This window comes from Syngnathoides biaculeatus, chromosome 6 (assembly GCF_019802595.1).
Source record: "Syngnathoides biaculeatus isolate LvHL_M chromosome 6, ASM1980259v1, whole genome shotgun sequence".
NCBI lineage: Eukaryota > Metazoa > Chordata > Actinopteri > Syngnathiformes > Syngnathidae > Syngnathoides > Syngnathoides biaculeatus.
In genome coordinates, this window is record NC_084645.1 from 10,255,902 (window position 1) to 10,400,080 (window position 144,179).

A 144,179-nucleotide genomic window follows, 5' to 3' on the forward strand; every position below is an offset into this window, starting at 1 on the left:
TAGCTGTTGTGTTTGGCTGCACAAAGTTTAAAGGCTATGTGTATGGAAAGTCGGTTGTCGTGGAAACCGACCACCAGCCCTTAGTGACAATACTAAAAAAGCCCCCTCACACTGTCCCTGCCTGTCTTTAGCAGATGCTGCTTCGCCTGCAAAGCTACGACATCAGCCTAGTGTACAAAAAGGGCAAGCACATGTACGTAGCTGACACACTCTCCAGAGCTCTATGCGCTCAAGCTTCTCACAGCCATCCATAAGAGGAGGCTTATGAAGTCATGTCAGGGAGTTACATCTCCACAGCCCGCCTGGAAGGGATCAGGCAACACACCGCAGAGGATGAGGAATTGCAAACCCTCTGCGCAGTCATCAAGAGTGGTTGGCCCACCAAAGAGAGTCATGTCAAACCAGCAGTCCTTCCCTTCTTTCCCTTCGGGGACAAACTCAGTGTGGATGATGGTGTTGTTATGAAACAGGTGTTGAAGTAACCAAGCGCAGAGCCAGAGGCATCATATTCTGGCCTGCAATGTCAAAAGATATTTCTGAAGAGGTGCTCACCTGCTCAGTGTGTAATAGCACTAAGTCGCACCAACAAAAAAGAGCCTCTACAACTACATTCAGTCTCAGATCTCCCGCGGTCCACAGTAGCCACAGACATGTTTGAATGGCACAGCAATCACTATCAGGTATTAGTGGATTCATACTCTGGCTGGTTTGAAATTGACCTTTTCCACCAGCAAACATCAGCTGTTGTGATAACCAAACTTTTCTGTCCATGGCACGCCACACATCCTCATCTCCAATAATGACAAGACAGTACACCAGTCAGCGCTTCAAAGATTTTGCCAAACAATGGGATTTCATCCAGCAGTCCTGAATTCCCACAATCCAACGACCTTGCAGAGAGAGCAGTCCGCAGCGCCAAAGCCGTGATGGAGAAGTTTCACAGGGACGGATCAGATGTCTTCCTCAACATCTTTAATCTCAGGAACATCCCATGAGATCCAACATTAGGTTCACCTGCAGAACGCCCCATGTCGCGTCAAACATGAACAGCCGTCCCTGTCTGCACCATACTGCTAGAACCAACACCTAAGTGCAACCAGAAGGTCAGTACACAGCTCCTCAACAAAGGGCTCACTTTGAAACACTAGCATGACAAGTTAGTCAAGTCATCCACTGCAGCCTTTAACAGAAGGACAGGTGGTTCGCATGCAAACACCCAAGGAATTCTATCAGCTGGGGGTTGTCAAGGAGAAAAGCAAGGAGCCCATTCCTACATCATCCAGTAAAATGGGACAACTTACAGGAGGAACCGCCGACACATTCTACCTGTGGCGGAGCAACCACCACAGCTCCAAACAGACAATCAGGACTTACACAACAGTCACCAGTCTGTCAATTGCCCCACATTTACACCACTCACACCATGCATGCCCAATCTCACCTCCATGCAACCACAACAGACACCTGCCTCCAGTCAGCATACACTGCACACTCACCTAAAAAGAACAGCAGCAGTGCACACTGCATAACACGTTCAGGTCGCATCTGCAGATCGAATTGTAAAAAGGTCTGGGCAGCCCTGGTCTAGAGCTTCCTAACATGGAAGCTTCCAGTGCTCAGTTTTTTTTTTTTTTTTTTTTAGAAGAGGCTGTACGGCAGCCACTTTAAGAGCTTTAGGATACTCATTCAACTTTATTTAGAGGTCTAGAGATTTAGAGGTCTAGAGATTTAGAGGTCTTTTCCATTATTGTACTCCTCCACAGTGTTCTAGGTCAGCTCAAGACTGTCTTCCTTTTAATCAGAGCGACAGCATTCATGGTATTTGAGCTTTTCCGGGTGAAATTGTCCAAGACGTCATCAACATTCACAGTTTGTGGCACAGCTACAGTCTCTAGAAACTTAGTGGCAGTACTGTAATTTCTTAATAGACATAGAGGCTGTCTGACCTTGTAGAATAATCTGTTGTTAAAATCCTTCACAAAATGGTCAGAAATAGCCAGGTCCCTAATGTCAATTGATAGAATTTCAAGATGCTTAGAGATGACCAGGTCTAAGATGTGACTTTGAGTGTGAGTCTGACTCTTAATATGTTGGGAGAAGTCAAATGTGTCTAGTATAGCAGAGAGTTCTTTAGATTTTTTTCCCCATATTATTGTCAAAATCAATGTTAAATTCTCCCACTACGACAAAATAACCATGAGCAGTCTTGAAAAATCCTCCATAAATGTTTCTATTGTATCTTATAGGTCTAGTAATTCTTAAAATTTTATTTATTTATTTAAATTTAAATTGGATGGTGATGGTGATGATGTAAATGATATTACAGTTACCTTCTGTTAACCATCCATCCATTTTCTGAGCCGCTTATCCTCACATGGGTCACTGAAATCCTGGAGCCAATCCCAACAGTCATCGGGCAGGAGGCACATTACACCCTGAGCTGGTTGCTAGCCATCACAGGGCACATGTTGACAGACAACAGTCACACTCACAATCACACCTAAGGGAAATTTATTGTCTCCAATTAATGCTCGTTTTTTTTTATGTGGGAGGCAACCGGACAACCCGGAGAAATCTTACGTAGGCATGGCATGGGGGGAACATGCCAACGCCACACAGGCGGTGCAAGGATTTGAACCCTGGTCCTCAAAACTGTGGCCAATGCTCTACAGCTGCGTCACCGTGCTGGACACCATGTTTCATTTAATAACAAAAAGTCCAGATCATAGAATGATGTCATTACAGAAGGAGCTACATTGTATCTTTGTAGACCTAGAGAAAGCCGTTGGTAGAAAGGTGCTGAGGATGGAGCTGCCAGGCAAAAGAGTGAGGGGAAGACCAAAGAAAAGGTTGATGGATGATGTGAGGGAGGACAGTGGGTGTTAGAGAGGAGGATGCATGAGATAGGCTTAGATGGAATAAGATGACACACTGTGGCAACCCCGAACTGGACAAGCCAAAAGAAGAAGAAGTATGTGTCAAGTAGACCAGGAAAAACTCATCCATGGTTTTATCTCAAATAGACTTGACTACTGTAATGGTCTTCTGACTGGACTTCCCCAAAAAATGTATTAAACAGTTGCAGCTCGTTCAGAATGCTGCAGCTTGGATTCTGACCAGAACAAAGCGGTCAGAGCATATAACTCAAATCCTAAAGTCCTTGCACAGGTTTCCAGTCAGCTTTAGACTACATTCTGCTACTGGTCTATAAATCACTACATGATTTACGTCCTGAATGCATGAAAGAAATGCTTATGGAATACAAACCCATTAGAGCGCTGAGAGTGACTGACTCGGGTCAAATAGTGGAGTGCAGGGTTCAAAGCACACATGGTGACTCAGCATTTAGCTATTACACTGCATGCAAATGGAATACATTGCCAAGAGAGGTGAGGTCACCGCCAAGTGTGACTGTTTTTAAATCCAGGTTGAAAACTTTTCTTTTTTTCCTCATTCATTCTAGAGTATTTCCACTTTTTAATTATATTTCTTGCGCTGTACGTGGTTTTAATTGTACTTTTTAAATACATATATATTTTGTTGTCATTTTTGTTTTCATCCCATTTTAAATGTTTCTTTTAAATGTCCTTGTTTTCAAATACTTTTAATTGTATAAAGCAAATTGAGTTACCTCGTGTATGAAATGCGTTATACAAATAAATTTCCCATGCTTTGTTTTATTAACTAGTAACCTAATAGTGTAAAGAAAGTGTAAAAAATAGAGTCTCAGAGATATAACTGGAGATCATGATTTGATGGATTCACATTTGAGCCTCACTAAGTTTGTATTTCTACTTTTTTATGCCATATTTATTTGTTTCTGTCTTTTTTAATTACAGGGATAAAAAAAATGCCGGCTCTCCATAGGTGGCCTGCAGATATCAGTCAGATTTGGATATAAGATTCGTCATGGGCGGAGGAGGGGCCCAGGGGATCTGAGAGGACATTGGTTTCAGGCGAGAGGGTATGGGAGGAAGATCTTGACATGGTGTGGGCTGGACTTCAATATTGACAATAGCCTTTACCCGATCAATCACGCACGCACACACACGATTGTAGCATGATGCGGCAAGCATGCGTGTATGTGTGTGTGTGTGAGTGCGAGGCCAACGGAGGCAACACGACTTGTACGTTTGCTGTTCTCATTCCTGTTTTTTTATACATTTGCATTTTTATGGCTGAGTTCTTTGATTTGTTGGCCGTGTGAGTGTGCGAGGAGGTCCACCCTCTGCGTTAAAGGAGAGAGAGAGAGAGAGAGAGAGAGAGAGAGAGAGAGAGAGAGAGAGAGGAGAGAGAGAGAGAGAGAGAGAGAGAGAGAGAGAGAGAACATTTCAGGCTCCAGTATTGAATGTTAATGCGGCTCATAGTTGGTGAGACGCTCAAATGTCTCTCACTCGAGCACAACAGACATCGAACATGAATACAGTTGCGGAAACTTTGGCTGCTGGAGTGACCGCTGCCATTAGAGAATTAGAAGGCAGATTGGAAAAAGTTGGCAACTTGAGAGCTGACTCATTCACACATTTGACTCAGCTAGGACTGTACAAGGCAGAATTAAACAGACACCAAGAGGTTCCACAAAATACCCCAAATCAACTTAAGAGAACCGGGAGTGAACATGAAGATAGAGTGAACACTGAAGAGGAAGCGCAGGACCGCACCCTTCGCACTGAACAAGAAACAGCCAACTGAAAAGAGAACAGGAAGTTGCTGTCAACGCTGTGGAACACGACGCTAGAGGCTCTTTGAATGGGAAGCAGAAAACAGGTTGTATGTTGCTCAGTTACAGGATCAATTAGCAGAATTAATGTCTCATGTCCAGAATCTTTCAGGTGCCCACGTTGACTCCGTTCTTGAACGAAACACAGGTCCTGAAGACCCAGAGGAATCTTCAGAAGGTCCAGCTTTTCCTCCCCATCGGCCTGTGACTCATTCCTAAATCTTGGAGGCACCCATGTAAGCCAAAGTTGACCCGGCTACTGGTAATTCTGCTATGTTTTACAAATCTTTCTCTCCCACTGATGTGAGTGTGTTGATGCAGAAACCTCCGCCAATTGGCTTCAAGCAGTGGAGAGAGTGGTTACGGGACAAATGTTAACAGCAGGTTACATCCGCGTTGTCCTTGCACAATCATGTCCGTTTTCTCAGTTGAATACTCTGATGCAAAGTTCATGTTTTTCTTCTCTCCCCGATAATCAGGCTCTTACACAAGAAAATTACTTAACCCTTTCTACAACTTTGTTTACCCTCCCTGAGTGTGTCATTTCAGATCTGGTGTTTGCTCCCAACACAGATGAGGAGGCCGTGGCTTTTGTTGACCGGGCCCTCACTGATTACACTTTGAAAACAGGACACGCCCCTACGGCCTCCGCTTTGCATTTACAAGTGTTCCAAGCAGCCATTTTGAAGGGCCAATATGGACCTTTCCGGTGCTGAGGTTGACCGGTGGTTGTCACATCTTAAACATCATTTGAGGAGACATGCTAAAGAAAAAAAGTCTCAGGTTGAGAAACACAAAACTACAGTAACACAACTTGCCATGTTGCAAGCAGATGAAGCCACTCTTGCTCTGATCTCATTACCCTCTGTCGGTTCTGGGTGCATGATGTCTCAAGCAGGTTCATTCATGGGTTGAGCTGCGCCCCCTGGTGGCTGTAACGTATATGCTTCAATTGTGGACAGCCTGGTCATTGGGCCCGCAAGTGCAGACAGCGACCACAAGTGTCTGGTTGGAGAGGCAGAGCATGTGGCTACAATTGAGGAGGTTACAACCCACCCCAAGAGAGCCAAACCAAAAGTCACAGACTCTTTTGCATTCTTTTGTTTGCACCTAAATGTCCAGTCAATCATTTGGGCAGAGATCTCCTCATTGCCACATACCCTCTCATCAAATGCAGCCTTGATGGACTCATCCTGGAATTTCCGGATGGAAACACCAACTGCTACTCTGCCTCCGGTGCCACCTCCCAGTTCCCGCTTGTTCAACAATGCTCTGTGGCATGCACTACTTTACTGGCCAAGAACACTTTTGGACTCTCTGGTCACCTTGGGTTTATTACCTCAGACTTTATGATATGATAACTGATTGTATGCATTGAACTCTGTACTATGACAGATCAAGGGATGAGATTTATAGCAAGGCATTTTAATAAATTGAAAACAACATATGGGAACTGAATATGGGTGATTTGTGTGCAGGCAAACCAGGTGTCACCTTTTTGGTGTTCCTGACTCCTGAACAACTACATGATGGTGGATCCCCGGATGCTTCTATGCCTCCTTGTCACCCACATGTCTCGTTGATGGTCTCGCTTCAGCACACACCAAAGGATCTCGGTCTGTTTGTCCTGGCATGCACACAGGCCACTAATTGGCAAAAATTAATTTCACTCTATTGCTCTATCCCCCATCACTTGATGCTTATTGAATTCAGTCCAACCCATTTTTACCCACTTCTGTTTTGGGGCACCAGCTTCTGGATAGGCGCCATGGAGGTGAAACAACCAACAGCAATTTTGCTGGTCCACTTCTTGATTCCCTTCCCACATCGCTGTGGTTCATGGATCCCACTGATGTTGGCCTCTGCAACGAATCACCTGTTGTGTTTCAGATGAAACCAGGACAAATATATGTTCCCTAATACTCTGTAAAAGAGGCTGGGATGATTGCCATTTCGGAAACAATTGATATCTTTCTCAAAGCAGGAGTGTTGTGTGAAATTCGTGGCTCTGATTTAACACGCCCCTCTTACCTGTTGAAAAGCCCACTTTGCCCGTCCTGAACCCGCACTTGGCATTGTCTCAAATTACATCAGCCCACACTGCTTTCACTTGCATTGATTTGGCTAATGCTTTCTTTTGCATTCTGCTTCATCCTTCAATTAAGCAATTTTTTGCTTTCAATTGGAATGGTGTTTGCTACTCCTACAATCGCCCTTCTCAAGGTTTTGTCCTTTCACCTGGACTCTTCAATGACTGTCTTCGTCAGTTGCTGTCTCTGCTTGAATTGCCTCATGGGGTTCTCTCGGTGCAGTATGTGGATGACCTCTTGCTGGCGGCTCCATCTGAAACTTCTTGTCTTGAAGCCACTAGGTCTTCCTCTGTCGGGCTGAAGTGTTCCAAGTCCTAACTCCAGATTGCCCGACCACAGGTTTCCTTTCTTGGATGTCGGATCTCACCACATGGCACAGGAATGTCTCCCTCTCACAAAGACGATATCCTCCATCACCCAAAATCAACAAATGTCAAAACCATGCTGGCTTTTCTCGGTCTTTCCAACTACTCCAGGCATTATGTTCCAAACTTTGTTGAACTCTCTCACCCACTCCGACGGAGGGTCAATGAACAAGGTATGCGCAATCTTTCCAACACTCTTTGTTGGACCACAGAAGCAGACACTTCCTCCATCACCTTGAAACATCTTTCCACAGCTGCAGCTCTTGCGATTCCTGATGACAGTCGCATGTTCTATCTTGACGTGTCTGAAAAGGTCAGCAGTGTTTCTGTTTCTGGTGGACAGGACGACCCGCTGGCCCGAAGCCGTTCCCCTCTCCTCGACAACGTCCTCTGACGTGGCCCGGGCATTCATCGGCACGTGGGTTGCGTGCTTCGGGACCCTGTTCGACCTCTCATCAGACCGTGGCCCTCAGTTTCTCTCTGAACTCTGGAACCCAGTCGCTAGGAGTTTGGGGGTCAAGCTGTACCGCACTACCGCCTATCACCCCCAGACGAACGGTTTTTGCGAGCGGTTCCACCGCTCCATGAAAGCAGCCCTGAGTGCCGGCTTGACGGACGGGAACTGGTTGGATAAGCTCCCGTGGGTCATGCTCGGCCTCAGGTGCGCCCCCAAGGAGGACCTGTTGTCCTCGTCCGCCGAGCACGTCTACAGCCAGCCACTGCGGGTCCCCGGCGAATTCATACCGGACGCCACGGCGCCTTGGTCTGCAGCCAGGCAATGGTCCTCCCTGCTGGAGGTTGCCAAAGGGTTCGCGCCGGTTCCCACGTCGCAGCATGGCACCCCAGCTGCCCGACTGCCCCGTGACCTACGCTCTGCGGATTTTGTGTTCATTCAACATGACGCCCAACGTGGACCCCTGCGCCCACCATACGATGGCCTGTTCAGGGTCCTGGAGAGCCTGCTCATGGACATTGGCGGTAGACCCGAGACTATTTCCGTGGACAGGGTCAAACCCGCGCACCTGGACATTGCCCAGCCTTTGGGGTTGGCCCTCCCCCTGTGCCGGGGTGGTCCCCCTTTGCCCTTGCCCTTTGCCCCTGCACCTGCCGGGGTGCCCTCGACCCCGCCTGGGCCCTTGTCCCTTGACTCAATAGACAGTGCGGCCCCGCCCCCCTCAGCCCTTGCAGTGCGCACCCGCCGGGGTCGGGTCGTCATTCCTTCATGGTACGGGGATTTTGTCTATGGGTGAATTCTGGGGGGGCCTGTGTGGTATTTACATAATTCACCCGCGGGACCTCAAGTTGGGTTGCGGGGTTCTGCATGGACTGTTTTTGTTGTTGCTCTTCCGGAGCGAGAGTTCAGCGAGATCCCGCCGTTATGCGAGTAGTCGGTTGATGTCTGTGAATAAAACAAAGTTTGTTCCTGTGTTCGACACTCCGCCTCCGACTCCGTTTCTCCGGCCCTACACCCTAATACTCTGTATTGTTGTGTACAAAAAACTATGGAAGAAAACTCACTTTGCACTGAACTTTACGAGTCACCTTTTGACAACCTGACTTGATTCTTTTCACAGAGGGATGTTGCTCCAAAGGCAACGATGGCCTACAATCTGGATTTGCAGTGACTCAACCCACAGAAACAGGTTTTGAAGAAGTGCAAACAAAAAGAATTCCAGGGTCCCAGTCAGCACAAACAGCAGAAATTTTGTCATTAACAGCAGCTCTCAAGTTGTCAAAAAAATCAGTCGGTTAACATTTACACATATTCGTGGTATGCACAGATGACAGTTCATGTTGTATAAAAAGGAATGGCACCGATTTCCAAACTGCAACTGGTACACCCATTAAACATCAGTACGACATTCTTGAACCGCAAGATGCTTTAATGCTCCCAACAACGGTGGCAGTAATTAAATGCAAAGGTCACTCTCGACTAATGATTTTGTATCAGCAGGAAACGAATCAGCAGATTGAGCAGCAAAAAAGGTTGCGGGGTACTGACCAAAACTCCAGCTAACTGTAAGTGAGTGTGAATGTGACAATCAACAGGAGGGGACCGTAGAAACAGTTAAGTTGTGGCAGGAAAAAGCAAGTCCAGAAGAAAAGAGTGTATGGAAGTCAAAAGGAGGTGTCAAAACTGAGGCAATATGGCAAAAAGAGGGTTAAGTGCATTCCATCTCAGACACAATTGAAAAATCAAATTTCTGAAGCCCATGGAACATGCCATGTAGGTGTGGATGAAACACTGAGACGACTCCACTCCTGGTGGCATCCTTTTATGAGACAAATTGTTCAAGGTGAACTGCAGGACTACAGCATTTGCAGTAGGTAAAACAGTATGCCTACAACGAAAACACCACAGGGGGTACACGATCCGGACGTGGACTCCCCTGATCAGGTGATTTCAATAGGATTTCACTGATATGATTAAAACAGTGTCAAGTTATCGGTATTTGCTAGTCATAGTAGATTCCTTTTTACGATGGCCAGTGGCATATCCCTGCAAATCTGAAACAGCAAGCATAGTAATAATACATTTGGTTAATCACTACACTCACAATCAGATGCTCCCCTCGAAATGAATACTTGTGAATCTGTGTGGTTAAAAGTAATTAAACAAAAATGGTCTGAACCTAGGTGTACAGGTCCTTTCCAGGTCACGGAGCGGATGGCCACAGCAGTACATCCTGCAGGAAAGGGGGGCACGCGATTCATCTCGTCTACACGACCCGCCAGATCCACCTCAGGCTCAGCGTTCCCTCCCTGATAACAACCAAAAAAACACGTCTTTTCCAGTGCAGGCTGGCACCCTTTAATGACATCATTCGACAAGGAAGCCGACTGTGCCCCAGCTCGACTCGTCCCAGAGGAAAAGGCCCCAAGCCCGATGGATCACCCACTCTGGATGATGACGCTGCTGACACCTTTCTTTAATTTTGTTCATTTCAGGTGTTGGACTCTTTCGAGTCCATAAGGGGGATTGAAGTATGTCTTATGCCCATATTTAGTCATGACTGCATACTTTCCTCATGTCCTCAGTGTGGCTCTGCTCTGTAGCCACATGTGTCCTTGAGTGATATCTGCATTTCTACACATAGGATTACCTTACTGAACTGTAGACAGGACACTTTGTAAAAATCCATCGCCAGCTAGAACCAGTTAAGACAGAAAGCCTTTGTATAAGTGGAAATCCACAATGTCATTTCACAGATTTGATACCGCTCATGGTGCGCCCTTCTAACAAGCTAAAGGATGTGTGCTTTCTCTGTACCTTCGCACTTATGAGCTGCTCTCTACAGCCATTGTCGGTAACTCATAAGTGCCCGGAATATTCTGTAAGTAAAAAAACTTCATCTCCAGCCTTTACTTGAACAACCAACATTCTCACTACCCAAATTAAATGAAAACGCGGAGGAAAAAAGCGTTCTTCAATAGCACCAATTGCAAGACTTCAAAATGTGACATTTGACTCCACTAGATGCAGAAATGTTCCTGTAAATGCATAATAGATAGATAGAAGAAAATTTTGCGTAACTTCCACTTTGACATCCATGTGAAAATGTGTGTTTTAAAGGAACCAAAAGGCCACTTATACTCTGTGTGACTGGGGATTTTGTAATCCTTTTTCATATAAATGGCCTCATAGTCATCTAACCCAACAGACAAACCAACTAGTTAACATGAACAAATGTAATCAAACCATAACCTCCTACCAGGTGATGTTTGACTGTACTATTTCAAAGAATACTATCTTCTACTCACAAAACAAAGTTACTGATGAATGATTCTGACTTTTTCTTACATTTTTTTCCTGTAGGGAAAAGTGAGGTGTAAGTGAATAAATAAGTCTACTTCAGCAGATCCACGACACACGACAGCAAAAACTGCTACCACTGGCAATGGATTTTCAAACCGCCTTGTAATGAAACAATTCACATGTTGCTCACAGCTCACATACAATGATATATACTTCAAGCATACAAGATTTATCATTAATTGACAAACAAACCTCAATAATTCTGTTCACTAGTCAAGTCCTAAAAATGCAATGAAATTACAGTGAAGAAAATAAGTATTTTAACACCCTGCTGTATTGCAAGTTCTCCCACTTAGAAATCATGGAGGGGTCTGAAATTTTCATCGTAGGTGCATGACCACTGTGAAAGAGATAATCTAAAAAGAAAACTCCAGAAATCACATTGTTTGATTTTTTTAATGCTTTATTTGTTTGATACAGCTGCAAATAAGTATTTGAACACCTGTCGATCAGTGAGAAGTCTGACCCTCACCGACTTGCTAGTCCGCCTTTAAGAGTCTACTGCCACTCCATGTATTATACTGAATCAGATGCACCTGTGTGAGGTCGTTAGCTGCATAGAGACACCTCTCCACCCCATACAATCAGAGTCAAACTTGTGACATAGCCTAGACCAGTAATTCCCAAACAGTGTTAATGTGCCATGAGCGCTCTTCAGGTGTGCGGTGGGAAGTTATCCAATTTAATGTAATTGCTAAAAAAAACATTTATTTCCAGGAAATAATGTATCTCTATTTATGCCATTGAGGCACAATGACAGAGAGAACAAAAAATCCTCTTCCATTCGTTGGCAGGAAGTCTATACATTAATTAATCTATCCATTTTTGATGACATTTACTTTTGTTGGTTTGCCGCGGGATTTTTCGATCGTAAAATATGTGCCTTGGCTCTATAAAGGTTGGAAATCACTGGCCTAGACCAAAGAGCTTTCCAAAGACACCAGAGACAAAATTGCACAACTCCACACGGCTGGAAAGCGCTACGGAGAACTTGCCAAGCAGCTTGGTGAAAAAAGGTCCATTGTTGGAGGAATCATTAGAAAATGGAAGAAGCTAAACATGACAGTCAATCTCAATCGGAGTGGAATCCCATGCAAGATATCACCTTGTGGGGTCTCAGTGATCCTTAGAAAGGTGAAGAATCAGGCCAGGACTACATAAGAGGACTTGGTCAGTGACCTGAAAATAGCTTGGATGACCGTTTCCAAGGTGACTGTTGGTAATACACTAAGACGTCGTGGTTTGAAATCATGCATGGCAAGAAAGGTTCCCCTGCTTAAACCAGCACATGTCAAGGCTCGTCTTAAGTTTGCCATTGACCATTTGGATGATACAGAGGAGTCATGGGAGAAAGTTTTGTGGTCAGATGAGGCCAAAGTAGAAGTTTTTGGTCACAATTCCACTAACCATGTTTGGAGGAAGACGAATGATGAGTTCCATCCCAAGAACACCATCCCTACTGTGAACTATGGTAGTGGCAGCATCATGGTTTGGGGGTGTTTTTCCTGCACATGGGACAGGACCACTGCACTGTATTAATGAAAGGATGACCATGACCATGTATTGTGAGATTTTGGGGATCAAACTCTTTCCCTTAGTCAGAGGATTGAAGATGGGTCATGGCTGGGTCTTTCAACATGGCAATGACCCGAAACACACGGCCAAGAAAACCAAGGAGTGGCTCCATAAGAAGCTTATCAAGGTTCTGGCGTGGCCTTGCCAGTCTCCAGACCTAAACCCAATAGAAAATCTTTGGAGGGAGCTGAAACTTCATGTTTCTCAGCGACAGCCCAGAAACCTGTCTAATCTAGAGGAGATCTGTGTGGAGGAGTGAGCCAAAATCCCTCCTGCAGTGTGTGGAAACCTGGTGAATAACAGGAAACATCTGACCTCTGTAATTGCAAACAAAGGCTACTCTACCAAATATTAATATTGGTTTTCTCAGGTGTTCAAATACTTATTTGCAGCTGTATCACACAAATTAAAAAAAAATCATACATTGTGAATTCTGGATCTTTCTTTTTAGATTATCTCTCTCACAATGGACATGCGCCTATGATGAAAATTTCAGACCCCTCCATGATTTCTAAGTGGGAGAACTTGCAATATAGCAGGGTGTTCAAATACTTATTTTCTTCACTGTATATATTGCCACGCTTAATGGTCATGTTCGACAATGTAATAGTCAATATCACTGTATTTGTACTATAAAAATGCTTATCTCAGGATGCAACCTTCCTCAATATGTATAAATATTCAATAGAATGTTTGTTGCTTGAAAGTGTCCCTCCTTTCCTTCCACATTGAGCTACAGCTGGACACAAAACTATCATAGCCCTCAAACTATACAGCCTGTTAATTAAAAATCATACACAATATGTCGATAACGCCGCAGTATAGTAGTAGTAGAAGATGTGTGCCATGTGTAGGAAAATGAATTCCTCAAGTATTAAGCAATCTTAGCAACCATGGCATAGAATCACCAAAGTGAACAGCTGTCCAACACTATTTCAAGTACTAATTAACACTACACTGAAAATGTCATCTTATCGTGTATCATTTATTTCCTTGATGTCCTTGTGTTCAATTAAATAATGATTGGAGACCTTTTGTACACAGAGACGGTTTGTTTGGATAATGTGAATCATGATTTTCTCATCGTTCATAATATCCTTCGAAACATTTCTGGTAGGCAAGACCTGAGAAATTCTGCACGGGGACGAAGCGGCTTGTTTTGTGGTTATTTCGTTAGTGCTGGAAAATAAGATTAGACAACAAATGTTCACTTGAGACACGTGGAAATAGATTTGAAGGTCCAGTGTGGAGTTAAAGTCCATAACATTCATAACAGCTCAAAGGGATTAACTTCACTGTCCTTAAAAGCCCTGGATGCTTCTTAACATTAAATTAGTATACAGTATACCCAACTTGATTACCCTTAAACCTCTTTTCACAGTATGCTGTGTAGACAACAGTGCGAGTTGCAATGTGTAAATCTTGTTGTGGTTAACTGAAGCCAGAAGAAAATAAGAACGGCTCCTCAGCTTGTGAAGGAGATAAAAATACACTATATGTTCACTTTTAACTAGGCATACTGTCCTCCATTAGGTCATCATTTTAGCCCAGAAACAATCAGAACAGCATAGTAAAAACAGGAAGTGAATCGATATTCAACACAGCTGTAATACCTTGGCAAAATGGAAACTGAGGTTATTAAGAAATTAAATGACAATGGCCGTTTTCAGATGGTTTACAAAACCTAACTCTACCTCAGAGAGACGATACTCTGCTCTGACCTTCCTGCTGACTTTCCTCCTGACCTATCCTCTTCTCTGATTGGACCACTGCTTTGTGCTTGCTTCAGAGCATTGCTGCCTTCCTTTTCGGGAGGACAGTCAAACATGTCACACAGTGAGGCTCAACTTACTGGAAACAGATTGTACTGCTTATGTTGCAAGTTTATTCCTGGAGGACCGTGACTTTACATGGTAAAAGTCTTCAACAGCTCTTAAACACTTTCTGCTGTGAGAGGTGAAGAAATTAATTCACCACCCAGTTTCATGAATGCAGAAGAGGTTTTTTTCAGTTTGATTGAGAGAAACTCAAATACACAAATGACACAAAAATGCGACCAGTGTTAATAGTTTAAATGCAAAGATGATTTGAACCACCAAGTTTGTCCCATGTTGCTGTTCCACACTTTGTGAAGTCACAATTTACTGAGTGCTACAAAGAGGCAGCTTTTACAATGGTCTAAATAGTTTGTTGCCTCAGTCGGCATTCTTATGGGTAAATGGGCCATACCTTTTACACACAGTTGTATTATACGCTTACATAAAGCACTGAAACAGACGCACTACTGAAATGTATTTCTTTAATAAGTTCATTTCAGGATGATGTGGGAAGGACTTTCTAAACGAATGGCTGGCCAACAGTCTGCACATTGTGTCGCAAGATACTAGAGAAACTAAGAACATTGACCAAGAAATAGAATATGAGCAATTATGTTGAATCTTTACTTGAATATAGAAGTCAGATTTATTTTTATTAGCTGATCACAGTTTGACTTACATTGTCTGTGCTGTTTTTAACAGTGACATTGGAAGAGACTTCCATCTATTCATCCATCCATCCATCCATCCATCCATCCATCCATCCATCCATCCATCCATCCATCCATCCATCCATCCATCCATCCATCCATCCATCCATCCATCCATTTTTCTTTGCCGCTTATCCTCACCTGTGTCACAGGAGTGCCAGAGTCTATCCCAGCTGTCAACAGGCAGGAGATGGGGTACACAGTCACATTTACAATCACACCTGAGGCAATTTAGAGTGTCCATTTAATGTTGCATGCTTTTGGGATGTGGGCGGAAACATGAGTGCCCGGAGAAAGCCCATGCAGGCATGGGGAGAACACAGAAACTCCACACAGGTGGGTCTGGGATTGAACCCGGGACCTCAGGACTGTGAGTCCAACGCTTTCCAGCTGATCCACCATAACACCTGGTAGAGATTGTAAATTTAAAATAAATACATTAATAAAAGCCAGTAAGTAATTTAGTTGTTTTCCTGGTATGTTGTCAATATGTAATTTGTGCCCTAAAAAATTTTCATGTAATAATGATGTTTTACTTAATCTAAAATGTAGTAAAGTTCAATGGTAACCTGGTAATATGAAACCCAGTGTGTAAAACGCTTGTTTTTTTTTTTATATGAGCAGGAAACACTAAACTGGAATGAATACCTTTTATTCTTTGTGACTGCCTATGCAAATACAATTTGTTATATGGTGACACGAATATGTTGACAGCACAGTTACTGGTAGTTTTCATGTCTCTGAAATATGATTGGGGCATTGGATTTAAACTAGGCCACGATTGGTTTCCAACCAGTGGCACAACTGGTTAGAGCGTTCACCTCACAGTTTCATGGACCGAGGTTCAAATTACGGTCTTGCCTGTGTGGAGTTTGCATGTTCTCACCTTGTCTGTCATGGGTTTTTTCTCCGGGCACTTCAGTTTCATCCCACATCCCAAAAACATGCATTAATTGGAGATTCTAAATTGCCCCTAGGTATGATTGTGAGTGCATCTCGATGTGCCTTGTGATTGGCTGGCAACCAGTTCAGGGTGTACAGCTGCCTCCTGCCCATTGACAGGAGGGATAAGCTCCAACACTCCCGCGACTCTTATGAGGATAAGTGGCTAGGACAATTGATGGATGGATGGTTTCCAACCAATAAGACAGGCCGTAGTATACATATCTTTCTTTGTTTGAGAAAGAGGCCTTGTGAGGACTGCTCTGGAAAGCTCCCAGCTGCCATCCTCAATGCAAGGAGTGGAGTACTTTATAAGACAAAGCATGTTCAGTTCAATTCACCTACTGAGCAAGCTGAATATTTTCCTCATGATGTATAATGATAGCAATGTCTAAAAATATGTGAAGGTTAAACAAATTGAAGTGAGTGAGGAGTACCTTTTTAGAGAATTACAATAAATACTGGATCTGACCAGAGAGCCTTGATTGACCTAAAACAAATGATTAAAAAAATAAACATTTCAAGATTTTTACTGCCCATTCAAATATTAGAGTATGATTAGTAATTGTCTAATGAAGCCCTTAATTTGTCTGAATGAGGACATTGCAACTCCTGCTATCACAGCAGAGCGACTAATATTGTAAAGGACTCTTCACATCTTGGTCATCACCGGTTTAACCTGCTGCCCTTGGGCAGGCGGTACAGGTCCCAGAAAACACGGACAACCAGATTGAAGGACATTTTTTTCCCCAGAGCCATCAAACTCCTTGAACTCAAAACCACTGAACATAGTATTATGTAATGGCACTTTTGTGCATTTATTTCTTTATTTTAGTAATAACTCTGCCTTGATGTTTTATCTATTGGTTTTACCTAAGATGATCTTCTATTTTTATTCTATTTTATTGCACCTTGCACCTTGTGGAGAAGCACTCATCATTTTGTTTGTCAATGACATTAAAGGCTGTGATTAATCTGATTTTATGTTATTATTTATTATTATAATGTTTAAAATAATTGCGATGTTCAATTTATCCAACTTTATGACTGTTACTGTACATTGTACATCACAGTATGAAAGGCTAGTGGATAGTTTTTTTGAGTAATGCACGTGCAGTAGATGGGGTCTACAAAATACTATGCATCCATCTATTCTCTGAGCTACTTTTTCTCACGAGGGTGGTGGGAGTGCTGTAACCTGTCCCAGCTGTCATCAGGCAGGAGGCTGGGTACACCATGAACTGGTTGCCATCCAATCGCAGGGCACACTGAGACAAACAACAATCACACTTAGGGGCAATCAAGAGTCTTCAATTAATGCATGTTTTTTGGATGTAAGAGGAAACTGGAGTGCCCAGAGAAAACCCACGCAGGCATGGGGAGAACATGCAAACTCTCCACAAAGGCAGGGCCAGGATTTGAACCACAGTCCTCACTAAAGTGAGGCCAACGCTCGACAGCTGCTGCACCATGCCACCATACAATACACTTTTTCATCTTATTAAGTCAAGTCCTGGCTCTCTTTCTCCAGAAACTACCAGAACTTTTCCAGAGCCAAATAACTTTCACCCCTCCAAGCTGTCAACTGACCTGCAACAGCTTAACTCCTAATTCTGAGATCCCTGGTTCTCACCACATTGAACTAATCTCAACAGGCTGTTCCTGCTTCGTGTAACCTATTTTGCTTTAAAATACCATTATTTATTTATGTATGTATTTATTCACTTACTTATTTATTTTATTTTTAAACTCCAAAGGCTTCTACAGAGTAGTTTAATGTTTGGTGTTTGGGCTCCATGTGCTGAAGGATTTCTGGAGGCTTCTTTCCCTCATTGGAAAGCCCATTATGCCATAGTACCCAGGGTGGATTTGGTGAAATGTGTGTGCAACTCATCTAGCAACTCTTGGCATCGGTCAGTCTTGGAAGACTATGCATCTTAAACTAGGAGGACGAGATTACGGCAGCACTGTGAATGGCTTTGTAGCCTGATAGGAGAGTGACAGATATGGTTGCAGCTGTTGTAGATGTAGGTGTAGTGTCTCTTTTCATAATTTTTTTCGAGATGATTGCTTTTTGGCAGCAGACTGACAGTGGCACTTCTCTCCCCTTCGGAGTCCATTATTCAGCTCGTCTCCAGCGGTTTCGGTCATGTGCAATTTCCTCCCAGTTGATCTCATCCGAACCCAGTGCTTTCATGTCTCTTTTGCATCGATCTTTGGAAAGGTGATTGGGCTGACCTCAAACTTGTTTTCTGGATGCAATATCTCCATAGGGAATATCTTTCAGTATTCTTCCATCCGGCATCCAATGAAGCCAGCGGAGATTACGCTCACGGAGCAGAGTGCATAAAATTGGTAAATTTGCACGGGAGAATATCTCATTGTTCGTGATACGGTCACTCCATTCAACATTGCGAGTACTCCTCAGCAGGCAGAGATAAAAGGTGTTGAGTCATTGCTCTTGCAAGGCATATTTCATGTTCTTCTATTTTCCAAAATATAAGGAAAACCTTGAAAAGATGTGCCATACTCTTGAGGACCAAGTGAGTGAACTGAAGAGTAAGAATGATGAGAATCCCTGTCAGCTCAATGACCTGGGCGCACAGAAAGCCTGTCTTCTGACAGGAAATGGTATGCATGAAACAGTCAAACTGGTAGTTAATTTTGAAAAACTAAACATACACAAACGCTACATAATGTTCAAACAAGGTGAATTTGGCCGTCAAATTGAAGAAAAGGAATCCATTGTCTCATAGATGACCAGAGGTAAACAGGCTTTTACACAGCAAATTGAGGAACAGAAGAAATAGATTGAAGAGGAAGTGAAGGTAAGAAACATCACTCCCAACTACAATTTTATTTTAAGGTACACATGTGCTTGGAAAATATGTTCGGTTAACATATTTTTTTCTTGGACTTCTTGGAAGGATGTAATAATCTTTTATATCAAAAACCATCTTTGGGAGTATAATTATTTTTGTGGAATGCAGTTATATGCAGTAATACAATAAAAGTCACTATACTATGTAACTTCATGTTGCTGTATGGAGTAATTATCTTAAAATAAATTTTTGACATTGAGCATTTTTCACTCACTAACATTTTTAAAGCGTAGCACAGTAGAGCAGCTGTAGAGCGTTGGCCTCACAGTTCAGAGGACCGGTGTTAACATCCCGGCTCCACCAGTGTGAAGTTTGCATATTCTCCCCCTGCCTGTGTGGGTTTCCTCTGGAGACTCTGGTTTACTCCCAGATCCCAAAAACATGCATTAATTGGGGACTCTAAATTGATTGTGAGTGCAACTGTTGTTTGTCTCGATATGCCCCTCGATTGCCTGGCAACCAGTTCAGGTTGTACCCAGCCTCCAGCCCATTGACAGCGGGGATTGGCTCCAACACTCCCGTGACTCCTGTGAGGATAAGCAACTCAGAAAATGGATTTATGGAACATTTTTAAATAGAAAAAATGTTACCATACTGCCTGCAGGAGACATGAAGCATTAAAACAAGAGTTGTGAATGTGGGTTTGTCGGAGAATTTGGCAACTCAATTCATGTTCATTTTCCATACAAATAATGCGATGGAAGAAATCATTTTAAAATGAAAACCCACTTCATTTCATTGCAGAGGTGATTGCCAATCTGAATGAAGAGATTGGAGTGACCGGAACGAGTGTGCATGAGTTTGAGAAGGCCAAGAAACAGGTGGAGACAGAGAGGTCTGAAATCCAAACTGTTCTTGAAGGGGCCGAGGTGAGCAAATTTAATATTACCAGCCTGAGTGCAGAGATTAATAGTTCATCCTCAATTACAAAGGGAACACTGGAACATGAAGAGTCTCAGATCCTGCATGTCCAGTTAGAGCTCAACCTAATTAAAGGAGAAGTGGACAGGAAGCTTCCAGGGAAAGATGAGGAAATGGAGCAGATTAAAAGGAACACCCAGAGGGTGTAGATCACTTTGGATTCTGAGGTCAGGAGCAGGAATGATGATTGAGAATCAAAATGAAGATGGAGGGAGACTTGAATGAGATGGAGATTGTGCTTAGGCACGCCAATCGGCAAGCTGCTGAATCAGAAGCAGCTGAGAATTGTGGAGGCACAGCTGAAGGTATTGCAGTCTGATGGGTTAGGACATGCGTTGTGATCACTGTTCCCTCCTTTAGCCATTCAGTCACTTGATCCCTTGATTTTCACCAGGATGGACAGCTGCACCTTGATGACGCTGTCCGAGCGTAGGGTGACCTCAAGGAATAAGCCACTATGGTACTTCATATAAATTATTCATTCTTCTCTGCTACACATTTTGTTTTAGAAGAAACATAGACAGCAATTTTGCCTTTTTTAAGGCTGCAATGATGGTCTGAGGAACTGAGAAAGAAACAGGTTACTCGTGCTTATCTGGAGAGGATGACAACGAACCTGGATGTTGCTGTCCAGGACCTGCAGAACTGTCTGGATGAGGCTGAGAACCGGGCCATGAAAGGTGGAAAGAATCAGCTTCAGGAACTTGAGACTATGATAAGATGGTTGTGTTAAAAAAAATAAAAACAAGTTATTAAAAACAATATGAATGAGCAAAAAAACATTCCTTTCTCCAAGTACATGTGCTTTGGTTGAAACAGAGCAGAGTTATGGAGCTGACTTTCAAGATAAAATGTATTATTACACAAACAATAGGGGAAAAAAAGACTGCACAAGATGCATTCAAAGCTGTACTGTAATGTATCCTGTATTCAAACTTGTAAATCTGTTTTTTTTTCCATCCAAGACTGAAGAGGACCAAAAAAAAAAAAAAAAAAAACGTGACCAGAATGCAGGACCCTGTTGATAAGTAAAAAAATACAAAATAGCAAAATGGTATTTTGAGAGTCAGCATGGTGGCTCAGCTGGTAAAGCGTTGGCCTCACAGTTTTGAGGTCCCGGTTTCAATCCCAGACTCGGCTGTCTTGAGTTTGCATGTTCTCCCCGTGCATGGGTGGGTTTTCTCCGGGCTCTCCGATTTCCTCTCACATCCCAAAAACATGCAACATTAATTGAACATTGGACAAATTGTCTCTAGGTGAGATTGTGAGTGTGCCTGTTTGTCCCTATGTGCCCTGCGATTGGCTGGCAAGCAGCTCAGGGTGTACCCTGCCTCCTGCCCGTTGACAGCTGGGACTCCCTGCGACTCTTGTGAGGATAAGTGGCAAAGAAAATGGATGGATGGAATGGTATTTTGACATTTAAAAATATAATTCTGTGTGGTACTAGAGGAAGAGCAACACCAATTAACGTTCACCTATCTAAGTGCAGAAAGGTTCAACATGAGCTGGAGGAGGCTGAGGAGCGTGCTGACTTTGCAAAGTCCCAGGTCAAAAAACAGAGCCAAAAGGTGTGTCTCTGGCAATGTACAGTAATTATGTAACAGCTTGTTGAGTTCACAGAAAATCATTTCAAACCTGTGTCAAACTACTATGTGGCATATTATTCATTTATGTCACACTGAAATGACTTAATGATATTGAAAGTATTTTGATTTCATGTAAAACAATTCATGTACTAAAAACCTAACTGCTTACAGGTTAAAGAAGTAGCTGAATAAAGCACACTGTGTTTCATCATTAGGAAGAAGAGCAAAGAAGAAGGAAATCACACTCTGTGATGGAAAAAATACAAGTATGTTTCTGCTCTTAACTTGCTTTTTGTGTCGCTTTAATATTGATTCAAACATGTAATGACACAAATCAGTGGTCCATCCATCCATTTTCTGAGCCACTTATCCTCACAAGAGTCGCAGGAGTGCTGGAGCCCATCCCAGCCATTGTTGGGCAGGAGGCGGGGTACACCCTGAACTGTTTGCCAGCCATTCACGGGCTCGTAGAAATGAACAACCATTCACACTCACAATCACACCTAAGGGCAATTTAGTCTCCAATTAATACATGTTTTTGGGGATGTGGGAGGACACCTGAGGGCCCAGAGAAAACCAACACAGGCACGGAGAGAACATACAAACTCCACACAGGCGGGGCCGGGATTTGAACCGCTGTCCTCAGAACGCTGAGGCCAATGCTCGAACCAGACTCATTACTTTAATATTTTAACTTTAATTTCTAATCATTTTAATTTGATTTCCCAGTGTATTTCCATATTGGCTTCGCATTGTGAACTATATGATATGAGACAACGCAATACAGTTTATCTGATTGTGATATCCTATAATCTTTGCTTATGTACTTTATAATAATTTTTCATTTTGTGCGCATAACTAATTGAAAGCCCTCCCAAGTCTGTCTGAAAAAAAACCCCAATATAATTATTGGGAAATGGACTACAGATAAATATTATGGGTGATTAACTTGATTATAATTTATTATTTTAAGGTAAGAGACCAATTAAAAGATACATTTTGTGTTAACCGTTTTCTGACTCATTGAGACAAAAACAGTCAAGCCTTCTAAACATTATTGATTTCTGCTTACTCTATATATTATCAATTTATCACTTCTATAAGAAGATTCTTAACAAGCGCCCCAAAAGGCGACTTCACTGAGTGATAATATGATGTTAAAACATTTAATGTTTTTCAGCGAACAAAATCATCCCAGTTGCCTGTGACATTTCAAAAGGCCATAGATCAACAACTGTTACGAGTAGTGTTGTGTGTGGAGCCCAAAATGGACATGCAGCTATGTCTGCACATTTAAGTGTTAATCGCATGATATGTGTGAATAGCAAAGACATATCTATTTCATATAATTACAAATACAAGTAATTCCATTTGGTGAGTAATAAACTTACAACATAATTCAACACACAACTTTTCATGCTTCTACCTTGCAGTCATATGAAAGTTATGAACATTTACATGAGAAGAGTAAGAATCCTTTATTTGGTTTATACATGATTCATTTAATTAAAGCGCTGTGAAATAAATGAATCCAAAGGAACAGTTCTGTTTCCCTGAAATTAAATGTTAAAATTAAGTTAAAATAGCGTGTAACCGCAATCCACAATTTTTGTTGATGGAAATGTGATACAGAATGTGTTTGATCTTGTGACAAATGTTTCAAGTCATATAAGCATCAGCTGCCCTCTGTATTTGACAAGTTTTCCAAATTTAACAACTGCTTTGAAAGCAAAGCATGTTCACACAAAGGAAGACAAATGTTAGTGTGAAGGAACCCTGCATAAACACTACAACTGTTCCTTCACGCTAATATGTTGAGCATTGCACCACCATTGCCTATACGTACAATAAGTTTTGTTTGTTGTACAACTCTTCATAAGTACATGCCATGTTTTACAAATTAAGTTAAAATGTAAAATATTTAATAATCTTTTTCCATGATCTTTAACAACTGTTTGCTTAAAAAATATTTGACAAAAATTTATTAATAACAGAAAAATACTTCATTTCCTTTTGGAAATATTCTGGTGGAACTACTGTATATCTATTTCATAGAATTATAGAACTACTGCAAGTTGGAGCTCTAATATGTCCTTAGAACTTCAGAAGTCTTATTATGAATTGAAAGATTTTTATTCCAAGTGTCAAGTTTTTGGAATGAGTATGTATTATCTGCCTACATGCATCCAATTTTCCAGCATGTGATTATTGAAATGGGAAGTCAGGAGTTTTAGGTCATCCATAATGTTGGTAAACAAAAGTAAATGTTTAAAATAATAATATAATTAAAATATTGTCCCCAAAAATGAAAACCTTTATATGATCTGTTGCCAATGAAAACTTCAGATTTGAATAAATGGAGACGTAAAAAAACTTGACACGAACATGAAAAAACTTTAATGAGCCATGATCTGCCACAGCTGTCTTGATGAAAAAAAAAAAAAAAAAAAAACTCTGTGCCGATGACACATTAAAATGTGGTTGTGGTTGTACAATCATGATTAACAAGGAAAAAGTCAATTTATTTTCTGATGATGAACGATGACAAAAAAAAAAGAATTAAGAAATTGATAACAAAACAATGACCCTAAACAATAACCCAAATAACCCCCCCCCCCCCAAATGAAATTTGCCTTGATATGTTTCCCTGGATGTTAGCTTTCAAAGTTATCCATGCCACATTTGGCTCGAGCGCCCTATTTAACTCTTGCCATACAAGCAAATGACAGTTGTTATAAAAGGAAATCATGGGGGCTCAGTCAGTGTGTGGTGGAGGACCCAGAAGACCCCAGTACGGTATCTGGTAAGTAAAACCTCTTTGCTAATGGCCAATTTAACATATTGCTCTTTTAACACATTTTAAGCCAATCACTTCTGGATGGAATCTGCAATCAAACAAAAATGTAATTTGCTTTTAACAGGATTGTGACATTAAATTATTTAAAAGATACACAGTCAGGTATGAAAACCTTTCATCTACTTTGCATGTATGTAAAATCTTAACGATAACTTCCTTAAATTCGTGGAAGCCTGGTCTGCTGTTTAGCACTTATGCTTCACAATTCAGAAGTTGTGGGTTTCTCTCTGGACTTCCGTGTTCCTGTGTAAAGTTTAAATGTTCTGCTCATGCTTGCATGGGTTTTCTCAGGTGCCACACTCCAGTATCCTACCACATTCCAAAGTCATACGTTTGATTAATTGAAGGCTCTAAATTCTCCTTAGGTGTGAGTGTGAATTGTTGTGACATTGTTAATATGTGCCTTGGAATTGGCTGGTGACCAGCTCAGGGCATACCTCGCCTCTCCCCCAAAGTCAACTAGGATATTCTCCAGCACACCAACAACTCTAATGAAGAGTTATGAGTTATATAAGTTGGACAGTGTGCTGAGCTAATATCAAATTGGTGGTAAACATAACTCAATGTAGTAAAGAATCCCAATACCCAATTCAAGCAATGTATTATTTGGGTTTGAAGCCATCCATCCATCGGTTTTCTGAGCCAATTATCCTCACAAGGGTTGCGGGAGTGCCGAAGCCTATCCTAGCTGTCTTTGGGCAGAAGGCGGGGTACACCCTGAACTGGTTGCCAGCCAATTGCAGCGCACTTAGAAACTAACAACCATCCACGCTCACATTCACACCAATGGACAATTTAGAGTCTTCAATTAATCTACCATGCAGGTTTTGGGGATTTGGTAGGAAACTGGTGTACTAGAGAAAAGCCACACAGGCACGGGGAGAACATGCAAACTCTTCACAGGCGGGGCCGGGATATGAACCTCAGTCCTCAGAACTGTGAGGCAGACGCCCTAACCAGTGGTTAACCATGCTGCCCAGGTTTAAACCATCCGGGGAGAATTTTGACACAGTGTATGGAATTGATTAATTAGTCTTCCAATTTCCACACAGACATAAACTGCCATCATGAGTACCGACGCAGAAATGGCCGTTTATGGCAAAGCTGCCATCTACCTCCGTAAACCAGAGAAGGAACGAATTGAGGCTCAGAGCAAACCATTCGATGCCAAGTCAGCCTGCTATGTGGCTGACGCTAAGGAGCTGTACTTAAAGGGAACAATCGTCAAGAAAGATGGTGGCAAAGTCACCGTCAAAGTTCTGGACACTGAGGAGGTTGGAATCTTCTCTTGTTGAGATAAACTCATGTGCTAAAAGCATGTGATCAGTTTTCAACAGTTCTCAGTTCTCTTCTTTTAGGAGAGGACAGTTAAAGAAGATGACGTCACTCCAATGAACCCTCCCAAGTTTGATAAAATTGAGGACATGGCCATGATGACCCATCTCAATGAAGCTTCGGTCCTCTATAACCTCAAAGAGCGTTATGCAGCATGGATGATCTACGTAAGACAATCTGGCAAATGAAAAGCAAAATAGCATATACAGGACAAAGTTGATTAATGTACTGCCCAGTATATTTTACGACGTACTGTCGGCCAATAGTTAATGGCTTCACAAATGTGATTGCTCAGACCTACTCTGGACTGTTCTGCGCCACTGTGAACCCCTACAAGTGGCTCCCAGTGTACGATTCTGAAGTTGTGAGTGCTTACCGAGGCAAAAAGCGCATGGAGGCTCCACCCCACATCTTTTCCGTCTCTGACAACGCTTATCAATTCATGCTTACTGGTAAATGATGTGCTGAACATGTACAGTACAAATTCAAAACTATTTGAGATATAAGCAACAGACATACATTATTGAGTTCATGCTTTTGTTTTGACAGACAGGGAAAACCAGTCTGTATTGATCACGTGAGTTATATTTGCATTTGTAAACAAATAAACACTTGTAAAAATATTTTAATAAATATTTTTTGGATTCCCCAGCGGAGAATCTGGTGCTGGAAAGACTGTGAACACCAAGCGTGTCATTCAGTACTTCGCCACAATCTCAGTTGGTGGTGATAAGAAAAAAGAACAGGGAAAATATCAGGTATGTTCATCAAGAAAATAATAGGATTTGTTTGGAGAACTTAAAATTAGTTTATTTTCTGATGTTAATTCTAAATTGCTGAAAGGGGTCACTTGAAGATCAGATTATTGCTGCTAATCCTCTTCTGGAAGCCTACGGTAATGCCAAAACTGTGAGGAATGACAATTCTTCTCGTTTTGTAAGTACTGTGCAATTGGCCGTCGATATTTATTTATGCATTTCATAAATGAATGCATCTAATAAAAATCGGTCTTAATCGGCAACAGGGTAAATTCATCCGAATCCATTTTGGCACAACTGGAAAACTGGCTAGTGCTGATATTGAAACATGTAAGTTTGCAATCCACACAGTGAAAATTCTTAGACGGTAACGGAAGTGGGTGAGATGAATCAAATTTTTTCCAGATCTGCTGGAGAAGTCCAGAGTGACATTCCAGCTTCCTGATGAACGAGGCTACCACATCTTCTACCAGATGATGACCAACCACAAGCCAGAGCTGATTGGTATGGATTAGTGTTGTCATTTTAATATATGAGTCACATACTGTTTGTTCAATGAAAACGTTGCTAAATATTAACACCCCCCCCCCCCCCTCCACGCACACACACACAGAAATGTCCCTTATCACAACCAACCCCTACGACTTCCCAATGTGCAGTCAGGGTCAGATCACTGTGGCCAGCATTGACGACAAACTGGAGCTGGAAGCAACGGATGTAAGTGATTATTTTTCAAATATTGTCAGTAATGTCAATAATTACCTACCAAATCCAACATTATAAAGCATAATTTGGTTGTTTCAAACCTCAGCCTTTGCATGACTACTTTATTTACATGCAGAACGCCATTGATATCCTGGGCTTCACTAATGAAGAGAAGATGAGCATCTACAAAATGACTGGTGCTGTCCTCCACCATGGTAACATGAAGTTCAAGCAGAAGCAACGTGAGGAGCAAGCAGAGCCTGATGGCACGGAGGGTATCTGAGAGCCACCGGAACCTGTTGAAAATGTCACTGCAGTCAGCAACGTACACATTCATTGTACTGTACATTTCAGATGCTGACAAGGTTGCCTACTTGTTGGGTTTGAACTCTGCGGACATGCTGAAGGCTCTTTGCTATCCAAGAGTAAAAGTGGGAAATGAGTTTGTCACCAAGGGACAGACTGTACCGCAGGTAATATTAATCAAAATAATTTTAAAAATTATAACAGTCATTTAAGGTACCACTTAGAGGTTCCCAACATCCTAACGTTTGTGAAATATACTGAGTTCATGAATGGCCATCTTGTAGCACAGTTCTCTCAGTGGTATTCATGTCCCAGGAAAACATACAGTATACATAGCATACAGTAGCGCAGAAGGCAGAGGGAATTGTATTTCAAAAATTGTTTGAAATTTTACTGTAATCCACTGTAAAATTATGCCTAGGTTAACATTGTGCTTGAACATAGGATAAAAATACTTTAGCTAATTCGAATTTTAATAAAAAAAAGAGCAGTTTGTAAAATTGGAATAAATGTTTGAAAACAAAGTGTTATAAAATACATTATATCCAAATGTACTTAACTTCAGAGTTAAACAGAACTAAAATCTAGTTATGAAGTGAACGATACTGGATTAAATAAAATGTCCAAGTCACTGTACCATTAGTCACAATTTGCACATTTAATTCAGTGATTCATTTGTGTACCACGAGAGGGAGGCCATGTATCACCATTGGTACTTGTACCACACTTTGAGGACCATTACATTAGATAATTGCCTACTGAATGACTTAATTAATATTGCTTTTTAGGTGCTGAACTCTGTGACAGCCCTTGCCAAGTCCATCTATGAGAGGATGTTTTTGTGGATGGTCATTCGAATCAACCAGATGTTGGACACCAAGCAGTCGAGGCAGTTCTTCATTGGTGTCCTCGACATTGCCGGCTTTGAAATCTTTGATGTAAACTTCATTTGAGTGCAAAAACACATTTGGACAATGATCCTTGGAGATATGATTGAAGTAATTTGCTGTCCTCTCACAGTTCAACAGCATGGAACAGTTGTGCATTAACTTCACCAATGAAAAGTTGCAACAGTTCTTCAACCACCACATGTTTGTTCTGGAACAAGAGGAGTACAAGAAGGAGGGCATCATCTGGGAGTTCATTGACTTTGGTATGGATCTAGCTGCCTGCATCGAACTGATTGAAAAGGTATGGATTTGACTCAAAGGCTGACTTGGTTATTGACATGAACTAAATGAGGTCACTTAAAATGCACTTCATCCTATTCTTTCAGCCCATGGGTATCTTCTCGATCCTTGAAGAGGAGTGCATGTTCCCCAAGGCCACAGATACATCCTTCAAGAACAAGCTTTATGATCAGCATCTTGGCAAATGCAAAGCCTTTGAGAAACCAAAGCCAACAAAGGGCAAGGCTGAGGCCCACTTCTCCCTAGTGCACTATGCTGGTACAGTGGACTACAACATCAGTGGATGGCTTGACAAGAACAAGGACCCACTGAATGAGTCTGTTGTGCAGCTGTATCAGAAATCTTCTGTTAAACTCTTGGCTTTCCTTTATCCTCCTGCTGCAGCTGAGGGTATGCTGATAAAACAGATGTTCAATATGTTAAATAATGTGCATATTAAATACTGTTCTAATGCTTCATTCCCCCCCAAATGGTAAACAGAAGCTGGTGGCAAAAAGGGAGGCAAGAAGAAGGGTGGTTCCATGCAGACTGTATCTTCTCAGTTTAGAGTAAGGTTTTGTTTGCAAAAACAAAAGAGATTTCCATCTCATATATCTTGTTGACAAGTTACATTAACATTCACTTTTAGGAGAACTTGGGAAAACTGATGACTAACTTGAGGAGCACCCATCCTCACTTTGTGCGTTGCCTGATTCCTAATGAGTCAAAGACTCCAGGTATTGTATCTTTTAAAATTCTTAGTTGATGGTAATTTATAATTCTTGAGACTTGTATGCATAATACCTTATCTCACCTGATTTCTCGTTGTAGTATTCCACGGTCAAAATAACTGCTATGTTCCCCTTTCCACAGGTCTGATGGAGAATTTCCTGGTCATCCACCAGCTTAGGTGTAACGGTGTACTAGAGGGTATCAGAATCTGCAGGAAAGGTTTCCCGAGCAGAATCCTTTATGGTGACTTCAAGCAGAGGTATCATTATCACTTTTTTTATCACTAAAAATTAATCATGAATAGTGATAGTATCATTTGACTCTCATAATAAAAAGGTACAAGGTGCTGAATGCTAGTGTCATCCCTGAGGGCCAATTTATTGACAACAAGAAGGCTGCTGAGAAGCTGCTTGGATCAATCGATATAGACCATGACCAATACAGATTTGGTCACACCAAGGTAAACAGCTTCTCCCTGAACAGACTTGGTAAAAACATTTCATTAATTGCTATTTTAATGTATCAGGTTTTATCGAATATTTAATATATATATCCAGCCATTTATGTCTTTAGGTTACAGCAAGTTTGTAACATTCTGTTCAATCTGGTTAGGTGTTCTTCAAAGCAGGTCTTCTGGGTACGCTTGAAGAAATGAGAGATGAGAAGTTGGCAGCTCTTGTCACCATGACTCAAGCTCTCTGCCGTGGTTTCCTCATGAGAAAGGAGTTTGTAAAGATGATGGAGAGAAGGCATGTTGTGAATTCTAAAAACACACTCAGCATTATCAAAAAAAAACCTTGCACATAAATGAAAATGTCTATACACAGGGAGGCCATTTTTACCATTCAGTACAATGTGCGCTCATTCATGAATGTCAAACATTGGCCATGGATGAAGGTGTACTACAAGATTAAGCCTCTGCTGAAGAGTGCTGAAACAGAGAAAGAGCTGGCCCAGATGAAGGAAAACTATGAAAAGATGACGAGTGACTTGGCTGCTGCTCTTGCAAAAAAGAAGGAACTTGAGGAGAAGATGGTGTCTCTTCTGCAGGAGAAGAATGATTTGCAGCTACAAGTTGCATCTGTGAGTAATAAGCCACTGACAAATTTTATTTGTGATCATTGATTTGGGCGGCATGGTGGTGGAACTGGTTACCTCGTTGGCCTCACAGTTCTGTGGCCCAGGGTTTGAATCCCGGCCCCGCCTTTGTGGAGTTTACATATTCTCCCCATACCTGCATGACTTTTCTCCAGGTACTCTGTTTTCCCTGCACATCCCAAAAACATGTGTTAATTGGAGACTCTAAATTGCCCTTAGGTGTGATTGCTGCTGTTTGTCTCTATGTGGCCTGCGATTGGCGGTCAACCAGTTCAGTGTGTACCCCGCCTCCTGCCCAAAGATACCTGGGATAGGCTCCACCACTCCCACAACCCTTGAGAGGATAAGAGGCTCAGAAAATGGATGAATGGACCATTGATTTGTGTCATTACATGTTTGTTCAATATGAAACAGGAATCAGAGAATCTCTCTGATGCTGAGGAGAGATGCGAGGGTCTGATCAAGAGTAAGATACAACTGGAAGCCAAACTCAAGGAAACAACTGAGAGGTTGGAGGATGAAGAAGAAATCAATGCTGAGCTTACTGCAAAGAAGAGAAAACTGGAGGATGAATGCTCTGAGCTCAAGAAGGATATTGATGATCTGGAGCTTACCTTGGCCAAGGTGGAGAAGGAGAAACACGCCACTGAGAACAAGGTGTGCAAATTTTTTTTTTATATATATTTATGCAGAGACCTAGATTATACAGCACAATATGTGTACCGTGTAATAATACTCAAGTTATTTTCTTTCTTTATATTTGTAGGTGAAGAACCTGACTGAGGAGATGGCTTCTCAGGATGAGAGCATTGCAAAGCTGACCAAGGAGAAGAAGGCTCTTCAGGAGGCCCATCAGCAGACTCTTGATGACCTACAGGCTGAGGAAGACAAAGTGAACACTCTGACCAAAGCCAAGACCAAGCTTGAGCAGCAAGTGGATGATGTAAGTTTTGACAGGACATTTGTACTACGATAAAACAAGGTGTGACTTGAATGCCATAATGACTAAATAAATATAAATAAATGACTGCAGCTTGAGGGTTCTCTGGAACAAGAGAAGAAATTGCGCATGGACCTGGAGAGGGCCAAGAGGAAGCTTGAGGGTGACCTGAAACTGGCTCAGGAATCAATCATGGACCTTGAGAATGACAAACAGCAGTCTGATGAGAAACTAAAAAAGTAAAAATATAATTTTTCATCTGGTTGAATGTCATTATCAATCCTTTACAAAGCGGTGACATGGTGAACGGCTGCTAAATGCGTCTGCCCAACAGTTGTGAGGCCCTGGGTTCAAATCTACCTTCACCTGTGTGGAGTGTGCATGTTCTGGGTTTTCTCCCCAAAACATATATGCTAGGTTGGTTGAAGACTATTAATTGGCCATAGGTGTACATCTGAATGTTGGTATGTTTATATGTGCCCTGGAATTGGCTGACCAGTTCAGGGTGTTGCCCAAAGATAGTGTTTCAAGCACCGCCGCAACCCTAGTGAGGATAAGCAGTATGGCCAAAAAAAATTAATTTCCAAAGCTATGTATCGCTAAACATTTCTAATCTGTACAGGAAGGACTTTGAAATTAGTCAACTTCTTAGCAAGATTGAGGATGAGCAGTCAATGGGTGCCCAGCTCCAGAAAAAGATTAAGGAACTTCAGGTAAAATAGCCTCAATGTTTCATAAAATATTGTTGTGTCAATATTTTATGTTTTCTTAATATCATTTATGAAATTAAAAGGATAACAAGAATGTGCTGTAACAGGCCCGAATTGAGGAACTGGAGGAGGAAATTGAGGCTGAACGTGCTGCTCGTGCCAAGGTTGAGAAGCAGAGAGCTGATCTCTCTAGGGAACTGGAAGAAATCAGTGAAAGGCTGGAGGAGGCAGGAGGGGCCACTGCTGCTCAGATTGAGATGAACAAGAAACGTGAGGCTGAGTTCCAGAAATTGCGCCGTGATCTTGAGGAGTCCACCTTACAACATGAAGCTACTGCTGCTGCTCTGCGCAAGAAGCAGGCTGATAGTGTTGCTGAACTGGGTGAGCAGATTGACAACCTCCAGCGTGTCAAGCAGAAGCTTGAGAAGGAAAAGAGTGAATACAAGATGGAGATTGATGATCTCTCCAGCAACATGGAGGCTGTTGCTAAGGCAAAGGTAAATGTTACACAGTGTTCAGTTAATCTATGGAAAATCAATATGTGTATAATTCTAACAAATGACTAATAATGCTAATCACATTTTGAAACTACCAGGGAAATCTTGAAAAGATGTGCCGTACGCTAGAGGACCAACTGAGTGAAGTGAAGACTAAGAATGATGAGAATCTCCGTCAACTCAATGACCTGGGTGCCCAGAAAGCCCGTCTTCTGACAGAAAATGGTATGCTTGTGACACACACTGGTAGATTTTATGGAGAAATTACTTATAATAATAAAGCACAAACTAATGCTACATGATGATATTCAAACAAGGTGAATTTGGCCGTCAAATCGAAGAAAAGGAAGCTCTTGTCTCACAACTGACAAGAGGTAAACAGGCTTTTACACAGCAGATTGAGGAATTGAAGAGACAGATTGAAGAGGAAGTCAAGGTAAGAAACGTCACTCCCAACATCAATTTTGTTTTAAGGTAGAAATGGCCTTGTAAAACGTATTTGGTTGCCAGGCAAAGAATGCTCTTGCTCATGGACTTCAATCAGCCCGCCATGATTGTGATCTGCTGAGAGAGCAGTTTGAGGAGGAGCAGGAGGCTAAGGCTGAGCTGCAGCGTGGCATGTCCAAGGCCAACAGTGAAGTGGCTCAATGGAGAACTAAATATGAAACTGATGCCATCCAGCGCACTGAGGAGCTTGAGGAAGCCAAGTGAGTATGGTTTTGAATTAAAACAATTCCAATCCCACATATTTCCAGGAGCTTTATCTGAGATGGCTATTGTTCATTTGACTTGGAAGGATGTCATGATCTTTTATAGTAAATGACATCTTTAGGAGTATTTTATGTCCTGCAGTAATGTGATTTAAATTACTTAATGTAATTCGATGTTGCTGTTGTTGTTTTTTTTTTTACACACATTAACATTTTTAAACAGGAAAAAGTTGGCACAGCGCCTCCAGGAGGCTGAAGAACAGATTGAGGCTGTGAATTCCAAGTGTGCTTCTCTGGAGAAAACCAAACAAAGGCTCCAGAGTGAAGTGGAAGACCTCATGATTGACGTGGAGAGGGCCAATGGGCTTGCTGCCAATCTTGACAAAAAGCAGAGGAACTTTGACAAGGTAAAACTGATACTAACTTCTCCTTTTACAAAGAAAAAGAGACACAAACATGCATTAAACAGATTTCACTGTATGAATTGTTAAAATAGGTGTTGGCAGAGTGGAAGCAGAAGTTTGAGGAGGGCCAGGCAGAGCTCGAGGGAGCTCAGAAGGAGGCTCGTTCTCTTGGGACCGAGTTGTTCAAGATGAAGAATTCTTATGAGGAAGCTCTCGATCAGCTGGAGACCATGAAGCGTGAAAACAAGAATCTTCAACGTGAGTTTGTCACGGAATTTGGCAACCTCATAATTTACGTTATTTTTCCCATGGAAATATGTAGTAGAAAAAAACTATTTTAATTTAAAAGACTCTTCATCACTTTGCAGAGGAGATCGCCGATCTGACTGAACAGATCGGAGAGACTGGAAAGAGCATACATGAGCTCGAGAAGGCCAAAAAACAGGTGGAGACAGAGAAGTCTGAAATCCAAACTGCTCTTGAAGAGGCTGAGGTGATTTAAAATATGATGGAGCGAATTTAATTTTACCAACAAGTGCAAAGATTATTATTTCATCTTCAACTATATAGGGAACGCTGGAACATGAAGAGTCTAAGATTCTGCGTGTCCAGTTGGAGCTCAACCAGATAAAAGGAGAAGTGGACAGGAAGCTAGCAGAGAAAGATGAGGAAATGGAGCAGATTAAAAGGAACAGCCAGAGGGTGATTGACTCCATGCAGAGCACTTTGGATTCTGAGGTCAGGAGTAGAAATGATGCCCTGAGAATTAAAAAGAAGATGGAGGGAGACTTGAATGAGATGGAGATTCAGCTGAGCCACGCCAATCGGCAGGCTGCTGAATCTCAGAAGCAACTGAGAATTGTGCAAGCTCAGCTTAAGGTATTGCAATCTGATGGGCTAGGAAATGTGCTGTGATCACTGTTCTGTCGTTTAGCTATTCAGTCACTTGATCCCTTGATTTTCACCAGGATGCACAACTGCACCTTGATGATGCTGTCCGAGCACAGGATGATCTCAAAGAACAAGCCGCTATGGTGGACCGCAGGAATGGCCTCATGGTAGCTGAAATTGAAGAACTTAGGGCTGCTTTGGAACAAACAGAGAGGGGCCGTAAAGTTGCTGAGCAAGAACTGGTAGATGCCAGTGAACGTGTTGGACTCCTGCACTCTCAGGTAAAAATAATGTATGAAAAAAACATTTTTTTATGATTCACCATGAGAATTTTGAATGACAAGCATCTTAATGTCTCAGAACACAAGTCTTCTGAACACAAAGAAGAAGCTCGAGAGTGACCTTGTCCAGATCCAGAGTGAAGTTGATGACACAGTTCAGGAAGCCAGGAATGCTGAGGAAAAAGCCAAGAAGGCCATTACCGATGTATGCTTCCTGGTTCATTACTTGGTTTTAATGAATTATTTGTAAATAAATGTCTAATGACCTAAGAATATTCTATACTTTCTAGGCTGCAATGATGGCTGAGGAGCTGAAGAAGGAACAGGATACGAGTGCTCATCTAGAGAGGATGAAAAAGAACCTGGAGGTTGCTGTCAAGGACCTGCAGCACCGCCTGGATGAGGCTGAGAACCTGGCCATGAAGGGTGGCAAGAAGCAGCTTCAGAAACTGGAGTCTAGAGTAAGACATTAATTTCAAGAAACTCAAAGCATGTTATTAAAAAAAAAAAACATGAAAGGTACATTAAAAAAAATTCCCAGGTGCGAGAACTTGAGACAGAGATTGAGGCAGAGCAAAGACGTGGAGCAGATGCTGTGAAGGGTGTCCGAAAATATGAGAGGAGAGTGAAGGAGCTCACTTACCAGGTAAATATCATCATTAGAAATTACCTTAAAGCCAGAGGTATTCTAACTTCCAAACTTCATTTACCCATCACAGACTGAAGAAGATAAGAAAAACGTTATCAGACTGCAGGATCTGGTTGATAAATTGCAGCTCAAGGTGAAGGCCTATAAAAGGCAGGCCGAGGAAGCGGTAAGAATGTATAAGAAAAATAATAACTGTTTATAAAATCAACTGCAAAACAATTCAGGCTGTAATGTTTAATTTTATTGTAACTTTTTTTGGTCTGGCTTTCCAGGAGGAGCAGGCCAATGTTCACCTGTCCAAGTGCAGGAAGGTCCAGCATGAGCTGGAGGAGGCTGAGGAACGTGCTGACATTGCAGAGTCGCAAGTCAACAAACTGAGAGCCAAAAGCCGTGACTCTGGCAAGGTAAAAACAAGTAATATTAAGTGACTAATGTCTTTACTATAGAAATGTTTTTGTTACACAGTTTGTTATGAGGTATAAAAAGCATTTTCAACTTTAAGTGTTAAATGTTTTTACAGGGGAAGGATGCAGCTGAATAAAGTTGGTTCTTTTGATGGGTTGCTTCAAGTCATATAATATGATGTGAAATATACCACAATAAAACTCTTTTGAAACAATAAAAATGTCTACGGTATGTTTTGTGCATGAAAATGTGTTTTTCGGAACAGTATACTTGATCTTACAGTCCCAATATAATCAAATTAATTTTATTCCTAGAAAATGCGGAGATATCCAACTTTTGTAGGGAAAATAAAACATCCCCATTAATATTTCAATGATTGACTCAAATTGACTGTAATACTTTTAGTAGTTCCGTCTTTAACTCTTTTAACTCTTGAATATTTCAAACTTGAACTTGATTACAGATTTCACACCTTTTTTTCATAATTAATGTTCAAACACGTCTACTAACGTTTTGTCCAACTCAACTACTTTTCAACAGGGCAGGCCTCCCAGGCAATTGCCTCAAGTCCTGATTAGAAAAGGGCTCCAGGAGACAGCTTACATTGGCCCTTATTAATGACACTACTTCAACAACATATCTGGAATCTCCTCCAAAATAGCCTTTTCATCGCTCTTTGCGGCTTGTTTGTGGTCCCCTAGAAATGGCTGACATTGGACCTTATCAGTGACAAAACTAGACTTCACAAACAGACCTCAGTGACACTTAACAATTTGGAAATATCTCCTACCGGCAGGCTTGTTGTCAAATATGTCAGATGTCAGTTTTCTAAAAGATGGTTGGAGAGGGCCCTACTGCCTGAAAATGGCTGGGATAGGCTCTGGCACTCCCGCAACCCTTGTGACTGGCTCAGAAAATGGATGGATGGATGTTTTTCCGTATGTCTCAAAGCCTGGCAGAGACGTAAAGCAACTTGTAATCTTTCGAGTGTCTTGCTCTTGACAGAGATTATTTTCAAAGTACAAAAAACAAGATTGTTTCTCGATTTTATTTCCAAAACTAAAGAAATATGTTTTGCATGTATATTGGAATGGCGGCATGGTGACTCGGCTGGAAAGCATTGGCCTCACAGTTCTGAGGTCCCGGGTTCAATCCCGAACATGCCTGAGTGGAGTTTGCATATCCTCCCCGTACCTGTGTTGGTTTTCTCCCCCATCCCAAAAATATGCAACATTAATTGGACACTCTAAATTGCCCCTAGGTGTAAGTGTAGCTGTTTGTCTCGAGATTCATGATTTGTTTCACAGGCCATGTAAAATGATGTGGTGGGCTGGATCTGGCCACTGGACCTTGAGTTTTACAAATGTGTAAATTAAACATTAAAATATAAACATTAGTTAAATTTAATTTAATTAATTAAATTAGTAAAGTGTGTGTCAATGTGTGTGTGTCAATGTGTGTGTGTGTGCCATGAGTGTTTTCCAGGGTTGGGATGTTGGAGTATAACTGCTGCATTTTATCTTCCAATTATGCATGACTACACTTAAAGGTCAAGTGTTATCCCTATAAACATTCTAAAATAGATATTGTAATGAAAAATACATGCAACATTATTCACTTCAATGTCTATATGAAAAAAATAAATGTGAACGGAGAGCGCGTCTTCCATGCGCAAAGTTGCAGAAAGTGTCATTCTACGACATCCAAGTGGTCGCCATATTGGCTGCATCCTTTGTCCGTGACGTCACCCGGACATTCGCCAATAAAAACACGTGGTGCACCCTACTATGGGAGACGAACACGCCCCTTCTGACACGGAAGCTCTTTTCGAAAAGAACATCACACAATCGATTGAAGTTACCGGGGCAATTTTACACTATTGTTTCAAGCCATATTCACATGATATGCGATCAAACCCCCCACGCCACCCCTACATCCGATCCAATTCCGCGGCAGAGATGAGCCACCGCGGCTCATCCCAGCCGGCCGGTGTGGCTCATTTTCAGCGCCGAGGTGGCTTATCACGGAGCCGAGCTGTGCTGCTTTAGGGGGTTATCCATAGCCCCCGCAGTACACAATGAACAACACCGTCGAGCCGGGGTGCTTTACTGCGTTGTCGTCGCATGTGGCTGAGTGAGGCAGAGCCGAGCCGTGGTGCTTTAGGGGGTTGTTCATAGCCGCCGCAGTACGCGATGAACAACACTGTCGAGCCGGGGCGCTTTACTGCGTTGTCGCCGCACGCAGCTACGTTCTTCAGAGCCGCTGCCGTCCGCAAGCCCGACGTGCAGCGTTCGCCAAAGTCACGGCGCCTCAGTCAGTGTGGCTCATTTTCGGCGCCGTGGTGGCTTATAATGGGGCCGAGCCATGCTGCTTTAGGGGGTTGTTCATAGATGGCGCAGTACGCTTTACTGTGCGCATGCGGCTGAGTGAGGCATTCTCGGCTGGGTTGTTCAGAGCCACTGCCATTCGCGAGCCCGAAGCCGCTGGCAAAGCAACGCAGCAGCCCGACGCCGTCCGACGCGCACATCGACAAATTTCGTACGCTGATCTTTTGTTACGTTATGAGAGACCGATTATGTGGTCCACCCCAAACTATTATTATTTTTTTAGTAGCTGTATATACACATACCTGTCTTTTGGAACCCACAAAGCTCTCGTCCTCTACACCCGTGCAATCCATTTTTCACGACAAACTGGGTCTCTTGCAAACTTATGAAAGGTAAATCCATTCTCCCGAGTGTTCAAGCAATGTCCAGCAATGCAACGAGCCGGCATTTTAGCTAACATGAAGGAACAACAAGCTACCTTCCCGGAAGTAAAACTAATGTAAACAAATGAGTCCACTTGAGGGCGCTTCTGTCCTTTACGTCACTTCCTGGTTCTTCTCATGGCGGGAGTTACAAAAAGCTGTATACATCAAAATCATGTTTTGTGGTAAAAAAAAAAAAAAAAAACAACGCATGGGCCCGTTTTGGCTGCTGTTTTTTCATTAATAACACTCTAAAAATCATCCATTTCATGACAGTGGCCCTTTAAGATACTGTGACTCCCAGCTTGTTACCAGGCTATCAACCATTTATGTCAAGTTCGTAGCCTTTGTAGCTTCCCAAAGACCTCGTAATTTTATCTCTAAATCCTTCTTGCTCTTTGTCCCCATTCTACCGCCTGCTCACATCTTACGGCTCACCGGGCAACCCAGATTACTTCCCTGGCCCACTGGTCCTACTCAGAATTCGGAGTTCTGTGAGCCTTTTTTTCTTTGCTTCCGATCTACCATACAAGAAATGCTTGTTCACAAAATACTGCCCCCTTCTCTCTGCATTTAGATCCATCTCGCAACCTGAATATTGACATTTGGAACATCATCTGTAGAAATTATAGCAGTGACCTCTGTAGAAATGTTTAGGTCTTGACTTGACTTATATTTACACCTTATGGTTAAACCATATGGAGTATCCAAAATGCATCCTGCTCTCTCTTACACTGTTTTACCGACATTTCTCCTCTCTTCTATTCTCTTCCAATTCTTGGAGAGCATGCTAGGTGGCGATGATCAAATCTGATATTGAAGATCAGGGCCTAGCCATTCTGACAGGATTTGATTTGCCCCCTTTTCATTTAACATTTACATGGATGGGTAGGATCCTGCACGCCCACGGGCCTTGTGAGGATAAGCGGCTCAGATAATGGGTGCATGGGTTAAAAAACAAAATTAGAAATTTTTTTAACCACAAGAGGGTAGTAAAGGCTCGTTACAAATGTCCACAGGTTAGTCATGTTGTGGAGGAATATACTGTATTTAATGTATATATTTACTATTATCATTTTTTTAGGATGTTAATAAATTTGGAAAAGCTAAAAAATTTCAAGCAGGAAGAAAATGCATTCAAAGTCTTTTGTTAATGAATAGTGCTATCCACTTAATTCAAAAAGGAATGCACACATCCAGAAGGTCGAGAAAAAGTTGTTGAGACATAACTCAGATAAGTAGAGAATGCCATCTCGCTATCGGCTGGCGGATTGAGCGGAGTATAAGAGCCCAGTGTTCATTTTCGGAATTCTTGTCCTTATTCACAGTCAACTGTCCAATGAGGTTCTTGGATGATTTCCTACTTGAGTGAGTCTCAAAAACGTTGACCAAAATTTTACACTCTTGCAGAGGAAGTTCTGGCAAGGAGAAAACAAGAACTTCATTGAAGACGGTCATTGTGCCACGTAGCACTGCAGAGGTTTTCTGGTACTTCAACTTGCACTGGTTGCACTGCACACTGATCCTGACATAGAGGGCTGGACAATACATAGTATGTACATTAGTACCTGCACATAATGTTTTGTACAATGTTGTGCTATCAAAGCTGCCAGCTCCAACTATGTTCACGCTTCTTTGTAAGCAACTGACCTGCATCCAAGTGCAGCTCCTTATGGACTGTTCGAACCTTTAACACCCCGACCTCAATTCTCTGAGAAGTTGGAAGAAACTTCAATGACAAAAGCACTTCCCCTACAAGATCCTGCCAATCGAAAAGATTATTGAAAATACAAACAAATTCCATTTCACACTTTCCTCACACAGTTCCTCCTCAATCTGTTAAGTGGAGCTTTTTTTTTTTTTTTTTTTTTACCTTGCGGGGAGTGTTGAGCTTTCCTTTCAGCTCCAGAGGGTAGGAGATATTCAGCCGTCGTAGAGGGGTTCTCACCTCTCCCAATGCTGTGTGTCTGGAGAATTTATCAAAGTCTCTCACCTGACAACACAGGCAAATGAGGGCCATATTCTCAATTTTCCACACTTGTCATATGAGGGGTTTCAATTTTTTTGGCTTTATATTACACAGAGTATAAAGTATCAAATGCGGTTATCTAATGATGTCGGTGTTAGTGACTTGATCACAATATTCAAAGATGCCTATTAACCATTAAAGAAATCATTAGTCTTATTGTTGTGAACACAATACATAGTACAGTACTCTCTTATCATAAAGTTGAAATAATGAACATTTATGAAAGTGTCAATACAGAACCTCCATCCTGAGATCGATGTGCTCCAGCTCCTTTTCATTGTGCAGAATACAGCTGAACTGGTCTCCAAACAAGGGGTTACACGTCCCTTTTACAATGCGAGTGCGCCAGTCCTGCAGAACTGTGCACAGGGTGAGTGGTTTCCCTTTACCCTAATAGGGACAAAGCAGTAAGTCATAGCAGCATTCATACACTATACGAGGTTACTATTTAGTACATACATACACTTGTAGTGTTTTTTTTAATAGTCGAAAAAAACAAAATGAAATGGTACTGGAGGTTGCGTCAAGAGGTTCTGAATAAAGAAGGTCCATATCCAAACGCATTCATACACAATCCCTATAAAATCTTAAATATGTAAAGTTCATTACATTTACTCTCCAGTAGATTATGCTTGTTGTTGCTAGGATCTCTTTAAATAATGCAAACAATGACATTTCCTCAAAATTTTCCACTGAGATCAGGGATAAGAAATATTTTTAAAATAAAAAAAAAAACAATGAAGATTACATTCTTTTGAAAAATATTATCACAGTCAATTGTCTGAGGCCTGCTAAAACAACTCTTCATCCCCCTTGAAATTAAATTAGTTTTCCCAGAAATCTCAAAACCTAGTGATGTCCCTGATCACAATGTCTTTTTGTGTCATTGTCAGCCAGAGGATTGCAGTTCAAACTATTTAACTGAATATAAGATCATAGATAATTTGGGTATAAACTGAAATACTTCAAAGCATTTCTAGAAGGGACGCGTTCAACATTAAAATCCAGATTTCGGTGTTTCATAAACCTTTTTTTAAAAAATCCAAAAAAATCCATCATCAGTATTGAGCACGAAAAAAATGCTAAGTTGCCAAATCACGTTTCCTTCTAAGAACAAAATAATACCACAGGACAAAAACTGCCATAGAAATGTTAGTGGTAAGAAAATAATGAAAAGGAAAGGATATACCCCTTCATCAATATAAGGTCCCTCCATCTCTGGTCCAGTCCAAAGCAGCTTCACTTGGACAAACAGTTGGAGGCTGCAGGTTTGTCTTTCTTGGTGAAGCCCCTCCACCTCCAAGACAGTCACCACAAGATGGTGCTGCTGGTCGTCGTAGTATAAAGAATAGTGGAGCCAGCCGTCAAACTTCTGTTGGAGATTGATGGTGGGAAAGTGTCAAGCAAATAATCTGTTGCTGGTATGATGTTGATCATGATAATTGTTGATCAAAGATGAACAAAATGTCTGAAAAGATTATAAAATGCAAACATTTAAAACATTATAAAATCCAAATTACAACAGATTAAACCCAAGTATTTTTCATTTTTGTATGCCAGGTAACCTGAGGTTTTCCTATACAGGACTGGCATTCACAAGGCATAGGAAGGGTGTGCCAAATCAAAACCTGTTGAATGTAGTGAGATGAGACGTAAAATTAAGAAAACACTGATACTGACCTTGTCCTCTCCTCTTTGTTCTGTGGATTTCAAGATGTCCGTATCAACATCCTCGACCTGCAAAGTTTACAGAAGATTGCCATTTTATTATTGTTATGATGATCATTTTTGTTGTTATTATTATTTTATCTTTGAGATGTCCTAACTTTCCTTTGTTTTTAAATTTCTCCTCTTTTATTTTTAAACAGAATACAGTGCCTTTGATAAATCCCTATTATCCATTCCTTCTAGACCAGTGGTTGTTGAAGTCGTGTGAGTGAAGTCCGGGGTTTTGGTGAGCCTGTCTCAGGGGTTCAGTGAGGTGAAGACACACATACGCACGCACAACACACACACTCCATATTTGTGTTCGTTTTGTAGACTGTTTACCAAACTTGATCATCATTGGCTACATATTATCTGTTACAAACATTATTAACCATGACAAATTAATCAGTATGAGTAAATAAAATAAGTACAGGAAGAATTTAGAAAAGTATTTCCATGCACTTACAATAGGTATGTGAATGATTTAGTTAATTATCACATCATATGAACTACTGTATGTTCTAGTGTGCGGATAAAAAAAAGTCAACATGCTCCTGTGTTTTGATTAGTGCAATATTGTTGCATGATTTTGTTGTGGGGCAAAACAATACGAAGAGGTCTGGGGAAGGAGGTCACCTCTTACTTGCGACAGGAGATAACTGTCTGTTTACATTAAAATTTCCATCCATCCAACCATCCATTTTCTTAGGCACTTATCCTCACGACGGTTGCGAGAGTGCTGGCGCCTATCCCAGCTGTCAACGGACAGGAGGGAGGGTACACCCTGAACTGGTTTCCAGCCAATTGCAGGGCACATAGAATTTAACAACCTTTTGCACTCACAATATCACTTAGGGCAATTTAGAATGTCCAATTCATGTTGCATGTATTTGGGATGTGGGAGGAAACCGGAGTACCTGGAGCAAAACCCACGCAAGCCTGCGGAGAACATGCAAACTCCAGGCGGGGCCGGGATTGAACCCAGGAAGTTAGAACTGTGAGGCTAACACCTTACAGCTGTCCCGTCCCACCATGTCACATTAGAATTAGAATGAAAAGAATTTAAAAAAAGAAAAATGGAAGGCACTTCTTAGCAGCTACCAACCTGGTAGTATTCAAAGTTGTCTTAAGGGTCCTATGCAACACTTATTTTAAAAATATGTCATCCTTTGATTGGGTTTGCAAGATAATTTGGGTTGTATATGCCCAGGACTCCCCTTTTGAAGCGATTGTACATACTTGTTAAATCCCTGGTAGATGAGACAGCTGGATTTCTCCTTAATATTCAATATGTAAATACGTTTTGCTCTGACTGGATCACTATTCTCCTGAATTTTAATGGAAAATAGCTTTGCTCTTTTTTTGTAACTGCATGGCCTTACAGAATGGTAGATCTGCATGCCTTTTGTGCTGGAACAGTTTTACTGGGCAAAAAGGAAGATTGAAATACTCCCTCTGTGTCACATCCCAGCGATCCGGAGATGGGCCCAAATGCAGGGCTCCCAGGCAAAGGCAAAATGTTCGGTGGGGTTTATTCTAAACTAAAGAGATGCACAATTACACAGTCCAAGAAAGCAGGAACCAAAAAATGAGAATCGGGATTCGATGACTAGGAAGCTAAGTAGTGGAGTAACCTGGGATGCGGTGAAGCAGACTCACTAACACAAAGCAACGACCTGGCAAATGCCAGTGACAAAACTCCAACTTAAATACTTGTCCTAATCACAGTGCCTCAAACAAAACAGCTGTGACCGGTGTCAGAGATGACAACGCCCAGATCAGTGGCCAAGCTTTAATCATGACACTCTGTTTCATCCATCCATCCATCCATCCATCCTTCCATCCATCCATCCATCCATCCATCCATTTTCTTAGCCGCTTCTCCTCACAAGGGTCGCGGGAGTGCTGAAGCCTATCCCAGGTGTCAACGGGCAGGAGGCAAGGTACACCTTAAACTGGTTGCCAGCCAATAACAGGGCACATGAAGACAGACAACAGTCACACTAAAAATCACACCTAGGGGCAATTTAGGGTGTCCAATTCATGTTGCAGGTTTTGGGAATGTGGGAGGAAACCGGAGTGCCCCGAGAAAACCCCCACAGACACGAGCAAAATTAAGAAGACAAAAGAAGAGCAGAGAACCATGTGGTGGAAGCTGAGGGTGGAAGATTTTTGATCTTGGAATAGGTGAGATGGTTCTCATTGCGCAGGAGGAGGTTCAAGAAGACTGGACCTGAAAGGATGAGGTTATCAGAGAGACAGGAGAGTACTTGATGTAGATTCTGACAGCACTGGAGAGAAGGAGACCTGGTGGTGGAAGCTTCAAGTACAGGAAGTCCTCCAAGGAGAGATGCTAGCTGTAGAGAAGTGAGACACTGAGAGGACTGAGAAGAGCAGACAAGAATATAAGGAGATGCAATATAAGGAAAAAAATAGAGGTGGCAAGGCCAAACAAGGTGCTCTTATGCCAAGTTGGACAGTAAAAAAGCTGCACCGCAAAGTTTATCAGCATTTTGATTGACTGTAAGCTGCGATGTTGAAACAGCAATTCAAATTTTCGAGACCAAGTTGGAGAGAGCAGACCTCCATGGTTTGGACAAGTCCAATGGAAATCAAGTGAGTATATTACCAGAGGGATAATGAGGATGAGGCTGCAAGCTTGAGGAATATGTAGTGAGGGACGACTTGTGAGTAGTTGGTGTTAGAGAGGAGGATGCAGGAGATATGCGGGTGTAGATGGAAAATGATGATGCACTGTGATGCACTGTGATGACCCATAACAGGACAGGGAAAGAAGAAGAAATCATCTTTCAACCAAGATTGATCACAGACAACGTTTTGGCTATTGAACACTGAAATGGTATTATCTTAACCTCAAATCCTTTTGTTTGTTTTTCAAACAGGTGGAATTTTACACCGACAAGCCTGTCATAATTAGTCTCACACAGCCATACTACCAAAAGTGTCCCATTCCTTTTCAGTCGTCTTCAAATTTTGGTCATCTCATCTTCACAGTTCAAACTGATTACCACCCTGCCAAATCTTTTCATGTTACAATGTTTGTTTTTGAATACAACCTGCCACCAACCAGTTATTGGTGTTTGTTTGATAAACTAAGATTATCTTTGTCTTACACCGTGAAGAGATGATGATACAAGTAAAGCTTGGCAAACACAAACCAAATTACAAATGCATCGTAATTGTCAAATTATTCTATGTATTTCCAGGGCTGGTCATTGAGTGGGACTCAGTGGAGATTGTTCTCTTTGGGTCCCTTAACTTCATCCCATAATTTGAAAATAACATTTTTCTAGGGCCTCCTGTCAGTTTAAGGCTCTTACGTTCCTCCCTCATGAATTCAACCCTGTTCATACCTGTTGAGAGATCACTGGGATTAAAATGCTAGATGTTTATGTGTGTTTAACTACTGTATAGGTGGATTATAAAGTTCATTCCCATTACCTTGGTCACCTCAAATCAAATTCTGCCATGACTTCTCACCTTGATGGTTGGCATTCCTTTGTACTGTCTTGTTATTTCAGATACATCATCGGTGTGCAGCAAATCACGATTCACTGCAATAAAAATGAAATGTTTCTTTTTAATTTGTCAAATGTTAATATGAACTTCATCTTATAAAATTTGTTAATAATTTAACCCTTTCTGACCTGCTTCAGGCAGAGGGTGGATGGGAGCTGGGCGTCTGAAGCATCGGAAGGCCTGCCAGGCCAAGATACCCAACGCTATAAGAAGAAGAGCGACTGACAAGCTGAGGATGCTATACTTAACTGCAGCTGAGAAGGGAAACCTCAGAACACCAGCAGATGACAGCAACCTCCCGGAGAAATAGCTCGATGATAGGAGCATCATTTTCTGCCTCCATATGGGCTACAGATGAGTAAAACACAGGATTACTGTATGTGACAACAACCAATATCGGAGCACCTCTTTTAACTAAAGTAGGCACATCTAAACAGAAGATAGAATATACACTGAGTTTAAAAAATGTTAACTGTACATTATACAGTTATTATATAAATGCAAGCAGTCTTGTCGACAGATACAGATTGTTCCCTGTTCTGGAAAACCCAATTTAACACATTTTAACATTTTTTGCACAACTACCTGGATACATTTCAGAGCTTGTCTCTACAATGTCAGATCTAAACACAGAGGTAGCTTGCTCCAGGTTTGGCTTGTCTGCGTTTCTCTTAATCAATGTGAACCCCATTGTCCTCATGCCTCTGACGAGGCACCCTGGAATAACGCAAAACGCAGTTATTCAACAGCTCAACCCACAAGTTCTTTTAGCGGCCGGGCTACACTTTGACTGGCCCCTCCATTTTGGAGGGTTATTAGAAACGTAATTCCTCCATTACACCCAATCGGTTTAAAACAGCCCTTTTCACCATGAAATGGCAGACATCGTTTGTAGCACTTCCAAATCTACCAGGTGTTCTCCATCAGGAATATCCTTCAGAATAGGAAACGGTCCATCTGTTCGGAAAATTTAAATGCAACCCCATGTACCTACTTTGCTCATCATGCTGTCAGGTGTGATTGTTTTGCAGCACTGATCTGTCATAAAATACATGCACAGGATCTTTTAGGGAAAGGAAGCTTTGTCATGTAATTACCAGGAAGCGCAAACTGGCAACTCATGTATTTAGTATTGTTTCGTTGCTGATTGGTTGGAAGAAATCTTAATATACTACTGGCTTTTAAGAATTCTCCTTTATTTATATATTTATCCTGACGAGTTTAAGCTACGAAACATCTTCCCTTTTGACAGATTTGGTATAATTTCCTAATGGAGCAGACCAAAGGATTAAAAAAAAACAAAACACTAATGTGTGATGTTTCTCATTCATTCACCAATGGATACTTTAAACTTTATATTACCAGAAGGACTCCTGAAAACACATTAATAAAGCGCAGCAACACACATAGCATTTTGGGCTTCTCGTCAATCGTGGATGTGTAACCTGGTAAAGTTAATTTCATTGTCCAACATTGTAATAGGTTATGCAAATAGGCTACATACACTTCTAAAAAGACAAAGATAAATACAGTAGCTACAGTATATATGGAGTGTATGAACTACATCAGAATATTTTGAGCAAAAAGCAAGTACAAAACAAGATCAAGAAATTCATGTGATTTATCCAATAGTCATTAATATAAAATGCCTCAGGAAAACATAACTGAATTAAACCAAAAAACAAACACTTACTTTATTCAACGAAAATCAAGATGGTTTTAGGGCTGTATGTCTTTGGCCCTCTGCTTGGCTGTCAGTGCATCGTAAACCTCTAAAACATTTGCTCTGCTTTTCTTGCCGGAAATAAAACACTGAACTTGACCGACACACTTCCTCGTTCTTTGACACACTAGGCACACTCCCTTGCTCCAAGCTCTTCAAATGCATACTCACACAAACAAATGACAGAACAGGTTGCACACGTGTCTGGGCAAACTAGTTAGGTAAGAGCTTGATGATAATCTAGGAAGCTAAAAATAACCTGGTTGCCAGACGTTTGGTACTCTGAAAGGTGAATTTACCATCAGACCTATGTTTAGATCACGTATACAGATAAAATTTTGAGGTCTAAAACCTTTTGTAAACTCTACTTTCATACAATAATGGTCCATACAGAAGTTCTGTTTATAGGGGAGGGTAGTATAAGATGAGCAAGTGTGTTAGTTGACCCACCCCTTGTTGCGAAGGAACTATAACAAAAAAAATGAGGATGTGACAAAACTGGTGCCTGAAGTAACCTTATGAAATGATCTATGTTTTTGGCTCTATTGTAACATAATAGTTGTAAGTTTCTTTCCCCAAATTGGTGGCACGAAAGCTTAAAAGAAAACTAAAATATGAAGACACATTGTAACTGCAACTAGAGTGTAGTTAAAGAAAAAGAATGAAAAGAAAAGGAGAGAGAGGCAAGAGGGCTTAAAAATGTGGTTCTACTGGAGCTCGACCATGAGAGCTTTGATTCTTCACGAAAAAAAATACTCAGCTTAGAGTGGAGGACTTCGTAGGAGTGAACCTCACGACAAAATCTAGAAGTTGCAACTACATTGGGAAGCAGCAAAACATGGATGCTAATGACCTAGAGGCAACGGTTTTGAGAAAAGGCAAAACTGGTTATCGTCAGCCAAGCTTTACTTTAAAAAAAAGATGGTCCTGTTTCCCAGAATTGATGTCTTTTTAAAACTTTTCAAACCCTATTGTGTGTATTTTTCTGCAAACTAGACAAGTGCAATGAAGAGTAAAGTATGTTTGAGTAGGCTCAGGGAAGAAGAAAAAGGATGGCTTACAGGGATGAATGGTTTTCATTTACTTTTTAAAGCATTCGCAGGCCGACATCATCAACACATGTTGAAAGAGACTAGTTGTCAAGAGCTATGCCCTGCATTTCCATTGTTGGAGCTTGGGTGTCGCTTTGCGCCAGTCTCTCTCTCTCTCTCTCTCTCTCTCTCTCTCTCTCTCTCTCTCTCTTTCGCTTATACTCTTGGTGTATCATGAACAGCAGTTTCTTTTGTTGAGGGAAGTTTCAACAGTGCAATGAAGTTTGCCAACTTAAAGAACCTATCACCAATTGTGAGAATAGTGATATTTCCTTTCGAAATTAGTAGCGCTATCACAAAGTCTACAGAAGTGTATGACCATGGATGTTGTGGTATTGAAATGGGTTGCAACTCACCCCAAGGACATTGACAGGGCTTGTGCGTCGCACACTCCTGGCAATCATTGACGTGGTTGAAAACATCCCTTTTAACATTGCGCCACAAAATACGCTGTTCGGCAACAGATTGCATCTTGGCTCTGACATGGTGACATACACTCCTTAAAGACAGGACAACATAAAGTGTGTAATATGGGCAACCTTCAGGGCTAAGAGTAGTTTTCAGAGCATCTTTTACCAGTTTCAATTTCCCAAACAAAATCCTACATTAATTGGAGACTCTAGGAGATTGGCGACGCCTTGTGAAAGTATTCGGCCCCCTTGAAGTTTTCAACCTTTCGCCACATTTCAGGCTTCCAACATAAAGATATATATATATATATATTTTTTTTTTTTGTCAAGAATCAACAACAAGTGGGATACAATTGTGAAGTGGAACGAAATTTATTGGATATTTTAAACTTTCCTAACAAATAAAAACCTGAAAAGTGGGGTGTGCAATATTATTCGCCCCCCTTGCATTAATACTTTGTAGCGCCACCTTTTGCTGCAATTACAGATGCAAGTCGCTTGGCGTATGTCTCTATCAGTTTTGCACATCGAGAGACTGAAATTCTTGCCCAGTCTTCCATGCAAAACAGCTCGAACTCTGTGAGGTTGGATGGAGAACGTTTGTGAACAGAAGTCTTCAGCTGTGCCCACAGATTCTCGATTGGATTCAGGTCTGGACTGTGACCAAGCCAATCTAACACTGGATAGTTTTATCTGTGAACCATTCCATTTTAGATTTGGCTTTATGTTTTGGATCATTGTTATGTTGGAAGATAAATCTCCGTCTCAGTCTCAGGTCTTTACAGACTCCAACAGGTTTTCTTCCAGAATGGTCCAGTATTCGGCTCCATTCATCTTCCCATCTATTTTAACCATCATTCTTGTCCTTGATGAAGAAAAGCAGGGCCAGACCATGAGGCTGCCACCACCATATTTGACAGTGGCGATGGTGTCTTCAGGTTGATGAGCTGCGTTTTGCATTGTGCCCAAAACGTTCGATTTTGGTTTCATCAGACCAGGGCACCTTCTTCCACATGTGGTGCGTCTCCCAGGTGGCTTTAACTTTAACATTAAACGGGACTTTTTATGGATATCTCTGAAAAATGGCCTTCTTCTTGCCACTCTTCCGTAAAGGCCAGATTTGTGCAGTGTACAGTGATTGTTGTCTGATGGATAGACTCTCCCACCTCAGCTGTAGATCTCCACAGTTCATCCAGAGTGGTCATGGCCCTCTTGGCTGCATCCCTGATCAGTCTTCTTCTTGTTCGAGGTGGAAGTTTAGAGGGACGGCTGGGTATTGGTAGATTTGCAGCGGTCTGGTAATCTTTCCATTTCAATAGGATTGCTTGCACAGTGCTCCTTGAGATGTTTAAAACTTGGAAAATCTTTTTGTATCTAAATCAGACTTTAAAATTCTCTACAACAGTATATCGGATCTGCCTGGTGTGTTCCTTGGTCTTCATGATGCTCTCTGCACTTTAAACAGAACCCTGACACTATCCTAGAGCAGGTGCATTTTGACGGAGACTTGATTACACACAGGTGGATTCTATTTATCATCATCAGTCAACATTGGATCATTCGGAGATCCTCACTGAACTTTTGGAGTGAGTTTGCTGCACTGAAAGTAAAGGGGCTGAATAATATTGCACGCCCCACTTTTCCGGTTTTTATTTGTTAAAAAAGTATAAAATATACAATAAATTTTGTTGTACTTCACGATTGTGTCCCACTTCTTGATGATTCTTGACAAAAAAAATCAAAATTTTATATCTTTTTGTTTGAAGCTTGAAATGTGGCAAAAGGTTGAAAAGTTCAAGGGGGCCGAATACTTTCACAAGGCACTGTATGGGTGATTGTGAGTGCAACTGTTGTCTGCCTCCATATGCCCTGCAATTGGCTGGACACCAGTTTAAGGTGTACCCTTCCTCCTGACTGATGACAGTTAGGATTGGCTCCAGCAATCCTGTAACCCTCGTGAGGATAAGTGGCTCAGAAAATGGATGGATATAATTACACAAGCTGAACAGGAGCAGTCCAAAAACCGATCCTTCAGGGACCCAATAGATTATTGCCATTTGTTAAGATTCATCACTTCCAATGGTTACAAAGTAGTTCCTCTGGCTCCTCCCCTCCAGGTAGGGCCGGAACCATTTAAGGACTGTTCCATTTAGTCATACCCACGTTTCCAACCTGTTCATCCGTATATTATGATTTACCGTATCAAAAGCTGAACTGAGACTCAACAAGACCACAATTGACACATTTGTTGAATCATTATTCAATCATGTAACATTACTGTGATGAGGTCAGAAACCTGATCAAAATTTATCAAAAAAGCCATTCGAATTCAAGAAATTGCTAAATTTATTAAAAATAACTTTCTTAACCCTCTTGGCTATGAAAGGGACATTAGAGATGGATCTCTAGATTGCTACCATGGAATCGTCCAGAACTCAGATTTAGCAGCAGGTACTTTAAGAGCTTTAGGAAAACTTGCCAGACTGAATTGAGCAACTTATTATTTGCTGCAAATCAGGTAGCCCTGACTTCAAAATAGTTTTGAAAAAGTCGGATGGTATTGAGTCGAGACAGCTCATTGATAGTTTCAATTACTGAACCGTTTTCTCTACTTTTTTTTTTTTGGTCAACTGTATCATATTCTGACAAAGTAATGGAGTTTTCCCGAGGTGGCTTCAGATGTAGAATCCATCCATCCATCCATCCATCCATCCATCCATCCATTTTCTGAGCCAATTATCCACATGAGAGTCGTGGGAGTGCTGTCATCGGGCAGGAGGCAGGGTACACTCTGAATTGGTTGCCAGCGAATTGCAGGCCACATGGAGACAGCCAACTTTCGCATTCACAATCAGACCTCGAGGAAATTTAGAGGCCCCAATCAATGCATGTTTTTGGGTGCTCAGAACTGTGAGGCCAACACGCTACACCTGCGCCACTGTGCTACCTTAGATGTAGAATCATTTTATCATTTTGCTGATTTGTGCTGACATTTGACCCGATGGATTGTATATTATCACTAATATGCATTTCAAAAATTGCATTTATCAGCTGTTGTGAGTTCTGGAGCTATGTGATTTGGGTTGGGGGCTGGAGTGAGCTTGTCAAGCTCAGCAAACAGAAAGCGAGTGTTGATGTTCTTACTGATTATTTCTGAAAAGTGTTGCAAATTACAAAGACACTGTCCGGAGAGGTCAGAATGAATTTGGAGTTGAGTTTTTCTACATTAATGTTCTACTTTATTATAATTTTATTTAGATTTCTTGACCATCAATGTGTTCCTCCACAGTGTTCTGAGTCGCCTCAGGATGGTCTTAGTTTGAACAGGAGCGACAGTATTCATGGCGTTTGAGATTTTTCAGGTAAAATTTTCCAAAAGTTCATCAACTTTCTCAACCGCTTGAAAGTTTTTAAAGAACAGAAAACAGTAATTTTCTGAATTTGTAACATTTGGATGTGATACATAGCGCAGGGGGGTGATCAATTTTTTTGCCCCAAGATCTACTTTTCAAACAGCCAACCTTCCATGATCTACCTTTTTTGTTGGGGGTTTGTGGGGGCATGTCTCCAGTTTGAGAGCCCAGAGAACTACCGGTGAGCTAAAATTCTGGAGCCTTGCGACAATTCAGCACCAATGTGTGTTGATGTAGCATAACATAATTGATAATGTACATTTTTTTGTAATTACCTGAGTTTCCGTCTTTACTTTCCCTTCTTTGGTAATGCGATGGCAGATTCAAAAATGTAATTGTGAAAAAATATACCTCTGTCAGTATGAGAGTGGTAAGTTTTCCTCTTCTTACGTGTTCCAGCTACGCCTCTCATTTTTATGCCCCTAAGTTGAAATTTAGCTTCCTAAATTGGATACCAACTCACTAGATAGTTAGAACGCGCCATTATACCTACCTGTGGGATTGAGCAATAGATCACCATCGACCTAGTGGGCATATCTGAATAAAGCGACACCGTGGATAGGCTGACGTTGTCATGACCAGAACACGGGGTTGGACCCAAATGCACAACTCGGGAGACGTAGAGGCGGTTCGGGAAACAGTTTTATTCAGTCCAGGGTTGGGGTTGAAACAGGGAGTCCACGGAAGCTGCAGTAACAAAGTCGTCAGGCGCGAGAGGGAGGTCAGTATGCAGGCAGGAGTTGGTACACGGGAGAGCAGGAACAGAATCAGGAGAGTGGGGGAGGCCTGAGACAAAGATCTGGCAAAGGCCAGACCATACGTTGAGTCCTATTTGTATCAGCTGTGACTACGTGGAATGAGGTGCAGGTGCGCGCCTCACTAATTGCTGCCAGTATGTACCGCTTCGGGGACCGGCACACCCAGGACAAGGACCGGTAGGGCCATGACAGTCGTCTTTTTTTTTGGCATGCGGTCATGCGATCAACCAATATTACGAACACATTGAGCAGTCCTGATGTACAGTATGTTCGATTTATTTAAAAAGTAGGATAACATTATTTCATATCTAATTCTACGTTAGGTGGAACAGTGGAGCCTGCACCTACATTCTTGACAATGCTGGCGATCCGGGCATCCTAGCTTGCAGCATCAAAAACCTCATTGCACTTTGTGACATCATGGCACACGAGGACCTGCTTGATTCGAGTTGCTTGGTTGGACTTGGATGGCAAGCATGGTTGTTTAGTTTTGCTCTTATGGTTGCTGTTGTTTGCCTCTGTCTCATGTTGTGCTGTTTTGTCCCCTAGGTAAATTCTCTGGTTTATCGCATGATTGACAGCTTTTGGTCGTGATGCACGTTTTCACAATTCTCTGACGGGCATTTTGCCGACTTCTTCCCTCAGTAACATCTGCCTGAATGATGTCGACCATTGTTCACGTTCCTCATCCTGAATCTGCTACATACTTGACGGCAACTAGCTTATGATAGATTTTGAGATAATAGTGTGGTTGTTCTTTTGTTGATGCATGATGAGTTGCTGTTGACTTTTCATATTTTACCCTTCCTTTGATTTACTTTCTTCTATTTTCTTAATATTTAGGATTTAGTTGCTTTACTTCACTTTTAATTCCTGTTAGGTCATTAATGTTTAGTACTTAGTAACTTGTTTGGTTTGGTTTTTAGATTTTTGATTATTTTGTTATGTTTAGGCTTTAATCAGTAGAGTTTACTGATGTATATTGTTATAGTAGTGGATTGATTAGGTTGGATTAATCAAAAGGGGGAAAACTGTGTTGGCAGAATTATATTTTACATATATACCAAATATTAGTTCTATTAGTTCTACCTTCAACTTTCACAGGTTTTGTCTTATTGTGGCATTAGTTCTTCAAGGTCAGGCTGTTCCTCATATGATGTTGTTCTTATTGGCTCTATGTGTATACCGATGGACATACAGTGAAGAAAATACGTATTTGAACACCTTGCTATATTGCAAGTTCTCCCACTTAGAAATCATGGAGGGGTCTGAAATTTTCATCGTAAGTGCATGTCCACTGTGAGAGAGATAATCTAAAAAGAAAAATCCAGAAATCACAATGAATGCTTTTTTTAACTATGTATTTGTGTGATAGAGCTGCAAATAATTATTTGAACACCTGAGAAAACCAATGTTAATATTTGGTACAGTAGCCTTTGTTTGCAATTACAGAGGTCAAATGTTTTCTGTAGTTGATCACCAGTTTTGTAACACTGCAGGAAGGATTTTGGCCCACTTCTCGACACAGATCTTCTCTAGATCAGACAGGTTTCTGGGCTGTCACTGAGAAACACGGAGTTCAGCTCCCTCCAAAGATTTTCTATTGGGCTTAGGTCAGGAGACAGGCTGGGCCACAGCAGAACCTTGATATGCTTCTTACGGAGCCACTTGCTGGTTTTCCTGGCTGTGTACTTCGGTTCATTGTGATATTGAAAGACCCAGCCAGGACTCATCCTCAATGCTCTGACTGAGGGAAAGAGGTTGTTCCCCAAAATCTCACAATACATGGCCGTGGTCATCCTCTTCTGAATACAATCCAGTTGTCCTGTCCCATGTGCAGAAAAACAACCCCACAGCATCATGCTACCACCCCCATGCTTCACAGTAGGGATGGCGTTCTTGGGATGGAACTCATCATTCGTCTTCCTTCAAACACGGTTTGTAGAATTATGACCAAAAAGTTCCATTTTGGTCTCATCTGACCACAAAACTTTCTCCCAAGACTCCTCTGTATCATCCAAATGGTAATTGGCAAACTCAAGACGAGACTTGACATGTGCTGTTTTACTTGATATGTGCTGTTTTAAGCAGGGCAATCTTCCGTGCCATGCATGATTTCAAACAACGGCATCTTAGTGTATTACCAACAGTCACCTTGGAAATGGTGGTCCCAGGTCTTTTCAGGTCATTGACCAAGTCCTGTCGCGTAGTCCTGGGCTGATTCATCCCCTTTGTAAGGATCATTGAGACCCCACGAGGTGATATCGTGCATGGGGCTCCACTCCGGTTGAAATTGACCGTCATGTTTAGCTTCTTCCATTTTCTAATGATTGCTCCAACAGTGGACTTTTTTTCACCAAGCTGCTTGGCAATTTCCCCTCCTCGAGCCAACACCTTATCGTTGTGGAGGGATTTGTGTGTCCCGATGATCCTAGGAGCTAAGATGTCTTGGGCTTCATGTCCCTGGTAGGGCCACCCATGGCAAAAAGGTCCTAGATGAGGGACAAGACAAAGTATGACTCCAAAACCCATATGATGACTGCAAAAATTGGATCTTGTTTTCCCTTGGCCGGACGCAGGTCACTAGGGACCCCCTCTGGAGCCAGGCCTGGAGGTGGGGCTCGAAGGAGAGCGCCTGGGGGCTGGGGCTGCACCTATGGGGCTCGGGCGCGCACACCCCGAAAGGATAACGTGTACCCCTTGCCATGGACTCACCACCCGTGAGAGGGGTCATAGGTGTCAGATACAATATGAGCTGGGCAGTGGCCAAAGGCTATAGAAACTAGCTCTAGGGAAATGGAATGTCACCTCTTTGGCAGGGAAGGAGCCCGAGTTGGTGTGTGAAGTTGAGAAGTTCTGACTAGATTAGAGATGAAAGTGGACTTTTGTGAAAATTCCTGAAAATGCAAATGTGAGCACTTCGGGGGTTCAGGGGCATGCCCGCGGTGAAATTTTTGAAAAAATGGATGGATGTGGTGCATTATGGCCATATCTGTGAACAAAATTCAGACAAAAATTGAAAGCAAAATTTCTAAGTCCTGACTAAAAAAAAAAATGGGCAGATGTTCCCCAAGGGCCAAGCCCAGAATTTTTTTTGCCCCCGATCCCCTTATCACTGGATAACACAAAATCACATTTGTCATTAAAATATGCTTAAAATATGCCATCTTATCTCAAGAAAAACAAATTATGTACACGAAAATATATCCTAGAATTTCTACACCGTACAGCAAAACATGTTAAAGAAGTTGATCTGTAGTAATTACCATTAACGTTTAAGTCTCAAACTTCTTACGTCGCGTTGTACTGATACACTTGACCACATTGCTCACTAGCTTAGATATAGATCTAGTAATACTAATAGTATAATCAGTTGCCTTTAATATTTTGAGATACGCAGTCACTCACATTTGAAAAATGTACGGGTGTGGTCAGTCATGCTCGCAGATAAAGTTGATTAGGGATGGCCTTTAAATAACTTATTGGATTATTATGACATCACTGTAAATTTAAAATCAAATAAACAAATACATAACTAAAATAGAAAACTAAAATTTTAAACTCAGAAAAGATCATTTCCAATTTCAACTGACATTAGTAGAACATGATATAAAACGGTATTTAAAATTTTTCATCAATAAAAATTCTTGATCTGACAAACTATCTGAAGAAAAGTTAAATGCAGTAGCCTATCAAGGAATAAACACGAACGGTCTATACTCGCAATGTTTTGAAAAGGCTGAAAGTTTAGTTCAACATAATTGGCGTTCGTAGCAACAAGCTAGCGATACATTGGAACAAAAATTCCTGCCGGTAATCCCACGCATTGCGGAACTGCCGTAAATAGGAGGCTGGCTTGCTAGAACGTGCCTTTATGTGCATGCGCTCAATTGGCCACACCTGAATCAAGCGACGAGGTGGATGATAGTCTAACGTGTCTTTTTTTTTTGGGGGGGGGGGCATGCCGTCACACTGCCTCGCGATCGACGCAATGAGAACCTCTGGTGTAACTGAAATTCCTTTGACATGGCTCATGATGATGACTTTCGACGTAAATGTGTTTGCATTACGTGACGCAGTTCTGAACATGCGCTTTCGTATAAGCTCCGAATATCCTCAGTATGGTTAACTTGCATTTCCTGTTTCCGGGTGAAGAGCGGTTGTTTTGGAGCAGGCTTGTTTAGTCAACATTTATGAAATAAACACGTAATTAATGTCAAGACCACACAAAATAACGGACGTCTTGAGAGAATGCAAGGGGAGGGGCGTTACTGTTACTAGTGTTAATGCCTCAACGTGGCTACGCTCGTGAAAGCAAAACAACTCAAACGCATGTTCATTCAATGTTGTCAACTCATATCCGGATTAATTTTAGACAACTGTCCCTCAATTTTCCGTGACAGTTTTCAGGAAAATTTAAAAATCTGGAATTCCAGGAAAATCCGGAGGACTTTCATCACTGCTAGATATAGTCAGACTCGCCTCTACACACCACTTGGGCTCTGGCACAACTCCTCTTGAGATTGGTTGGATGCTGTTCCACTCTGGAGTTGCGCACAGGGAGACACGCCAAGCAGATGTGGGTATTCTTATTGACCCCCGGCTCAGTGCCTGTACGTTGGGGTTTATCTCAGTGGATGAGAGGGAAGCCTCCCTGCGCCTGCTGGTAGGGGGACAGATTCTGACTGTTGTTAGTGCTTATGCACCAAACAGCAGTGCAGAGTACTCCATCATTTTGCTGGGGAAATTCAATGCCCACATGGGCAATGAAAGTGAGACCTGGAAGTGCATGATTGGGAAGAACGCCCCACCCCCCGATCAGAACTCGAGTTGTGCTCATTACGGATTGTCCATAACAAACACAATGTTCACGCATAAGGGTATTCACAAGTCCACCTGGCACCAGAACATCCTAGGTCGCAGTTTGATGATTGACTTTGTGGTCGTGTCATGGGACTTGCGAGCGCATGTCTTGGATACTCGGGTGAAGAGAGGGGCAGAGCTGTCCACTGATCACCACCTGGTGGTAAGTTGGCTCCGATGGTTTGGGAAGATGCCAGTCCGACGTGGCAGGCCCAAACGCATCGTGAGGGTCTGCTGGGAACCGCTGGCAGAGTCCCCTATCAGAAGGAATTTCACCTCACACCTCCGAAAGAACTTTCCTCATATCCCAGAGGAGGCGGAGGACATTGAGTCCGAATGGATGATGTTCCGCGCCTACATTGCTGAGGCGGCCGACTGGAGCTGTGGCCGCCACGACAGGCACCAACCCACAAACACGTTGGTGGACACCAACAGTGAGGGATGCTGTCAAGCTGAAGAAGGAGTCCTATCGGGCATTTCTGGCCTGTGGGGTTCCTGAGGCAGATGACAGGTACCGGCTGGCCAAGTGGAATGCAGGTTCGGTGGTCGTTGAGGCAAAAACCCAGGCACGGGTGGAGTTCGGTGAGGCCATGGAGAGCAACTTCAGTACGGCTTCGAGGAAATTCTCGTCCACCATCCGGCGTCTCAGGATGTGGAAGCAGTGCACCGTCAACACTGTGTATAGTGGGGACGGGGTGCTGCTGACCTTAACTTGGGATGTTGTGAATCGGTGAGGAGAATACTTTGAAGACCTCCTCAATTCCACCAACACGCCTTCCCATGAGGAAGCTGAGTCTGGGTGCTCTGAGGCAGGCTCTTCTATCACTGGGGTTGAGGTCACCGAGGTGGTTAAAAAGCTCCTTGGTGGCAGGGCCCCTGGGGTGGATGAGATTTGCCCGGAGTTCCTAAAGGCTCTGGATGTTGTGGGGCTGTCCTGTTTGACACGCCTCTGCAACATCGCGTGGGGATAGGGGACAGTGCCTCTGGATTGGCAGACTGGGGTGGTGGTCCCCTTTTCAAGAAGGGTGACCAGAGGGTGTGTCCCAACTATAGAGGGATCACACTCCTCAGTCTCCTCAGGGGTACTGGAGAGGAGGGTCCATCGGCAAGTCGAGTCTCGGATTCAGGAGGAGCAATGTGGTTTTCGTCCTGGCCGTCAAACAGTGGACCAGCTCTACATCCTCGAAAGGATTCTCGAGGGTGCATGGGAGTTCGTCCAACTAGTCTACATGTGTTTTTTGGACTTGGAGAAAGCAGTCAACCGTGTGCCTCAGGGAGTCCTGTGGGGGTTCTTTGGAGGTATGGGGTACCGAACCCCCTGATACGAGCTGTTCGGTCCCTGTACGACCCCTGTCGGAGTTTTGTCCGCATTGCCGGCAATAAGTCGGACTCATTTACGGTGAGATTTGGACTCCGCTAAGGTTGCCCTTTGTCACGGATTTTGTTCATAACCTTTATGGACAGAATTTCTAGGTGCAGCCGAGGCATAGAGGGTGTCCGGTTTGGTGGCCTCAGCATTGCATCTCTCCTCTTTGCAGATGATGTGGTTCTGTTGGTTTCATCAAGCCGTGAGCTACGGCTCTCACTGGAGCGATTCGCAGCAGAGTGTGAAGCGGCTGGGATTAGAATCAGCACCTCTAAATCCGAGACCATGGTCCTCAGTCGAAAAAGGGTGGTGTGTCCTCTCCAGGTCAGTGATAAGATCTTTTCCCAAGTGGAGGAGTTCAAGTATCTTCAGACGGATCGGTGCAGCGTCTGCAGTGATGTTGATGTTGTATCGGTCCGTTGTGGTAAAGAGGGAGCTAAACCGAAAGACGAAGCTCTCAATTTACCAGTCAATCTACGTTCCTACCCTCACCTATGGGCATGAGCTGTGGGTCGTGACCGAAAGAACAAGATCCTGCATACAAGCGTCCAAAATGAGTTTCCTCTCCATGGTGTCCGGGCTCTCCCTTCGAGATAGAGTGAGAGGCTCGGTCATCCGGGAGGGGCCCAGTGTCGAGCCGCTACTCCTCCGCATTGAGAGGAGACAGAAGACGTGGCTGGGGCATCTGATTCGGATGCCTCCTGGACGCCTCCCTGGTGAGCTGTTCCGGGGATGTCCCACTGGAAAGAGACCCTGAGGACGACCCAGGACACGCTGAAGAGACTGTCTCTTGACTGGCTTGGGAACGCCTCAGGATCCCTCCGGAAAATGAAAATTTGAGACCCCTCCATGATTTCTCATGGGAGAACCTGCAAAATAGCAGGTTGTTCAAATACTTATTTTCTTCACTGTAGATAACTGTCTTGTTTTGTCTCTGTCTGTCTGACTTATATATAAGGAAAGGACTTTTAGTCTGATTTTTAGTAAGGGGTGTCAACTCGTAAGACTTTCACCTTTTCCTCTCTTTGCAAACACTTCTTTTTGTAATAAAAATCCACAGACAAAATTGTCTCCTTGCTTATGGTGTCAGAAAAAGATTTTGCAAAAACACTCTGTGAGGAAAAGGAACCCAATGTAGAAGCATTGAAGTTCTCTTGAGAGAGCGTATCCCTACACAATTGATTGGGTTGCCTTTTGCTCTTTTCTGGACATTCAGCTGCCAGCAGTAGACTGTACCGGCCTATTCGTCCCATCTTAGTTGTCTGAAGTAATGTACGTTAACAAACCTCATGCCAGCTTGGCTGTGCAGATGAATCATACATGTTTTTCAATCTTGCAACACTACTGACAGTCAGTCAACTCATTGAAAGTCAAACACATCTTTAATCAAGGCATCGCACACAGTACAGAAATTCACCATGGCAGTGGCTCGCCTCCGTAGTTCAGAAATGACCCATGATCTGCCTTCGTCAGTCCACCAATAACAGACAACAAAGAAGAAACACTCTCTTCAGGAGACAGTAGAGCCTAGGAAACAAAACATTCTGTTAGATCTTGTAATCTTAAAGACAAACAGAGACATTAGTTAATGGGTCTATACCTGAAGACCTCCCATATCAGTGCGTACCCTGCCTGGATGTATCACCACACAGAGAATGCCAACGTGCCCCAAATTTGTTGCCATAGAGCGGCTCACCATGTTGACGGCACTCTGAGTACGTAAGAACATATTGGTAGCTGAATGCAAACCATAACCATATAATATTCCAGATAATTGAGTAACTAAAAATGAACGTCTCTTTAAATTGCAAATATGGAATAGAGGCAACTGAGTTTCTTGGTTATTGAATACATTTCACCTTCAAAAAACACTTCCTCAATTTAAACTTTTAGGTGAAGATTTCTCAATGTCTGGGTAATGGATGTGTCTCCTGGAGTGGTCACATGGTTGCTCCCAGTTGTAACAGGTAAATGATCACTTTACATGACGAATATATCGAAAGGAATGTCATGTTAGCCAAGGAAATCAGCTCACCATCACCTCAGAACATTTCCCCATGAGTATGTAGCCACCGTAGCTTTAGCTCATAGGTTGCTGGGACAGCACATTATAGCGTGTAGAGCGCAAAGCGGCCAGTTGGGTGACTGTTCAATGAAGATGTGCTGTTTTCATTTTTATTGTTTTATAATATAATGACTGGTCACTGGCTGCGGTTTTTGATTGCATTATAGCAACATCCTTTTTTGGCCGTTTTATCTTGGTGCCGAAACTATTTCTGTCCGAAACAAAAAAATGCACTTTTGGGCCAGGTTTGACCAAAATATTTCGGTGGCCAAAATTTCTGTGCATAACTACTGTTAATTCAACAGTTACAAAAACCATTTCTACAGTGTCCATCAATTTTTCTATATTTCGCTACCTTTCTCTATGAGCAACTCCTAGTTTTGAGTCAGAACTTATTATCAGATTTTCTTCTGTTTTGTCCACTGTAACATAGAAATGTTGAGAACATCGACAACTTTAGGCATTGTCACTATTTGCTTTTTGAAAACCAGGACTGGTCAGAAAATTCCCTACTGATAGCAAATAGGCAAAAATGAAATGTTTCAACTGTTCAGAAGGGTCACAGTAGTGCTGAAGCCAATCCGAGCTATCATCGGGCAGGAGGTGGGGTACACCCTGAACTGGTTGCCAGGCATTTGCAGGGCACATGGAGTCAGATAAAAGCCACTCTCACAATCACACCTAGGGGCAATTTAGAGTATCCAATTAATGCATCTTTTTTGGGATGTGGGATAGAACCAGAGTGCCTGGAGGAAACGGACTGCAGAACAGCAGTACACAACACACTTCCTCACCATCATTGCTAGCTTTTTCACTCTCTGGCTAAATTTTGTATGGATGTGACGTCACATTCCAGACTTACGGAACCTGCCGAATCAAAATAACATTTTAAACAAAATCTTCAGACTGACTTTGATGCTAATTTATTTCATTTCTGTTGTGTTGAGAATTTTTTTTCTAATTTTAGCTACATTTGTATGATAGAAAAAATACTGGTCATCTGGATTAGATCTTTAAGAGTAGAATAAGTCTCTAAATTAATTTAAATGATGACAAAAGTACTTCTTACCATTAATGCGACTTTTTTGCTGATATGGAATTGTTCTTTTTCATACATAAATAAATTAAACTTCATGAAGCCTTTGAGACCTCAATCCAGTATTCATGAACATTGGTCTTAATGTTTTTTTAAATGTGAAAAAGACTTTTCATATGCATAGGTAGAACCAAACATTGTCAGTACAGCAATACTCACATGCCGCAGTGTGTGGTATGTGACAAGAAGTACGTTCCAAGTTTTCACAATCAGCTGGTCTGCAGGTTTAATTTTTTTTCATTTCTCCCCACTTATGTGCACTCGCCAACAATGCTTGCCGACAAAGGCATGTCTATGTAAAAAAATTTCCGGTAGTGGGCAGTGCATAAGCATGCTGTCATTATAAACCATATTGATAGGCTGCGTAAGACTGTATTATTATAATTATTATGAGTGTACCCCTTTAAGAGCAGAGGGGGCCAGTGCCAGGTAAGATAGGAGGAAGAGTGTGTGGCAGTGCAGTGGGTCGCTGTTAGAGAAAGTTATGTGTGCTGCCAAAATGCTCAAAAAAAAAAAAAAGACGTAAGTCTGACGTCTCTTTTTTTTTTTCGGGCACGCCATCACGGTATCGACCAAAACTGCCTTGCGATCACATTGAGAACCCCTGCTGTATACAGTATGTCATTATGAGGGCTCTGCGAGCTATACGCATCCACGAAGAGTCAGGTATGACTCGCGAGCCATAGGTTGCCGACCCCTGGTCTACAGTATATATTACTAATACTACATATTATAGAATCAATAGAGCATATTAGATAAATAAAAATGGTTTCTGTCAAGAAACATTTATTTTTGCCATGTATGGAGACTTATGGGACACCCTGTATATTGAGACTCTCAGCAGGTGTGTGTTCATGTGCCTTCTTTGAGCCTTTCAACTGTACCCAAAGAGATGCCTTCTCAATTTTAGAAATGCTTCTGGTGTTGTATCTCATAAGTTTTACAACAAAGTGATTATTGATACCTTGAATGACGACGACTGGTGGTGTAGGTGGTCATACTTGCTTTTAATTTTGTTTGGTTTAACATGAAGATGTGTATCAGTGCTTCTGAAATAAAGTAGGCAAATGGATTATGAAAAAAATAGGTCTTTAGGGTTTATAGCAATTCTGCACCCCAATATGAACATTATGTGCCGCCCTTAACACTGAGGCCTCATGATGAATTTGCAGGTTGAGTTTGAGATACATTTGCCTCTAAAAGAAAAGGGAAATACTTTGAGGACAACAAGTCAACATTTTGAAAAGAGAAGGCAGATGGTTTCAAAAAAAAGTAAGGGAATGCACCATCAAACGCTCAAAACAAACTGTGGGACATCACCTGTCAACTGTTTATGACCGCTGCTATTTGCCAGTAGGCAGGTGAAGAACTCGTACTCATACACCAGTAATACTAGGCAACAAGAACTACGTTCTGAACAGCCCCCAGACACATACTCACCAGACATAATGAAAGTATTTGGGATTGTAGAACATCTTAAAATACCAAGAAACTGTTGCCTCTGTTCATCTTATTTTGGATTGGTGTCACTTGGATGACGGAGTAGCTACACAAACTATCAATCCATCCATTTTCTTTATCGCTTATCCTCACCAGGGTTTCAGGTATGCTGTAGCCAATCACAGCTGACTCTTGGCAAGAGGTGATGTACACCCTGTACGATAACCAGCCAATCACAGGGCACATAAAAAAAGATTCATATTCACATCTATGGGCACTTTAGAGTAGTCAATTCCCCTTCAATTGAAGTATTGTGCCACTGTCTAAAGCAGATAAATAACTGGAGGAGCCAAAATTTACTTCAACTAAACCAAGATAATTGATTTTAACATTAAAAAAAAAAAGGATTGCTGTTCATAAATACATGGACTCACTATCTTTTAAGCCCAAGTGTCATCCCTACAAACATTCTAAAATAGACATTGAAATGAAAAATACATATAACATTATTCACTTCAATGTCTATCCGAAAAAATGAATGTGTGCGCTGTCATGATCCTGCCGCTCCAGCACGAGCTGTGCGGGTGTCCGCGCAGGTGCTCTGATTGGAAGGTGCACACCTGCGCCTCATGCAGCCTGATGATGCTGTGGATTTATATGACCGCGATGACAACTGGCTGGCCCCAGTTCGTATGATCTTCATGTCCCATTCGTGTGCTCCGGTATCCCTGATTGAACCTGTGTGTACCGACCTACGTCCGTTCTCCGACCAACCTTGTAAGCCTGACTCCTTCGATACTTCTGCCTGCTTTGATTGTTCCACGGTGCGCCGACTCCTGCTTGCCCGACGTCCCAACTACCGCTGCTGCGCCGGACTGCCTGCTCGATCCCCTACCTCTGCATACAATAAACGTGTTTCTTCTTGAACTACCTTGCGTCTTCCGAGATCCTGCATTTGGGTCCTACTCTCGTTTCCAATGGGACGTGACATGCGCAAAGTTGCAGAAGTGAGATTCTACGATATCCAAGTGGTCGCCATATTGGCTGCATCCTCCGTCCGTGACGTCACCTGGACATCGTCAATGAAAACACGCGGTGCACCCTAACTATGGGAGACAAACGCGCCCATTCTGACACGGAAGCTCTTTTCGAAAAGGAGAACACCACACAACCAAGTAAAGTTACCAGGGCTATATTACACTATTGTTTCGAGCCCTCGGGGCAATATTACACTATTGTTTCGAGCCATATTCAGATGATATGCGATCACGGCCAAACCGCATCCCCGTCCGATCCACTTCCGCGGCTCATCCCAGCCGGCCGGTGTGGCTTATGACAGAGCCGAGCGGTGCTGCTTTAGGGGGCTGTTCATAGACGCCGCAGTACGCGATCAACAACACAGTCGAGCCGGGATGCTTTACTGCGCGCACGACACGGAGTGAGGTATTCTCGGCTGGGTTCTTCAGAGCCGCCCCCGTCCGCAAAGCCAGACGCGCAGCCTTCGCATAAGCCTTGAATGCCTAACGCGGCGCCTCTGCCGGTGTGGCTGAATTTCGGCGCCGTGGTGGCATATGATGGAGCCGAGCTGATCTGCTTTTAGGGAGATGTTCATAGCTGCCGCAGTACTCGAAAACGGTCCAGCTGGGGCGCATTACTGTGCGCATGCAGCTGAGTGAAGCATTCTTGGCTGGGTTCTTCAGATTCGCCGCCGTCCGCACAGCAGCCCGACGCCGTCTGACGCACACATCGACATATTTCGTACGCGGATCTTTTGTTACGTTATGAGAGACCGATTACGTGGTCCGCCCCAAACTATTATTTTTTTTTAGTAGCTGTATACACACCTGCCTGTTATTTGGAACCCACGAAGCTCTCGTCCTCTGCACCCGTGCAATCCATTTTTCACGACGAACTGAGTCTCTTGCAAACTTATGAAGGGTAAATCCATTCTCCCGAGTGTTCACCAATGCAATGAGCCGGCATTTTGGCTAACACGAAGGAACAACGAGCTTCCTTCCCGGAGGTAAAACTAATGGAAACAAACGAGTCCACTTGGGGGTGCCGCTGTCTTTTACGTCACTTCCTGCTTTTTCTTGAAACAAATCCCTCGAGAGGATTTTCATGGCGGGAGTTACAAAAAGCTGTATACGTCAAAATCATGATTTGTGGTGAAAAAACACTTGGGCCCATATTGGCTGACGTTTTTTCATTCATAACATACTAAAAATCATCAATTTCATGACAGTAGCCCTATAAAAAGCAAAGACCATGTCCGAAACCTTGGTGTTCTGATAGATATCGACCTGACCTTCAACAGTCATATCGAATCAATTACTAAATCTGGCTTTTATCATTAACATATCTAGAGTGAAGGAATGTATGTGTCAAGCAGACCAGGAGAAGCTCCTCCATGATGACGTCTCAAGTAGACTTGACTATTGTAATAGTCTTCTGATTGGCCTCCCAGAGAGGAGGATTAAAAAGCTGCAGCTTCTTCAGAATGCTGCATCTTGGGTTGTGACCAGAACAAAGTGGTCAGAGCATGTATCTCCACTTCTAAAGTCTTTACACTGGCTTCCCGTCAGTTTAAGGATAAATTTTAAAGTTCTGCTACCGGTCTATAAATCACTAAATGGTTTAGATTATAACTACATAAAAGAAATGCTAATGGAATACAAAACCAGTAAAGCTCTGAGATCAACTGACTCAGGTCTAATAATGGAGTGCTCAGTTCAAAGCAAACATGGTGAATTAGCATTTAACTATCATGCTCCAAAAAATGAAATACAGTAAATTGCCAACAGGGGTGATGACAGCCTCATGTGTGTTTTCAAATTCAGATTAAAAACTCTTTTTCTCATGCTTGCTCAACCTTAGACACTCTGTAGGGGTACCATTTAAAGTCGCTGGCAGGTTCCCCTTTGTTAAGTTGTATAGAGCCCATCACAGAAGACATGTTAATGACAGCTGCCCTCTGGCTGCCCATGCTCATGTTACCAAATTCCCCTCTGGAAGCAGCTTTCCTTAGCAAAGGAAAAAAGGCCTGTCAAGAACAAAGAGAACATTTCTTTAAATTTTCAATGTGGCTCACATGACTACTGTAAGTACTCTCAAAATAGCGTTTTCCAATCTTTATTCAGCCAAGGCACATACTTTACATTTGAAAAACAACACACCACTAAACAAAATTGTTATAAGAATTATTATACTGAGAACTAATGATGATCTTGTCTCGATTTAATCACAAATTTACTTGGTGTGAAACCTGGGCATGTTAAGCAGTGGTAGTTCTTGACCAGTTTTATTCGAGGGGCCTAGCTAAGGCAATTTTTTCAAAGGGGCAGAGTTTTAAAACACACAGACAGACATGCCCACACACAATCACATACACAGTCTTTATTTATGGTACAGTATTTCATAATTGTTTTAGTTTTTCTTTTAACTTTATAACAATTAACAATAGTATTCTCAAACTTGACTTGACAGCAAATTAGCTGAATCTAGACATCAATGAATCGCATATTCCTATTTTTAAAGGTAACAATGTCCAATAGAGAGGAACACACAACATTTCCACAACATTGCTATTCTATTTGATGAACATTTAGAGTAATCCCTCTCTACTTCGCGGATAACCTAGCGCGCATTCAGTGCAGCACGGACCCCCCCAAAAAGACGGATCCCTACGTACTAATGCGCCAACCCCCAGCTCGGCAACATGGACCAATGAAGCAAAAAAAAAAATATAAAAGGAATAAAAAATCTAATAAAATAAAATAAAAATAAACGCCAGCATACATTAGTACAGTACTGTAGCGGGAAGCCGTATTGATAGGATATAATGCGACATCCCCAGCGAGACGACAAGGACCTACAAAGCAAAAAAAACAAAAAACAACCACCATTTACTCCTACTTCACGGTTTTCGTGGGTGGGTCTGGTAGCAATTAACCACGAAAAACTAGCGATTACTGTATTATGATAAGCCACTGCTATAGACTCGCGTTGTTTTGTGTTGTGGTAATTTTAGGTGGAAGCATGCAATCAATTAAAGATGACATTAACGCCTGCCTGGTCTGACAGGCTGGTGTGATAATTTAGCAAGTTGACTAACAATTTTTTGACCACAACCAATTTCTCTGTAGTCCAGAGCAATTGCTTGGTTCTGACTACCTCTTATCAGGTGGATGGTAACTTAGTGCGGGGTTTTTAAATAAAATGCACTAGAGAAACCCACTAGAATATTGATTTTAAGTGACATGCACTAATTACGCCTTTTGTGTCAGTGCAAAATCACACTATTAATATTTACAGTATATACTGTAGTCCCAGAAGATCAGAATAAGAATCAGAATCATCTTTAATGGCCAAGTGTGTAAACACACACAAGGAATTTTTCTCCAGAAGTTGGTGCTGCCCTGGTACTATATACAGCACACCTGTTTTCTTCTTATTGTGTTGAACCCTTAAGTGTAGGTTGTACAAGTGTGCAGTTAATGTGCATGAGCTGCTGATGTTGCTGTCTTACCTATAGTAATTGCACAGTGTTAAGGGGGAATTAACCCCTCCGGCCTCCGCACCCAGAACCACCTCTGCTCTGAAGTTAAATGTACGTACAGCAGAGCTACTCACAGCAAGCCGTGACTCGTTATACAGACTCTTTTCACAGGTTAATTATACATTCTCCCATCAAGTTGATCATTCAATTCCTTTTGTCACTCAGTAGAGGAACAAAGATTGAGTTTTTTTGTTAGATACATAATTTTCTGACCAATTAAGTGACATTTGATAATCATATCCTACAGCACCTGCAATGATTTATCATGGTACACGAATGAAACACAACACAATGGTTGGGAAACACCGTTCTAAAACATTTAGATCCCCACTCAATTATAGGTGGTGGTTGGATGGTTAGATCTTTACCTTAGTGATCATCAGAGGAGCCACAGCATTAGTGTGGAAGTTCTTAATCATCTTCTCAGCAGAAACAGTGTGAAAGTCACCCTCCACGTTGATAGCTGCGTTGTTTATGAGGCAGTTTAGACCTTCCTTTTGCAGCAGCTCTTGCACCTCTTCCACACACTTCTGGATGCTCTCATGACTTTCTACATCTAGGAGAAGACCATATCACCGATGATTTTTAATTTTTTTTTTTAATGGGATGTGTTAATGTCTCCCTGAATCTTCGAAATTTCTATCTCAGTGACAGTATTATTATGAAGAAACTTGGTATGGAGTTTTGTCGTGGGCCACATTGTAGTTGTGATTTCCCTGAGATGCCCTTTATGAATGTGAAACCAGAGAAATGGTTAATAACATTATAATATTGCATATGCACAACAAATACAGTAGATGAATAACAAATACTGAAATCAGAAGTCAAGTACTGTTTTTAACAGGTACTGTAAAAAAAAAGGGCGATCAGTAGCAAAAACAAAACATATTTGCAATAGTTGAAAATTATTTATTACATATAACAATTTCAAATTTTGGTACAGATTTTAACAAGGATCACAGAAGTTGATGCAAATGATTGGCATCCTTGGGCCACATAAAATTATGTAGCAGGCTGGATCTGGCCCCGGTGCCTTGAATTTGACACCTGTGCTGTACAGGGTGGTTATAGAAAGATTATTGCAAACCGAGATGCATTCACATTCACCTAAGCCACATTGGGGGTGATGCATGCTACAGAGAGGCAAAACGCAGAAAAGGGCCTGACAAACAGGAGGAGATGAAAGACTTTGGAAGCCAGTGTTTAGTTTGCGATGAATATTCACACACAGCCACAGGAAACAATGTTGACACAGCCAACCGCACAATCATGACCAATCCTCAGCAATGACAAATACAAAAAGGCAGGCAAAGACATTTTGGTATTGCAGTGGTGCTTCTACTTACGATATTAATCTGTTCCGGGAATCATTTTGTAATGTGAAACTTTCGTAAGTAGAAACGCATTTTACATGTAAATTGCCTAATCTGTTCCAACCCCCGCCCCCGACCCTCCCGCTGCCAAAAATAAGCGTTCAAATTGTACATGATGGAGAGAATAATAAAAAATTATGTTCATTAACCTTTAATGTTGAGTGCATGATGAGCAAAAATTAATAAATTCCATAAACTATAAGGTCAAAACAAACTTTAACATTAACTTTCAATGTTTCCTGAAGTACCAATCCAGGGATGTTTGCCTTTGATGGCTTTTAATAATCCTGCGGAAATGTGCAACGCAAATGTCATCCAGGTGAGCGATCGCCCGATTAGTTAACACATTTTCCGAGTTAAAATAAGATCCTGGTAGTGAACCAACTTAACGATGTCCTCTCTTCTCCGTCCAAAGATCCTCATGGTGAACCAACTCATCGATGTCCTCCTGAGCCTTTCCCAGCGAAACAATTTCCTCAACTTCAGGTTTGACGTTCAATTCCAATCTCTCAAGTCGAGGAGCAACAGCATGAGGCCACATGGTAGCAGCATGATGACACTGGCTATCAATTTCTTGGGACCCACGGTGAAAAAAGATGAATAAATGAATGACTAAAGATAAAATACGGGATGTTTATGTCCGGTTGAATCCAGCGCCATTTTTTTCCTTTCATATCTTGAATGTATTTTGTAACTCAAGACAAATATTTCCAGGGAGGCTTTTCGTATCCTGAATCTTTTGTTCGTAGAGACTTTTGTAAGTAGAGGTACCACTGTCCTAGTTTATTATTCAGCGGCAAAGTGGAGCAGCTGTTAAGTGTTGGACTCATGGAATTTACATGTTCTTCCCGTGCCTGCATGGGTTTTCTTCGGGCACTCCGGTTTCTTCCCGCATCCCAAAAACATCCAACATTAATTGGACACTTGAATTTGCTCCTAGGTGTGATTGTGAGTGCGACTGTTGTCTGTCTCCATATGCCTTGCGATTGGCTGGCAACCAGTTCAGGGTCCCCTGCCTTCTGCCCGTTGACAGCTGGGATAGGCTACAGCACTCCCGCGACCCTTGTGAGGATGAGCGGCTAGGAAAATGGATGGCTGGACTGATAATTTAACCCTAAGCCAGCAGTTGTCATGATCCTGCCGCTCCAGCACGAGCTGTGCGGGTGCCCGCGCAGGTGTGCTGATTGGGAGGTGCACACCTGCGCCTCATGCAGCCTGATTATGCTGTGGATTTATATGACCGCGATGACAACTGGCCGGCGCCAGTTCGTATGATCTTCATGTCCCATTCGTGTGCTCCGGTATCCCGGATTGAACCTGTGTGTACCGACCTTCGTCCGTTCTCCGACCAACCTTGTAAGCCTGACTCCTTTGATACTTCTGCCTGCGTTGATTGTTCTCCCGTGTACCGACTCCTGCCTGCCCGCTCACCTACTCTCTTCGCCCGACGTCCCAACTACCGCTGCTGCACCGGACTGCCTGCTCGATCCCCTACCTCTGCATATAATAAACGTGTCTCTTCTTGAACTACCTTGCGTCTTCCGAGTTCAGTCTTTCCGTGTCCCCGTGCATTTGGGTCCTACTCTCGTTCCGATGGGACGTGACAGAACGAACTGGCCAACACAGGACCCAGCAGGAAAGACCCGGCGTCGTCGGGACCGACGCAAGGTAGACCGTCTGCCAGAGGACCAAGCCTGTCCGATCCGGGTAGGCTCCCTGATGTCCTCCGCTTCCGTGTCTTACGCTCCGCCAGCGAGGTATGAATACGTCCCGAACACGACCCGTCTGGCTCCTCATATTCTTCTGGACTCTGACTTTTCGGAATATGAGGAGGACCGTGATTTGTATGACCGGCTGCCTGAGTACAACTCGACGCCCGGTAGGTTGAAATACACCAATCCGTTTGAGGGAACCCGCTTGGCCATCTACCCGGGACCTCCGCGTGGCGGCCAGAGGAGACGCCCCGGCCGGGCGCTCCCTTGTGCCTCCCGCTGCGCGGCAACGAAGACACAGTCCTCCCACTCCTCGTCGGCAACGGCGAAAACCTCAGACCCGCAGCTGGTGGCGAAGCTTCCAGCCCAGAGGGAGGAGGAGCCGCCAAATCACGAGGCGTTCTACCGTGAAATGCGGGCGGAGATAGAGCGGCAGAGCGGCTCTCACGGCCCAGGTCCGGCACGGATTGGCGAACCAGCCGAGCTACTCTGACGTCGCAACGGCGACGGACTCGCTGCTGATGCAGGTTCACGTGGCAGTTGGAACTGACCCGCTTCCGAGACACGCCCACGTGTCAGTTTCGACTGAGTCTCCGCCTGCTCAGGTTCACGTTGCCGTGGAAACCGACCCGCCCCCTTGCCAAGTGCACGCCGCAGTGGGTACGGACTCGCCACCTTGCCAAGCGCACATAGCTGTGGAAACTGACCCGCCTCCTCGCCATTCCCACGTCGAGGTTTTGGCTGTTCCGAGCAGGGTTCACGCGGCAGTCGGAACTGACCCGCTCCCGAGACACGCCCGTGTGTCAGTTTCGGCTGACTCTCTGCCGACTCTCGTTCACGTTGCCCTGGAAACGGATTCGCCACCGCGCCACGCCCACGTTGCTGTTTCAACGGATGCACTGCAAGCTCACGTGGCAGTGGGGACCGACCCGATGCCGCCTCACGTTGCTGTCCAGGAGGTGGCGACGTCTCCACAGCCGCTTCTCGTCCGTGCTCTGGAGTACCAGTGGCGACCGGCCCGCGGACGCTCCACACTCCGGCTCTGTCGGCGACGAGCACGTCCATACGTTCCCGTCTAGGAGGTGGCGACGGTGACACTGACACTGCCTTCTCACGTTGCTGTCCAGGAGGGGGCGATGGTGTCGCTGCCTCCTCACGTTGCTGTACAGGAGGGGGCGATGGTGTCGCCGCCTTCTCACGTTGCTGCCCAGGAGGGGGCGATGGTGTCGCCGCCTTCTCATGTTGCTGTCCAGGAGGGGGCGATGGGGTCGCCGCCTTCTCACGTTGCTGTCCAGGAGGTGGCGATGGCGATGGGGTCGCCGCCTTCTCACGTTGCTGTTCAGGAGGTGGCGATGGCGATGGGGTCGCCGCCTTCTCACGTTGCTGTCCAGGAGGGGGCGACGGTGGTGCCGCCTTCTCACGTTGCTGTCCAGGAGGTGGCGATGACGATGGGGTCGCCGCCTTCTCACGTTGCTGTCCGACAAGAGCTGGGGAGTTCTGATGAGCCACCCCGGAGCTGGAGAGACTTCGGGATGGCTGTGATGGTGGCGGTCATGGCTCTGGTCCTTCTCTCCATCATCCTATTCGCTCCAGATGGCTCCCAGCCGCTTCATGACTTAGCCTCATTGGTGACCAATCCACGGCTGCCTACTGACCAAGCCTCGGTGGCGACCAATCCCTGGTTGTTTGGCAACTACGGTGTGGGAGGTTCTCGTCCGGAGCAGTGGCCTGCCTCGTTCTGGTGCCTGCTTCTTCGTTTGGTTCCTCACAGAGGTCGTCCGGCCGAATCACCCCGTGGGGACCCTGGTGCTTGGCGTCCAGGTCGTCCTCCTGACCTGTCCACCCGGACGCCTTGTGTTTGGTGGCCACCAGTCTGGGGTTCAGGGGGGGGGGGGCGTGCCCTCCTCCGGACCCCCTTCCGCCCACCCCTGCCTGTATTAATAATTATTTTCTGTTTCTTTCGTTTAGGCACGTCTGGGAGCCGTGCCTTTGAGGGGGGGTACTGTCATGATCCTGCCGCTCCAGCCTGGGCTGGGCGGGTGTCCGCGGTTGCTCTGACTGGATGGTGCACACCTGCGCCTCATGCAGCCTGATTATGCTGTGGATTTATCTGACCGCGATGACAACTGGCCGGCCCCAGTTCGTATGATCTTCATGTCCCATTCGTGTGCTCCGGTATCCCTGATTGAACTTGTGTGTACTGACCTTCGTCCGTTTTCCGACCAACCTTGTAAGCCTGACTCCTTTGATACTTCTGCCTGCGTTGATTGTTCTCCCGTGTACCAACTCCTGCCTGCCCGCTCACCTACTTTCTTCGCCCGACGTCCCAACTACCGCTGCTGCACCGGACTGCCTGCTCGATCCCCTACCTCTGCATATCATAAACGTGTCTCTTCTTGAACTACCTTGCGTCTTCCGAGTTCCTGCATTTGGGTCCTACTCTTGTTCCGATGGGACGTGACAGCAGTCAACATAAAAAAAAGGTTTGATACGTAACCGATGCAACCAATTGGTGGAAAGGGGCAGTCTTGGCTAAAAATTGATAAAGCGGATATAAAACTGGGTCTAACAGTCATAGCTGTCAGATGGCCCTTTTCTTGACACTCATATGACAAAACCAAGGTATTTCTTTTAAGGAAATTGGCACTTTTAGACTAAGTCCATGTTAAAAAGCCACTCATTGGTGGTTAAAGTAGAAAAAAATACGAAAACCCCGACAACTAGGTGCAATATGACGAGAGTTGAGAAAATTTGGATCACTTAAGTGAGAAGAAAAAAAACTCCGCCCTGCACTTTGCTCTTACCCAGAGATGCGACATAAATGTGGTACTTCTCGCCCATTTCATGAAGTTTTGTTTTAAAATCAAACACATATGGTACACCATTATTTGTTACTTTTTCCAAGCCCCCTCATGACATTTCAAATCATTCAGGCTTCAAAAGATGACGTTAACACTGCATGCAGAAAGTTTGTACCAAGAACCAGAACCAGAATCAAGAAACAATTGTGTGTGCCCCCGCACATTTTTGAATTTTGTTCTCAAAGTTGTTTTTTTTTTTTTTTTTCCCCCAGTAAACCTTACTTTCACTCCCATAAAGAAGTCTTAGATTTTCTCCTAAATAGACCATAAGGTGCACTTGGAAGTTTTAAATTCTCTCTTAGATCGACAGGGCACATGCTGAGTCCCATAATCTGTAAATGTTGTTCTGTGACTAGTCCAATGAAGTACACCTGAACACACTGGTTTACATTGTTAGGAGTCTTGTGTTTTAATGTGAATGTAAGCTACCATATGATGGCGCTCACGAGGCAGTGAGAGACAATTGCAATTTTACATTTGTAAGTAGAAAAGCTTACATTGTCCCACATATTGCTTATACAACAACATTTCCAGGTTTTGGAACTTTTTGCACACTGCTGTCCATTTTGGAGAAAATATAAGACTTTTTAGTGCATCTTACAGTTGCAAAAATATGGTACAAAGGTGCTCTACTTTAACACTGCATCCATTATTTGCAGATTTTTTTTTTTAAATTCTCGTGGGGGTAAGGAACGTAACCCCCGCGATTAACGGGGGAACATCATTTGATTCAGATGATTTCTTACCAACGCGCTGGCACGGTCTCTGGTCGTGGCAATAATTTTCCCGGGCGAAAATCCCCCGGTTGCGAGACTGTCAACAAACTGCAGTCCTAGTCCACGGTTGGCTCCCGTTACTGGCACAGACCCGCATTTTTTAAAAGTTACAAGCCTGTTCATCTTTTGCGGTCCTCTCAACCGACCACGTTACTGCACCTACACAGCCTCCACTTGAAAAGTCCTCAAAGTTTGTTTATACTGTGCTAAATATATTAGAACATTTTTATTTTTTTAGAACTGCCATCAACGCGCGGGTGCTGACTTCAAAATAAAAGCTAACAAAGATTGTACATGGACATCGAGTGTTTGGTTTTTATAATTATATCAAACACACCCCACTGGTATGATAAAACACACCCCACTGGTATGATAAAAGTCTGTACACAGGAAATGTCATCAAGATGTGTAAAACCTGTACCGTTTTGCTGGGTAACAAGAACGACGGGAGAGGCTCAATGAAGGTATGGAAAAATATCAGGAGGATCTTATTTGAAAATCCAAAATATTGTGGTCAAGGTAATGATGGGAAAAAAAGAAATAAAATCCTTTGATTTGTGTAGGTGGCTTTTATTTTGAAATTAGCCAACATCATTGTTGATGCCCTGACAGCGTGTTACCCAATGGAAAGTACAAAGCCACATTGATACATCATCTTGCATGAAATACCTTAAAAACTTGCTCATACAGAGATTGACCGTGCTGCCTGTGCACGTTCTACCATACCTGTGTTGGTTTTCTCCGAGGACAGTGTATTCAGCAGGCTTTCAGCCAAAGGAGAACAATCAAAAAGAGACACTGAGCAGAACACAACCAGAGGGCGCCAGGGTTGAGAGACCTTAGGAATGGGACCCACAAATTGACCTCAGCCATCTTCCTGAGGCCCAGCAAGATGCTGCTTAGGCAATGCTGCAAGAGGAATGTGTAGCCTTTGCATATGACAGTGACGATATAGGTTGTATTCCATCGTTAAAGATGCATATTACTCTCAACGACACCAGTCCAGTGCAAAAGACCTACAGGTCCGTCCCAAGACCCCTTCATCAAGAAGTGAAGGAGTTCCTGCAGGATCTGTTGAACAAGGGGTGGATCACACCTTCAAGGTCACCGTACTTGTCACCAGTGGTATATGTTCGAAAAAACGATGGCACTCTCTGCCTTTGCTACGACTACAGAGAAGTGAATGGCAAATCAGTGCCTGATCGATATCCCATACCAAGAATACTGGACATGTTGGACCCACAAGGTGGGAGCTCGTGGTTTGCAGTGTTGGACCATGGGAAGGCTAGCACCAGGGCTTCCTGGATGTACAGAGCCGTCCATTAGCAGACTTCATCACACCGTAGGGAGTGTACGAATGGGTCCACATCCCCTTTGGTCTGAGCTCTGCACCCGCTGAGTTCCAAAGAAACATGGAGCACTGTTTAACCAGCCTGAGAAACAAAGTCTGCCTCAACTTACCTTGATGATAATTTGGTGCAAAGTGGCAGTGTCGATGAACATCTGGAACATGTCCGCCTGGTTCTAAAGCGCTACAAGGAGCACGGTGTGAAATTGACACAGAAGAAATGGAAACTTTTCAAATGAAAAGTGAGGTTCCTGGGCAAGATGGTAACAGAGGAGGGCTACACCATGGACCCAGCAGAGACTGCACCGGTGATAAGGAAGTCATTACTATGTTAGTTATCATGATAAAAGTATATCATTACTACTATAGTTGCTGTTAGGATTGTTTTATCATGCGTTTGTTTCTGTTAGTCTTAGTCTGAATTGTTCTCTTTGTGAGCTGCATGCGTGTCTTGAAGTGTGACCCAGTGACACCTGGGAGGCGATGCCCCCATGCCGACCTCAACCTGATACTCCTGAACACTGGTAAGCGATGTCTCCATCCTGGCCTCAGCATGTTTTCCTTCTGATCTTAAGCAGATACTCCTCAACACTGGGAGGAGATAACGCCCTTCTACCGCAAGAGTTTAACCCCAAATGCCATAAACATGTCTTTAAATAATGCCATGCTTTTTCTCTTGTGGGTTTATCAGGACACTCTTGCAGCCTTGAAGAAACATGTACCTTAGTATTTATGTGCTGTTGGTGTAGCCATCTCTGTCAGCATTTTCACTGTATAAGCATGTAACCCTTTGACCTGAGAACGCAATAAAAAAGAGCAGACACGGACTACTGTCATGATCCTGCCACTCCAGCACGAGCTGTGCGGGCGTCCGTGCAGGTGCGCTGATTGGAAGGTGCACACCTGCCCCTCGTGCAGCCTGATTATGCTGTGGATTTATATGACCGCGATGACAACTGGCCGGTGCCAGTTCATTGATCTTCATGTCCCGTTCGTGTGCTCCGGTATCCCTGATTGAACCTGTGTATACCGACCTTCGTCCGTTCTCCGACCAACCTTGTAAACCGGACTCCTTCGTTACTTCTGCCTGCTTTGATTGTTCTCCTGTGTACCGACTCCTGCCTGCCCGCTCACCTGCTCTCTTCGCCCGACGTCCCAACTACCGCTGCTGCACCGGACTGCCTGCTCGATCCCCTACCTCTGTATATAATAAACGTGTCTCTTCTTGAACTACCTTGCGTCTTCCAAGTTCCTGCATTTGGGTCCTACTCTCGTTCCGATGGGGCGTGACAACTACCACTTTGGCAGTCTGAGGAAGCGCACTCACACAGTGTGGCCTCCGTCTGCACCTTGCAAGAGATACAATCTTGGTTGGTTTGAATTGACTCTCTACAGTCCTCGGGCTTGTCTTAGCTGTTTTTCTAGGAACATCTCTGACAACCGTTGATGGCCCTGAAAGAAAGGATGTTTGCAACGGTAGGCAACCTCCGCCAGATGCTAGGTTTCCTGTCCTATTACCGATGTTTCATTGCTCTCTTGACCTCCAAAGCCAAGCCATTGTAAATCCTTCTTGCCCCACCCAAATCTGAACAACAAGACCAAGAACCACCATCAGAGAACCAAAAGAAACCAAGAAAGACAAAAAAGGTCACTTACCCTCTCACACACCAATTCAGTGGACCACAGAGCACCAGGAAGTGCTGAATCAGCTGATCTAGACCCATCACCAAACCCCCAATCCTGGGTTATACTGACTTCGACCACCCTTTTGTACTTCACTGTGATGCCTCACAGGATGGGTTGGATGCAGTGCTGTACCAACGACAGCAGGTTAAGTTGGTGCCTGGGACGCCTGGTCAAATTTAAAACTAAACATTGCCCAGACAGTCATTGTGGGGATTGAGGTCAAAATGAGTAAAATTTGGTGAAAGGAGTAAAACACAACAGTACCTAAAAGGATGCGACAAAGGTCTGAGGCAGTCTGTACTGGGACGGGAGGTTTATACAGGATAGTTTCCTGGTGTCTTGCGGTCCTTTCAGTTTCTGCTACATTTGGTGAGTGCTTCACATGTTGGTTCTGATATATTATTGAAATTATTAGACATTTAATTAAAAAATGAATAAGAAATATGTATAAAAACTGGACATGCTGAACACAAATTCTTTATTTTTTTAAATCTTTAAATCAATGGACTAATGAACTAGTTTATTCATATCAGCATAATCAAGTGAAATGATTGAAGATTTTTTTCAATAAAAAATGGATAAACTGTTTGATCACATATAACTCAGTTCTTTTTAAAGTCAGTCAATTATGCATGTGTGCTTTTGTGTTACAATTTAAAGTACAGTACACAGGAATCTGGGTTGTAGCATAAATTTTCAATTACATGAGGAATATTGGAATAAAATAACTGCGCCTATCATCAGTGACTAAGTAATGGTAAGTAATATTTGCAGTTTTTTTTTCTTTTCTTACCATTGCTTCTTCAGCAAAGCTGACATAAAGACTAAGATGACTTGTCATTGACAAATACATAATTCACAACATCTGCCCTCAATTTTCAGTTATGAACATTATTGCTGTCCATCTGTATGTCAGCTAAAGAGTTAAATATTTTTGATTAATTGATGTGGGTTTGCCCCAGCTCCACTGTGAGATGGGAGGCTGCAGGCCTGCTATATAATTTAGACTTTAAAAGCATGCCAACTCAATTACACAGGTTTTACTAGAAATTGGGCGCAACAGCTTCTTATGTAAAGATTATCAACTCAGCCAAGGAGCCTCTGTTTCTGTTGCTTATCTTTGGTAATATTGTATGCGCTTACATAGACTTCGCTTGATTTAAAAAAAAATTCAAAAACCGATGCTTTATTTAATTAATGTTGTTATTAACAACTAGATTTGATTTCATCCATTTATTTTGTCAGGAAGCAGCTATTATTCAAAAATTTATGTATAATTAATTATTTTGTGCATTATGCAGAAGGCTGAAACACACCCCATGTGGTTGAGCAATTGATCTAAATTGGCCAACGGCTTCTGGAAAAGCTCCATTCCTTCAAAAGCTCCACAGCTCCATTATGTCATTAGTGTGCTTGTCTTGTCCTATGTGTGTGTGATGGGGGACATTACACTTTGGAACAAGGAAGGTTGAATCTCTTGTAACTGAAAAAAAAAAATATGGGACAAAGAAGAGAAGGTGTTGAAAGTCACTGACTATAATCTATGCAATAAATGAAGCAATTGCCTGTCTAGATTAAAATAATTTAAAAAAATTAACGTTAAGAGATTTTATTGAGATTTTCATTTTACAGTATCAGCAAATAAACATTGAATTTCAAATCATATGGCATCATAGGATGTCATGTGGGGTGTTGGGGTTGCTAGATGTTTCATAAAATATCGTCTTGGGTTTGAAATGTCATGTTGCAGAAAACAAGGGTTTACGGGTGAAAAAACTATTTTGTGCCAATGTTGTACTTGTCATTCGCTCAGAAGAAATAGCTTTTGGAGAAGATGGAAGGTACGGCACATGCACCTGGTGTTTTGTTGCCAGTCAGTAGGAAGTTAGTGTTTAACTGGGAGAGCAAGGCAGGCAGAGCAGACATAATTAGCATATACAGCAAGAAAGGATCTGAAATCATTGAAGTGGCTCCCTGCAGAGGACGATTTCAAGTTCGCCACGGTAGAGCTTTCCTCCATCAGACAGGCTCATGATGCTCTGCTTGTAGCCTGTTAGGTTCTTCAGGTCGGCCTCCTGGAAGACATGAGGTGCTGTGATAGGTTACATATGACTGAGTCGGGAAAGCTGAAAGAATATCTCCTGTCACCAACTAACAACATTAGTTCAGAAGAAAACACAATTTGCATCTCAATTTAAACACAATTGAGCATCACAGTAAATAATACTTTTCAGTCATCAAGTTTTCATTTGGATTCTTTTTTTCCCCTCATAGCACTTTTGTAATAAACTGTTGAGATAATGCTAATTTATAAATGAGCCTGAATGATATGCATGATCTGAATTTTAAAGTAAGCAATTCACATATTGAGATTATCCATCCATCCATCCATCCATCTGTCATGAACAGGGCTCGTGGGTGGACCCAAATGCACCACTCCAGAGACAAGCAGGCAGTACAGAGGAAACCTTTATTCGGTCCAAGGTCGGGGATCAGGCAGACAGTCCAAACAAGCAGAGGTAATAGTAACAGCAGGTTTACGAGGGTGGTCAGGGGACAGGCGTGGGTCGGTACACGGAAGACAGACGTCAGGCAAACGGGAGTACGGGAACGAGGCATCAAAGGCAATGATCTGGCGGAGGACTAGTCGTCCCCTGGGTCCTATATAAACTGAGTGTCATCAACGTTCATGAGGCGCAGGTGTGTGTCTACTAATTGGCTGGCCACGCCCAGCCCGGGCTGGAAGCCAGGAGCATGACACCATCCATCCATCCATCCATCCATCCATCCATCCATCCATCCATCTTCTACTACTTATGCGAGGTCGGGTTGCAAGGTCAGTAGCAGGGACAGCCTGACTTCCCTTTCTTAAACCATTTCATCCAGTTCTTCTAAGGGGGGGATCCATCCCAGCCGCTACACACTCGTCTAGGAAACAATCCACTGAGAGTTGGACATCACTGCCTTTTTCAAGTCCACAAAACCCATGTAGACCAGATGGGTGAACTACTTGCCAAGGGTGGAGAGCTGGTCCACTGTTCCATGGCCAGGACGAAAACCACATTGCTCCTCCTGAATCTGAGATTTGACTACCAGAGGACCAGAATTTCCTCAAAGCCATCTGGAAGTCTTTTTCCACGGCCTCACCAAACTCTTCCCACGCCAGAGTGACCACCAAATCTGCATTCCGCTTGGCCAGCTGGTACATGCGCGAGTCAGACTTACAAATAGATTTGAGACACTTTTACAAGACCCTGTCCAAGAATGCTCAATCTCCACCACCACTGAAAGGCATAGAATTAAATCATACAAGAAAAAAATGGTACCCGCAATGTTAATAGTTGGTGGTGGCGCTGTCAAGGTTAGGAAATATTTTACAGTGAGAAGAACAGCAAAGTACTGTGTTTTCCCAATCACATGGTGTCTGATATAGCTGCAAAAACCAGGAGATCACTCATCTGCACTCATCTGTGAAATCTGTCATTATACACATAAGGACCAATTGATGTTTTCGACCAGCAATCAGAGGTAATGAAGATTTGATTGTTCTCCTAACAAAAGCGCAATGTTTGGATGCTGAGGTTTTTATAAGCAGACCTCTCCCACTTGTATGATTTGGAGAGGAGAGTTTCTCTATGCTCAATTAAATAAGCGGTTAAGCGAAGTGTGTACTGTACCAACAGTGAGTTTCATTGACAATTTCTCAGTTTTTGTTTTGGGAGGGGGGAGCACAGACATCTTTACAAGGCAGATGGTTTTCTGTCTAAATAGACAAGGGGTTAATTCATGGGCTGCCAATATTTTTTACTGAGTGGGTCATTCACTGGCCTGAAGAAAACAGTGAACATTATTCCATAATAAAAATACACAGGAGCAAGCAAATGCTAAAATCTAAAATCAGTCTAGTGTTAAATCTGCTCTATAAAACCTTCCATTCAGCAGTGGATCCAGAAGGATTCCAATCCACAGGTTAGGAACACATCATTCCATTCAATGGGCATTTAACTATCTAGGAGTACATCCCAAAGAAACCCAATCCCTGGAGTGTAAAAGTATGGGTTAGAGCAGTGAGCTCTGGATACACACACAGATTCGAAGTTTATCAGGATTTAGCAGGATGTGGTGTTGTCAGTGGATTGGGAATGGCTAGAGATGTTGTTATGCATCTTTGTAATGACATCTCGCAAAAGAATCCCAATATGTTTTTTTTAGCAATTTCTTATTTCTTTTGCACCATTCTACAGTCTTAAAGGGCCACTGTCATGAAATGCATGATTTTTAGTATGTTATTAATGAAAAAATGGCAGCCGACATGGACCTATGCGTTTTTTCACCACAAATCATGATTTTGACGTATACAGCTTTTTGTAACTCCCGCCATAAAAATCCTCTCGAGGGATTTGTTTTCGAGAAGAACCAGGAAGTGACATACATGGCAGGACCGCCCTCAAGTGGACTCGTTTGTTTGTATTAGTTTTACCTCCGGGAAGGTAGGTCGTTGTTCTTTCGTGTTAGCCAAAATGCCGGCTTGTTGCATTGCGAGACATTGCTTGAACACTCGGGAGGATGGATTTACCCTTCATAAGTTTGCAAGAGACCCGGTTTGTCGGGAAAAATGGACTGCACGGGTGAAATGGACAAGAGCTTCGTGGGTTCCAAATGAGAGGTAGGTGTGTATACAGCTACTAACAAAAAAAAGTTTGGGGCGGACCACGTAATCGGTCTCTCATAACGTGACAAAATATCCTCGTACATATGACAGGCATGCTAAATGTGCTGAATGTCGATGTGCGTGTTGGATGGCGTTGGTCTCGATGGCGAAGGCTCCTGCATCGCCTCACCCACAAAGGCTGCGCGTCGGGCTCACGGATGGCGGCGGCTCTGAAGACACTGACGACAATGGCGCACTCAGCCGCGTGCAACGACAACGCTGTAAAGAGCCCCGGCTCGACGGTGTTGTTCGGCTCTGAAGAACGACAGCGTTGTTCATAGCACCGCCGTCCGCGAGCCCGGCGCACAGCCTTCAACGAAGCCGTGAACGGCGGACGCGGTGCCCTGGGTGGCGTGGCTCATTTTCAGTGCCAAGGTGGCTTATCACGGCACCGGGCCGCGATGGCTCATCTCCTCCGCGGAAGTGAAACGGACGGGGAGGCGGTTTGGCTGTGATCGCATATAATCTGAATATGGCTCGAAACAATAGGATAATATTGCCCCAGTAACTTCACTCGTTGTGTGATGTTCTCTTCTTCGAAAAGAGCTTCCATGTCAGAAGGGGCATGTTTGTCTCCCATAGCAGGGTCCACGGCCTGTTTTCAATGACGAATGGACAGGGGATGCAGCCAATATGGCAACCACTTGGATGTCGTTGAATGACACTTCCACAACTTTGCCCATGTATGACGCTTTCTCCGCTCATGTTCATTTTTTTGTATAGACATTGAAGTGAATAATGTTATATGTATTTTTTATTACAATATCTATTTTAGAATGTTTATAGGGATGACACTTGACCTTAAAAGATTAAATACAACATGTTTTAAAGTGTTTATAATGTTTTTATAAGTAATTGATTTTAAAAAAACAGTTTATCAATTGTTTAAGTGCATGATGTTCACCAGTTTGGACATGTCACCAACTTCTTGAAAAATGTGTTTGAAAAAATTTAAGGTGTTTATTTTTTCATGATAGCGAAAAAGAAGTGGGACACTGAGAGGACTGAGGAGAGGTGAAAGGAGTGGGACACGGAGAGGACTGATTCGAAGCGAAATGAATACATTGAGATGCGACATGGGGCAAAAGTAGAGGTGTCGAAGGCTAAACAAGAGGCATATGAAGACATGTACACCAGGTTGGACACGAAAGAAAGAGAAAAGGATCTATACAGGTTGGCCAGACATTGGGATAGAGATGGGAAGGATGTGCAGAAGGTAAGTGTGATTAAGGATAGAGATGGAAATGTGTTGACTTTTGCCAGTAGTGTCCTAAATAGATGGAAAGAATACTTTGAGAAGTTGATGAATGAAGAAAATGAGAGAGAAGGAAGAGTTGAAGAAGCAAGTGTGAAGGACCAGGAAGTGGCAATGATTAGTAAGGGGGAAGTCAGAAAGCCACAACAAAGCATGAAAAATGGAAAGGCAGTTGGTCCTCATGACATACCGGTGGAGGCATGGAAGCAATTTGGAGAGATGGCTGTGGAGTTTTTGACCAACTTATTCAATAGAATACTAGCAGGCGAAAAGATGCCTGAAGAATGGAGGAAAAGTGTTCTCGTTCCCATTTTTAAGAACAAAGGCGATGTTCAGAGCTGTGGGAATTATAGAGGAATAAAGTTGATGAGCCACACAATGAAGTTATGGGAAAGAGTAGTGGAGGCTGGATTCAGGACAGAAGTATCTGCGAGCAGCAGTATGGTTTCATGCCTAGAAAGTGTTCCACAGATGCATTATTTGCCTTGAGGATGCTCGTGGAAAAGTACAGAGAAGGTCAGAAGGAGCTACATTGTGTCTTTGTGGATCTAGAGAAAGCCTATGACAGAGTACCAAGAGAGGAACTGTGGTACTGCATGCGTAAGTCTGGTGTGGCAGAGAAGTATGTTAAAATAGTACAGGACATGTATGATGGCAGCAGAACAATGGTGAGGTGTGCCTTAGGTGTGACAGAGGAATTTAAGGTGGAGGTGGGACTGCATCAGGGATCAGCTCTGAGCCCCTTCCTGTTTGCAGTGGTAATGGATAGGCTGACAGATGAGGTTAGACTGGAATCCCCTTGGACCATGATGTTCGCAAATGACATTTTGATATGCAGTGAAAGCAGGGAGCATGCAGAGGAACAATTAGAAAGATGGAGACATGCACTGGAAAGGAGAGGAATGAAGATTAGCCAAAGTAAAACAGAATATATGTGCGTAAATGAGAAAGATGGAGGGTGACGAGGGAGGCTACAGGGAGAAGAGATAGCGAGGGTGGAGGATTTCAAATATTTAGGGTCAACAATCCAGAGCAACGGTGAGTGTGGTAAGGAAGTGAAGAAACGGGTCCAAGCAGGTTGGAACAGCTGGCGGAAGGTGTCTGGTGTGTTATGTGACAGAAGAGTCTCTACTAGAATGAAGGGAAAAGTTTACAAAACAGTGGCGAGGCCGGTCATAATGTACGGATTAGAGACGGTGGCACTGAAGAAACAACAGGAAGCAGAACTGGAGGTGGCAGAAATGAAGATGTTGAGGTTCTCGCTCGGATTGACCAGGTTGGATAGGATTAGAAATGAGCTCATTAGAGGGACAGCCAAAGTTCGATGTTTTGCTGACAAGGTTCGAGAGAGCAGACTTCGATGGTTTGGACATGTTCAGAGGCGAGAGAGTGAGTATATTGGTGGTAGGGTGCTGAGGATGGAGCTGCCAGGCAAATGAGCGAGAGGAAGACCAAAGAGAAGGTTTATGGATGTGGTGAGGGAAGACATGAGGGCAGTTGGGGTTAGAGAGGAAGATGCAGTTCATGACTAAAAGAGGAATAAAAAGACAAGGGGAGAAATCTACAAATTGGTTATCATAATTAATGCATGACAGGGCTAGTCACATATGACTGCTCTCGATATAGGACTCCGACTCACACTCAAGGTCACATCTTTGACCTGGTCATCTCCAAGGATCGTGAAAATCCATCAATTGACATTATGGAAATGGATATTTTTGACCATTTTTGGGGTATTTCTTGAATTACAGCTTATTCCAAAAGTTCAAACAAACTTAATATCTATGAAGAAAAGTTATTGTATATTCTGCATCATAAGGTGCACCACATTATAAAGCACACATTCAATGAATAGTCTATATTAAAACTTTTTTTCATATATAAGGCGCACCACATTAAAAGACGCATGCAATAGATCCTCCAGGAGAGGCTGAGGTTACGTTAAGCATCCATTCGATAAAGCTGCACTAAAGGCTCAATATTGATCCATATATAAGGTGCACCGGATTATAAGGTGCACCGTAGGCTTTTGAGAAAATTAAAGGCTTTTAGGTGTGCCATACAGTGCTGAAAATACAGTATATAAATGACAGCTCAATCACTAAGTTTTTGGACACCAAAGCTGAGCCATAAACTTTGAATGGTGAGACAGCTGATGAACTTTTGGACAATTTCACCTGGAAAATCTCAAATGCCATGAATGCTGGGACTCTTAATAAAACTTGGACTCTCAAGCCAACCTGGAACACTGAGGAGAGCTTCGATGGTCAAGAATTCTAAATCAAAGAAAAGCAGAGCAGAACGTACTTTAAGAGGAGAAAAATTACCCTCCAAACTGACTATGACCTCTAGAGACAGAGTCTTTGTAATTTTAGCCAAGAGTTAGTCACGGCTAAACATCAACACTTTTCTGAAATCATTAATAAGAACTTCAACAATACTCATACTCTGTTTGCTGTGGTTCACAACCTCAAAACCCCCCAAATCAGCGAGCTGCAGAACTCCAAACAGATGATAAATGCAATGAATTTGCTTGATATTTTTTGTGGAATATAGACTCCATCAGGCTAAATATCAGCACAAATTAGCAAAATGATAAAAGGGAAAACTCTATTACCATTTCAGAATTTGATATAGTTGACCAAAAAACTGTCGAGAAAACAGTTCAGCAGTTGAAAACATCAACGAGCTGTCTCGACTCAATACCATCTGACATTTTCAAAACTATTGTGAAGTCAGTGCTACCTCATTTGCAGCAAATAATCAATTGCTCACTTCAGTCTGGCAAGTTTCCAAAAGCTCTCAAAGTAGCTACTGTTAAGCCTCTTCTAAAAAACAGACCACTGGACTATTCCATGTTAGCAAGCTATAGACCCATCTCAAATCTCTCGTTGATAGCCGAGATTCTTGAGAAAGTTATTTTTAATCAACTCAGCAATTTCTTGAATTTAAATGGACTTTTTGATACATTTCAATCAGGTTTCTGAACTCATCACAGTACAGAATCTGCTATTATCAAAGTGCTAAAGGGTATAAAGGTTGAATACTGACTCTGGAAAGGTGTCAATTTTGGTCTTTTTGGATCTCAGCCTGGCTTTTGATACGGTAGATCACAAATTACTGCTAAACAGGTTGGAAATGTGGGTAGAACTAAATGGAACGCTCCTTAAATGGTTTAGGTCCTACGTAGAGGAAAGGAGCAACTTTGTGACCATTGGAGGTGCTCGGTCTCAGAGAATGGCAATAACCTATGGGGTCCCTCAAGGGTCAGGTCTTGGACCTTTCCTGTTCAGCCTGTATATGCTCCCCTTGGGTCAAATTTTTCAAAACTTTAAAGGTCAAGCGTCATGAAATGGATGATTTTTAGTATGTTATTAATGAAAAGACATCAGCCAATATGGGCCCATGTGTTTTTTCACCACAAAACATGATTTTGACATATACAGCTTTTTGTAACTCCCACCATGAAAATTCTCTCTCGAGATTTGATCTTGAAAAGAAGCAGGAAGTGACGTAAAGGACAGCAGGACCCTCAAGTGGACTTGTTTGTTTCCATTAGTTTTACCTCTGGGAAGGTAGCTCGTTGTTCCTTCGTGTTAGCCAAAATGCAAAGCTCATTGCATTGCTGGACATTGCTTGAACAATCAGGAGAATGGATATACCCTTCATAAGTTTGCAAGAGACCTGGTTCATTGTCAAAAATAGATTGCAGGGGTGCAGAGGACGAGAGTTTCGTGAGTTCCGAATGACAGGTAGGTGTGTATAGCAATCCAGCAATCAATGAGCTGTCTTGACTCAATACCATCTGGCTTTTTTTTAAAGCTGTTGCAAAGTCTGTGTTAGCGGATTTGCAGCAAATAATCAATTGCTCACTTCAGTCAGGTGTTCTAGCAGTGTCTCCAAGTGACTACAGTACAGTTAAGGTGTTGTGGCACTGTCACTGTTTTTGGCAAAAAAGAAAAAAGGATTGGTGTTAGTAAATACCTGGAGTTACCATCTGTAAAATCCAAAAACCAAGTCCAAAACCTTGGTGTTCGGATAGGTGTCACATGACATTCAACAGTCACATCAGTTCAATTACAAAAACTGCCTTGTACCATCTGAAGAACATATCTAGAATGAAGTGTTACATGTGTTCAGCAGACCACGAAAAGCTCATTCATGGTTTTATCTCTAGTAGACTTGACTATTGTAATGGTCTTTTGACTGGACTCCATAAAAAGAGCATTAAACAATTGCAGCTCATTCAGAATGCTGCAGTTCATGTTCTATCCAGAACAAAGAGGTCAGAGCACATACTGTAACTCAAATTCTTAAGTCTTTACACTTCCAGTCAGCCTGTGAGTACATTTTAAAGTTCTGTTACTGGTCTATAAATCACTCAAGGTTGTGAATACACGAAAGAAATGCTAATGGTATATAAATCTCGTAGTGGTCTGAGATCGACAGACTCAGGTCAAATAGTGGGCCGCAGAGTCCAAACCAAACATGGTGAAGCAGCATTTAGCTATTATGGTGGAAACAAGAGGAATACGTTCCCAAAAGAAGTATCGTCAGCCACAAGTTTGAATGTTTTTAAATCCAGGTTAAAAACTTTTCTTTTTGCTCATACTTTTAAGAGTATTTGCATTTTTAAATATTTCTGTGCTATCTACATAAAGATGATTTGGTCTGCTTTGATTATATTACTTTCTCGGTGGCCACTGCAGTGGAAAAGTGGCCACACTAACATGTTTTCTATACCTTCTCTAGCTGCCAGGGTATTCCAAACTGTAGTACAATTTTGAGCCCCTTCCTTCAATGCCCCATCACAGATACTGTGATAGATGTGACACATGAATAAACAGCAATACTTGAATGCAGAAAAAAAAATATTTAAAATACAACAACACACTATGTTTCGGGAAAATGGAGCTGCCGTGTCTACTGGTAACGCAGTATAAATGCAATATTTTACTCAAGGCTCTATGTTAGCAACACAAAACACACACACACAAACACATGGACACGGACACACACACACACACACACACACACACACACTGTTGCAGCTGCTGTTGCTAAAGAATTTACCAAAGCCGCAGTCTCACCGTTTTGTTTGTCAGGCAAAGGTCTCTTAACAGGGCATCCAACTCCTGCTCGTCAATGTACCCATTTCCATCCTGAAACAAGGCAACAGGAACAAGTGCTCTTTTAGTCCTTGCCTTCCATGACATTTTTAAATACATATTAATTGTATTTCAGAACTGTTCTTCGCATAAACTTAACAATAATTTACTTGTATTCACCCATCTATTTTCCGTACCGAATATTATCACTAGGGTCGCAGGTGGGCTGGGGCCTAACCTAACTATCTTAGGGGGAGAGGCAGAGTACACCCTGAATTGTTTGCCAGCCTATTGCAGGGCACATATAAACAAACAATGGTTCACTCTCACATTCACATCTACAGCCAATTTAGAGTCTTCAATCAACCTACCATTTATGTTTTGGGGACGTGTGAGGAAACTGGAGTATCCAGAGAAAACCCATGCAAGCACAGAGAGAACATACAAACGTCACACAGGTGGGGCGAGATTTGGACCCGGGTCCTCAGAACTGTGAGGCAGATCTGGTAACACTGCACTGCTTTACTTCTATACTGAATGAATAACAACATAATGCACACAGTATATTTAAAAAAAAAAGTCAAACTATGAATGTATATCCTGAACAAACTTTAACTTGGAAAAGGTTTTTGAAGAGTTTTCAAACTGGCAAGAAATGATTGCTGTCCATTTTCTGGTTATTCTGTTTGAAGATAGCACAGAACAAAATGAATCTGCATTTCTTTTCTGTATGAAGATTCTCTTGTGAGTTTCTCCACTGAAATATACCAAATCTTGGAAAAAAGAGAACTTTCTACTACAGTTAGCTTTGAGAAGACATCTGGTCCAGCAGAGCGTCGTGAGAAATCAGTGCAACGCATCAAACTCTCAGTCACCATTGCGTGCCATCATGCACATAAGACTTAATTTGGGCTCTGGCTGTGAGCCTTGCTAATGTTTAACTGACCAGACACAATTTGCGGTCTTAGTATGATGACAATAAATACAGACTGTTTGCCCTTTCCCCCCCTCTTTCCAAAAAAAAAAAAAGTATATAAGAATATACGCACACAGTCATCGATTTACACTTCATCTTGATTCTGACATGCAAATACAGCGAAATGTTGGATAACAGCTTCACATTGGAGAGGATGATTTACTGGACATGAACTTCATGTTTTGTCACACACGACAATGTTAATTTTTATACTGGGCTTATTATTGACCAGTCACCATTTTCCCTCAAAGGTGAGCTGGAAACTTTTATAAACAGTTAAACAGTTATATATGCATCTTTTTTTTTTTTTTTTTTTTTTTTGCTTTGCAGAGTTGCACTGAAACACAGAGGAGGTGCAAAACAGCACCATCTATACTACTTTCACCTGCAAGCCATGCCCATACAGTATCCATTTACTTTGTCTGAATTTTATAAACAATTGAGAAGAGAGACTAGGAGTATAGAAATTGCTTTCAAGTCCTGGAAAATAATAACATTATTCTTTATAAATCTGATATGATGTTTCCTATATTGGCTAAGGGAAAAAGTAATAATAAAAACAAAGGATAAAAATTAAAATATCTTCATGAATTACTCTTTGAACAATTATGTGTATGGGTGATCCATTTGTAACACTTATTACATTTTATGTTCCTTAACTTTCCCTGAGCTACCAAAACAAATGCATATTTTGCACGTGAAAGTGCTGCCAGTTTTCTTTTTAGACAAATATTTCCACACACCTGTAGCATATGCTGCACTGTTAGATATCCCTTAAAGTTTCAAGACTTTGACTGTCGTGTGCCACGAGGTGCAGTAATTTATGTAAAGCAGGGGTCAGGAACCAGTAAGGCTGAGAGCCATAAGCGCCAAATATTTTAAAATGTAAATTCAAAAGAGCCATACAATATTTTTAAAACTAAATACAAGTGTATTCGTGCATTCTATGTAAGACCAACACTTTAAGAGTACAATAAGTCTCTAAATTCCTTTAAATAACATGCTGTTGCTAACCAGTGGTGACAAAAGTACTTCTTACCATTAATGGAGCTTCTTTGTTGATGGCTTTGTCGTCTGTTTCATATGTCATTAAATTAAACTTCATACAGGTTTTGAGAATCCCATCCATTATTCATGAAAATAAGTTGGTCTTAATGTTTTTGTTTTTTTAAATGTGAGAAAGACTTTACATATGCATAGGTAGAACCAAACATTGTCAGTATAGCAAAACCCACACGCCACAGTGTGTGGTATGTGACGTGTGTTCCAAGTTTTCACAATCAGTTGGTCTGCAGGTTTAATTTTTTTCATTTCTTCCCACTTATGTGAACTTGCCAACAATGCATACTGACAGAGGCATGTCTTTTTGTAAAGAAAAATTCTGGTGGTGAGCGGCGCATAAGCACGCTGTCATTATAAACCACATTGATGGTCTGCGTAAGGACTGTAACATTTGTAATTATGAGTGTACCCCTTTAAGAGCGGAGGGGGGTGGTGCAAGGTAAACTAGGAAGAAGAGTGTAGTAGGTCGTTGTTAGAGAAAGTTACGTGTGCTGCCAAAATGTTAAAAAAAGATGTCAGACTGACATCTTTTTTTTTCTGGCCACGCTGTCACACGATCGACCAAAACTGCCTCGCAATGGACACATTGACCACTCCTCCTGGATACAGTATGTCGTTATGAGGGCTCTGCGAGCCATACACAACCACCAAAAGAGCCAGGTATGCCTTGCGAGCCATAGGTTCCTGACCCCTGGTGTAAAGCGAGAAGAGCAGAGGGGATAGGAAACAATTTTGGGGTGCCCTGGTGCTGATAGTGCGCATGGATGAGGTCAGCTGAGATGCTGAGCTGGAGAAGTTTGGATGAGAGGAGTTCAGGGATGATGGTGTTAAATGCAGAGCCGAAGTCCACGAACAGGATCCTCGCATAGGTACCCTCGCTGTCACGATGTTCAAGGATGAAGTGCGGACCCATGTTGACAGCATCATCCGCAGACCTGTTAGCTTGATAGGCAGTGGGTCCAGCTGGGGACCTGTGACCCTCTTGAGAAGATCCAGCACAAGACGTTCAAAGGACCTCATGACCACAGATGTCAAGGTAACAGGCCTGTCGTAATTAAGACCTGAGAATACAGTTTTTTTGGGGACCGGTATAGTGGTGGAACGTTTGAGGCGGGATGGTACTTTACACAGTTGTAGAGACCTGTTGAAGATCTTGGTGAACCTCTTGTGAAGAAAATATGTCCTTTCCAGTGGCTAGCTTGTCCTCGGGATATCATCCGCAGACCAAAAGCCAGACACAGCAGGCGAATCAATTACTGGAATAAGCCCTTTGTGGTGTTGCTGTACGCAACCCCTCCTCCTGGAGCTCATTCCTCCCATGGATTGATTACACCAACATCTTCCTCACCAGCTCTGCTACCAGTATGTCCTTGTTCCTAGCTTGCTACAGTTTCCAACTTTCTTTACTTTAGGTAGAGGAGCAGGCACTTGTGGTTCCCATACTTATGGATCAAATCTAAAGGGTCCAGGATATCCGGAAGGATGTCAGTCCATGTGGCCTTGACCTGGTCCATCCAAAGAAACAAAAGGCTCACAGACCTTCATCTCTCAGTCAGTTTGGGCTTCTTCCCATGAATCTCCCACTTCAAACAGAATCCCATAAAATCACTCCACATTTCATTGGTCCTTTCCTCATTACCAAAACCATTAACCTCTCTTCTGTCCAATTGAAACCTTCACAGTCCTTGAAAATTCACCCCAAATTCCTTTGTTTCTTTGCTTAAAGCTCCACTGACATGAAATGCACGATTTTTAGTAAGTTTTTAATTTTTAAAAAAGGCAGCCGGAATGGACCCAACTGTTTCTTCACCACAAAACATTATCTTTACATTTATGGCTTTTTGTAACTCCCACCATGAAAATCCTTTTGAGGGATTTGTTTTGGAGAAGAAGCAGGAAGTGACGTTATCAGCAGGAACGCACTCAGGCGGCCTCGTGTGTTCTAGCGAGTTTTACCTGTTGGAAGGTAGCTCTTTGTTCCTTTGTGTTTGTCAAAATGCCGGCTCGTTGTATTGCTGGATATTGTTCGAACACTCGGGAGGATGGATTTACTCTTCAAATGTTTCCAAAAAACCCCGTTCATTGTGAAAAATGGATTGCACAGGTGCAAAGGACGAGAGCTTTGTGGGTTCCAAATGACAGGTAGGTCTGTATAGAGCTACTAAAAAAAATAATTGAAAATGAGGACGTAATCCTCTCAGAACGTAACAAAAGATCCGCATACATAAGTCAGAGCTGCTAGATGTGAGCGTTGTTTATCGCCACCGCCGCTGTGAGCGATGAACAACTCTAACGGATGAACAACGCCATCGACGGCATCGGCGATGAACAACGCCATCGGCGATGAACAACGGCACCGACGGCGAGCTGCGATTGGCTCATCACGTCAAGGCCACGGCATTGTCGTTGCTCATGGCTGAGTAGGCTACATAGTGCCAGACTGTTGGGGAGTCTGTTGTTAGTTAGAAGAGATACGCATATCATCGAAATACGGCTCGAAACATTAGGGTAATATTACCCTAGTCACTTTACTCGGGAGATGTTCTCTTCTTCGTAAAGAGCTTCCGTGTCAGAAGGGATGTTGGACAAATCTGAAAATCTCTGTTGTGCTTCTCTCATAGCAGGTGTCACTACGTGTTTTCAATGATAAATGTCCCAGTGTGACATCTGCTGATGACGGCAGACAATATGGCTACCACTTCGATGTCGAGTGAGACTTCCGCAACTTTGCGGATAGATGACGCACTCTCCGCTCAGATTTATTTTTTCGTATAGACATTGAAGTGAATAATGTTATATGTATTTTTCATTACAATATCTATTTTAGAATGTTTATAGGCATGTCACTGACCCTCCAGCCAAACCCTGTCTATCCCCCTTTGGAGTATTGATGACCATCCGGCCTTCATGATGTTCCTCGACGTGAGGCCTAGAGTAGTAGTACAAGGTTGACTGGGTATGGGGCGGAGAAGCAGTCTTGAATCTCCCACGAGCTCATCCTCGAACACGCGCTTCTGGATTACTTCTATTCGGCTCACCGAAGGAAACCTGGCAGGATACTGGGAGGCATCTGTTGAGAGGAGGATACTGTCATGTACTGCCCTGCAGTACCGTTTTTGGCGCTTGTATGGGGCTTTGCGCTCTCTTGTCCGTTCTCCCCCTTGTTTCAGCTCCTTCCTCAAGCCATGCACCTGCCTCCAATTAACTCTCATCACATCCTACATCTTAGCTGCTTGTTCCTGGAAATCGTTGCCAAAGTATTCAAGCCGTACCATAGCCCACCTGCCTCAAGTAAGCCACACTCTTACTTGTTCCATTTTCTGACTCCTGTGTCTGTCTCCATTCTCCTAAGTACCTGATCAGCGTCAGTCCTGCAGCCAAGCCAGTTGCCTCTCCACTCTAAAATTTTAAGAATAGCAGCACATGGAATTGCTTATGCCATCCACGTTAACAGATAATATCTTGTTTCAGTACTCTCAGAACCGCATTGTCTGTCTCAGCATGTTGGCTGGACATTTTGTTTAAGAGAAGACAGCAGATTGCAAGTCCTCTTTAAATATGATGATAGCAGGTCTAGATGCCAAAAACACATCATAAGCAATCAGTTGCAGGTTTTAAACACTGATTTGGAGTTGAAAAGTCAACTTGTACAATAACCAGTTCAACTCCTATTACTCATTTCAAACAAAAGAATCATGAGGGGCTTTTCATCCAATATGATGATTCTTCTAATGTCCTGGTCCAGAAATTCAGTGCAGTACATTTTAATTTTGTATCACAACGTACCTTGTCATAGTATGTGAAGATTGCATTGAACTGCTCACTGGTCAGCTTGACACCCTTTAAAAATAAAAATATGACTCTACTTTCACTTAAAGACAAAAGTTCATCATAAAATGTATCATAGAATCATTTTTTTCTTTGGATTGTGTTGTACTCTACCTGGAATTTGAGCAAGAAATTCTCTTGAACAGGAAGCAATCTGGAAGAGGGGCAAATTCAATCAATGGACAGAATTATTTTCATTTGAAGATGCAGACAATAGGTTTCAACATAAACGTTATCCAAGGGAAGTGATTAAATTAAAATTGCAGATTACCTTGCCATCTCTGAAAGGCCCAATTTTCCATCACCATTCAGATCAAACATCCTGAGCTACAAAGCCAAGCAGACGTGGAAAGAGGCAGCAGCGGATGACAGAAAGGCATCTTATTCATAGGCTAATGCAGTCAATATGATATAAAATTTCACAATGATAAATGGATACCAATTACATTCAAGTTCTCTACTTTAAAGTGCATCTACAACTTTGTACAGAAGGCCATTAAAAGACAACCTAATAGTGGCTACAAGGTGAGTGGGGATTTTTTCGGGTGACTAGATGAATTTTCATATTTACAAATATCCATCCATTATCTGAGCTGCTTATTCTCACAAGGGGAATGCTTGAACCTATACTGGCTATATATGGGAAGGAATAGTCATTACAGTGGAACCTCAGAGTTCTAACATTTCGTGTTTGACGCAAAAAATTCTGCATAAAAAAGGCCTTTGTTTTTTTACCTACAGTAATTCTTGGTGTCTAAACACCTAGGCATAGCTAAACCCATGTTAACCGGGCAGCTGACTTGAGCCAAGCGAGGCCGAATTCACACTGGGCAGTTCCGAGACAATGCCAGTGCATGCTGATAGTGTGAGCACGCAAATTCTCGGGTGCTTCTCAAGACTGTTTTGGGATATTTTTCCAGTATTTTCTGTGCCATGGGCAAAAGAAAGATAGTGGTGCTTCTAGCATTGAAGGAAAAGGGAAGTTGTATGAACCACAGTGGATATAAGTACATTAGGTACAAAAATGAGGTGTGTTTTTGTTATGGATTTTGCTAGCATTGTATAGCTAAGTCAACTCTTTCTAAAGAATAAAATTTTAATAAAAGGCAGCTAGTGTTTCGGAATGAGTCATTAGCATTACAGAGCAAAGCATAGATAATGAAAGAAATGGACATCGACACATCCTCCTTCCCTCTTGAGTCCCTCCAATGTAATTTCACTGCCACCAAAAAGTTGAATGATACACATTTAAGTTGCTTTAAGTTTATGTTAAATGCAGAGTGTAGATATTTTTGTACATACTCCAACAGTCAAAACACAACACTGTTTTATGTGATTAGTGATTATGCCACACAGGTAGGATGTGACCCAAAGTTGAAAGAGGAATTCTGGAGGGAATCCATCTATCCATCCATCCATCCATCCATCTTCTACCGCTTAGCTGAGGTCACGTTGCCGGTGCAGTAGCTTTAGCAGGGACACTCAGACTTCCCTTTCCACAGCCACTTCATCCAGCTCTTCCAGGGGGATCCAGAAGCATTCCCAGGCCAGCCAAGAGATCTTGTCTCTCTAGTGTGTCCAGGATAATCCCCGGGTTCTCTTTCCAGTGGGACATGCCCAGAAGATCTCACCATGAGGAATGCACAGAGGCTACAACTGAGTGCAGGGACTTTGAATGTTGGACAGGTAGGATGTGAGTTTGAAAGAGAAGAGTTGAAAGAGAAATTCTCGAAGGAGCTAGATGAAGTAGTTCTGAGCATCACAGACAGAGAGAGAGCTCCGATAGATGCAGATTGTAATGGACATGTTGGTAAAGGAAACAGGGTCGATGAAGAAGTGATGGGAAGTACAGCATCCAGGAAAGCAACTTTGAGGGACAGATGGTGGTAAACTTTTCAAAAAGGATGGAAATGGCAGTAGTGAACACTTTTTTCCAGAAGAGGCAACAACATATACCTACAAAAGTGGAGGTAGAAACACGCAGGTGCATTATATTCTGTGCAGACGATGTAATCTGAAGGAGGTTACTGACTGTAAAGTAGTGGTAGGGAGAGTGTATCTTGACAACACAGGATGGTGGCGTGTAGGACAACTCTGCTGTTGGGTAGGAAAATTAAGAAGACAGGTAGAGCACAGAACCAGGTGGTGGAAGCTGAGAAAGGAAGAATGTTGAGTGGCCTTTTGGAAATAGGTGAGACAGGAACATCTCCTGGAAGACTGGACAACTACAGTCAAGCTGATCAGAGGGACAGGCAGGAGAATACTTGGTGTGTCTTTTGGTTGGAAATGGGAGAAGGAAACCTGGTGGTGGAACCCCAAAATACAGGAAGTCATACAAGGAAATATATCAGCGAAGAAGTGGAACAGTAAGAGGACTCAGGAGAGGCGAAAAGAATACATTGAGATGTGACGTAGGGCAATTATAGAGATGGCGAAGCCTAAACAAGAGGCATATGACAAGATGTACACCAGGTTGGACACGAAAGAAGGAGAAAAGGATCTCTACAGGTTGGCCAGACAGAGGGATAGAGATGGGAAGGATGTGCAGCAGGTAAGGGTGACTAAGGATAGCGATAGAAATGTGTTGACTGGTGCCAGTCTGTCTGGTGGCCATCCAGGCCACCCAGAATGAGGCATTCAGCCAAGTAGGTCAGGAGGTCGGCCATGACGCCAAGCACCAGGGTCCCCACGGGCTGATTCGGGTGGACGTCCTCGAGGAGTAACCCAAATGCGAAACAGGAACCAGACGGGGGGAGGCGAGGGCTCCGGATGAAGATCTCCCAGGACGTGGTCATGAGGCGACCAGGGATAGGTCGTTGTGAAGTGGTCGGGGACTGGTCCCCAGCGAAGCAGGAGGGGAAGGTGGCCGTGGACCGGTTACCATTAAGTCGCCGTCAAGAGAGGAACGTGAGACGGTCATATACCTGTCGTCATTGAGACAGGGGCATGAGGTGGCCGCGAAGTCGTCGTCGCCGCCGAGACAGGGGCGTGACCGGCCGCGAAATCGTCAAAAATTCAAATTCATTGTCCGAGTCAGGCAGCCCGTCATATTTTGGTCTTCCTCGTAATCCGAAAAGTCTGAGTAAAAAACGTGTGGTTGTGAGCGGGTCGTGGTTGAACCACAATCAGGCCACCTGGGTGATGCAGATGACATGGTTGGCGAGGACAATATAACGGAGCCCACCTGAATAGGAGATGCTTGTGCAAACTGGTGTCATCCCTGACGCCGCGTCTTCCCTGCTGGGTCCTGTTCTGACAAGTTAATTCTGTTAAGGACCTGCGGTGTGGGGGCGGACCCAAATGTAGGACATCCAGACAATGGCATAGTGTTCGGAGTGGCTTTATTTCAGAAACAGAGTTATAGACAGTGTAGCAGTCCGACAAGGCAGAGGCACAAAATCACAAGGCTGGTCAGGATCCAAAAAATTGAAACCAGGTCCGAGACTATGAAACAAACTAACACTTGACAAGACGTGGATAAACATAAGGGCACAGACTCGCTGTGACGAGGATAGCTCAACACTACGTACAGTAACGGAGAATCCAACATGCAGTAAATGCAACACAACAAACTGGCAAATGCCAGAGACAAAAACTCCAATTTAAATGCCTGTCTAATTACAGTCTGAATGTGAAACACCTGTGACAGGTCTTAGAGGTGGGACCACCCAGAGCAGTGGTCTGGCCACACCCCTCTTGGCAGGGGCCAGGCCTTGCTCATGACAGTATGGAAGCAATTTGGAGAGGTGGCTGTGGAGATTTTGACCAACTTATTCAACAGAATACTAACAGGCGAGAAGATGATGACGAATGGAGGAAAAGTGTGCTAGTTCCCATTTTTAAGAACAAAGGGAACTTTCAGAGCTGTTGTAACTATATAGGAATAAAGTTGATGAGCCACTCAATTAAGTTATGGGAAAGTGTAGTCGAGGGTAGACTTAGGTCAGAAGTCAGGATCTACAAGCAACAGTATGGTTTAATGCCTCGATAGAGTACGACAGATGCATTATTTGCCTTGAGGCTTGGAACTGAAAAGTACAGAAAATGTCAGAAGGAGCTACATTGTGTCTTTGTGGATCTGTTGAATAGAAATGACCGGGAAGTGACGTTGATTAGTAAGTGAGAAGTTAAAAAGGCATTGAACGGAATGAAAAATGGAAAGACAGTTGGTCCCGATGACCTACCAGTGGAGGTATGGAAACAATTTGGTGAGGTGGCTGTGGAGTTTTTGACCAACTTATTCAACAGAATACTAGCGGGAGAGAAGATGCCGGAAGAATGGAGGAAAAGTGTGCTAGTTCCCATTTTTAAGAAGAAAGGCGATGTTCAGAACTGTGGAAACTACAGAGGAATAAAGATGATGACCCACACAATGAAGTTATGGGAAAGAGTAGTGGAGGCTAGAATCAGGTTAGAAGTAAGTATATGCGAGCAACAGTATTGTTTCATGCCTAGAAAGAGTCCCACAGATGCACTATTTGCCTTGAGGATGCTCAAGTACAGAGAAGGTCAGAAGGAGCTACATTGTGTCATTGTAGACCTAGAGATAGCCTGTGAGAGAGTATCTAGAGAGGAACTGTGGTACTGCATGCGGAAGTCTGGTGTGGCAGAGAAATGTTAGAATAGTACAGGACATGTGTGAGGGCAGCAGAACACTGGTGAGGTGTGCCTTAGATGTGACAGAAGAATTTAAGGTGGAGGTGGGCCTGCATCAGGGAGCAGGTCTGAGCCCCTTCCTGTTTGCAGTGGTAATGGATAGGCTGATAGATGAGGTTAGACTGGAATCCCCTTGGCAAATGATGCTCGCAGATGATATTGTGATATGCAGTGAAAACAGGGAGCAGGTGGAGGAACAATTAGATCGATGGAGACATGCACTGGAAAGAAGAGGATTGAAGATTAGTCGAAGTCAAACAGAGTTTATGTGCGTGAATGAGAACAGTGGAGGGGGAAAAGTGAAGCTCGGGGGAGAAGAGATAGCGAGGGTGGACGACTTCAAATACTCGGGGTCAACAGTGCAGAGCAATAGTGAGTGTGGTAAGGAAGTAAAGACACGGGTCCAAGCAGGTTGTAACAGCCAGTGGAAGGTGTATGGTGTGTTATGTAACAAAAGAGTCTCTGCTCGGATGAAGTGCAAAGTTTATAAAACAGTGGTGAGGCTGGCCACGATGTACAGATTAGAGACGGTGGCACTGAAGAGACAACAGGAAGCCGAGCTGGAGGTGGCAGAAATGAAGATGTTGAGGTTCTTATTCGGAGTGAGCAGGTTGGATAGGATTAGAAATGAGCTCATTAGAGGGACAGCCAAAGTTGAATGTTTTGGAGACAAGGTTTGAGAGAGAAGACTTTGATGGTTTGGACATGTCCAGAGGTGAGAGAGTGAGTATATTGGTAGAAGGGTGCTGAGGGTGGAGCTGCCAGGCAAAAGAGCGAGAGGAAGACCAAAGAAAAGGTTGATGGATGTTGTGAGAAAGACATGAGGACAGTGGGTGTTAGAGAGGAAGATGCACAAGATAGGCTGAGATGGAAAAAGATGACACACTGTGACAACCCCTAATGGGAGAAGCTGAAAGGTAAAGAAGAAGAAACAGGGTGTAGATGCTTTTACATAAATTGGAATTTACTATTTGGAGGTTGGGAACGGATTAAACTCATTTACATTATTTCCTATGGAAAAAAATGTTTCGGAGGTTGAACAAATCGGACATTGAACACTTCACAAGAACGAATTATGTTCAAACTCTGAGGTTTCACTGCATATTGTATTAAATTTAAAGCTGAAGAACATCAATAGTTCTTAAACCACCAGCTACTTTTGAAATGCCACCATCATGGCCAAGATCACAGTTGGCGGTTGCTCTCATGCAGATCCTTAAAGAAGAAAAGAAGTCATGTGGGATCAGCAACCTGCTTCACCAAATCAGGTCACGTCACCTCTAGGGCCTCCAAGAAGTAGCAGATGTTAACCCATAAGCTGCAGGACACCAGCTGCCCAGACCACTCAGGCATATAGTGGAAGTCCCCAGAGTAAAATGAACACTACACATCACCTTTCATCAAGACTAGACCTTTTACATTAATGTTTTGTCTTCACTGTGCTCTTTTAATTAAACTCTGCATCAATGACCTAATTACACCACCCCCATTCTTCAATTTGTATTTCATGACCACACTTCAGTATACAATCATATAAATGGTATAAAATTAACATGCTTGTGTATTTTTGTGAGACTGTTTGGAATTGGGAAAGAGCCTTACAATGGTCTGCGTATACTCGTTAAGCTTCTGTTCATTGTAGTTTCTGTTAGCCTTCTTTAAGAGATCTGATAGAAAGCCCTGAGGACACAGACAAACAAAAGCAACACATTTCACAAATGAAGTCAGTGTACAATGATCTTCTTTATGAAAAGAGTCCTGACATAACATTTGCAAATATGTGCTACTGTATATTGTTTATTTTCATATTATTGGATGAGTGATGCTACATATACAAATTTAGAATTTTTAACACCTTGGTTTTATGTGGGGAAATAATTCCCATGCTGTGATTGCTTGACATGCTTCACATTCTATTTTCAAAGAGTTGATGATTTAACATTTTAGCCCGTAAGAGTTAAGACACACGAGATATTGCTGCAGTACACTAATACTTTGGTAGTCCAATGCAAATCTACCTTAAACACGATTTCTTAAACTTGTATAGAAAAACTTTATTCAGCAATAAAAATAGCAGTGAAGTTAAAGGCCAAACATGTCTCTGTTCGTGAACAAACTGTCACATATAACTGGAATAACTGACAGTAAATGTGTAATTTAGCTGTGCAAAGTAGAAATGCATTGATTAAAGAACACCCATCCTTTGTATGAAATTCTTCATCAATTTCATCCAGACTTAAATTCTGCTGTAGCTTTGGTGATCGAACTCACTGAGAACACAAATGATGGAGGCCCACTGAAATGCACTTCTGACACAGTGCTAGATAAACAACTTCAAAGAAATACTCTATGTGAGCTGCACAATTTAAAAGCATTTCCCTTCAAATTCTGGGAAGCAAGTACATACATTTTCCCAATTGCTAATTTAACCCATTATCCTCTTAGCTTTATACTCTACATTCAAAACAATAAAGTAAGGCAATCATTCTGTCTTCTTCCAAAATTCATACATATCTTCAAAATAATACCGCATCTCATTTCTCTCTTTGCAACTCCCTAGGTCATCACTCTTCTGTACACTTGCCAGCATATCGCACCAGAAATTCCAATGAGGAAATGAGATTGACAGAGGACCAAGGTTAGAGGAGATAGAAACGTTTGTGGAAAATGAGACAAGTGGCGTTTTTTATTATGGGTGACAAGGGCAACCGTTGTTGGGTGCAGGGCCGTAACGCCCATTGAAAATTGGCTCCTCAACTTACCAATTTAGGTATTATCAGTGGAGTTAAATGTGTTTAAAATTCATTTTCATCAGCAATTCACCAAGGACACCCAACCTTCGACATCGAGTTGGCAGTGATGTAATGTATACAACCATCAAAACTTTTTATTCTCTTTATCTGGCCAAATGCGTTTGACAAAATGTCAGCATAATTACTACAAACGTTAGTAACAGATGGTAGGTTAGGTGTAGAACCAGTCATATCATATCAGGTGGGCGGCTTCATATCATTATCCAAGCCGCTTATCCTGACAAGGGGTTGCAGGAAAGGTGGAGCCTATCCCAGCTAGCTTCAGGAGAAAGGCAGACTACACCATGAACTGCTCACCAGTCAGATAGACACCATCACTGAGCAGGAATGGATCCCACGTTGGCCGCACCAAAGGCAGGCGTGTGTACCACTACACCATCAGTGACTTCCTTAGAAACCAGTCCTTTTAATATTAAATACCTAGACTGCCCAAAATAGAACCAGTACTGTACTTGGCAAAATATTTATATACAAACCAAAATCCGAAACAATTATTACGTTTAGAGTGATAACTACTAATAAGTGAAATTGTCATACCCCCCCCCATCCCATCCATTCATTTTCTGAGCCGCTTATCCTCACAATGGTTGTGGGAGTGCTGGAGCCTATCCAACCAGTCAATGGGCAGGAGGCGGGGAACACCCTGAGCTGGTTGCCAGCCAATCAGAGGGCACATGGAGACAAGACAACAGTCGCACTCACAATCACACCTAGGGGCAATTATAGAGTCTCCAATTAATGTGGAATGTTTTTGGGATGTGGGAGGAGAAAACCCATGCAGGCACGGGGAGAACATACAAATGTTTCGCAGGCGGGGTCGGAATTTGAACCCGGATCCTCAGAACTGTGAGGCCAATGCCCGAACAGGTTGCTCCACTGTTCCACCTTCTCATGTCAGTAAAATTGATTTTAAGATGACCTGCAGTGGACTATGTCATCACTGTCATTGATAAGATTATATGAAAATGATGTATGTTTATAGTCTCCATCTTCAAAATCTCATTAAGAGTGTCTTTGAAACCATCAGGGTGAGTTCACCAGTAATTGAGTCTTTAAGTATTGCAAAATTGTAAAACAAACAAGAAAACATACAAACAAAGATTAAAACTAACAGACCATAAAAAAATACAAAATTCATTGGATTTCACTGTTGGTTATTTATGTGTATAAGTGTTTTGATGTGTGACAATGGATACAGAAAAACATAAACCTGAAATCAATAAATAATAAGGGACAAAGTTTGAACCTGCAAAGGGATTGAATCAATAAAAATTCTCTAAATGTTAAGTTGACAGCTATAAATAGTAAGAATTTGCGGACGTGTTTCTTTTTTTTTTTTTAAACACGTGTTTGTCTGCTTAGCCCCTTACCCACCCATGTGATCACTGTCAGTTGATTGCAAGCTCATTTACATTTTTTCAAAGCAGTAAAGAACCCACACCTCATTTGGGCCTTCCACCTTGGAAATGTGATCCCAAATAAACAAATCAAGCCTATGTGACTATGAAGTGATGCTATTTACTCCCACTGTTGGGCACTTTGCTTAAACAAATTTTAGGAAATGTTTTCACAAGGTGGGTGGTGGAAACAAAACTTTATTTTAGATACTTCACCTGAGAAAAGAAACAAAACCCCCAAAATTGGCTTTGCTTGAATTGAATGTTTCCATTTACTAAATTATATGTACGTCTAGGGCAAGAATCTCAGAACATGAACAATCCTGGTTATTGATTTACAGGCTCATTTGTTTTACAACAATAAAAAGGAAATGGATTGTCGGGTTTTTACAAATTATTTCACTTTGTTGAAGTTAGTCCTCTAAAATGAAAATGTTCTGTGTAGACAGGTTTTAATTTTTTAATTAAAATTCACCTGTGGTATTTTATTTTTTATTTTTTTGAAGCCAGAATCATTTAACAGGCAGCCCAGAAATACTGAAATGATTCTGGACCTAATTGTAATTAACAAGCTGAGTTTTCTCTTTTCTTTCGCTTAAGGTTTACACCAGCTCTAAGAATATATTGTTCTAGTGTCCCTCCAGGTGTTCACCAAGCTATGTAATAAAATAAGTTCCATACATTAAAAAATGTCAAACAATTTTATGCAACACATTTAATAACTTACATCACTTAATTTCTCCCATTTCTTTCAAACAAGCAAGAGACTTTGTTATTGCTCTTCTCCACTGCACTTTTTCTACAAGAAAATAGTTCACCATATTTTGCAAATGGCACAAATTTGTTCTTTCAGAAATCTGTGGAAATATTAAAAAAATGCAATTTACCCTGGTTAGATCTTCATTCAAAAGGTCCACTTATCCTGTGAAATTTCTGAAAGCCACATCTGACCTTTCTCCCTCATCGAAAACCACAGACTGAATGACTATGCAATTAATTCTGATGTAGAATAAAAGAAATCAAGTCCTACATCCCTACTGATTGTTAAATTATACGGTACGCGCACACACACATGAATGAGCCAAACTCGATATCTTATACACGTATTAAAGAATCCACATTTGGTGTCATTCTCATGGAGTAATTGTCATGATCCTGCCTTCAAGTCCTGGCTGGGCGTGGCCCAGCACACCTGCGCCTCATCCAGACTGATTTACCCCGGTATTTATAGGACCCAGAGGACCACTGGTCTTCGCCAGATCGTTGCCTCGCATGCCTCATTGCCACACTTCTGTACTCCTGACACCAACCTCCCGTGTACCGACGTCTGTCTCCCGACCATCCTCGTAAGCCTGCCGTTACTGATCCTGCTGCTTGTTTGGACTGACTCCCTGGTAACTGACGCTGGACCGAATAAAGGCTTATTCCTCACTGCTTACCTGTCACCTGAGTCGTGCATTTACGTCCGCTCTCGAGTCTCGTTCCTGACAGTAATAGTGAGTCTACAGACAAATAAATGGAGGATATTATTTCTGTAACTAGCTTTCTTCTCTTTATTGGTGTGCACCACTTAATTGCTTAACAATAAAAAAAAAAATCAAGTGACAAAAGCCAATGAAAGGTGAAAATAATGGAACACAAAAATAGATGGACAATTGTTTAAATATATGTTGTCCATCCATCCATCCTTTTTCTGAGTCGCTTATCCTCATGAGGGTCGCAGGAGTGCTGGAGCCAATTAATATATTTTATATATACATATTTGATGAAAAGGAGACCAGTTATTACAATTTAGGCTGAGCGCTCAGCTCGGAAGATTGAGTTCGGGAGGAGGAGAAAGACACAAAATAAAAACATTACAATTTTTGTCTATCCATGAATTAAACATAAATTTGTAATGGTTGCAACCGTGTTTAGTACTATAGCCACCATCTAAGATGTTCTCATTTGATGAAAATCCAATACAAACCTTCAATTCGTTTGCTTCAATGTAACCACTGCGATCTGTATCATATCGTCGCCATGCCTGAAAGAATGGGGGGAAAAAAAATATATATTTTTTTCAATTTTGCTTTCAAGTTTGAACTCCTTTTGCTTAAAACCCCTACAATGTATTGCACAACACGCTGCGTTATACCACCAGGATAAACTTAAACAGCAAGAGATGCAACCAAGACAGACCCTCATTTTAATGAATGTTTTAATCTAGCAGCTGCCATCGTCCAAATAAGGACTCCTTGTCAAAGATGGATGGTCGTCTCCCTTTTTCATCTGCCCTCCTCCCCACCGCACCCCCCTCTCGTTTACTTGGCTCTGCAGAAAAGAGCTAGCAGTGGTATTATCCATTATACATGACCCTGAAAATAGAAGGTCCTGCTTTCTCATTCTAACCCTTTAAAATCTCTTTGCTCACTTCCCCCTCTTAAACACCCTTCAACAAAGACCCATTAATCCTCTTCTCGTTTCATGTTCTCAAACTCTGGCTCTCGGCCTCCCATTGACTTTTCATTAAGTTTCCTCTGTGACTGTTTGCAGAAGTCTGTTCTTTGGTTTCCTCTTCTATTTTGTCCAAATAACACTGCGGAGGACATATTTTCCCTTTTATGCAATTGGTTCAATATTTGGCTACATGCTTTAATTGGAAAAAAATCTAACACCCAAAAAAAAAAAAAAATCTGACAGATTCTTATTTTCAACTGGGATTTGATAATCTAAATTATTTTATTTCCCAAGTCGCGTATATATTAACATTCTGACGACAGTTTTATGTTACTTCTACAATCATTTATTCGTCATACTGCAAATAACAAAGGTCTTTCACCAATCTTGGAATGATTCAATCATTTTCTTAAAAAAATTAGCTGTTGATATATATTGTTAATAATGCCTAATATTTTATGTTATCCCATCACATCAGACACACTGTTAAAGAATTGTAGCGCCGTGGCAGGTTTTGATTTTACATTTTGATTCTATTTATTTATTTTTAGCATAGTGCTTCTGGTAGGGATTGAGCAGTCACATGGTTCATACACCAAGATTTGCATGTACATCTTTACATGTTTGAACATGAAACCTGACAGGAACCGGGCTCACCATATACACAAAACACAGATTTGTTTGCTCTGCTTGACAGCACTGCCTCAAGCCTCTTCGATAAACAATAGATCAACATAGAACAACTTTCTGTTTACATAAAAGTAAAAGTGGATTAGTTGAGTCAATTCATATGTTTCAGGCAGGTCAGAGCAAAATTTCATTTCATTAAATATTTGTTACTTTGAGCCAACAATGTTCAAATTAGTGTATAGTGGCAAGGAAAGGCCATGTCTAAATATACAACAAGTCACTAGATACAATTAACCGGCAGTTCATCGACAGCCAGGAAAATGTGCACTGTTACATTGTGCTTTAAAGGCAAAGCTTTAATGGCAAGCCAAGACTTGTTGAGAAGGGGCAGCACAAGATGATAATAATGCTTAAATAACACACACACTTACTGCCATGAATTCAGCACTGGAACTGACAAACTGTCTGAAGCATAGCAAGAAGTTCTCTTCAGTGGGGAGAATCTGGGCCAGCTACAGGGAATAGAAAGACAGAGAAATGGGAGGGATGAGAACAAAAGATAGCAGCGTCAACGCTCTTAAGTGATGGAGGCTGTAAAACTTTTTGACTCTTAAGTTGGAATTGGATGAGTTTTGCATGAATAATACACCATAAACTACAGATTCCCAATATCTTTTAAGTCCATTTTGTTTTGCATGTTTTAACTTTCTTATAGGACTTGATAAACCTTTGAGAAGGGCACCACAACAAATGTTGTTGGTATAAAACGTGTTCATTTGATTGAGTTTGATTGGATGTTTTGGGTTCTCAAAAAGAGTGAAAAAAAAATCTCTAGGAATGTAAAAAAAATACCTATATATCCTTTAACCATATTGTGAGGCTCCTGAAATTTTGTCATTCGATACCCCCACTTGAATGGAATGGAATCTTCTATCCACATGTTCCCATTGGAATTCACTCAAATGACCGGGTGGCTCTCCTTTTCTTTTTTAATTATGTACAGTTTTTAGGAACTCTTAATAAGCTATTAGGTTTTAGCCTTCTGGTGAAAAACGCACAAATCAAAGAAACACATAGAAATGCATTTGAATTCTGTACATAAAAGTCATTAATCATTCCAAGGCCTGTACACACAATACAGGACAAACACATACTGTGACCCCTCACCTCCCCCATTAAATTGAAAATTGAATGCAAATTCAGAGAATTCAGCCCGTTTGTCAAGTTTGCCTGCATGGATTTTTTTTTCTGGCACTCTGGTTTCCTCTCAAATTCCAAAAACATGCACGCTAGGCTGACTGAAGACTCTAAATTGCTCATACTGCAGGTGTGAATGTGAGTGTGAATGGCTGTTAATTTAAAAGTGCCTTTTGATTGACTGGCGACCAGTTCAGGGTGTATCCCACCTCTTGCCCAAAGATCGCTGGGATAGTCTCCAGCAAGCCCCCAATTGAAATGAGGATGAGCAATACAGAAATGGATGCATGGATCGTCTATTTTTAATGCTTCTTAATGTAAACTGTCCTGAATTTTTAACTGTATTTCAACATTATTTAATATTAAATACTTTTGAATCTTAGTAACATAATATTGTGGGGGATCCTTGGGGGATCCTGAAACGTTCCCACACCAGGCAAGAGACATTTTCTCTCCACTGTGTCGTGGGTCAACCCCAGTGTCTGTTTCCAGTGGGACGTCCCGGTAACACCTCACCAGAGAGGTGTCCAGGAGCCAATTTAATCTGATATGCCAGCCACCTCATCTGACTCCTCTCAATGCGGAGGAGCAGCAGCTCTACTTTGATCCCTTCCCAGATGACTGAGCTTTTTTTTTTTTTTTTTTTTTTTTGTGGCTTAGTGATATACCTGCCACATGGCTGTTGCTGTTCTGAGAATTGCCACAAAATCAGCACCAGACTTTGATGCACTGTCAAAAAAAAAAAAGAGATCAACAAAACAACACATTTCCCATTTTAAGTAAATCTTAGTATTAACTCTACAATGCCAATGCAAGCATTTGCTTGTGACTTGGCCCACCTGTCAAATTTTAAATGTCAATGTGGCCCCTAAGCCAAAACATTTGCCCACGCCTGCATTATATTAACCATTAGACAAGCATTAGCCACCAACCAGCATTAGATCCACCAGTTTTCTGATGTAGCTCAAAGGTACCTCTCAAATTAAAATTCTTTGTCTTGTAACATACTTGGCCAATAAAGCTGATAAAGCTAATTGTGATTGTGATAATTGGATAACTGGCAAAGACTGTAGGTGGATCAACGTGACATTGGAAGGACAATAAAGTAGACTGAGTCAACAGCCAAAGAAAATTAGAAGAGGTTGAGAGGTAAAACAAACAGAAGCAGAAGAGGTTGAGGACAAATGCATTTTACTGATGAAATCAGGTACTGAAAGAGCCTCATTTGTAGATGAATTTCAATCCCAATCACAGTCTTAGGTGCCTCCCCACTGCCATTTTTCTACTTTTTTTATGTACTTTGTGCACTGCAATACAATGTCTTGTCCTTTCTGTATCCCAATGCGCTGAAGTCTGTCAACAAATATTATAAAAAGTATTTTTTTTTATTTTTCTTTGTAGTGTAATGCGATATTTGTGTATTTTTGTGTTCTCAATTTATTGCCTCAATTCAAATGATTCTTTTCTGTTGCTTTTTTCAAAAGGTATGATTTTAAAAATTATAATTTAATTCAAGAAGGTCTTTCAATATGTGTGTGTGTGTGTGTGTATGAGTGTTCATTTCCAAATCATTTAATTTTTTCACCTTTATATGGTATTTTCCTTTTCCAATGAAAAGAACAGATACCAGGCAGATCCAAACAATATCTTACCTCTGACATCTCAATTCTTCCATCTTTGTTCTTGTCAAACTTCTGCATGAACTCCTTCATCTTTTCTCTGAATGTTGGGTTTGAAGGGTCCTAAAAAAAAACAAGATACATTTTATAGCTTTGGAAAAATAAAAGAGTAAATGTGTTATGCGTTAAATGACTGGCTACTTGACTCACTACGCCAGCTCCTCTTCGAGCAGATTCTAGCTCCCAAAAGAAATTCTCCAACTCCTTCCCTTCAATATAACCATTCCCTTGTGAGACAAAAAATGTAAAAAAACACAATAGACTGAAATTCAAACAAAGTGGAGTCATTCAACTGTAATTTAAGACGTTTCATAAAAATCTTTTATTTACTAATTAGGAATCACAGCCATTGTATGAAGACCACCTCACCTTTCAGGGGCCGCCTTTGATTGTGTTTGAGAACTGAAGCTGTAAAGCTTTGTGCTGCTGCACCAAAATGCTATGGGGCCTGCCGGCTGCCCCCGGCATTTTGGGAGGGCAATCGCTATGTTTAGCTGCTGTAGAATACGTCCTGCTGCTTCCTGATGCTAAAAGATTTATATGACCTATTAAGTTTGGTGGGTGGCAGGCCTGTGGCCTCACAGTAATGAGGACTGGGGTTAAAATTCCTGCCAAGCCTGTGTGGAGTTTGCATCTCCTTCCCGTGCCTGCATGTGTTTTTCGCGGGTACTCCAGTTTCCTCCCACATTCCATAAATATGCATTAATTGGAGACTGTAAATTGCCCCTAGGTGTGATTATGAGTGCGACTGTTGTCCGCCTCCATGTGCCCTGCAGTTGGCTGGTGATGAGTTCAGGGTGTACCCCGCTTCCTGCCCGATGATAGTGTCACGGTCCATCGGAAAGGGAGTAGGACCCAAATGCAGGACTCGGACGATGCAAGGTAGTTCAGGGAGAAACGTTTATTATTTCGTGGTCGGAGATCGGGCAGGCAGTCAGGTGCAGCAGCGGTGGTTGGGACGTCGGGCGAAGAGAGCAGGTGAGCGGGCAGGCAGGAGTCGGTACACAGGAGAACGATCAAAGCAGGCAGAAGTATCAAAGGAGTCAGGCTTACAAGGTTGGTTGGAGAACAGGCGAAGGTCGGTACACACGGGTTGTTGATCAGGGATACCGGAGCACTCGAACGGGACATGAAGCTCAACGAACTGGCGCCCCCCAGTCGTCATCGGGGGTCTGATAAATACACAGCATAATAAGGCTGCATGAGGCGCAGGTGTGCGCCTACCAACTGCACAGGCACCCGCACAGCCCGGGCTGGAGCGGCAGGATCATGACAGTACCCCCCTTCAAAGGCACGGCTCCCAGACATGCCTAAACAAAAGAAACAGACAATAATTAACACAGACAGGGGTGGGCGGAAGGTGGGTCCGGAGGAGGGCACCCCCCCCCCCGAACCCCAGTCTGGTGGCCATCCAGGCCACCAAAGGCAAGGCGTCCGGGTGGACAAGTCAGGAGGACGATCCGGACGCCAAGCACCAGGGTCCCCACGGGGCGATTCAGGAGGACGACCTCTGAGAGGAACCAAATGACGAAGAAGGAACCAGGCCAAGGCAGGCAACTGCTCCAGACGAGAACCTACCACGCCGTGGTTGCGAGACGACCAGGGGCTGGTCGCCACCGAGGCTTGGTCAGGAGGCAGCCGTGGATTGGTCACCAACGAGGCCAGGTCCTGAAGCGGCTGGAAGCCCTCAGGAGCGAAGATGATGATGGAGAGAAGGACCAGACCCATGACCGCCACCATCACAGCCATCCCGAAGTCTCTCCAGCTCCGGGGTGGCTCCACAGACCTCCCCAGCTCCTCCTGGACAGGAACGTGAGAAGGCGGTGACACCATCACCATCACCACCTCCTGGACAACAACGTGAGAAGGAGGTGACACCATCGCCATCACCACCTCCTCCTGGACAGCAACGTGAGAAGGCGGTGACACCATCGCCATCACCACCTCCTCCTGGACAGCAACGTGAGAAGGCGTCGACACCATTGCCATCACCACCTCCTCCTGGACAGCAACGTGAGAAGGCGGCGACACCATCGCCATCACCACCTCCTGGACAGGAACGTGAGGACGCGGCGCCAGGGCCACCTCCTCCTGGACAGGAATGTGCGAAGGCGGCACCAGGGCCACCTCCTCCTGGACAGGAACGTGAGAAGGCGGCGCCAGTGCCACCTCCTCCTGGACAGAACGTGAGAAGGCAGTGCCAGTACCACCTCCTCCTGGACAGGAACGTGAGAAGGCGGCGCCAGTGCCACCTCCTCTTGGACAGGAACGTGAGAAGGTGGTGGCATCATCGCCACCTCCTGGACGGGAACATATGGACGTGCCCGTCGCCGTCGGAGCAGGAACAGGAGACTCACCGCGGGCCAGTCACCGATGAAGCAGCAACGGGGAGCGACCGTCGACCGGTCGCCACTGGTACTCCAGGGCACGGACGAGAAGCGGCTGTGGAGACATCGCCACCTCCTGGACAGCAACGTGAGCCGGTATCGGGTCGGTCCCCACTGCCACGTGAGCTTGCAGTGCATTTGTTGAAACAGCAATGTGGGCGTGGCGTGGTGGCGAATCCATTTTCAGGGCGACGTGAACGAGAGTCGGCAGAGAGTCAGTCGAAACTGACACGTGGGCGTGTCTCGGGAGCGGGTCAGTTCCAACTGCCGCGTGAGCTCTGCTCGGAACAGCCAAAACTTCGACGTGGGAATGGCGAGGAGGTGGGTCAGTTTCCACAGTTACGTGCGCTTGGCGAGGGGGCGGGTCTGTTTCCATGGCAACGTGAACGAGAGTAGGCAGAGAGTCAGTCGAAACTGACAGGTGGGCGTGTCTCGGGAGCGGGTCAGTTCCAACTGCCACGTGAACCTGTGTCAGCAGCGAGTCCATCGCAGTTGTGACGTCAGCGTAGCTCGGCTGGTTTGCCAATCCTTGCCGGACCTGGGCCGTGAGAGCCGCCAATTCGGAGCTCTGCCGTTCTATCTGCGCCCGCATTTCGCGGTAGAACGCATCGCGATTTGGCGGCTCCTCCTCCCACTGGGCTGGAAGCTTCGCCACCAGCTTCGGGTCTGCCGGTGTCACCGTTGCCGGCGAGGAGTGGGAGGGGGAGTATGGAGTCTTTGTTGCCGCGCCGCGGGAGGTACCAGGGAGCGCCCGGCCGGGGCGTCTCCTCTGGCTGCCACGCGGAGGTCCCGGGTAGATGGCCAAGCGGGTTCCCTCATACGGATTGGTGTACTTAAACCTACCGGGCGAAGACGCTCGGGTGCTGGAAATGCGGGGAGGTGAAACAAACTGACTGGGATGAAAGATTGGACGAGCAGATTCATAATCAGAATAATCGGAGCCGTACTCCGGCAGCCAGTCATACAAATCACGGTCCACCTGTTATTCCGAAAAGTCAGAGTCCAGAAGAATATGAGAAGCCGGGTGGGTCGTGTTCGGGACGTATTCATACCTCGCTGGTGGAGCATAAGACACGGAAGCGGAGGACGTCAAGGAGCCTACCCGGATCGGACAGGCTTGGTCCTCCGGCAGACGGTCTACCTTGCGTCGGTTCTGGCGACCATCGGAACCAAAGTAGGACCCAAATGCAGGACTCGGACGATGCAAGGTAGTTCAGGGAGAAACGTTTATTATTTCGTGGTCGGGGATCGGGCAGGCAGTCAGGTGCAGCAGCGGTAGTTGGGACGTCGGGCGAAGAGAGCAGGTGAGCGGGCAGGCAGTAGTCGTTGCACAGGAGAACGATCAAAGCAGGCAGAAGTATCAAAGGAGTCAGGCTTACAAGGTTGGTCGGAGAACAGGCGAAGGTTGAACACACGGGTTGTTGATCAGGGATACAGGAGCACTCGAACGGGACATGAAGCTCAACGAACTGGCGCCCCCCAGTCGTCATCGGGGGTCATATAAGTACACAGCATAATGAGGCTGCATGAGGCGCAGGTGTGCGCCTACCAATCAGCGCAACCGCACTGGCACCCGCACAGCCCGGGCTGGAGCGGCAGGATCATGACAGATAGCTCGGAAAGGCTCTAGCACTCAGGATTTGCCGTTCAGAAAATGGATGGATGTAAGAACTGTGGCGGCATGAATATAAATACTATCAATCCTAAAGCCTGCTACACCCTCAATAGTCGAACAAAGTGGACTGACCACCAGAAAAAAATTGAGTTGCTGATGTACCACCATGCATTGAGTGATTTTGTTTTTGGAGCCTATCCCATCAATCTTCGGGCAAGAAGCAGGGTACACACTGAACGTGTCACCAGCCAATCCCAGGATACATATGGACAAGCAGCCATTCGCACTCACCTTCACACATTCACACAGGGAGAACATGTAAATTCCCCACAGTAGAGGCCAGATCTGAACTCACATCCTCAGAACTGTGAGACAGATGAACCAACCAGTCGCCCATTGTTCCGATGTTAGGCAAGATTTGATACACATACATTTTAGAAATGTTGAATTTGTTGCTTACTTTACAAATTTGTTTTACGAAATGATTTTTTTTCCAAGTTGGTTGTTTTCTGAAATGCAACAGTTTCATAATTTGTTTCATTCTTTTGCACTTCCCAGTCATCCTAGAAACCATCTGACTGCATAACTTTAGTGTTTTGAGCATCACAGGTCAGCTCCATATCAAAGATATCAGCCAGGTTACGAGTTTCTTTTAGGAAGGGCCACAACTGTGGAGCAACTGTGCAAATACTTCAAAGTTGCACCAGATGACATACAGTATGTATAAAATGAGTAACATTTCTAATTGGTAAATGTATTATTTTAACTGTTCATTTCAATCTCATTTGGATTTTTAAAATTTCAGATAAATTCTAGTCATGTATTGAGGCAAAATCCTAACAACTGATATTGTTCAGTTCAGCCAGGAGCTAACTGTATGCTTTACAGGACAACCGCCTTCCGTTCCTGCAGGCTTCTGATCCAAACAGATGTGTCCAGAGTGTCTATTCTCATCTGTCCATCTTGGTATTGATCCAAACATGGGTCACACACTTCCTTCGTTTCTGGTTCAATTGATTAACCTATGTGGTGCATTTTTAATAGTCTCTGATTTTGGAGCTTTCACAGTACCATGCAGTGCATGTAAGAGAGTGGTTGGTTCAACTAACTCCTCTTTGAACAATTTATTTCTAAGACAAGACTTGCTTTCTTGTGACTTTTTGGTTATCAAGCAGGTCTCCCCCGCTGTTTACAGGACACTATATTTCTTTGTTTTAAGTCAGGATGTGAGTGTCATGATCCTGGTGCTCCAGCCCAGGCTGTGCGGGTGTCCGCGCGGTTGCGCTGATTGGGAGGTGCACACCTGGACCTCATGCAGCCTGATTATGCTGTGTATTTATATGACCCCGATGACGACTGGCCGGCGCCAGTTCGTTGAGCTTCATGTCCCGTTCCAGCACACTGGTATCCCTGATCGACAACCTGTGTGTACCGACCTTCGCCTGTTCTCCGACCAACCTTGTAAGCCTGACTCCTTCGTTCCTTCTGCCTGCTTTGATTGTTCTCCTGTGTACCGACTCCTGCCTGCCCGCTCACCCGCTCTCTTCGCCTGACGTCCCAACTACCGCTGCTGCACCGGACTGCTCGATCCCACACCTCGGCATATAAAAAACGTTTCTCCTTGAACTACCTTCCATCGTCCGAGTCCTGCATTTGGGTCCTACCCCCGATCCGATGGGACGTGACCGAACGAACTGGTCAACACAGGACCCAGCAGGAAAGACCCAGCGTCGCCGGGACCGACGCAAGGTAGACCGTCTGCCGGAGGACCAAGCCTGTCCGATCCGGGTAGGCTCCCTGACGTCCTCCGCTTCCATGTCTTACGCTCCGCCAGCGAGGTATGAATACTTTCATAACACGACCCGTCCGGCTCCTCATATTCTTCTGGACTCTGACTTTTCGGAATATGAGGAGGACCGTGATTTGTATGACCGGCTGCCGGAGTACGACTCCGATAATTCTGATTATGAATCTGCTCGTCCGATCTTTCATCCCAGTCAGATTGTTTCACCTCCCCACGTTTCCAGCAGCCGAGCGTCTTCGCCCGGTAGGTTTAAGTTCACCAATCCGTATGAAGGAACCCGCTTGGCCATCTACCCGGGACCTCCGCGTGGCGGCCAGAGGAGACACCCCGGCCGGGCGTTCCCCAGTGCCTCCCGCTGCGCGGCAACTCAGACATCGTCCTCCCACTCCTCGCCGGCAACGGCAAAACCGGCAGACCCGCCGCTGGTGGCGAAGCTTCCAGCACAGAGGGAGGAGGAGCCGCCAAATCACGAGGCGTTCTGCCGCGAAATGCGGGCACAGATACAGCGGCAGAGCGCTGAATTGGCGGCTCTCACGGCCCAGGTCCTGCAAGGATTGGCGAACCAGCCGAGCTACGCTGACGTCACAACTGCGACGGACTCGCTACTGATTCAGGTTCACGTGGCAGTTGGAACTGACCCGCTCCCGAGACACGCCCACGTGTCAGTTTCGACTGACTCTCTGCCTACTCTCGTTCACGTTGCCGTGGAAACCGACCCGCCCCCTCGCCAAGCGCACGCTGCAGTGGGAACGGACTCGCCACCTCGCCAAGCGCACGTCGCTGTGGAAACTGACCCGCCTCCTCGCTATTCGCACGTCGAGGTTTTGGCTGTTCCGAGCAGAGCTCACGCGGCAGTTGGAACTGACCCGGTCCTGAGACACGCCCACGTGTCAGTTTCGACTGACTCTCTGCCGACTCTCGTTCACGTTGCCCTGGAAACGGATTCGCCACCGCGCCACGCCCACGTTGCTGTTTCAACGGATGCACTGCAAGCTCACGTGGCAGTGGGGATCGACCCGATCCCGCCCCACGTTGCTGTCCAGGAGGTGGCGACGTCTCCACAGCCGCTTCTCGTCCGTGCCCTGGAGTACCAGTGGCGACCGGTCCGCGGTCGCTCCCCGTTCTTGCTCTGTCGGCGACTGGTCCGCGGTTGTCCCCTGTTCCTGCTCTGTCAGCGACCGGTCCGAGGTCGTCCCCTGTTCCTGCTCCGATGGCGACGGGCAGGTCCATATGTTCCCGTCCAGGAGGAGCTGGAATTGGTGATGCTGCCTCCGCCTTCTCACGTTCCTGTCCAGGAGGTGGCAACGGTTCCCCAGCCGCCTCACGTTGTCGTCCAGGAGGGGGCAATGGCACCGTGGCCTCCTCACGTTCCCGTCCAGGAGGAGTTGGAGTTGGTGATGCTGCCTCCGCCTTCTCACGTTCCTGTCCAGGAGGTGGCGACTGTTCCCCAGCCGCCTCACGTTCCTGTCCGGGAGTACCAGCGGCGACCGGTCCACGGCCGTACCACGCCCGTGTCTCGACGGCGACAAGAGCTGGGGAGTTCTGTGGAGCCACCCCGGAGCTGGAGAGACTTCGGGATGGCTGTGATGTTGGTGGTCATGGCTCTGGTCCTTCTCTCCATCATCCTCTTCGCTCCTGAGGGCTTCCAGCCTCTTCAGGACCTGGCCTCGTTGGTGACCAATTCACGGCTGCCTCCTGACCAAGCCTCAGTGGCGACCAGTTCCTGGTTGTCTCGCAACCACGGCGTGGGAGGTTCTCGTCCGGAGCAGTTGCCTGCCTCGGCCTGGTTCCTGCTTCGTCATTTGGTTCCTCACAGAGGTCGTCCTCCCGAATCGCCCCGTGGGGACCCTGGTGCTTGGCGTCATGGCCGACCTCCTGACCTACTCGGATGGCTACCAGACTAGGGTTCGGGGGGGGCGTGCCCTCCTCCGACCCCCCCTTCCACCCACTCCTGCCTGTGTTAATTATTGTCTGTTTCTTTCGTTTAGGCACGTCTGGGAGCCGTGCCTTTGAAGGTGGGTACTCTCATGATCCTGCTGCTCCAGCCCGCGCGGTTGCTGATTGGGAGGTGCACACCTGCGCCTCATGTAGCCTGATTATGCTGTGTATTTATATGACCCCGATGACGACTGGCCGGCACCAGTTCGTTGAGCTTCATGTCCCGTTCCAGCACACTCGTGTCCCTGATCAACAACCTGTGTCTACCGACCTTCGCCTGTTCTCCGACCAACCTTGTAAGCCTGACTCCTTCGTTACTTCTGCCTGCTTTGATCGTTCTCCTGTGTACCGACTCCTGCCTGCCCGCTCACCTGCTCTCTTCGCCCGACGTCCCAACTACCACTGCTGCACCGGACTGCCTGCTCGATCCCCGACCTCGGCATATAATAAACGTTTCTCCTTGAACTACCTTGAATCGTCCGAGTCCTGCATTTGGGTCCTACCCCCGATCCGATGGGACGTGACAGTGAGCCGCAAAATGGGATTACCATTGATAGCAATTCCCAAATGGCTAAATGCAGGGGTCTCAAACTGGCGGTCTACGGGCCCCAAATGGGCCACATGAGGATATTCTGTGGCCTCCACTGTCATATGAAAATTTAATGTTAGTGCGGCCCTCGAATTTTATCTGCATGGAAGTTTCACATTGTGGTGTGTAGAGCTGACGAACCTACCAATCACAATGGATTATGTGGTTTTTGGGGGCATGACATCGACAGTGCTTGATGCAAGCAGAGAAATACTCTTTAATGAATGAAAGTTACAGCAGCTTTCACATGAATGACTTTTACTCGTAATTTTGCACACAACTTGTTTACACCAGCGTTCTTGTTTATGTTATTTTGTGTTGGAAAATAGAAATGATGTTTGAGAAGATTTCGGCATGATTTTTTTTTTCTAATTTAAATTGTGTGCCCACATGCTGGAGTCGGGCCCAGCCTCAGCCAGACTCTGCCCCCAGCACTCCCAATGTAAATTGAATTAGAGACACCTGGTTTAGTGGAACAGGTTAGACCAAGGGTTGGGAAGCTTTTCGATTGAAAGAGCCATAAATGCAAAATATTTTAAAATGTAATTTCAAAAAAGCCATACATTATTTTAAAAACTAAGTACAAGTGTATTTGCACATTTATGTAAGACCCACACTTTCTATCTATCTATCTATCTATCTATCTATCTATCTATCTATCTATCTATCTATCTATCTATCTATCTATCTATCTATCTATCTATCTATCTATCTATCTATCTATCTATCTATCTATCTATCTATCTATCTATCTATCTATCTATCTATCTATCTATCTATCTATCTATCTATCTGATGAAGTTTTGATTGATAGTGTTGGTGTTTTAAATTCCAATTAAATCCACTAATCTGACTCAACAAATTTAGCCCAAACACTCGTCTCGAAGTATTACTTTCTTCTCATTCGACATACTGTAAGCGCCGTTTAGCTGGTTGATGATGCTACACAGACCCAAGAATTCACCATCCGTGTTAAATGACCTCATGCAAAATTATTGCACACACTGAGAGGCTATTTATGGAAAATCAGCTTCTAGGAGTTTGAATGTGTGATGATCCATAATCGGCTTCTCTTATATTATTCCATAAAGAGCAATGAATTCATCTGTAGGTGGACTGGGAAAAAAAGGGCAACGTGGAGGATGGGGAGCCTTTCCATAACTCTGAAGTACTGTAAATTCCTGGAAGTAATAAAATGCACTATAAATGTTCATAACAGCTCCAAACAAGTCCATAATTTGCTTTCCTGTTCAATGAATTAATGCCCAAGATGGTGTCCATCATGATTACTTGAAGTCCATGGATGTACTTTATCTATCCATCCATCCATCCATCCCCTTTTTTTCCTTTGTACTTAAATGCTTTTAATCATGTAAAGGACATTGAGTTACCTTGTGCAAGACATGCGCTATACAAATAAATTTGCTTTGCTTAACATTCATTGTCTCGTGGTTAACTGTAGTCTGCCAAAGACTTTGGTTACAATACACTCTGGAATCTTTAGGTTGCATCTTATTTTCATTCTGAGTTTGCTCCTCCCATGAAGACTGTCATCCAGAAAGCAAATAATGTCACTCCCTTTTGTGAGGTAGTATAGTGTGCCAACATATTTTAACAAGCCCATCGAATGACTGGACAGATGGCTCCAAACGATGCGACTAGCTGCTTCTATAAAACCCTGGAAGGCAATGAGCGCTGCCTCATTTAGATTATTATGCTATTTACCTCTTCTCTTCTCCCTCAAACTCATCATCTCACTCTCTTATCTTCTTCTCCTCCTGACGTCTTTGTTCTATCCACTGACATTTTCTGTGCGCGTGTGCGTGTGTGTGTGCGTGTGTGTGTGCGCGCTTGTGAGGAGACATGCATGTGCTACTTGGTGATGTTATCACAACTCATAAATGTTTGCTCCTGTTGCTTCCATAAGTAGGACAGCCTCCCTGCTATGAGCCTCTCTCCTGTAGGTCTTACTGACATTTAGCTCTCTGGGGAGAAATGACCTCTGAGACAATTAGCACAAATACATTGTGATTAAATGCAAGGGAAGAGGGATAATATGTCAATAATAAATGATTTCATGGATCCAATCTCCCCAGGATCTGTCTTGTATGCAAGGAATATATCCACAACCATATTTCATTTTATATGCTCTTGTTTTTTGTTAACTTTTGCTTCTTCAAATGAAAATTCTCAAACTTTACATTAAAGGGTGTTTGGTTTATTTACAATATCTTGTATGTTAACTAAACTGCCAGCTGGTGCAAATGATATCAATGTCTTTGTCGTGAATTTCGCATGCATTTTTTCATTTAATAATGCCCACTAAAGGCCTTGTTTATTTTGTGAACTGTTTGACAATGCTGTAAATTCCACATTTACTTAGCACATACCATCCATTTTCTATACCACTTATCCTCACTGTAGTTGCAGGTATGTTGGAGTCTATCCCAGCTAACTTCGGGATCTAACCTGAACTGGTTGCCAGCAAATCATTGGGCACATATAAACAAACAATCATTTGCACTCACATCCATACCTACGGCAAATTTAGTGTCTTCAATTGACCTACCATGCATATTTTTGGGATGTGGATGGAAACCAAAATACTGAGAGAAAACCCACGCAGGCATGGGGAAAACATGCAAACGCCGCTCAGGGAAGGTCGGATTTGGATCTGGGTCCTCGGGACAGTGAAATATTTTTCAATGATTTTACAGTAATTAAATAGAGTTTCGTTTGCATCATGAAATTTTGGATGCCTTCACACAGATCGTTAATGTATTTTGCATGAAGCATAACTGTGCATTAATCCTTTAGGATTAATGTTATGTTAAGGATTTATGATCATGTGTGGTTATGTATGATAACTCTTGTGTTACATGTATGTTACACATACACATATGTGCGTATGTTGTAGGTTTGTTTACAGCAAAACCTGACTGTGGGTTTTGTGCAATAGAGACCCGCTCAATTTTATTAATGTTATCTAAGATAAACATTATCTGGCCTGCTTCTGGTTCAGTCCTAAGTGATGGCCTACAAAAAGGTGTGAGTCAAGACATATCTCATGAGAGGTAAGAGATAAGAGCTGTCTCAAGGCCGCTGCAAACTAAATGTTGAAAAAAATAGCGTTTGAATTGGTTACAAGAGCAAATCTAAGATTCTGAATTTTCCAGGGCACACAATTGTGGCCAGATTACAAAAGTGAAAAGCCAAAAATAATTTGCCTCGATCAGGTGCTCCACGTAATATTTCTGACAGAGGAGTGGACAGAATGATCAGAAGAATTGAGCCAAGGACCTCCTATGGAGAGGTTCAAAAAGACCAGGAAATACCTAGTACTGTAACAAAGATAAGAGTGATCAATGTACTCTGGCCCTTACCATGCAAGACCCGATTGCTGAAAAAAAATGTCAAAGCTCATTTAATGTTTACTGAACAACATTTGGACAATCCATTTAAAAACTGTGAGAATATACTCAGCTCGGATGAGAGCAAAATGGAACTGTTTGGATGCCATAATGTACACCACGTTTGGAGGAGAAATGGTTCTGTATATCACCTACAAAATGCCACACCAAAAGTGAAGTTGAGAGGTGGGAACATAATAGTTTGGGGCGGCTTTTTTCTCCTAACCATCACATTATTGAAGGAAGGATCAATAGGTACATTCTTGACAAAATTTGCTGCCATCTATGAGGGTGATGAAAATGAAACAAGGATGGACATCTCAGCAGTTTAATGATCCAAAGCATATTGCCAAGGAAACTCTCAATTTGTTTCAAAGAAAATAAATGCTGCAAGCTGCAACAATGGCCGAGACAATGACCTGATTTGAATGAAATCAAAAATCTATGGAAAGAACTAAAACTCCATAAAAGAAGCCCGCAAAACCTTCAAGATTTGATGACTGCTCGCGTGTGTCATGGGCATGGTCTGGCCACTGCCCTGGGCGGCGCTTCCTGTGAGGGGCATGGCCAGGCCACTGCTCTGGGAGGTGCCACCTCTGAGAGCTGTCACAGCTGTGTCACATTTGAGACAATAATGAACTAAGTACTTAAGTGGCAAAATGTGTCATCGGCTTTTACCAGTTCGTTGCGCATGCTTCACTGCATTCTGGGATAGTCCGCTACGTGCGTAAGTTACTGTAGAGCAATCCTTTGTCACAGTGAGTCTGTTCCCTTTTAGTTTGATGACATCTTGTTATGCTTCTTAGTTTGCCTCATAGTCATCGGACTTTGTTTTACGTTTTTTTTTTTTTTGGATCTTGCCTAGCCTAGCATTTTGGTGCCTCTGCCTTGTTTTGGACTGCCTTTTGGTATTGACCTGTTTTTGGAATAAAACTACTCTGAACATTATATGTTTGCCTGGAATTGCATTTGGGTCTGTCTTAATGACAGAATGAACTGGCCAGAACAGGACCCAGCAGCGAAGACGTGGTGTAATACTGACCTTAACTGAGGCCTGCAGGTCTTCAGATATTGTTCGAGGTTCTTTTGTGACCTCCTGGATGAGTCGTCTTCACACTCTTGGAGTAATTTTAGTTGGTCGTCCACTCCTGGGAAGGTTTGCAACTGTTCCCAGTTTCCTCGATTTTCTCCATTTGTGGATAATAATAATTAACAGTGGTTTGCTGGAACCCCAAAACCTTGGAAATGGCTTTGAGTTTGTAATTTAACAAGGTGGAGACAATTATCTTTTCACAGAGGGTCAGAAAAGTTTGGATTTTTTTTTTTTGGGTGACTTAATACAAAACTGCATTTTGTACAGTATTTCCTTGGGTTGTTTCTGAGTGATATTAAAATTTCCCTATAAACATTCTAAAATAGATATTGTAATGAAAAATACATATTACATTATTCACTTCAATGTCTATACGAAAAAATAAATATGAGCGGAGAGCGTGTCATCCATGCGCAAAGTTGCAGAAGTGTCATTCGACATCCCAGTTGACGCCATATTGGCTACATCTCCTCTCCGTGACGTCACTCCGGACATTCGCCATTGAAAACACGCTGTGACCTCTACTGTGGGAGATGAATACACCCCTTCTGACATCGAAGCTGTTTTCATAGAAAACATCTAAAGGCTCCGTCACACCATGACGTTCTGGTCAATGTCCTCTGAACATTTCAATCATTCTATTTTTCAGCGTTTTCAAACGCGGATGACACATCTGGCGTGTGATTAACGTATGTCTAACGCATGACTTAACGTGTGTCTAACGCACGAAAAGCATGTAACAGCGACCAAATAAGAAACCCCTAAAAACCATTAGCGTGTGCAAACGTGTCATTGGGTCGCGACGAGCGATTTGTCAATGTAAGACGAGCGTATTGAGCGTGTGACCAATGGGTGGATAACGACAGAAAAGCGTTTTGCTGGCGCGTAATTTTTACAGTGGAACCGGCACCAAAATGTGGGAAACTTCATAGTCACTGCAGTTGTTGTCGTGAGTTAGAACAGTGAACATCATGCTGCCGAGAAGAAAATAAGTTAGGGCGCGGACTTCAGTAACTAGCGGTGCTAGTAAAAAAGCTAACCCTCTTTATTCACGAGTAATGTGTTTGGAGGAAAAACAACAGCAGGAGGAAGAGCACGTCCGCGAAGTTACACGCCATGTGAAAACCCCTGGGTACCCTAAACACCTTGCAAACCTCAGTGAGGACGGTCTGACAAAGAGACAAAAGAAGCAAAGAAAGGATTGCAGGATCCTGGACCGGGCTGTTGAGGATAGTCTGGTGGAGTTTTTCCGCGAAAACGAACAGCTGCTTTCTGGATCTTCCGTAGTAGGTGCTTTCGACTGTAGCCTAATATTAAATGGACCTTCCTTACAAAGCATCGGTTTATATACCCATATGCATGGACGTTCGAGAAACGCACGAATGATGCTCAATGTACTCCAAACGACGTTCGTTTGACTTTAGTTACACGCTGTGTGCGCTACAGGATTGTTCAATGGTCGTTGACAGGTCGCCAGTGAGTCGTTCACTGCAAAGCAAACGATTAAGTAACAACCAAGTAAAGTTCGAGTTACAACTGACTAACGATAGCCAAACGCGTGCAATGCTCAGCGAACCTAAGTAAAACGTTCCACGAACGTTTTGAACGTTCTGCAGCATTTAAAATTAAACATTGATGAACGCTGGTCTTGGTGAGAACGTTTGTGCATGTTCAAAACTTTTTTTCCGGACCAGCGTTCTCTGCCGATTCCCAGCGATCATTGACGTTCACTAGCGTTCAAACAACGCTCTTCTGGAGCTATCCCGGCGACCATGGGCGACTACCAACGTTTCCTCAAATGCTATAGAACGCTGACCAGAACGTCATGGTGTGATGGGGCCATTACAACCGAGTGAAGTTACCAGGGCAATATTACCCTATTGTTTCGAGCCATATTTAGATGGTATGCGATCACGGCCAAACTGCCTCCCCATCCGATCCATTTCCGCAGTGGTGATGAGCCATCGTGGCCCGGCGCCATGATGAGCCACCCTGGCCGACAAGGCCGGCGGCCGGGGTGGCTCTTTTTCGGCACCGAGGTGGCTTATCATGGTGCCGATCGGGCCACTTTACAGCGTTGTTCTGCCGCCATTGTCCACGATGAACAACACCCCTGAGCCGTGGCGCTTTATGGCGTTGTAGTCTCATGCGGCTGAGTGTGCCATTGCCGGCAGCACTGTTCATAGCCGCGGGCATCTGCGAGCCTGACACGGCAGCTTTCGCCAGCAAGCCCGACGCAACATCTCGGCCGAGTGGCTCATTTTCGGCGCCGAGGTGACTTATCGCAGAGCCGAGCCAGTCTGCTTTACGGCGTTGTCGTCGCACGAGGCTGACTGCGCCATTGGCAGGAGCTTTTTTCAGAGTCGCTGCCGTCCGCGAGCCCGACGCGGCAGCCTTGCCGAAGCCGTGACCGGCGGATGCGGTGCCTCTGCCGGGGTGGCTCATTTTCAGTGCCGAGGTGGCTTATCACGGAGCCGAGCCAGGCTGCTTTACGGCATTGTCGTCACACGCAGCTGACTACACCATTGACGGGAGTGACATTCGCTGGCGAGCCCGACACGGAAGCCGTCCCACTTGCACATAGTCACATTTAGCCTGCCTGTCATATGTACGTGGATCTTTTGTTACGTTATGAGACAGATTATGTGGTCCGCCCCAAACTATTATTTTTTTTTTAGTAGCTGTATACACACCTACCTGTCATTTGGAACCTACCCGTGCAATCCATTTTTCACGACGAAGTGGGTCTCTTGGAAACTTATGAAGGGTAAATCCATCCTCCCAAGTGTTCGAGCATTATCCAGCAATGCAACAAGGCATTTTGGCTAGCACGAAGGAACAACGAGCTAGCTTCCCGCAGATAAAACCAATACAAACAAACGAGTCCATTGGAGGGCGCTCATGCCCCGTATGTCACTTCCTGCCTCTTGAAAAAAATGCCTCGAGAGGATTTTCATGGTGGGAGTTACAAAAAGCCATATACATCAAAATCATGTTTTGTGGTGAAAAAACAGATGGGTTCATACCATCTGCCGTTTTTTCATTCATAACACACTAAAAATCATCCATTTCATGACACTTGACCTTTAAGGACTTGTTACTCATGAAATATTATACATTTTTGCACATTTTTATCGCACTGTCTTAGTTGTACTGTATGTTCTGTCTTAAATCTTTGCTCAAAATTTAGGTCTTTTGGTGACACCAAGAGACAGAAAGAAGTCTAGAGGCATTAGAGAATTTTCAATTCAGGCTCCAGTATTCTGGAATGCCCTACCCACAATTATTAGAGCTGCTCCCTCCGAATAAATCTGTATGCCAGTGTCACTTTAAGACTTTTTTGTACTCTTTGTCATTTAATTGAAGTACATGTAGGGGTGTTTTACTGCTTCTTGTCCGATCTTCTCCATGCCCCCATCTCCTGCACGAATAGAGGACTAGGTGACGTTGACCGAATCTGAAGCTGCTCCTCTTTGGCCTCTGCACTCACCAACTGACACATAACCTCGGTTAGACTACTTATCCCAGACTCGTTCCCAATGGAGGATTCTGTTTAGACCAATTGGGCCAGGTCCTGAGGCAGACTCTCTTGTGATTAAGGGCTGGACACATAAATGTGAGTTGACTATATGTTCTGAAGTGTAACTATGAGTCTTCTTCTTGTCCTTTCGGCTTGTCCCACAAGGGGTTGCCACAGCCTATCAAATCTCACATTCACTAATATATTGCACCATATAATTGGCACTTCATATTTGGAAATACATGTTGTGTTTGAGAATAAGAAGAATAGCTTATTAAGAGGGAACTATTCACAAGAGTCGGCTTTAAAAAGGGGACATACTGTTATATAAAAAAATTCTGAAACTTTGTCTATTTTTCAAATGTAATTAAAATTAAAATCATGGATATTTCTAAAAGCAACTGTAATTTAACCATACATTTCTCCTAGCTATGTAATTGATTATAAAAATGTGTAATCAAATTATGTGCTGTAAATAACCATTAAAATATTGTACTTTAATTGTATACTTTCAATGATCATTATAGCATTGGTAAAACAGCACTGTACATTGTAAGGATTAGAGACCCTCTCATATGAATAAGGGGCATGGGTTCTGCGCACAGTGCCACTCAAAACCTTTTGACTCAGAAAATGGATGGATGGATGGATGTTTATAATATGTGACGTCAACCAATATCCCATAAGACAGTGGAAAATTTATTTACTTAAAGTATAATCACTTTATGGTAACTTTCTGCATGTATGTGGAAAATGAACAGAATTTACTATCTATCTATCTATCTATCTATCTATCTATCTATCTATCTATCTATCTATCTATCTATCTATCTATCTATCTATCTATCTATCTATCTATCTATCTATCTATCTATCTATCTATCTATCTATCTATCTATCTATCTATCTATCTATCTATCTATCTCTATCTATCTATCTATCTATCTATCTATCTATCTGTTTGTTTGTTTTATTATGCTTTGCAACAAGCTACAGTACTTTGCTAAGCAAATTCTTGCTGCAATGTCTGAGTTCTTTCCTCATTACTGGGAGTCTCTTCTCGCTATAAAGAAAGAATGGAGCGCTAATTTGTTTGTTCAGATTGAGCAAACATCACAGAGTTTGTAACTAAAAATACACAGGAGGCGATGCATCCAGAGATGATGAAACCACTTATTCCCCTGTTGGTGCAGGATCAAATCTCATCTGGATTGCGCCTGCATTTTACAGCTCCTCTTTATGCCACATCCCTCTCAGTGTTCATGCTGTTATCCATAAACTCTATGCCCGCAATACAACTCCTCATTCCAAATTCATTTCTTTGTGGAATATCTTCCTGCACCTGAGGAAGCATTAAGACAGATTCCATTTGATGATTACCAATAGGTGGAGGGTGTGTATATTGGAGGTGTGATGGACTTGCATCATTGACAGTATCGTCAACTTTGTATGTTGAGTGGTTCGAAAATAAGAAAAATGTAAAGGATTTGACACCAGATGTTTACACTTTCCTGTTAATTTGATTGTTAATCTATAAACAACAGCACGGCTGCTCTAAAATCAGTAATTCTGGAGTGCAAGGACTCATTTTAGGGGGTGCTTTGGCTTAGGCAAGAAATGAAGGAGCATGCCAATTTTTAGGCAATTATGGGGAGAGGAGGCTATATTTTTTGCTGTTAAAATATCACCTTACAACCAAGTTCTGCAATTTTACATTTTTCTGTGTTTTAAAATGACAGTTTTGAAAAACTATTTTGATTTCTCAAATGTAGTGATGTTGGGATTCATTTTAGGGGTTCTTCAGCAAAATTGCCTCCAAACGCCCAAGGACTACACTCATTAATATGTGTGTGTTTGTGTGAAGAAGAAGGATCGCTGCGGTACAATGGATTGAGAATTCCATGCTGACAGAAATGGGATCAACAAACCCTATAATGGGGTGTTGGTTTTTTTTCATTATAATAATTGCATCAAGATGTCACCAGACAATGCACCTATTGACAAAATGACAACATTCTTGCTTAAGAATGGAAAAATGGAAAAAATCTAATCAACATCACTCCAAATTATTCACCTATAGAGTCTTAAATGAGTATTTGATACCTACATATTACACAGATCAAACTTAATTAAGGTGTAAATTGTGGAAAAGTGTTTTTGGTTTTTGTTTTTGTTTTTTTTGCAGTAATTACGTTTACCTTTTATACACCTAAAAGTGTCAATCATGTTTCATCATGATCAATTAGTCCCTCCTACACATTCATTACTCATTCTTATAAAATTGCAAAACGGACTCAATTTTTGGTTGCACATGACTAAATTTTGAAGAAATGACATACTGTCCCCAACTTCCTCAGAAACAATGTAATATGTTTCACACATTTTAATCATGTGCATGTTGTTAAATTAATTGCAGTAAGTACATTCAAATGACTTTTGTATCCAATGAAGCACTGATAATCTGAATCTAATTGTGTTAAAATAAAAGAAAACAATACAGGGAACACAGTGTTATTCTACTAGTCCTGTTTTGAAGTGACATACTTTTGATGATGTCATGCGTGGTCTTTTATCACGTATTGCATTAGAATCCCCTCACTCGTCAAAAATCACTTTGGACATTAAAACGGCCTTACCGTCTGCATCAAAATGTTTCCAGATGTCCAGGAACTGGGACGCGGTGACCTCGGCCAGGTGCAGGTGAGGCGGCTGCTGTGCCTTGTTGGCCATGATGCTCTGCGCGGATATACAGCACGTCCCGAGTCCGCAGCGAATTGGAACTTTTCGGCGGCTCTTGTCAAAGTCAAGCTCAAGTGTGGCGCGCTGCCGGTCGCCCACTGCATTTTAAAGGTGTTCTTACCGCTAGGGGCGCATTTTACACCTTCACCATCTCATGCTGTCCGTTCTCGATGAGCGTGCTCGCAGGGTGTACGAGCGTGCATGTGCGCGCGTGCGTGTGCACATCTAAGTGCCTGCCAGAGCTGTGCCAACGTGTGTGAGGCTTCACAGGCATTAATTAGAGCTCACACACTAATCACATTTCCCACATTGCCTCCAGCAAAAACAGTGATTAGCCCACATAATAAATGGAAATTCTGAGGAAAAAAAAAATAATAATCATTTAGTGTGGTGCAGAGTACGGCCAGGAAAGTCATGGATCCTATTAGAAGAATAGATGAAGAAAGCAATGCTTCTAAACTTCACATGTATTACAACTTAACTTTACCACCACGTTTTTAGTAACAATATCCATCCATCCATCCATCCATTTTCTGAGCTGCTTATCCTTACGAGGGTCACGGGAATGCTGGAGCCAATCCCAGCTGTCATCAGGCAGGAGGCAGGGTACACCCTGAACAGATTGCCAGCCAATCGCAGGGCGCATGGGACAGACAACAATCACACTCATGATCATATCTATGGGCAATTTGGGCTTTCGGCTTGTCCCGTTAGGGGTCGCCACAGCGTGTCATCTTTTTCCATTTTAGCCCATCTCCTTCATCTTCCTCTCTTATACCATCTGCCCTCATGTCTTCCCTCACAACATCCATCAACTTTTTCTTTGGTCTTCCTCTCGCTCTTTTGCCTGGCAGCTCCATCCTCAGCACCCTCCTGCCAATATACTCACTCTCTCACCTCTGGACATGTCTGAATCATTGAAGTCTGCTCTCTCAAACCATGTGTCCAAAACATCCAACTTTGGCTGTCCCTCTAATGAGCACATTTCTAATCCTATCCAACATGCTCACTCCTAGCAAGAACCTCAACATCTTCATTTCTGCCAACTCCAGTTCTGCTTCCTGTTGCTTCTTCAGTGCTACTGTCTCTAATCCGTACATCATGGCCGGCCTTACCACTGTTTAAAACTAAAAACTAAAAACTTTGCCCTTCATTCTAGCGGAGACTCTTCTGTCACATAACACACCAGACACCTTCCGCCAGCTGTTCCAACCAGCTTGGACCCCTTTCTTCACTTCCTTACCACACTCACCATTGCTCTGGATTGTGGGCCCCAAGTATTTGAAGTTGTCCACCCTCGCTATCTCTTCTCCCTGGAACCTCATTCTTCCTCCTCCACCCCTCTCATTCATGCACATATATTCTGTTTTACTTCGGCTAATTTTCATTCCTTTCCAGTGCATGTCTCCATCTTTCAAATTGTTCCCCCACCTGCTCCCTGCTTTCACTACACACCACACCATGTCGTTTGACATAGAACTGTACATATCTGACGCCCAATAAAGTAATTTAAAGCGGTCGCCCTTTACATTACCAGTTTCCCAAGAAGCAGCTCTCCTTTTCAAAAAGGTCCATGCTCTAACCTTCATCAATTTTCAACACTTCTGGTTTGGGTCGCGGGACACTGGAGTCTATACAGATATCTGACTTGAGGTGAAAGGCAGACTGCACCCAAAACTGCTCGCCAGGCACTCACAGGGAATGTTTAGACAAGGACAACCATTCGCACCTTCACTGAGTGGGAATCGGACCCATGCTGCCCATACCAAAGACAGGTATGATTGTACCAATACATTTTCTGTGACCCTGCTCGAGCACATAAATGAAAAAAAATCTCTGCTTCTGTACAGTTCCATTGCACTGCACATTTTTTTTCAATCTAGTTTATATTTCTCTATATTTAAGCACAGTTTTAATGTTAAAACTTTTGATAATGTTACAGTAGCTTGCACTGATATTAAACATCATTTTTAGTTGTTTTAATGTTCGCCATGGTGGTAAGTAGATAAGTATTTTCTGAGGTGGCACTTCGTGGAAGCTTTGTGAACCACCCGCCAAGGCTGAATATTTATTTATTTTTGGTAGACTTGGTCTGTGAATGAATAGTAAGTCTTACAATATTCACATTCCACCTGAACATGTACAACAACTGCAGCCACTGTTCATCTCTCCAAACATTCTTGCAGGTGACACAAATTCCCCATATAAAGGTCAATGTACATCTGGTCATGCCTACAAAACAATTTTAAACACCAAAAATATATATTTTTTTGGGTTTGTTTGTTCTTTTTTTTTTTTGCATTGACGCTCCCTGGCAGCATGGTGGCACAGATGTCGTGTTGGCCTCACAGTTTTGTGGTCCAGGATTCATTCCCTGCCCCGCCTGTATGGAGTTTGCATGTTCCCCCCTTGCCTGTGCAATGGTGTTATGTGTTGCGCTATAATAGGAAGTTTTATTTTGAATGGCAGCAATTTCTCTGTCATTTTTTCTTTTTCATTCTTCTCAGTGTTATTAATGTTATAAGGAATTGTGTGTTTAAAAATGCTGATTGTAGGGGGAGAAATGCCGTTGAACTAATGGTGGAAGATCTGAGATACACAGGAAGTAACCTCCGTGCTTTATTTTGAAGCCACAGTTAACGTGTGGTGTGAAGGAGATTTTTAGTAAAAGGTACATTTTGCTCTCCTCCCTATATTTTTATTGTTTTGTTGTAGAAGGTGAATATAACTTAGTTTAAAATGTTTGCAAAGCAGGTGCAGTCACAGAGAATATGTTTCACTGATTTTAAGCATAAACCTGCTAGTTAGTGGAGGAGTGGAGAGGTTGCCATAAGTGCGTTGCGCAGGACCATGTGATTTGTTCTGTGGGAATGAATGTCAGCAGAAGTCGCATGGTGACCGTGCTCTTGATTTTGCAGAGTTTTGAGAGTAATTGTGAAGAGAAATATGTGAACATCCATGAATGTGTCTCCTTTATAATACATGTATGTGTCATAACTAGAACTCTCGTGTGGACCAAAATGCACGACTCAGTAAGCAGGAAGGCAGCTAAAGGTAAGTCTTTATTCATTCCAAGGTCATAAGCCGGGAGGTCAGTCAGAGAGAGCAGCAGTATCAAGCTTACTGGGTTGGTTGGAGGAAAGGCAGAGGTCAATACACCAGGATTCAGGATCAGGAACAAAGATGTGCTGGAATGAGGCACGGATGGCAAAAATCTGGCAAAGACAGACTGTCCGGTGGGTCCTATAAGTACCAGGGTTAATTATCACCGATGAGGTTCAGGTGTGCGCCTCCTAATCAACGCAGGTGTGTAGGGGAGCCAATCACAGGGCACATGGAGACAAACACTCGCACTTTCAAGCCACACTCAAAATCACACCTAGGGGCAATTTAGAGTGTCCAATTAATGTTGCATGTTTTTGGAATGTGGGCGGAAACCGGAGTCCCCGGAGGAAACCCACGCAGGCAAGGGGAGAACATGCAAACTCCACACAGGCGGGTCCGGGATTGAACCAGGGACCTCAGAACTGTGAAGCCAACGCTTCACCGGCTGAGCCACTGTGCCGCCGTAGAGGAACTGGTCTGTGTAGTTTGAGTCTTTTCCCGTGTTTTTGCTTTTTTTCCTCTCGGCTATAATAACTCAAAGCTCCGTTTGCTTGGTTTTGTTTGTTTGTTTTTCGTTTTTTTTTTGTAATGAATAAGCACTTTTTTTGTAGAAATGCTGAACTTGTTTTTTACAGATAAAAGCCTATGGAACTGACAGTTATTGTTCTTGTACAAGTGTGTTAAATGACGTTTCCCAACAGGAGGTGGCATGTTTTGTCACAACATTAATTCTTTGCCCCACGACAGAGGTAAACAGTGTTCAGTGCTGTAAATTGATTATCATGTCACCAAATGGAAACCAGCCAATCAACGTGAATTAGGTAGGGGGAAAAAAAGTGCACTATAATGTGGCAAAAGTAGTTTTTGCTGACAAACGTAAAACAGTAAGTAAGTTTCTGGCTTCAAACTGCAAACAGTGCTTAGTTGCACCCACTGGTGGAGAGTCACATTTTGTTAAGCTTTTAAAAGTCACTTTCACAAAAACTAGGGGAAGGCTAGTTCAGAATGTCCTCAGGCACATGACTGTGGATGTGCGTGTTGAGAGGATGCAACGTGTTTACCAATGATGAGGAATGTACACTCAGCAGAGGTGCCCCCCTCTATTTCCTCATTCCATCACTCTCAAATAATCAATACAAAGGCTTTATGCTCTCTTAGTGGATGGCCAGCCGATGCTGATTTCCAAGTCCAACACTTTTTAATCCCCTGTTTTGGTTAACTTTGTCTTTGTGTTTATCCTCAAATTTTTAGAACTTTGATTCAAAGTAGAGAATTCTGGAATTAAGGTGATTATCTGAGATGTGTGTACAAACATATCTATTCATATACATTACAGCTCGTATATGTGATACCTTGCTGCCGCTCTTATTTGTATTATTCAAGATCCATAGTTGGACACACCTCTCCAGGCTCTTTGTAAGTTCATTATGTAACAGAAAGGAGTTGTTTTCTCTTCCTTTTAATCTCACAGTGTCTTCCTGAAGTTGTTTAAACTGTGTTTGTCTGTTCAAGTATTGAAGGAGTACAACTACTGAGCTATACTGTCTGAAATTGTGAAGAGTGAGGCAGGATTTAGATGCAAAAGCTGACAATGACTCTAAAGTAGCAAATAATGTTTTTATTAAACAACGTACCAAAATAACTGAGGACTGGGAGTGGCAGAAACTAAGATCTCTTCATGAAAGGGCAAGCAAGTAACAAGGACGTTCTGGCGAGGGTGGAAGTCAGACCAGAGGTTAAATACAGAGGCTGATGAGTAACTGTCATGATCCTGCCGCTCCAGCCCGGGCTGTGCGGGTGTCCGCGGTTGCTCTGATTGGGAGGTGCACACCTGCGCCTCATGCAGCCTGATTATGCTATGTATTTATATGACCCCGATGACGACTGACCGGCGGCAGTTCGTTGAGCTTCATGTCTCGTTCCAGCACACTCATATCCCTGATCGACAACCTGTGTGTACCGACCTTCGCCTGTTCTCCGACCAACCTTGTAAGCCTGACTCCTTTATTTCTGCCTGCTTTGATCGTTCTCCTGTGTACCGACTCCTGCCTGCCCACTCACCTGTTCTCTTCGCCCGACGTCCCAACTACCGCTGCTGCACCTAACTGCCTGCTCGATCCCCGACCTCGGCATACAATAAACATTTCTCCCTGAACTACGTTCCATCGTCCGAGTCCTGCATTTGGGTCCTACTCTCGTTCCGATGGGACGTGACACTAATGGCGGACAACTGTGTCAGGAGCTCAGCACACTTGACCATGCCCAGCTCTGAAACAAAAGGGGAGGCAACACAGGAAAGAGGAATCCAGCGAGAGTGTTGACGCTCATTCATGGTACCCAAGCCAAATCTCGTTATTCCTTCTCATGTGTTCATTTGATTACATGGCTTCCCACTATTGTACTCACCCATCTTGCGTCCTCCTCCGTCCCCAGTGTCTCCCTCTTTGCTGTTCGCTCCAGCCATGCTGTCAAACTTCTCCACCTCCTCATACTCTCATGACCTGCACCTTTCATTTCCAAATGACCCCCGTCACTCCTCGGTAATCCCATTACCTAATAAACCATTGTCATCTACTTCCTCCGCCTGCTTTTGGGTGCAGTCCGATATTGTACAATTGTCAATTGTGACATTTTGGGCCCCCCCCAAATTAAAGTGTAACACCTAAAACAATTAGCTCATCAAGGTTTATCACAGAATTTGAACTTTGATTTTGAAAAAGCAACAGTTTAACCTGAATGTTTGTACTTCATGCAAACCTGTTTTGAACGTTGGAACAAACATTACCAGTGCCAGCTACAGTATTTGAGCTCGTTCTAACTTAGTTCACGGCAGTAAATTTCAGTACTCATATATGTGCTCTCAAACACGCTTCACACAAGGTACAGGCTTTTAGCGTTATTTAACAATATTTTATGGACTCTTTCTGTTTTATCTGAGAAAAATATCGCAGTTCCTGTCTCCCGGGTAGGTTATCATATATCTGGCCTGTACTCTTTGGACAAGAGGGCACTGGATTAGTTAGTAAAGTTACAGATAATAGACATACTTACGGTTTTATTTAATTTAGTAAAGTTACATCCAGTCAAGGACAGATGCATGTTTAAAAACATAGAACAAAACCAAAATAAACATAACATAACCAAAATGCAAACTTTATAAATTCACATTATACAAATGTCAACGTGAACACCTCCTTCAATCCAATTCTGGAATGCACAACTAAATCACTTTCATCCATCCATCCATTTTCATCACCTTGTCCTCACGAGGGTCACGGGGAGTGCTGGAGCCTATCCCAGCTGTCAACGGACAGGAGCCGGAGTACACCCTGAACTGGTTGCCAGCCAATCGCAAGGCAAAAAGAAACAAACAGATATTAAACACTGACATTCATATGTATGGACAATTTCATCTTCAGTTAAAGTGTATGGAAGGTACTCAATGCACCTTTTTGCTAATATTATACAGTTTTTTTTATGCAGAATTAGAATGTGAAATCCATTATGATGGAACAATTTTTATTCTTCGATTATTGCCAAAAATGATCGCACATTGCTGGATTCACCGGAAAAAGACGGAAACGAAGCAGAAACAGCCGAGGAGGAACGTGACGTCAGAACCGGTGACAACAATGGTGAGCACTGGAATACTTTGTAAGAACGACAATGAATTTTCCGATATTTCTAGTGATGAACAGTATTCTGAAGGGTTCCACAAAAACAGTGAAGAATACGACCTTTATAAAGGCATTAAAGGTTATCAATTTGAGCCAGTTAGACAGGATACACGTTCGAATGCAGACGAAATAGCTGGCCATGAAGAAAGTCCCGAGCACGTAAGGAGCGGGTAATGCCTTGTGTTGGAAACAATGCCTAGGAAGCATTTGTGAAGTTCTTGTTTGGTTGAGCTAGTCATAAAATAATAAATTGTAAACGCTTTAATATCCTGAATGTGTATACAAAGTTTTTGGTCATGTTTTAAAATTATGCAAAGTCGTGTATTTCGTAAATAGGTATGCGACCACCCCACCGTTCATTGTACAGCGCGATGGATCTGCCTGTGCTTGAATGAAAAACTATCTGCAGTACGTGTTTACCTGTAGTGACAGAGGTCAGCCACACAATTTTTTCAGACACGGGAAACTAGATCAAAGTTCGCAAACTTTAATTTATCCATCCATCCATCCATCCATCCATCCATCCATCCATATATTATCTACTGCTTCTCCGGGTCAGGTCGTGGAGGAAGTAGCTTCAGCAGGGATACCCAGACTTCCCTTTCCCCAGCCACTTTTTGCAGCTCTTCTGGAGAGATCCTGAGGTGTTCCCAAGCCAGCCGAGAGACATAGTCTCTCCAGCATGTCCTGGGTCTTCCTTGGGGTCTCTTTCCGGTGGGACATGCCCGGAACACCTCACCAGGGAGGTGTCCAGGAAGCATCTGAATCAGATCCCCAGCCACCTCATCTGGCTCCTCTCAATGCGGAGGATCAGAGGCTCGACACTGACCCCCTCCCGGATGACCGAGCTTCTCACCCTAACTCCAACAGAGAGTCTGGACACCCTGCGGAGGAAACTCATTTCGGCCGCTTGTATCCGGGATCTTGCTCTTTCGGTCATGACCCACAGCTCATGCCCATAGTTGTGGGTAAGAACGTAGCTCAACTGGTAAATTGAGAGCTTCGCCTTTCAACTTAGCTCCCTCTTTACCACAACCGACCGATACAAAGTCCGCATCACTGCAGACGCTGCACCGATCCGTCTGTTGATCTCCAGCTCCATTCTTCCCTCACTCGTGAACAAGACCCCAAGATACTTGAACTCCTACACTTGGGGAATGGTCTCATCCCAGACCTGAAGAGGGCACGCCACCCTTTTCCAACTGAGGACCATAGTCTCAGATTTGGAGGTGCTGATTCTCATCCCAGCCACTTCACACTCGGCTGCGAATCGTTCCAATGAGACCTGGAGATCACGGCTTGATGAAGCCAACAGAACTATATCATCCACAAAGAGCAGAGATGCGATGCTGAGGCCACCAAACCGGAAACCCTCTACGCCTCGACTGTGCCTAGAAATTCTGTCCATAAAAGTTATGAACAAAATCGGTGACAAAGGGCAGCCTCTGAAATTAGTACGACTTATTGCCAGCAATGAGGACCAAACTCTGACAGTGGCCGTACAGGGACCGAACAGCTCGTATCAGGGGATTTGGTACCCCATACTCCCGAAGAACCCCCCACAGGACTCCCCAAGGTACACAGTCGAATGCCTTCTCCAAGTCCACAAAACACATGTAGATTGGTTGTGCGAACTCCCATGCACCCTCAAGGACCCTGCCGAGGGTGTAGAGCTGTTCCACAGCCAGGACGAAAACCACATTGCTCCTCTTGAACCCGAGACTCCACTTCTCAACGAACCCTCCGCTGCAGTACCCCTGAGTAGACCTTACCAGGGAGGCTGAGGAGTGTGATCCCTCTATATTTACCGATACCTATCAGCTGCCTCGGGAGTCCCACAAGCCAGAAATGCCCGATGGGACTCCTTCTTCAGTTTGACAGCATCCCTTACTGTTGGTGTCCACGAACGTGTTCATGGGTCGCCGCCACGACATGCACCAACCACCTTACGGCCAGAGCTCCGGTCGGCCGCCTCAGCAATGGAGGTGCGGAACATCGTTCACTCGGATTCATTGTCCCCCGCCTCCTCCGGGATGTGAGGAAAGTTCTTTCAGAGGTGGGAGTTGAAATTCCTTCTGACGGGAATCTACCAGCCGTTTCCAGTAGACGCTCACAATACATTTGGGCCTGCCACGTCGGACTGGCATCTTCCCCCACCATCGGAGCCAACTCGCCACCAGGTGGTGATCAGCTGACAGGTCTACCCCTCTCTTCACCCAAGTGTCCAAGACATGCGGTCGCAAGTCCGATGACACGACCACAAAGTCGATCATTGAACTGCGCCCTAGGGTGTCCTAGTGCCAAGTAGACATGTGAACACCCTTATGCCTGAACATTGTGTTTGTTATGGACAATCCATGATGAGCACAGCAGTCCAGAAACGGAGCACCACTCAAGTTCTGATCTATCTGATCGATCTCCAGCACTCCCTCTTAGGATTCCAAAAAGGGTGGATACTCTGCACTGCTGTTTGGTGCATAAGCACAAACAACAGTCAGGACCCATCCCCCTGCCTGCAGGCAGAGGGAGGCTACCCTCTAATCCACTCGGGTAAGCCCCAACGCACAGGGCCCGAGCCTGTTTGCCTTGGGTGACCTTACCATGGGCATGAAGCCCCAGACAGCTTAGCTCCTAGGATCATCGAGACACACAAATTTAATTCATAAACACTTATATTTTTCGGTAAAAACATCAAAAAGGTTATGCATTTTATGATACAGTTGAATATATATTTTTGTCTAGATAAGATAATGTCCATTAGAAATTAGACATTCCATATACTTTTTAACCTACCATGCATGTTTGTAGGGGTGTGGGAGGAAACCTACGCACAGGGAGAAAATGGAAACAATACAAAGGGGAGGCCAGATTTGAACACAGTCCCCCAGAACTGAGAGGCAGATGTGCAAACCATTCAACACTCTAAATTGGCCCAAGCTGTGATTGTGAGTGCTGCTGTTTGTCTCTATGTGCCCTGCGAATGGCAGGCAATCAGTTCAGGGTGTACCCTGCCTCCTGCCTGTTGACAGCTGACATAGCCTCCAGCACTCCTGCAACCCTTATGAGGATAAGTAGCTGAAAAAATGGATGGATGGATGGATGGATGGATGATGGATGGATGGATGGATGGATGGATGGATGGATGGATGGATGGATTGTGGTAACTATTCCACAACCTTAAACTGTCCTCACACAATTGTGTTCTTTCCCCATCTCCAGCAGTCCTCCTGTGCCCTCCTCGTTTGCCAAGCCACCCCTCTTCCACACTTTCCAACTTTCTACTTGCTCTATGTCCTGCTAGTCCACCACCCTGCCTTGGATATTTGTACCCTGTGTCAACCTGCAATAAATTATTCTCAATCTACTCACTCCTTCTGTCTGTTTTTGGGTCCAATCCAACCTGCATCATGACACAGACTCCCTAATAGTTGAATTCTGTATGGAGGAAGGTGAGTTTAGGTTCACTTTCATGAAACTTGACCGCCTCCGCAAAACTGGCTACTTTTAGAAAGATAAGAAATGGGGTGTTTAAAACATGCTGCAATTTTTAATCTTTCAGGTATTTAACCCTCTGTTGACCCATGTAGGATTTTTGCACACGGTACATTAGGGCCCCTTTTCCAGTTTACCGACTTGGCATTTGCCATTATTGACCAGTGTTGTACAATTTCAGATAACCTGGAACCCTGCTTGGTTCACAGAGGGTCAAGCATGTCACAGACAGAATAGTTGCTTGTGGGGGAAAAATGCAATGCAAAGCCAAATTTCCTGCTTACATAAACATCCCCTCTTAAAAGTACCAGCATTCAAACTGAGTGTACGTGACAAAAATATTTAATTTGAAATAATGTACATTGAATCAAAAAGTATCAAACTTTGGGCAATGGAAGAAAACAAATGGTACTCAGAAGTGAGTTTCTGATGACAGCTGTTTTTTTTTTTTTTTTTTTTTTTCAAAAATAATCAAAACAGATTCTCCTTCAAGACTGCTGATAAAGGTTATCAAATGACTTTCCAGCTCTAATGAATGGAACGGTCAAAGGAACCTGGCAGGAGTTACCAGATCAAAGGTCACTGAAGACTGTAAGACTTTGTATCACAGCTCGTCCCGATATTTCAGTCGCTGAGTAGCGTCTTCTCCAGGAAAACCTGTGTATGTTACTTTTGTATGAGGATATTTGACCTCATCTTTTTCCTTCAAATGCCTGCTTTGTTTGTGTTCACCATCACAAATAAATCAACTAAGAATTATAACATCACATACAATTAATTATTTCTTAATATGCATATACTTTAATCAAAAATTCTAAAAGTAAAGACAAAAATAACTATTTTGCTCTGTAGCTAAAATATACATTCATTGAAGATCAACAGTGGCTATCACAAACCACCACAACAAAGAAGCATGAGTGAGGTACTCCTCGTGATTCACTGATTCAACATTCTCCCTTATTTGCAGTTTTCAGTAATCAAGCACATTTGAATAACACTGACTGAATTCAGAGTGGAAACAAAAGGCTTGTTTTTCTTGTGATTTAATGAAATACATTTTGATCAAAATCCTTTCATTTGTTCTTTTATCTAATCAAGTTTCAAGAGGAGCACCAGAGATGAAATAATTGATGAGCGTCAACAGGATTAAACACAATGAAATTAATTATTCCCATGATATGTATGTGTTGACACTGAAACATCAACATCAAATATGAAGTCAGTCAGTGCTAATTTGTAGTTGCTCTTCAGAGACAATGGTCTGAAATAATTTTGTACTTTACGGGGTTTTCATTCTATGTTGTATTATATTCACCTATCAAATATATTCAATTTAGACCCACCGCTGATTATCTCAATACAATTGCTGAAGCACGGAAACTTCTGTTTTCCACAGATTTGGACTGAAGACGCTAGACCTTTGTCACAAGGTTTCTGACGAGCCTCTGGAGGTCACCTGCGCGGACGTTAGTGGTCGCTAGCACCTCCTCGTGGTTTGCTTTCTCATTACTGTCATAATCTGTCACTGCCTTGTTGGTAATCAGTGAGAGACCCAAGACTCGCAAGCCACAATGACGAGCTGTCACCACCTCTGGGACTGTGCTCATACCTAGTAGAGGGAAAGAAGTAGGTTCAGGACGTTTCTGGCTACTATATTAAAAAACAGATTTTACGAGATGATCTACCCTTTGGATAGGGTTAAGGAGTTAAAATGTCTTTTCAGCACATGCAGTGACCACACCCACAGTGCTAGAGAGGAAAAACATGTGGATTTTTCACAATTTTAGAGCCTCATTTTACATACCTCTACGTGCTGAGGTCTTATCCATACATTAGTTCACAACACGCTTCTCTATGGTGTGTGAAATTTGTAAGACAAATGTATTTTCACTTGACATGGATATTAAAAGAATACACATACAAGAAAAAAAGTAAGAACCAAGTGTGCCTTCTTGTGTTGCATGAATGAGCTCACTGCACTCAGTTTGAAACCCGAGGTTGGGGCCGTGAACCGAGGCCCCCTTATTTCAACAGTTGAAGCATGTCTGTGTTTTGAGGACCATCACATGGAAGCTGAACATAATGGTCTGTTTATAAAAGTAAAGAACAATACTCCCACTTATTCTACAGTAGAATGCATGAAAACATTCTGTCGTTTTAGTGAGCCCTACATTTGCTTGCCACATCCCAAACGATCTTTACTTACCGACGGCATCCGCCCCAAACTTCTGTAGCATGTTGGACTCTGCGATGGTTTCGTACGTTGGTCCACCCACCATACAGTAAACCCCTTCCTGCAGGAAGCTGCCACAGTTCTCTTCATGCGCCGCCTGTATAGCTAAAGCCCTCAGGTTCCGGTCATAGGCATCTGACATGCAAGGGAAACGAACTCCAAACCTGAGGATATGGCATGTAGATAAGAGGATTGAGCAATCGAGAGTCTATATAGATAAGATCAGATAACAGCTCATCCCAGTGATTAAATGACATGCCACACTTTTATTGGGAAGACTGAGTAATGCTGCCAAACACGACTGAGCTCAAGAAAAGTACACAAAATCGAGTCAGTGATACAAATCTGAATACCAGACAATTGACACTCACGTACATACCAACAACGCATTTGGTGAAAGAGCCAAAGGTTTAGCCAAAGCTTCAGATGAAATCAGTTTAGTTAAGGTTTATTTGTTTAAAAACCTCAATATATTCAGTACAGTCAGAGTTATTCAATATTGTATCCCGATACACCTACTCCTTATTGCACCTGTTAAAACCTTTCATTCATGATGTAATCCAACCACCATACAATTTTAATTTCTTTTGTATTACTCTAATACCAAGTATGGGAAAAAATACAATAAATTAAATGTCAATACAATATATATATACAATGTGTACCTTTTCTTTTTGCTGTAATGAATGTTTAATAGATATAGTTTTGGGATGGTGCACGAAGCCAGAGCACTTAGAACTCAAATACAAAACCTCAGAACTCTGAAACAGACATGACCCGGAGAATACCCACACAGCCACGGGAAGAACATGCAAACTCCACACAGGGCGGGCCACGATTTGAACCCAGGTCCTCAGAACTGTGAGGTCAACGCTCGGCACCGTGCCACCACATATATATATATATATATATATATATATATATATATATATATATATATATATATATATATATATATATATATACACAGACACATATAGCATTTTGGACTTGTTATACCAAAGTGAAGTCAAGTTGCTGACAGTTAGCCACTTATGAAAACTTTTTGCTGAACTTTTTTCAGGATCATATCATCACTGCCTTTAACTGTATATTGGAACTTGTGTGTTACCTGTCATCATTGTGCCCAACCAGCGGACTCTGTCCACCAAAACCTGGCAGGTTAATGTGATCCTTAATGAGCATAATATCCCCCACGTTGTAGCTGCCATTGAGTCCACCTGCTGCATTTGTCACAATCAGCGTTTCCACACCCAACAGGAAGAAGACTCGCACAGGATATGTCACCTACAGTCACAAATATCATGGATTTTCAATTAGTATTTCATAAATATCAGTTTAGTATGAAGAGTCATGCGAGAATATGCAAATGTGTGCCTGGCAGCAGCGGTGAAGGTGATATGGATATCCAATCCAGCAAATGGGCATTGCTTTCTTTTCACGAGTTACTCTTGAGATTTGCATGCCACTGCGTATTTCTTTACTTGAATGGGGCATAAGGGATGGTCAGCGTCACCGAGGAGGAAAAATGTTTGCAAGTGTTCGTGCCAGCAAATACATTTTGGCTTCGATCAGGATGAAAGTTCATTATTATCTAACAGCAATTCTGTTTCTGTTAATGTTAAGCCAGGCCTGTGCCATTGCTTTCCCTCCTCATTGCTCACTTGTGGATGAAGAACCCACGATTGTTTACATGTGCTTTACTTATTTTCTGTTGATTCTTTTAGTCCCTTGTTAGAGAGAGGAAAGTGTAAGTCAAGTGAGGAACTTAGTAATTACTCTAACTTAGTCAAGAAGTAATAGATAAATGTCAGTATAGTCACTGCAAAATTATGTTACTAGCGGGTTGCTGGTGTGGGATTAGTTGCCATCAGGCAGGCTGGGAGGTGAAGCCCATTTGTTTGTATCCTATGTAAAATGTCAAGAGTTGATATTTCTTCAGGTTGCTACTGCTGCACAAATGTGTAGATGGAGGCTTCACAGACAATAGAATTTGTTCAACACCTATTACATTTTATTGGTAATATATGATCCTTATATTATGCTTAGTTGTCTTTCTAGAAATAGCCATGTCACAAAGGATGGCCGAAAGACCAAAATCTGTCTAAAGTCCTAACTGGATTACAAGAAGTACAATAAATTTGACCTCTGTTTACTGTATATGTGAAACTGTTTTTTTATGATATAATTGACTTTATGTGGAGAGGCACATCACAGCTGGTAATAAAATAAAACTATAATATGATCTCAACCATATTACAAAGGTCAATCCAATGCTGACGCAGATTTGAACCATCTTCTTAACTGCAGTTGGTCATTCAGAACAGCTAGAAATTTCAAGACAATGCCTGCTAATGAAATACCAGCCAAAATGAAGCAGTTTTTAGAAT

The 144,179-nt window shown here is 43.1% G+C and overlaps 4 protein-coding genes and 1 pseudogene across 10 annotated transcripts in view; 2 read left to right on the forward strand and 3 right to left on the reverse strand.

The window, feature by feature from the left end:
- Positions 1-18,555: 18,555 nt before the first annotated feature.
- Positions 18,556-20,272, forward strand: LOC133501938 (myosin heavy chain, fast skeletal muscle-like; annotated as a pseudogene).
- A 3,860-nt stretch (positions 20,273-24,132) lies between these two features.
- On the forward strand, positions 24,133-36,084 carry LOC133502272 (myosin heavy chain, fast skeletal muscle-like). Of its 2 annotated transcripts, XM_061822885.1 has the most exons (41): positions 24,133-24,228; positions 24,347-24,384; positions 25,335-25,556; positions 25,641-25,784; positions 25,913-26,069; positions 26,167-26,194; positions 26,270-26,375; positions 26,461-26,553; positions 26,642-26,705; positions 26,781-26,879; positions 26,989-27,092; positions 27,217-27,355; positions 27,435-27,553; positions 28,175-28,324; positions 28,407-28,577; positions 28,663-28,966; positions 29,057-29,124; positions 29,205-29,292; positions 29,429-29,546; positions 29,624-29,747; positions 29,900-30,040; positions 30,119-30,370; positions 30,800-31,042; positions 31,152-31,328; positions 31,419-31,564; positions 31,948-32,038; positions 32,143-32,532; positions 32,631-32,757; positions 32,850-32,968; positions 33,043-33,239; positions 33,466-33,649; positions 33,739-33,904; positions 34,015-34,139; positions 34,217-34,525; positions 34,615-34,818; positions 34,898-35,023; positions 35,109-35,279; positions 35,360-35,464; positions 35,538-35,633; positions 35,740-35,871; positions 35,988-36,084. In XM_061822885.1, the coding sequence occupies exons 3-41, from the start codon at positions 25,350-25,352 to the stop codon at positions 36,006-36,008; spliced, it is 5,805 nt and encodes a 1,934-aa protein (XP_061678869.1). In that variant the 5' UTR covers positions 24,133-24,228; positions 24,347-24,384; positions 25,335-25,349; the 3' UTR covers positions 36,009-36,084. The 2 variants fall into 2 exon arrangements, with proteins under 2 accessions (XP_061678869.1, XP_061678868.1); XM_061822884.1 differs by lacking the exon at positions 35,988-36,084 and having other exon boundaries at positions 35,740-35,895.
- Positions 36,085-39,464: 3,380 nt separating this feature from the next.
- On the reverse strand, positions 39,465-74,612 carry syt19 (synaptotagmin XIX). 2 transcript variants are annotated; one of them, XM_061822886.1, is made up of 10 exons: positions 74,570-74,612; positions 69,049-69,236; positions 46,026-46,245; positions 45,859-45,932; positions 42,331-42,387; positions 41,840-42,022; positions 40,891-41,040; positions 40,495-40,614; positions 40,272-40,383; positions 39,465-40,159 (listed from the first exon to the last, which is right to left on the reverse strand). In XM_061822886.1, exons 1-10 carry the CDS (start codon positions 74,604-74,606, stop codon positions 39,852-39,854), a joined length of 1,449 nt encoding a protein of 482 aa, XP_061678870.1. In that variant the 5' UTR covers positions 74,607-74,612; the 3' UTR covers positions 39,465-39,851. The 2 variants fall into 2 exon arrangements, with proteins under 2 accessions (XP_061678870.1, XP_061678872.1); XM_061822888.1 differs by lacking the exons at positions 69,049-69,236; positions 74,570-74,612 and adding an exon at positions 47,591-47,764 and having other exon boundaries at positions 39,467-40,159.
- A 4,425-nt stretch (positions 74,613-79,037) lies between these two features.
- calb2a (calbindin 2a) lies at positions 79,038-129,369 on the reverse strand. 5 transcript variants are annotated; one of them, XR_009795422.1, is made up of 12 exons: positions 111,241-111,595; positions 110,329-110,414; positions 110,161-110,250; positions 107,743-107,823; positions 106,212-106,268; positions 101,635-101,712; positions 95,648-95,703; positions 95,491-95,530; positions 95,335-95,388; positions 89,493-89,564; positions 88,276-88,342; positions 79,038-80,511 (listed from the first exon to the last, which is right to left on the reverse strand). XR_009795422.1 is itself a non-coding variant. In XM_061822892.1 (11 exons), the coding sequence occupies exons 1-11, from the start codon at positions 129,271-129,273 to the stop codon at positions 80,395-80,397; spliced, it is 816 nt and encodes a 271-aa protein (XP_061678876.1). In that variant the 5' UTR covers positions 129,274-129,369; the 3' UTR covers positions 79,038-80,394. The 5 variants fall into 5 exon arrangements, 4 of the variants coding, with proteins under 4 accessions (XP_061678876.1, XP_061678875.1, XP_061678873.1 ...); XM_061822892.1 differs by lacking the exons at positions 88,276-88,342; positions 111,241-111,595 and adding an exon at positions 129,180-129,369 and having other exon boundaries at positions 110,338-110,414; XM_061822891.1 differs by lacking the exons at positions 88,276-88,342; positions 111,241-111,595 and adding an exon at positions 129,180-129,369.
- Positions 129,370-139,327: 9,958 nt separating this feature from the next.
- The window catches only part of pnp6 (purine nucleoside phosphorylase 6), a 7,189-nt gene continuing 2,337 nt past the window's right edge, over positions 139,328-144,179 (reverse strand). Inside the window, exons 4-6 of the mRNA XM_061822474.1 lie at positions 142,901-143,076; positions 141,763-141,953; positions 139,328-141,165 (exon numbers count right to left, since the gene is read on the reverse strand). Of these exons, the coding sequence (XP_061678458.1) occupies positions 140,969-141,165; positions 141,763-141,953; positions 142,901-143,076 (564 nt within the window). The 3' untranslated portion in view covers positions 139,328-140,968. The remainder of the gene's footprint in view (positions 141,166-141,762; positions 141,954-142,900; positions 143,077-144,179) is intronic.

Excerpts from the sequence above, each read along its gene's own strand:
- LOC133502272 (XM_061822884.1), top strand. The coding sequence starts at position 25,350 with ATGAGTACCGACGCAGAAATGGCCGTTTATGGCAAAGCTGCCATCTAC. Across the intron at positions 26,706-26,780 it reads TAGTGCTGATATTGAAACAT|ATCTGCTGGAGAAGTCCAGA; the intron begins GTAAGTTTGCAA and ends AATTTTTTCCAG. Across the intron at positions 28,578-28,662 it reads GCATCGAACTGATTGAAAAG|CCCATGGGTATCTTCTCGAT; the intron begins GTATGGATTTGA and ends CTATTCTTTCAG.
- syt19 (XM_061822886.1), bottom strand. The coding sequence starts at position 74,606 with ATGGGCGAGAAGTACCACATTTATGTCGCATCTCTGG. Across the intron at positions 42,023-42,330 it reads AACAAAGAGGAGAGGACAAG|AAGTTTGACGGCTGGCTCCA; the intron begins GTCAGTATCAGT and ends AATCTCCAACAG. Across the intron at positions 40,384-40,494 it reads AGCTCAACACTCCCCGCAAG|GATCTTGTAGGGGAAGTGCT; the intron begins GTAAAAAAAAAA and ends TTCGATTGGCAG.
- calb2a (XM_061822889.1), bottom strand. The coding sequence starts at position 111,352 with ATGACGACTGGGGGGCGCCAGTTCGTTGAGCTTCATGTCCCGTTCGAG. Across the intron at positions 110,415-111,240 it reads CCTGTTCTCCAACCAACCTT|GGAATGGTTATATTGAAGGG; the intron begins GTAAGCCTGACT and ends TTGTCTCACAAG. Across the intron at positions 95,531-95,647 it reads GGCCTTTCAGAGATGGCAAG|ATTGCTTCCTGTTCAAGAGA; the intron begins GTAATCTGCAAT and ends CCCCTCTTCCAG.